The sequence below is a fragment of the Lepidothrix coronata genome, unplaced genomic scaffold (assembly GCF_001604755.1).
Source record: "Lepidothrix coronata isolate B3197 unplaced genomic scaffold, Lepidothrix_coronata-1.0 Scaffold17, whole genome shotgun sequence".
Lineage (NCBI taxonomy): Eukaryota > Metazoa > Chordata > Aves > Passeriformes > Pipridae > Lepidothrix > Lepidothrix coronata.
The window spans coordinates 7,997,599-8,141,084 of NW_016690197.1; the positions used below are offsets into that span (position 1 = coordinate 7,997,599).

General features: G+C 42.3%; 6 protein-coding genes across 16 annotated transcripts in view; 1 reads left to right on the forward strand and 5 right to left on the reverse strand.

Annotated features, from left to right (window-relative positions):
- Positions 1-10,345, forward strand: part of NDST2 (N-deacetylase and N-sulfotransferase 2) — a 130,736-nt gene extending 120,391 nt beyond the window's left edge. For all 5 annotated transcript variants that reach the window (XM_017806878.1, XM_017806881.1, XM_017806879.1 and 2 more), the window contains exons 8-15: positions 1,096-1,278; positions 2,072-2,168; positions 3,384-3,507; positions 4,847-5,021; positions 5,232-5,402; positions 6,688-6,797; positions 8,190-8,292; positions 8,445-10,345. In XM_017806878.1, the coding sequence (XP_017662367.1) occupies positions 1,096-1,278; positions 2,072-2,168; positions 3,384-3,507; positions 4,847-5,021; positions 5,232-5,402; positions 6,688-6,797; positions 8,190-8,292; positions 8,445-8,570 (1,089 nt within the window). In that variant the 3' untranslated portion in view covers positions 8,571-10,345. The remainder of the gene's footprint in view (positions 1-1,095; positions 1,279-2,071; positions 2,169-3,383; positions 3,508-4,846; positions 5,022-5,231; positions 5,403-6,687; positions 6,798-8,189; positions 8,293-8,444) is intronic.
- Positions 10,346-16,672: 6,327 nt separating this feature from the next.
- Positions 16,673-75,401, reverse strand: ZSWIM8 (zinc finger SWIM-type containing 8). Of its 3 annotated transcripts, XM_017806869.1 has the most exons (26): positions 74,733-75,400; positions 54,993-55,146; positions 53,741-53,835; positions 47,683-47,855; positions 45,875-45,982; positions 43,003-43,084; positions 41,115-41,235; positions 40,559-40,760; positions 39,501-39,676; positions 36,147-37,149; positions 34,967-35,098; positions 33,951-34,130; positions 32,507-32,690; positions 31,862-31,960; positions 30,829-30,953; positions 29,332-29,563; positions 27,879-28,031; positions 26,609-26,831; positions 26,127-26,416; positions 25,160-25,383; positions 24,398-24,880; positions 23,647-23,815; positions 21,183-21,356; positions 19,631-19,750; positions 18,496-18,674; positions 16,673-17,700 (listed from the first exon to the last, which is right to left on the reverse strand). In XM_017806869.1, exons 1-26 carry the CDS (start codon positions 74,908-74,910, stop codon positions 17,497-17,499), a joined length of 5,463 nt encoding a protein of 1,820 aa, XP_017662358.1. In that variant the 5' UTR covers positions 74,911-75,400; the 3' UTR covers positions 16,673-17,496. The 3 variants fall into 3 exon arrangements, with proteins under 3 accessions (XP_017662358.1, XP_017662359.1, XP_017662360.1); XM_017806870.1 differs by lacking the exons at positions 19,631-19,750; positions 21,183-21,356 and having other exon boundaries at positions 74,733-75,401; XM_017806871.1 differs by lacking the exons at positions 47,683-47,855; positions 53,741-53,835; positions 54,993-55,146; positions 74,733-75,400 and adding an exon at positions 47,240-47,547.
- A 12,205-nt stretch (positions 75,402-87,606) lies between these two features.
- Positions 87,607-105,135, reverse strand: LOC108493553 (neurotrypsin-like). 2 transcript variants are annotated; one of them, XM_017807113.1, is made up of 16 exons: positions 105,023-105,135; positions 103,543-103,733; positions 101,438-101,483; positions 99,808-100,044; positions 98,360-98,483; positions 97,463-97,638; positions 96,812-96,959; positions 95,794-95,972; positions 95,241-95,382; positions 94,503-94,705; positions 93,391-93,532; positions 92,934-93,139; positions 92,297-92,375; positions 91,927-92,049; positions 91,120-91,400; positions 87,607-89,621 (listed from the first exon to the last, which is right to left on the reverse strand). In XM_017807113.1, exons 2-16 carry the CDS (start codon positions 103,612-103,614, stop codon positions 89,311-89,313), a joined length of 2,469 nt encoding a protein of 822 aa, XP_017662602.1. In that variant the 5' UTR covers positions 103,615-103,733; positions 105,023-105,135; the 3' UTR covers positions 87,607-89,310. The 2 variants fall into 2 exon arrangements, with proteins under 2 accessions (XP_017662602.1, XP_017662601.1); XM_017807112.1 differs by lacking the exon at positions 105,023-105,135 and adding an exon at positions 103,898-103,951.
- A 1,260-nt stretch (positions 105,136-106,395) lies between these two features.
- Positions 106,396-109,781, reverse strand: CHCHD1 (coiled-coil-helix-coiled-coil-helix domain containing 1). The gene is made up of 3 exons (XM_017807115.1): positions 109,631-109,781; positions 109,059-109,177; positions 106,396-108,400 (listed from the first exon to the last, which is right to left on the reverse strand). The coding sequence occupies exons 1-3, from the start codon at positions 109,770-109,772 to the stop codon at positions 108,290-108,292; spliced, it is 372 nt and encodes a 123-aa protein (XP_017662604.1). The 5' UTR covers positions 109,773-109,781; the 3' UTR covers positions 106,396-108,289.
- An 8,233-nt stretch (positions 109,782-118,014) lies between these two features.
- Positions 118,015-126,062, reverse strand: FUT11 (fucosyltransferase 11). The gene is made up of 3 exons (XM_017807114.1): positions 125,339-126,062; positions 123,429-124,054; positions 118,015-118,621 (listed from the first exon to the last, which is right to left on the reverse strand). The coding sequence occupies exons 1-3, from the start codon at positions 126,056-126,058 to the stop codon at positions 118,474-118,476; spliced, it is 1,494 nt and encodes a 497-aa protein (XP_017662603.1). The 5' UTR covers positions 126,059-126,062; the 3' UTR covers positions 118,015-118,473.
- Positions 126,063-127,812: 1,750 nt separating this feature from the next.
- The window catches only part of SEC24C (SEC24 homolog C, COPII coat complex component), a 38,649-nt gene continuing 22,975 nt past the window's right edge, over positions 127,813-143,486 (reverse strand). For all 4 annotated transcript variants that reach the window (XM_017807063.1, XM_017807062.1, XM_017807060.1 and 1 more), the window contains 15 exons: positions 142,015-142,153; positions 140,015-140,130; positions 138,730-138,854; positions 138,279-138,470; positions 137,152-137,245; positions 135,304-135,420; positions 134,660-134,830; positions 134,174-134,270; positions 133,761-133,906; positions 133,235-133,373; positions 132,303-132,421; positions 131,756-131,935; positions 130,904-131,095; positions 130,390-130,479; positions 127,813-129,954 (listed from right to left, as the gene is read on the reverse strand). In XM_017807063.1, coding sequence (XP_017662552.1) covers positions 129,814-129,954; positions 130,390-130,479; positions 130,904-131,095; positions 131,756-131,935; positions 132,303-132,421; positions 133,235-133,373; positions 133,761-133,906; positions 134,174-134,270; positions 134,660-134,830; positions 135,304-135,420; positions 137,152-137,245; positions 138,279-138,470; positions 138,730-138,854; positions 140,015-140,130; positions 142,015-142,153 — 2,058 coding nt within the window. In that variant the 3' untranslated portion in view covers positions 127,813-129,813. The remainder of the gene's footprint in view (positions 129,955-130,389; positions 130,480-130,903; positions 131,096-131,755; positions 131,936-132,302; positions 132,422-133,234; positions 133,374-133,760; positions 133,907-134,173; positions 134,271-134,659; positions 134,831-135,303; positions 135,421-137,151; positions 137,246-138,278; positions 138,471-138,729; positions 138,855-140,014; positions 140,131-142,014; positions 142,154-143,486) is intronic.

Consider the following 143,486-nt stretch of genomic DNA (forward strand, 5'->3'; position numbering starts at 1 on the left):
TGGTCATTCCTTCACCGACCTCAGTGTTTTTGTTTTTCTAACTTCCAGCCATGGTGGTTTGTGTCTGGCAAAGTGGTGTTGCATTATGGGCACTGGGATGCTGAATTCCATGGGATCTGTCAAACCCACACACTAGAGTCAAGCTGATAACAGTCCTTTGCACACTTATCCAAAAGTTAAAATAGTGAAAAACTGACAGGAGGGAAATGTATCTGCTGGAGAGAAGAGATGGCTTGGCAAGGCAGAAATAGCACACAAGCTCCTGAGCACTGCAGTGCTGGGGCGGCTGCCATGGCTGTTGAGTGACACTTTGCCAAAAGATTAACATCCTTGGGCTTGGCAGGACGTTTCTCAGGGGCTGCCTGTGCTGAAGGTTCTTGCGAGCTAAAACTTACCAGCTGGTGTCTGTTTCTAGGACAATATCCTAGTGCAGTGTCTCTTTGCAGTCCCCGTTTAGATCCCCACATACACCTGTTCATATTGTAAAGTGCCAATTACCAGTTGTTCTTTTACACTTGAGATGTCAACTCTGAAGAGAATGAAAGCTGTGACAGGCTGTGGGCTGAGGAAGAACTCCGGTGACAACTGTCCCTGTGCCACTGTGCCCTGCCCCACGGCATGGTGCCCCTCCCCAGCCTGCTCCCCTGCTGTAGCAGACTGCAGCTCGAGAGCTTGCCCAGGCTGTGCCCTGGGGAGAGGAAGGGAAGCTCCTGTTTTTCCATGAAAGAGGCTTTGCAAGGGAGTCACTGACCAAGCCTTGTTCCCCTAAATGTTCGAGAGCCACTTGAATGGGATTTTGAAGCTGTTCTGGACTCGCATCCAGGGCTCTGTTAACACCCTCCCACACATACCATTCCAAGGGGTTACTGAGAAGTCTATGTTCCTCCTCTCCCAAGCTTTTCCTGTCTTGAAAGTGCTACGTTTCTTTCCTTTTGCCTCAAGGCATTGCTGTATCCTGGCAGATGGACACTTGTCAACCAAGATAATCATGGCAGTCTGAGTTGTGAACAGCCTCTTTGTGACCGTGGAATCAAGCTAGGAGGAAATGCTTCTGTTACCTGATTTACTAGTAGCCCATGTCTTTCCTATTTTCAGATAAGCATCTTCATGACCCACCTGTCCAACTATGGGAATGACCGTCTAGGACTGTACACTTTTGAGAGCCTGGTCAAGTTTGTGCAGTGTTGGACCAACCTTCGCCTGCAAACATTGCCTCCGGTCCAACTTGCAAAAAAGTACTTTGAAATCTTTCCCCAGGAGAAGAATCCCTTGTGGCAGGTGAGAAGGCAGCTTTAACTGCTCCTAGTGGTGTTTGAAGAGGTGTATCCCACATTTAAACTGCTGATCCAGAGCACAGCAGGGTAAAGCATAAAGCTTTTAGGTTTAACCATTGCGAATTCGGGCTGTGTGAGGCAAATTGCAAGGTGGATCAGAAGGGGGGTAGGAGCAGTAGGTCACAATCATGATATGAGCTTGGGGACAAGGATGACTGTCATATGTGACTGGGGGTCAGCTTGCATTTGGGTCATTAAAGGGCTTGTATTAGGGCAAGCTGCTGTGAAATGTGTGTAAAGTATGTGAGGAAGAATCCTGTTTGGTGCTGGAGGACTTCACAGGCATGTTAATGTGATTAATCTGAAAGTAATTTCACACTGCAGAATTCATGTTCATTAAATAAAAACATGCTTATTCCATTTTATCCCAGTGCAGCAGCTCTTTGCATGGTAATGAGCAGATGAAATTAACTGAAGGTGATAGAGTTGTCTGTCTGCCAGAAGTTCACAGATGCTGAGGTGCACTAACACGGTGGCCCAGCCCAGTATGGCTACATAGGGCAAGGCCTGTAGTTATCACTCTCAGAGAGACTTTGGCTCTAATGTCACTCTGGAGCTTTTGAAAATGGTCCCCATGTTTTTACTTAACACCTCTTTAATGCCTGGCAGAGCAGCAGTGTGGCTCTGAAGCATTCTTCATATGCTAATAGCATTTTGAGAGGATTGGCCCTTCCAGCTTTTCTTCCCCTTGCCATTACCTCCTGTGGTAATGCTTAATCTCATCTCTTGTGCTACAGAATCCCTGTGATGATAAAAGGCACAAGGATATCTGGTCCAAAGAGAAAACATGTGATCGACTCCCCAAGTTCCTCATCGTGGGACCTCAAAAAACTGGTAATGTGTATGCTTTATCTAAAGACAGATTGCAACTTCCAAAAAGGAGAGTTGGAAATGTCCATACCATAGATGTGTATGGCTGCCCCTTGTGCAAGCTGCCAAATGGCCACAGAGGACATTTCAGACAATCTCAGATATGTTCTAACCTAAATCTGGCAAGTCTGTCAGTACTTTCCACTCTGGCATTGTGCTTGGCTTCCCCTACCTGCAGAGTTTTGTTTTGGCTTTTCCGTGTAAGCTCAGAGAAGCAGTGACCTTAGTGTATCACAGACATAAGCTGTCAGCAGGACTAAGTGCACACGCTTAACAAAGGTTACAGTCAATGTCCCCTAGTGCTTTTACTGCCACAGATCTGTGTACCCACTGCATGCTCCATGTCACTGTCGGTGGGAGGGAGAGAAACTCTTTTGTCTGATCTCTGTCACCACCTTTTAACTGCTGTGGCATTGTGGTTGGCAGTGACACAGCTGTATATACTGTACTGACGAGTCCCTTCTAGGCTGAAGAGAGCAAAATCTCTTCAGCTAAAGCCAAGTCTTCAAGCCTTGGCTGTCTGTGTAATGTGGTGAAACAGCGGCTCCAAGCATCCATAGCAAATGGTGATCAGTCTTGGAAGGAAGCTTGTCCCAGCCGAGCTGCTGTCTCCTGGCTGTGTCACTGTGAAGCTCTGTTGGTGTGTGTTTATCATGACCCAAGCTGCTTGTAGTGGCACAGTAAGAAAACTGCTGGAGGCCCACAGCTGTGTGCTGAGCTGTGTGCTGAGCAGGATCATCAGGTTTGGCGGGGTAAAGGGAAAACATTACAGCACAGGCAGGCCAAGGTATCTCCAGCTGAGTTCCCATCCAAGGACACTAATGTTGTCTCTAGCACATCTCCTGCCCAGGCCACCTCCCGTTTGGCAGGTATGAGTTCTGCCACGTGACAGTGGCTGTGCCAGCATAGGGGTAGCTAATGTGGGTGGCAGCTGTCATGCTAAGGAGGTGACTTAAATGAGCTGCATGAGCTGAAATGTGGGACTGAACTGCTCAGGCAAGTTCAATCCCAGAGTGCTTGGTGCCACTGCTGTTGTAACCTGCATGAGTTAAGGGGTGGGTTAGCCATGCATGATAGGAGTGTGCCCATCTGGGAACTGTTTTTTGCAGTGAAGTAAAGCTGTTCATTCAGCCAAGTGTTATATGTGAGCCAGGTCCCTTTAACTGGTTCCTGTTGCAGGCACAACAGCTGTGCACTTCTTCTTGACCATGCATCCAGCTGTCACCAGTAACTTCCCAAGTCCATCCACCTTTGAGGAGATCCAGTTTTTTAATGGCCCCAACTATCATAAAGGAATCGATTGGTAAGAAACCTGACACGTGTTCTTCTGTGATAAGGTGCACTCATGTTGTGTTCCCCTGAGTCTCTCTGTATTTTCACCTCAACCCCCTTGGCAGCTTCTCTATCTCTAAACAGCTGTTTTCCTTGCTATTGCTCAGTGCACATTCTCTCTTTTCCTTCTAACCCAGCTGTGTAGTTTCTGATTTTACTGACTGTTCAACAGGAGAGTTGTAGGCATGATTTAGCTTTAAAAATTCAGCAAGTCCTTGTTGAATGTACTGCTGTCATGAATTTACTCTTACTTTGACATGCAAAACAGACAGCTGTGTTCTCATTAAAAAGTTCTTCATGGTTTCAGAGTTAAAACACCTAATACAGAGGGGACAACCTCCCTACCGTTGTTCTGGGTCCTCGAGACTTACAGCTGCCACTGTGTTCCCTGCACTGGCTCCCAGTGTCCATGTGCATACCTTGTCTTTTTTATGATAAAGTGTTTGCACCTGACAGGGAAGTTCTACTGTCACTATGGCATTATTATGCCACTGTGTTTCCAGGCAGAGAAAGTTTAAAGCTGTTTCTTGCTCAAAGCATTAGCTTTGGTTGACCATGGCACTGCCCTCCCTCAGGAGAGGCTCTGAGGGACAGCTATGTGGCAGTAAGGCATTCTGCTGTGGGATTTCTTTGCCTGTGGGAGGGTTGACTTCTCTGATCATTTAGAGGACTGTTTCAAAGATACTGGGAGTTGGTTGGTACTTGAGCAAAGCTCACAGGAGTAAAGCACTATCACACGCAAGAGGAGGATCTTTGCGTTTAGTTGTACAGCTTAAATTTGAGCAGAGACCAGTCTTCCAGTGCTTTACAGTCCCCTGCCCCCTTATTACGCTCTACCCTACAGTTACTCAATTTTCTTACAGTTTCCACATTACTAATTCAACAAGCTTCTGTGAGGCAAAGCTCTTCACCCTGCGTCTCAGCTATGGACTGAGGACAGGTTTAAACAAGTTGTCAGTGGCAGAGCAGGCAGATGATTCTGACCTTATTCTTGGACAAAATGTCTTTTCTAGTAGAGCTTGCAACTGGTTCCTTACCCCCAAGTTTTTTCTTTCCACTGCCTAAGGACTTGGGGAACACACTCTCAGCAAAATACTTCCTTACCTTTTTATCATCTCCCAACTTTCTATGTCGTGTGCCACCAAGTCACACCTCTGCCAACTCTGCACCCGTTTGCCCATTCATGGCATTACTGGGGAGGTGCAGCTGTGTTGCAAACTGTGTCAGTTCAAGAGGAGTGAGGGCATTGTGGGGTTGGTGCCATTTCTTTGTTGGCCATGCTGCTTACCAGTATCCCATCTGTTCGGCAGGTACATGGAATTCTTTCCCATCCCTTCCAATGCCAGCACAGACTTCATGTTTGAGAAGAGTGCCAATTACTTTGACACAGAGGTGGTACCAAAACGTGGTGCAGCCCTGCTGCCTCGAGCTAAAATCATTACTGTTCTGATCAATCCTGCTGACCGAGCCTATTCGTGGTATCAGGTAACTTCCCTGCACTGTTCTGTGGGTGGGGGCCAGAGATTCCAGTGGGGTGGGAGATTTCCATAGAGGAGGCAGGCTGCCTGCAGGGTGTGGACAGGTTGGCATACAAAGGCATTTGTGAGCAGCTGTGCTGAGTCGGGGGGGTCTGCACAGAGATATATAAGGTGGAATCATGTGTTCCTGTTCCTAAATTCAGCTTGTGTTTTTCAGCACCAGCGTGCTCACAATGACCCTGTGGCGCTCAATTACACCTTCTACCAAGTGATCTCTGCGAAATCCCAGGCCCCTCAGGAACTGCGCAACCTGCAGAGCCGGTGCCTGCTCCCTGGCTGGTACTCCACACACCTGGAGCGCTGGCTCACATACTACCCCTCAGGGCAGGTAGGAGGTTTGGTAGCAGAGGCTCTCCTGGGGCCCTTTGTAGGTTTACTGTAGAGGAGAGGGGAAAAAACTGATTCATATGCATGTGCTCCCCTTCTGTCTTGTCTTTTGGAAAAGAGCCACCACTTCCTTTCTCCTGTTACGAGTAGGTAAGAAATCAGACTTGAATACTCCAATTTTGCACTTTATTGTATTTGTAAAAGTAAATGAGTTCAGGAGGATACTGTGATCTCCTAGAGAGCTCCACAGTACTCAGAAGTTCAGCAAGAACATCAGTGTTAGCACTTCATTCCTTTCTTCTTGGCAGCCTGCAGCTCAGGGACCCTCTTCAGGCCCAGGTCTTTAGCTACCTGCTGTGGTTTCATTGCTGTGAAGCCTTTAGCTGTCTGCAGAAAGGAAAGCTCACTGCAGAGATGTCAGGATTCTGTTTAGTGTATAAATTTGCAAAATGGCATTTAATAAACAGTATAGACCATTATTGCCTCTAAATTCCCAAGAAGTTTTTAGACTAATATATATATATATGTATACATATATAGTGTGAGTTAGGATATTTTTTTCAAGTTCCTTTCTGCTGCTGAAGTTATTCTCAGTCCAGCAGGTTTATAATGCCCATTTAGTCTCTTATTCTCTGCCAAAGCAGCAGAGCCTAAGTTGTTCATTACAGATCTGCCAAGACTAAAAGAGACGTGGTAAAGCGTTCTTGGGCTTGTATCTCCTTGCCTTACTCTTCCTGGAGGTTACTGCTGTGAGGAATGACACACATCATCCTTGTTCTTGTGTGGGCCGGGCTCTCCTGCCTTCTTCCAGTCTTCAGTTCATATGACTATTTCTCTATTCTGTTCTTTGGAATAGGTAATTTATTAGCACAAATGTTTGTTATTGCCTGTGATATCTGTAACACGAGAATAATCACAGGTTACAGAAGAATACTTAGCACAATGACTCCTGACATTTAAAAAGTACACATGAGGTGTCCAGAGACAATCTGTACATGCTACTGCTGGGTCTTAGTGCTTAGTTAAAGAGGGTTTGGCCAAAGACAACTTTATTAAGCAAGGCCTGTCATGATCTACTGTTTTATGGTACTTGTGGCCGAGATCATAATTTCTCTCTCTGTGGTAGCAAATGGGCCACATCCCCCCACTGTGTTGTTCTAGAACAGACAGACTTTGGCTGCCTTTACTCACAGGTGCAAAGGCTGGGGGCAGTTAGAGATCCAGGGAGCTCACAGGTGTCAGTCAGCACAAGCTGGCAGAGGCTCAGGCAGCTGCTCTCTTTTCAGCTTCTCATTGTGGATGGTCAGGAGCTGAGACACAACCCTGCCTCTGTAATGGACAACATCCAGAAGTTCTTGGGAGTTACGCCGCTCTTCAACTACACGCAGGCCCTCAGGTAGGATGCTTTCTCAGCCAGTAAGCTCTTGATTGAAAAAATACTTTTTGTCTCTGACCACAAGACCTGCAAAGGTTTCAGACGTGTGCCTAACCTAAAATTAGGTTCAGATAGCATGAGACACTGTATCAAGACTGGAATCACAGCTTAGTCTTTCCAGAAATTATAGGGGAAAGGGTGGCTTTTGGCACTGTCATGGAGAAGCATGAAATTGCTCACAGTAGTAACTATGATGTTTCTTCCATTTGGTCCTCGTGGTTTCAGGGAATTATTAGCACTCCTTATGCTTTGTGTTATACCTATATCTGACAGAAAGTAGGAGGTAAGTTAAAAAATGTGTGACAAGCTGCTCATATTTTCACCCAAATGGAAATTAGGGACACACTGCACAGTTTTGAGGTAGAGACTGCTACTACAGAAGACATGGATTTGACAAGTGCCCAGGGCTATGTGAGGGAGTGTTAGGAGAGGCTAACACTGCTACTACGTTAGAGGATATTACTCAGCCGTTACTGTGATCTTGCCCACAGTGCAAGTACAGTTAATATGAATAGATGAAGTGCTGTTGAAGCTGAACTGTGGCCATACCAGTCTTCAGTGGAAACTCTGCAAGCCCACTGGAGATGCTGAATATTGTTCTTTGCAGCTGAAACCTGTGTTTTCACATCATCTCTGCCATCACAGACTATGCTAGCTGAGGCTGGTGGGGGGGCAGCGGGGGCATACAGCAGTTACCCTTTCCTTTTGCAGTAGAGGAGAATCAGTTCAGTTCTCCTCCTGCAGCTGTTTTCCAAGGAGGTGGCACATGGCTCCCCAAGGGAGAGCAGATTTAGAGAAATGTCAGGTTACCTGAGAGCTTTACTTGCTGGTGGTAAGTGGAGTAGTGGTACAGGAGTGTTACTGGCTGGTACCCTTCAGCCAGAGGCAGAAAGTAAATGGTGTTGGACAGCTTGCCTCAAATCTCAAGCTCACCTTTGGGCAACCGAGGGGACAGACCAGACCAGACCAGGTCCAGACATGTTTCCCAGCATTGCCTTATTACTTGTGTTTTAGCAAGAAGAGAAACACTTGACTCTTTAAACAGTTGGGGGATTCTTGAATACTCAACTATAGTGAGGCGATGTAAAAGAATTTACATACACTAAAACACTGATTATTATCTCCCCCCCATGAACAAATATTGTAACACCATTTTACCTCTGAAATTTGCATAAAGCTGAATCATGTTTGTAATGATTTCTTGTCAAAGCAGGCAAGTGCTAAAAAAAAAAAAAAAAGGAAAAAATACCACAAATAAATCACTAAAATAGGGCATATCTACGGAGTTACTTAACTTCTGCTGCTGCTAATTGGGCATGTGGCTGAATTTTTAAAGACAAGTGTTCTTTTCAGATTTGATGAAGCAAAAGGATTTTGGTGCCAGCTGCTAGATGGAGGAAAAACTAAATGCCTAGGAAAGAGTAAAGGAAGAAAATACCCTGATATGGATTCCTTGGTGAGTAATTCAAATCTCTTGGCAGCAAGAGATGTAGAAACATTGCAGAAAACCAACCTGGATTTTCCTACCATCTGTCCTGATCACCTATGGAATGTGTGTTGAGGGTAACATTTTCTTTCATGCTAACGTGGTCTGTTTTTTCCACACAGTCACGGCTGTTTCTAAGAGACTTCTACCGGGAGCACAACATTGAGTTATCCAAGCTGATGAACAGACTTGGGCAGCCCCTTCCAACCTGGCTCCGAGAGGAACTGCAGAACTCCAGCTGGAGCTGAGAGGGACTCCCCTGCCCCCAGTGCCATTGGGATGTGTGATGCCATCTCTTGTCAAGCCAAAACAAATGGACAAATGAGCAGGAGCAGAGGATATGCATGTGGAGCCTTTCCTGACCCTTGGAAAGGGCTGCTGCCTCTGACACTGCCCTGGGGCATAAGAGTGCAAGTCACGTTCTTGAGTATTAATGCTGTGTTACAATTTGACTTTTATTTACAGGACAGATTTGGAATGCCTGCCCTACTTCGAGCAGGGGAGAGAGCAGAGTTAACACTTTCTGTATGTTTAAGTTACTTTTCTCAGTCTATGAAACCGGCACTAGCTGGAGTTAATGTGTTACTCCTCTGAGCCCAGAAGTAAAGACTGCAGAGTGAGCTATTGAGCCTACTGCTGAGAAAAGAGCAGCAGCCTAATAAAAGGGGAATCTAGTCCAGTGAACCCCAAATTCTATCCGTATGTGGTACAGCAAGGTACAAGAATGCCTTGTTCCTCCCCCTGGAGAGCACGGTGGCCATGCCCATTGCTTACAGTGCCACTGCCTGTGGATGTTGGGGACTGCACCTTCTGGGAGACAGTTGTGACAGACAAGGAAGATTGCCTCTCCTTACCTGCAGCAGTTTGGGTGTGATAGTGTCCAGTGCCTCTGGTCAATGGCAATGGGAGATAAGGCAAAGCTGCAGGTATTGACAGACACAGAATTGCTTTGTTATCTTAAGGAAGAGGTTGCCACATGTGGCAATGGGGCAAGTATTTCTCTGCAGGGACTTCACACATTTCAAAAGATAACCAAGGAGCAGTAATGTCCCCCTAGAGCACTTTACAGGCATGTGTCAGTGCAGCACAGCAGCTGGGGGAGGCAAAGCTCAGGTATTGTAAAATAAGGCTGATGAGACAGCTGAAAGCAGATAATTCAGTTCCCCATGTCCAGTCAGCTAAAAAAAAAGCAACATTTTTCCCTTTCCAACAACTCCAGGGCCCCAACCACATATTCCAATAGCTAGCACTTTTTTTAATCTTCTTGCAGTCCAACAATCCAAGGAGAAAAGCAAAAAAACAGTTAAAAGTAGGTATTGTTCAGATATAAAGGGAAGGCTTTGCACCAGAAGTGGTTTCCTATGTCCAAAAGGCGCTGTTCAGTTTACTACTTCTGCATGTGGTCAAGTAAGTACACTAAGGTGCTTTGCTGCCTCCTGCAGTTGCTGGATAATTATTCTCAGAGGGAGTCCTCCATCATGGTTGTACATGTTTTCTGTCACTGAGCCATGGGCTTCTGCAGTGGTGTGGGCCATCGTCCCTCCTTCCTCGGCACAGGCGGTCCTTGGAGATTGCTGCAGTTCTAGAGAACAGAGGGGCAAGATCCACATGAACACAGGTTATGGAAACTTCCAGTGTCATGAGCTACTTTTCTCCTATCCAGAGAGAAGGTGCTTCAATTGAGCTTTTCCGTTGAGCCTTAGGTATTGTGTATTTCTGAATGAATGGTGCATTTACCGTTGTATGTAAATGTATATAGTATGCAATATAGTATTTTATTTCATGTGCCCTTGGAAAGGGTTATTTTGTGCAGCCAAAAAAAAGGATGGAAAGACTAGAAACCGCTCTCTCAGTCCTGTTAAGAGAGAAAAGCCCAACTTCCTGCACTGGATTCATGTATAGCATCATTCATATTGAATGATAATGAAGAAATTCTTGGCTCTCGAAGCTGAGCACGTGTCTGAATAAAGGCTAGAAATAGTAGTAAGTGGAGATTCAATAAATGTACTACTTATTTTTCTTCTCTGTGATGATTTGGAGTGATGTCATGGACCCTAAGCTTGTAGAAGGGTAAGAAAAAGTGAAAAACCTAATCCAGGTCATAGAGCTGATATTTGGGAAGGCAACAAAGGTGTTTAACTTTGTCTGAAACAACACAGAAACAGTGTCCTAAGGCTGCTCTCTCTGCGAGTGCACTGGTGGGCTTGCAGATGCTGGCACAGCACACAGCCTGCAGTTAGAGACTCATTCTTAGTGGTTTTCAGCAGTGGTGACTTTTAGGCCATCCCTGGCTACTGCAGTGGTTTTCAGCTGCTATTCCTGCCATAGCAGAGCTTGGCTCTGTCCCTCCTGTTCAGGTGTGCCTTGGGCCAGCAGCCCATGAGCAGCTCTACACTAATAAACAAACAACCTCTCAGGGAACTGGAACCAAAACATTGTTTAAGTAGGCACAGTCGTGACAGCATTATAAAACAGTCTTACAGCTCTCACTTCTCCATGCACTTCACCAGTAACCACAGATGCAGCAAGGCAGCTGTTTTTACATGCTGCCACAGAAGGTGAGGGATCCCAGGTCCAATGCTACTGCTGCTCCCTTTAACATTTTCCTGCTTTTAATCCGTTGTAGGTGGTCACTTACACAATTACTTCATCCTTTACCTCAGACTGTGGTACATCGATGGGGAGACAGAATTAAACACTAAAAACAAACAAGGTATGAGGAATAAATGTTGGGAGAGGCTCACTAAATGTCAGTGTTAGCATACTGATGCTAGTCCAGCACTCCAGGCAGCAAAGGGCTGCTCCCTCCCCCCTAGTTGCTTAATTTCTACGCTATGCTACTTCTTACTGCTTATGTTAATGACAAACAAATCACCTGGTGTGGTCAGCTCCAACTATAGGATTGTCCTTACCTGATGAAGAACCATTTTCAAATCTGCTGCCTCTCCCTGACAGCACACTGGGGCAGAAGCTACCATCTTTCCAGACATCCCTTCAAAGCTGTGGAAACAAACACTGCCTCCCTAAGAGAAGCTTGTATAATATCAGCAGATCTCTGATATCAAAAAAGCCCAAAAAAATCCATTTTTTTTTTCAGTGAGAGACACTGATTAATAAGTACTGACCCATTAGGCAGTTAAACATTACAGATCCTTACACTTCTGTAGTGGAAAAAAACCTCATCTTCTTGCCTCAACATTTAGTAACAGAACTTTATGGTAAGCAGTTCTCTTTTAAGACAAGGAAAATGCTAAGCACAAAACAGTACCTAAAGGAGTTGGTTTTTTTTTTTAAATGTATTAAAATAATATTTCTTTAAATGGGTCAGTTTCCTATGCATCAGACTAAAAAGGAGTAATTTGACCCAGGGATCAGAAGGGCATATGATTCTAAGACAGGTGCATGAAAGGTGAGAATTGGCAAAACACTAATAGGCAACAGCTCTTTGGAATTTGTACTCACATACGACATCTGGAATTCAATTGGCAAGGTACTTAAAAGTAGGCTGCTACCTCTTTCTATTAGGTACAGGAAATACTGGTACAAGTCTCAACTCTGGAGTGAAGACTTTCTAAGGGAACTGGAGAATTTCTCTGTAGGTGGCAGCATGTATCCATTCTACACAAAAATCTTGAGTGCTGAAAACTGCAATTTTCACTTGATGACAGCACTACAGAGGCATATATTCCTGGCAGAAGCCTGCAGCTCCTCAAAGTCAGAATGACACACAAAAGTCTAGTGATATGAATCTAACAAGCCACTCAATTAAACTCATCCTGTTGTTTTTCAGCCCTTACACTCAGCTGGAAAGAGCATCCTTTGATTCCTTGCTGATCATTTTGCTCCAGTAGTCAACAGTAACATGGCCAGAAAATCAATGACAAACCAACAGGTCTGAACATGCCAACAAAAAAAAAAAACAAACCCACAACCACCCATCAAAAGATCCCACCTTCAATATAATCATGCCAAAGGCAGCTAAATTCAGGCACAGAAAGAGAAAACACAAAATATTTTAAATAAACTGTAGTTGAGAGTCATTCAGTCTAGCAGTAGGGCTTAAAAGCATAATTGTACAACAGTCATGGTCATCAAATGCTAAGAAGTCCTCATGGCCCAACCTACCCTTTTACTTTCTGCACCTTAGTTCAAAAAACTTTTTTAACTAGTAGCAGACTGAGCACACTTTTCCATTTTGGAACATAATCTTCCCCATTACATCCTGCCCCTCTTTTAATGTCTAGATAAGACAAATACAACTTTCCCACCTCTTACAGAAAATTATTTCAAATTTATGTCATGTTGTTACAGCTGTTGACTTCTACCAGGAGGCAGTGAAAACCTTCATGGATACTTCAGTGGTTACTCCTTTTCCACTGACTGGGGTTTCAAGGCTGTTCTGTGCACTCCAGCCCTGTCTAACACCAGCTAAGAGGGCGCTAAATAAGCTGGGAGAGTAAAAGCCTGTATATTCTGCTCCAAAATACAACAGTAACAGGCTTGATAAAACAAACCCATGCAAAAAAATTAAAAAGTGTAGTTTCAACAACTCTGCAGAAGGCTGTTTCTGAATGGGCTCTCCAAAAAGAAAAATACATATCCAATAAATAGTAAGGCCTATAAACAAAACTAGCCAGAAGCAGGCTTTTCAGCTGATTCCAGCCATATGTGTTGGTAGGCATGTTGCTTCATCACAGGATAACTCCAACTCACCTTGTTTATGGGCTGTAAAGACATGGAAGTCCAAAGGCAAATACTGTTCTGCTAATCCCTATTCCTAGAAAGTGCCTCCAAAAAAGCCTTTCATAGATGAAAAAGATGGTTATAGGTGAATATGTCCAGAGAAGGAGGAGGGGAGCCAGCTTTCTGAGAGCTTGGCATAGCTGACCTATACAGAAAAAAAAGAGCCTTTACAGCATGTGTTCCAAGGAATGAGGCTTGCAATGACTGACTAAAACCTTTATTTTATCCATTCCATAAGAGCAAAACCCACACTATTCCTTACAATGAAGTCCAGTCTTGGCATATCTTCTGCCAACTACACTAATGCCAAGATTTATTATGCCAAGACAGCCCTAAAGACTCAGAAACCATGCAGAGATCAACAGTTACAGTTCTAGAAATGCTGCTGTCCCAGATATAGGATAAGAATGCATGAAGACAAGGGGAATGACACTACATGGCCACCCACTAATGTCCTTAGGGAAAGGGACAGGGAAAAAAGGCCCTTTCACTTACTGTATCTCACCTTTATCTTCTGACACTATCTCCCTTACATTTTTAGAGGTATGGTCCCTACTGTATATACATAAAATGAGACACAGAGGGACTCTCCATTTTTAAGGAACCCCTTCTAAGTATCCTAACACTGGAACACCATTTGCTTTTATCTGCCTCTGTTGATTCTTGACAGAGCACAAAGCACACACCTGTGCACCATGGCAGATTGTTTAGCTGAAGTACCTACAAAACTTTCCGTGCAGACACGGGGTTAACTCACAGTGCAAGGTTGCCCTCAGCACACTACCTAATTAAGGCTAATAAGCAGTTCAATCTTCAACACTAGCAGGACAGTGAAAACCAGCCCACAGTATCTTGCAGTAAAGACATCAGTCACTTCTCAGTGGGTTCCAGCTGCACCTGTACAAATTTGACTTCTCCAACTCCCCACTGAAGTGAGCTGTTATTTCCAGAGACAGTAAAAGCTAAGAGGGAAAGTGTATTTCTTGTGGGCACAAGAGGAAACAAATATGGCAAATGAAAGCAAGTCATTGGGAACAGAGGACATGGGAAGAAGTAAGGTCTAAAGACCTCATCTTACCTTTAGGAACAGACAGTGAATTGGACTTCACCAAACGTGACAATAACCCATTGCGAGGTCTCCCATCACAGAACATCATCTCTCTTCATGCAACTGGGGGCCAGGCCCTATCCAGACAAATACCTGTAGCTATTAGTACTCACTAAATTCAGCATTTGCTGCCCAGCCTAGGAAGAGGTGGTAGCCAGCACAGAAGAAGCTTCTCAGTCATGTAAAATCATTTCTACACTGGAAGCATCCAGCTGCTGTGGCAGCTGGCCTTGACTGCAGCCACTTCATCTGTTGCTAGCAAGGCAAGGTCCTAGACAGAGATCACTTACATCCTAGAGATCAAAGTGAAAAAACATGGGTTAACTGAAAGGCAAAGGAAATTTGAATTGCCTGAAACCTCTTTTACAAGTCTTCTACTGAAACATCTTTTCAGAATTTCTAAGCCTGTGTTTTTTCCCACTCCTGGAACAGTGACCAAACTAACAAAACTGCACTGGATAATAATTTTTGTTTAAACAGACCACCAGGGCTCATCCCATTTCTTACAAAGGAAAAATAACTCAATAACCTCCCAGCCACATGGCAAGGAAAAGCATCATCATCTCCTTTCTCACTTTCTCCTGTCCTTGCTCAGAAATATTTCTGTGGGACATGGCTCAGGAATAAAAAATTAACAGATGCAGAGATCCAGAACTGAAAGTGTCTTCTGGAAGACCTAAATGAGAATGCAGCACCTCCACACAGTTCCCATCTCTGTCTGCTCACTCTGATGAATTTTTTCAGAGACAAAATTGGAAACTTCTGAAATGACCAACCCGTGACTCATACCACCGAGTTGCTTGTTCAGCCAACGTCAACTTGAGGTGACATTCCCTGGCTCTTCCTCTGATTGGGCTCTGCAGCTGCTGGAAGACAAGCCTGATAGGGTCCCTCATATGGAAGCAGTGCAATCTGTATGAGGACTAGAGTGGGTAAAATAACCAAAGAGAGAAAGTTTTGAGCACAATGAGAGATAATGAGCATTGTGATTTCTTTTGGTCTTTATGAGAACTACACAGAATGAAAGCAAGTACACTTCCAGACAAAGTCCATTCTAACCTCAGAGTAAACAGCTCCACTGTATTTTCCCAAAACTAAGATACTGGTGATAGTGCTCTCATTCTCCTGGTGTTTTATAATTACAGTAGTCTGAAAACTTGCCTGCTCAGGGTCTAAATGTAGTCTTCTAACAGATTTCACAGATAAGGCTCTGATTTCATTTCCCTATTCAGTCCAAATCCTTACTGCAATCACTTCTGCTCCTGATACTTAACGTTCAGCTCTTTTGCCCATTTCCCTTCTGCGTCCTGCCTTCTAAAAGATGCTCCCTTCTCTTCCACAGATTTTCTCCTATAGCAGTAGAAAGGAAAAGATTAGACGTTATTAGACAACTCACTTTTTTCGAGTTCCTTTTGCAGTTCTGAACATGCAAGAACCAGAGAGCACAGAAAGTGTTGTAGGAACCCAAACCTTCCAGACATAAGGTTGTGCTCTCCAGTCAAATCCAGAAGTTTTGCCCAATCACAGGAAGCTCATAATCAACATGGACTTTACTTTAAAACCCACAAAACTTAACACATTATTACGAACATCTGCATTTATAATTAGCATGTAGCTAGACACTTTATGGAGGAATACAAGAGGCTGTAAGGAGATCTTTATAAATAGTTACTGTTGTACAATCAGAAGTAGAGGAACCTCAGTAATACTCTGGCCTGTGCAGTACACAAAGTCAAACCAAAGGAGCCTGGTTCATCTGTTTTGCCCTGTGCTTAGGGGTTACCTTGTTTATTTTTTAAGAGTATCACTGAAAATATTAAATACAAACAGGCACATAATTCTAACTTGCAGAAACAAAACCCTTCCGATTGTCATTGACTAAACCCAAGTAAGAAGCAAAATATATTACTGCTGAGAAACTGGCTTCTTAACATCCATGATTATCTGCCTTTCAGTTGTAAAAGCCCTGAAATTTATGTGCTTGTACACTTCAGCTTTCTAAATTTAATTTTCTGCAATGCTGTCCCTATTGGATATCTTTCATAGTCCACCAAGTATCTCTCTAAACACATGGGAGCAAACCACTCGCCTTCTTTAACAATTACATCAAGGAGGGGCAGCTGCTGTTTTGCTTGATACTTTGGAAATACACAGCTCTGCATTATCACACATCAATGGTGTCAAGAATAGAAAAGGAACATAGTGACTGACAGAATTGTAGGCAGAACATCCCAGGCTTACTACCAACTCTCTTGACAGTCATCAACAACCCAGTCCACACATACCTCAGTCTCTGCAGAGGCACGTTGTTCTCAGAAAACTACCAGGCAAGAAACCTTCGGCTCAGAGCTTGTGTAAAAGCTCTGGCCTCCTGCTTTGTGCTGGATTGCTGTTCCCCAAGGCAAGACAGCTATCTACCAGGGCACACAAGAGCTCCCATTGGCACACAGCTGGCCAGCTCCATCAGACTGTCAACATCATAGCAGAGAGAAGAGAGAGTCAGTCTAAGAAAACGAGTGTTTAATCAGGAAACGAGAAGAGACAAGGGATAAGAAACTGATTACAGGAGAGTAATACCCCAGCCAAAAGAAACAGGATTGTACAATTTGTAACAACCAGGATCAAAACATTCTATGAGCCAGCAGTGCCCAGTGAGGGACACTCCTGAGAAAGAGCCCAAGCACTTCTGGCAGTCTCCAGGCAGCTCAGCGCAGTCATGGACTGACTGCCCAAGCTCCAGCCTCTGCCCTCAGCTGCTGCTGCAGAAAGCTGCCGAGGTGGCCCTGGCCCTGCTACTCCAGCCTCAGCTTCTCTCAGCAGGAGTTGCTGAAAGGGATGGAGGAAGCACTCACTGTGCACAGCAGTCCCAGCCACTCCCAACAGGAGATGGTGTGTGGAGTAAGAGAAGCCCATACAAAAAAAAAAGTTTACATATTTATAAATGCCAAAATAAATATTTAAGACAGAATCCCCAACCCCTCTAACATGTGCGCAATCACACTGCAAACTGCTCGCAGGACAGCCTCCTGGGGCTCAGGGAAAAAAGCAGTGACTACACCACAGGGCAGCCAGCTCAACTTCCTTCTCATTTCCTGATGCTTCTGAAGCCTGCAGCCCACTGAAAAGGAGGAGGAAGAGCGAGCAAAGCAGAGCGCCAACACGCAACAGTGCTGGAGAGGAATGTCATGGTATAAATACATCAGATCAGTGGTTTCCAACAAGTTAAAACTAAAATAAAAAAGACACCAGAAGGAAGGATGGTGTAAATGGAACTACAACTATGTTGGGCAAAGGGTTGTGTGTCCGTGGAGCTCCGCCTGATGTCACGGTGAGAAGGTGGTCATTTCCAGAGAGACTCTTTGCCACAGGTCCTTCGTCTGCTTGCTGCGCTTTAGGTTCTGGATAATATCATTAAACTGCATCATGCCCATAGGAGTCAGGCAGAAGGCGCTTCTGGCGCTGCGGATGGCATTCACAAAGTCATCGTAGTCAGCTGGAGTGAGATGGATCGCCCGATGATGGATGTACTGGATGGGAACAGGGAAAGAGCCTTAAGGTATTTGCTCACCACTCTCATGCTGGTGACACTCAGAGGACTCAAGCTCCCAGGGCAATATGTCACATGATCCTGTTACTCACCAGGAGTCCCGAGACTCAGTGGCTCTGGCAGAGGAGAACTATCTCAAAAGCCAGCAGTGCTGTATCCTATGCCCCCCAATACAGCCAAGGCCAGTGCTCCCTCAGAGCACCAAAATGCAGCACAAGGCATCAGCAGGTGCTCTCCCCTTCATGAGCACTGAACTGGGCCATAGTACAGTGCTAAAGGGTCAGGTAATGCTCCACACCACCAGCATCTAACCCTCACACTTCTCATTCTGCAGGTTACACATGGGGACCCAGCCTGCTCACGAGACATCTGCTTTGCTAAGGCTTACGGAGTAAGTGGGTTTACGGAGTAAGGCTTACACTGAGTGGACAGGGGGACTTGAAAACATAGCAAAGAAAGTTCAGAAAGTTTAAAAGCAGGGGTAGCATTTGGAGTGAGGAAGACACAGAACCACCCCAGCCTTCATGGAGAGCACAGGAGGCAAGAGGCCTTGGAAGAAGCAGTACAATGAGTTCCTCTGTATGCAGCCTCCATACAGGCAAGTGATACCTATTCTAGTCCCTGGTGAGGGAGAGGGATGCATCAGGCAATGGACCAGTTCAGCTACCAGTACCCAAGGCCCCTTCTCCTCTGCACATGCATACATAGGCCAGTACCTGCAAGGTAGGTAATGGCCTGGCAGCTTTGACAGGCAGGAAGACAGGCCACAGTTTACCTGCAAATAGGCCTGTTGGCACCTCTGCACCAGCTGGTGGAAGGCTGGGGTGCGCAGGTGGTTGTGCACATGGGCAGGGTTGAGCCTCTGTAGAGCTTCCATGATGATCTCCTGGAGCACGAAAGGGCTCAGCACCCCCTTGGCTGCACCAACGCAAAACTGATGCACGTAGTTTACACCTGCACAGGAAGGAGAAGTCAGAACAACAGTGTTAGAATGAGAGACACACAAGAAATCACATACTTCCCAGCAAGAACCTGGATCTGGAGCACCTTCTTCTCAGTGTAATGCATCCTCCACCAGGCTTGGGGGAGACAGGCTAGCACACTCACAGGGACAAGAGAACATTCTGATTTATCCATCAGGTCTGAGGAGAAACCAGGTACCACCTCAGTCACTGGTATTTCAAAGTTCACCTGTCTTTAAGGAGGATATGAAAGAAAACTGATGTGGCAAGGTAACTAGAGAGACATTGCACCTTCTCCATTGTTTTCTGCCTGCCCATCCAGGAAGCACCTAGATGTCCCAGCACTCAGGTCTTAAGGAGGCTGTAGACACTGCTTCCTACAGTGGAGCTTTGCCAGCAGGAGCAGTAGAAGCTGTGCCACCAGACAGGCTGTTTGTAAGGGTGGTTGGTTTTTTCAGTTCTTACTGCTTATGAAAGAACTAAAAAAATGAGCTGACAAAAAAGATCCAAGAGCAAAATAGAAGTAAAAACAAAACAAAACAAAAAAATAAAAACCCCCTAAACAATTGGTGGTTTGAGCACCTATTACTATAAAAGGTTCTTTACAGAAGGTACAAATGTACATAAGAAAAAGGAATACCTACAAGATAGTGGAAAGAGAAAAGAAAGAATTACTGTTAAAGAATGGAAGAGAGACACGCTCTGAACCCTATCCAATCTCATGTACTTCATCCAGTGCCTCAAAACTGAACAGCATGCCCACAGAACCCAGAAACTGGAAAAATGGCTGGATGAAAGAACAGTAGGGATCTTCTGAAACACTCTCAGGAACGGGATCGACATCAGGCTCACCCAATTTTTGAAGTTTCACTCCTTTGAGAGCTTTTTCCCACCATGGTCCAAATGCCAGCAAGTGAATTTCTGTTGAAGTACTGCTCCGAGCCTTACCTAACTTTGCAGCTAACCCAAGGAGCCATTTTACATCCTCTGTGTAGGGTGGGCTGCGGGAGAAGTTGTTGGGATGGTCGTTGTGAGCTCTTCGGCCAAGCATCTCCAGAGCCAGCATCCCTGTGAGAAAGGGGCAGCCACAGTCAAGCAGCACTTCTGCCCAGTAAGACTTAGTCCAGCATTTGACTCACTGCAACACAATCTGAAGGCCTGCCCTTCAGCAACAGAAAATTCCATTGCTGCAAAGAGTCCAGACAGAAACAAAAGGTTCCTCTTGGAGCCTGCCAGCACAGAAACTATCCGCAAGAACATCTGGATCTGCTGCTTCAGGCTGGGAAACCTGCCCAGCCATCGCCCCTAACTAGAGCTGCAGTGAGGCACTCCACAAGCACCTACCACAGTGTCAAGCAGACAGCCCCAAAAGCTGCACCACAAGAGGTGTCCTGAAAGCATGCTTTTGATCTAAATTTTGCAACAGAGAAGCTACCCAAACCAACCTGCTCTGCTGCAAAGACAACAGGCCAACACTGAGCTGCAGTACTGCCAATCCGCAAACATTTCACCTACGCCATTACAGTTCTTCGGGCAAATCCTTCCATTTAAACAGTTCTCAAATACCAACATGTGCCGTGTCTTGATCTTCCAGACCTTCTTCTGCGCCTGTGCCTCTCTGTTATTCAGGCTATTAAACGCCCTTCATGGCTTACCACTTACCACTGTGATCTTTTCAATGACAACTGCATCTCTTTCTAGCTAACAAGTACTTTCTGCTCTAGCTTTCAACAAAAAAACTCAAGCAATCTTCGGACAGCTTTCCTTCCCTTTTCTTGCCGTTTTTCTTTCTTTGCTGGCTTTGTTCATCTTAGAGGCTCCCTTCTCCTTCCCCAGGCATCCACTGGGTTGGACCACAACTACGTACAAGTAGTTTACTACCTACTACAACAGTAGCTTACTGAAATCTAAGCTCACTCACAAACCCTAAGACTGATACCCTTGTAACAATGGCAGTTCAGGCACAGACTATCTCCTCATAACCAGTATGACTGGGAAAGGAATGCTAATTACACACCCACACTTCACAAAATGTAAGTTCCCTCTGCATCTCTCTTCAACAACCTAACTGGAAAGGCACAGGGCACACCCCTCTGTGCCTCTGAAAACTCATCTGGTATTAAACTAGAGGTGTACCTTCACCATCCATGAGCAGCAGGAGCCAAATACCATTTTTTCATATAGTCACAGCTTGCACAGTCACATCCTCAGAGCCCTATCCAGACTCCTTTACGTACATCTGCTGAAAGGCAAGACTCTTCCCAGCTCTAACCCACTCAGCTTTCTCTTCTGCTCTGATGGTCCTGAAAAGCAATTGTTCAATCTTCTAATGCTTTACCTTAATTTTAGCCTCCACATACGAACATCAACTTGCTTTTCCCATGACCCTAAGACACCATCACTCCCAACAGTAGCAAATTGCCAAATGACAGTGAAAACCTGCAGCCCTGCCCTGAACCCCTCTCGAGGAGGCTGTAGAAACCCACTTGGCCATCCTTACCAACTCGGTATGCGGAGTGGAGGTAGTGCAGACCCTGGGGGCTCACAGGCTGACTGTGCTGCTCATCCTCGGCAGGAAAACCCCCTGTAACAAGGGAGTTGGGCTGTGAGGACAGAGGTGTCAAGGAAGCCCCCTGAATCGCTGGGAACGTTGATCCTGCATGGACACTGCCTACTGAAGAGAGCAAAACAGCAGCATTAGGACCCACCACCAGCCTAAAAGAAAGTTTACATGGGACATCATCTCCTTCACGTGACCACCCCCTGCCAGTGTAGTGTTCTGTTCCCCTAAACAGAACAATACAGCAATCGAAACCCACAGACTTAAAACTGAAATACCACGGGCCAGGAATATCTCTCTTTTGATTGCAAGCTGGGCCTGAAGGGGTCAGTTACATGCGTGTCCACCTCTTCTGCAGTATCTCACAAACATGCACAACATCTGTGTTTTACATGTAAACACATGTGTTGACTCAAAGGTCTTTGCTATTATTAAATGAAATGTTTGGTTCTGCTTTCTTGTCCCAGGAAACGAGCACTTGTATGTCTACACCTGATGAGAAACTGCTGAGGAAAATTACTGAGCAGGAGCAGTATTAAGTCACTCAAAGATCAAGTCCAACAATGCAAGGTTCTTCCACTTTTGCTGTAAGACAGCTGTCACTCCATTCAGTTACCATGCAGGAAGAGCGTTACTGGAGGCTGACCTCCAATCCATTCTTGGAAAGAACAGCCACTGCATAAACTGGCAGCATGTATCAACAGTAATAACAGCAAGGAGACTCGAGAAGCTGTTGCCTTCAGACACTTAGCTAGTATGAGCAAAATCAAGGGAAATCACAGGTTTCAAGTGCAAATCCATTGCATTGTACCACCTAAACTTGTACTGACGGCAGTTAACACTGAGCCAGTAAGCTGTACTCTGACAACAGGCTCAAGTTTATCTAACTGTCCCTTCTCAAGAAAGGTACAGAGAGCAAAAAGCAAGGTTTGCTTGAGAACTCCAGAGCAGACATGCCATTAGATGTGTGCGCGTTGTTACCCTTACTTCACGGCTTCATTGTGGTGCTACACCAGCTTGAGCAATGCTCCAAATTCCTTTTTTTTTTTCCCTCCACCTTTACCAGTGAATGTTTGAATACCTGAGAACAATGTGCCTCCCAGGAAAGATCTATCTGACCTCCTCGACTAAGGAGACACACAGTGCCAAGCAACCCACAAAGTGGGGCAAAATTCATGCTGCGTTTGAAGCCTGGCCAGGGAGGGTAACCCACAAGAATGAGATGAACTATTGCCAGAGCTCAAGTATCACCACATGACTACATACGCCAGGAACAGTGAAACAGTATTCTAAGAACTGAAAACAGAAGTTTATGCAAGCCATAAACAATGGCAACTGGAAAGGGTGGGGTTATTTTTTCCTTTTATTATTTTAAGTGTTCTAGGATGAATTACCACTTTCTCGAAGGTTCATAACTCTTTGGAGGAGTACAGAAATGGTTTCTCACAATTAAGAGTCACAGAATCAGCTCAGAACTAAGGTTGTCAGCTGTTAGATCTTAAGGCCTTTAGGGCTACTCTGTTTGCTTTTGTGGTGGCTTTTTGGCATCAAAATACAAGATAAAATAACTGAAAAGATTCTCCTGATACTCTGAATATGAAGGAAGCCAACACAGCTCTTCAGTGTTTTTCCACATACTAGTCTTCCAACACCTGGTGAGTTGCAAAACACTGTACAAATAGGCAAACATTACAGCCTCTCCAGTGAGGGGATAAAGACTGGGACAGCCATGACCAACTGGCGGAAAACCCCATGGCAATGACAGCATGTCCACAATTCAGTCAACATCTGCTATTCCAGTGTTACACACTACTTGATGGATCTTCACCACCACTGAAGCCCTAACACAACACGAGAGCAATCATTCCCATTGCCATTGCCATGACTCTGCCAAAACATCTGTCCTCTCTACACAAGTTCCACATTTTGGGTACTGGCTGCCTCCAATCCGTCAGGCAGGAAAAGACATTTATTAGTGCTTCTGTAGCGGAAGTCTGCCTGCTCCCTGCTTCCTGCACTCTATCCACCTGACCCAAAGGAATCACAAGAGCCTACTCATGATCATCTGTGCTCACCTTGCCCAAAGAAAAGGGAGAATTAGGCTCTTAGAAGTTAGAAAGGCCAGGAGGGCCCCAAACATGCTTTAGACTAAAGGCCAAAACAGTCTTATACTGGAAATTAAGCTAAACAGAAAGAAATCTCTGCTAGCTGAATCGGGCCCCCTTATGAATCCCAGTACCCCTGAGCATGCACATCTTTAGAACAGAGTGAATTTGGCCAGAACTCTTCAGAGCAATAGCCCTCGTTCCACCTGCAATCAGTGAGGAACAGGACTTAACTGGGGTACAGCCCCAAGACAGTTAATAAACCTGTGCTACACACAGCCCAGAGCTGTAACACTTACTCGCTACATTGGAAGACAGCGACAGTCCGGTCTCACTGTGATAGGGATGCACGGCAATCTGCGTCATGGATGGGACGGGCACACCAGGGAAGGACACTGCTGTAGCTGCCAGCGATGGTGTTGTTACAGAATAAGGGTACTGCGCTCCTATGAATGCTGGATGGACACCCTAAAACAGAAGGTAAGTAACAGTCATGTCCACTTTGCCTAAAAGTCTAGAAATTGTTAAAAACACGGTGTCCCCATGCAAACCCCAGAGCATGGAAAGTCCGGTCTGACAAGGGAAAGGAAGCACAGGAAGAACCTTGCACCATATAAGCATTACATCTGCTTGCTCCTCCTCCCATTAAAAATCCAATCAGTTTGCAGAAAACCACTCTAAGATCTTCAAAAATAGGCAAAGGTTAAAATAACCTTTATTTGGTTTTCCCTCTGTAGTCTCCATTTACCTGCAAGCTATCAAGAAAACAAGGTTTCTGTCCAGTGCCTTCTAAGAAACTATAGAGCAATAGAAATTAAAAACTACTGATGTATTATATTTTATATTCTCTTGAGACTTTAAATGCAGCCACAGAAGGCTGCATATCTGAGCTGGGAGGCCAAAGTAAGTACCACCAATTGGCAAGTGAGAGCAGAAGCTAGATCTCAAGTCATGGTAGGTCTGAGCCCCATGCTCTTCCCAGTCTGACTTACTCCCTCTGAAGCAGCCAATAAGGTCACAGTAAATGAATAGGGCACAGTCAAAACTCACCTGTGGGTATGCTGAGCCAGGGACCGGGAAGACAGCTGGGCGTGGCACGTGCTGGATAGTGTGTCCAATATATTGGGGATTACAGGGGATGTGAGTCTGAAGGGTGGTGTAAGGGTGGAGACCCTGTGTGTGTGTATGTGCCATTGCCGGCCCTGCCACTGTGTGCTGCTGGTACATGGTCGACCCCACAGAGATCACTGGCATGACTGTTGCTGCCGCAGTTACTGCAGCTGCCACTGTCACAGTGGTCGGCTCCGAGGTCACCCGGTTGTCCGTCAATCCACGTGCTGCTTCAGATGTGGCCCGTGCTCCGCTGGCACTGCAGCCAGTGGCACCTTCTCTCTGGGCTGGGGTCCCGCCAACAGTCTGTTCGTAAAGCCAGTACCACTGATGAGCTACTTCAAACAGGACTTCCGGGTACACACCACCTCCTTTGGCTGCCTCTTCTACTGCCATGCAGGCCTTTTCCAGCATCAGGTTGTCCTGGGAGTAGTGAAACAAAAGCAGAAGTTAAGAATGTAAAACCAGAAACACAAGAAGGAAAAATTACAACAGGAGAAAAGTATCAGGCACTCTAAAACGACCAAACAGATGCTATTCTGCTGCTATGCAGCAGAATAACCAGTGTTATTCATGAAACATAAGAAACACAAAGAACTGGGATTCAGGCTGTGCAGTAGTAAGGAGCCAATCTGCTGTAACAGCAGCACATCCTTGATGCTAGAAATCAGCTGCACTAGCCAGCTGCCACATGATGCTCACCTGTTCCTTACACTGCACCAGAGCCCTCTGGATCTCATTTGGGTTCAGGGCATGGGCATGAGGCAGGCAGCTGAGCGCCAGTTCAGCAGCCGCCCGCACCATGTTGGAGTCTCTGGCCCGTGAAGCTCTGTCTGCCAATGATGCCACTTCTGGGGGAGTCAGATGTCCATCCCAACACTCGACCAAGATGTTCAAGGCGGCACTACCAATCTCCATGGCCTGCCCTAAGAGGAAGAGAGAAGACTCTCATACCACTGTATGCCCAGCACAGTTACAGTCAGCTTTCCCTCAACAGCAGGTGCACTCCTCACTTCCCTCAGGAGCAGCAACAGAGCCCAGCTGCTTCCCTTAGGCTTCAAGTCAAATTTAGGCGCTTTCTCCCAAAACACATGACAGACAAGAGCCCTCAATAAACAAGTGGTGAGTGAGAATACGGTTTTCAAAGTTAAGCTTAAGATGTATTTGAAATAGTGAAAGGAACTTGCTATAGCTGATTTTAGTACCCACAAACCAGTCTGGACTGTCAGTCTATTTCCATCACGTCAAGAAAACATGAATTTTCAAGGGTGTGTCTTTCAGGCTCCTAGAAGCCATATGGATAGGTAGTACGTTTGGGTGCAGACAGAAGGAGGAGGAAAGTGAAACGCTGAACACAGCCAAAGAGCATGTTCTGTCTCTTCAGCATACCCCTGAAGGTGAAGACCAGTCCCTGTGTGAGAAGTGGGCGTTATGCAGTACAAACACGAAGCAAGGGGTCACAAGAACCTTCCAGGCCAAAGCAAGCACCACTGTGTAAATCACTGGGGCTCAGCTCCTATCGCCAGCTGCGCGAGCTGCTTACGCAAGCTGCTACAGCACATCAGCATCACCATTTTCAGGACTTGTCTCCCTGCCCTTGTTTCAGGGCTTGTCTCCCTGCCCCCCTTCCTGCCCAAAAGTAAGCTTCCCAGTAAAGTTTTGCTGTAACCTGTGATCCAAGAGACATGGGAGGAGTAAGTTCGAGAGAGCCAGTTGGGAGACACGAAGTTGTGCAGCCCTAGTGCATACAGCCCGATCTCAAAGGCGCAGAGGTGAAGGTTGCGGTGTGGTCCCTGGTGCCCACCGCTGGAGGAAGGGTGGGTGAAGATAGAGGTACTGCTGTTTCCACCTGCTTTGATAAGGACTGTCTTGGCCAATTCAAAATAGAAGTGAGCAGCTGCCTCTGAGGGCTGGTTTGGGACATGAGGAGCGTGGCTCTCCAGACGCCTCCCTTTATACCTAGAAGAAAGACAGAGGAATCTTTCAGACAACAAATATCCCAAGTTTGCTAGCTGGAGTGCAGAGTTCCTGTCTTTAGGGTCCAGAGGAAACAAAGCAAATTTTCCCAATAAAATACTTCCTGATGCACACATGCTAGCTCCCTGAGATCAGGCCTCGAGGTTGCCTCTGTGCATTGCTATTATTCATTACCTGCCAACTTCCACGGTCTTTGCACGGGCTCCCCCACTGGCTCTCCTACTGCCACTGGAAGAGGAGGATCCCAGCGAATCACTTGAAGAACTGCTGATGCTGTCGCTGTCCTGTCCTCTGCCCCAGGATGTTGTTGCCCATCCTCCACGCAGGGGACGCCGACTGAGCGTTGGAGAACTGTCAGAGGTGGTTTCAGGAGCACTGCTGTCAATACTAGCCATGCCTACAACACCAGAACCGGCACAAATGTCACCAGGGTTGGTAAATGGAATGCAGGTAGGCAAACCCCTAACCACATCACCTGCAGAACCAACTAAGATCAGTTGTGTTTTTACACAATTTATGGCTGCCAGGCATTAACAGTAAATTAAGAGATTAAATTAAATCAGTTTGGCCACAGACATCAGTGTGATTTTGTACTTCTTGGATTAAAATTCAGAAGAGTCTAAGAATAATATATCTTTATTTCCCCCTTCACACCACCACACCACCTCACTCCATCTGCCAAGCTTTGTAGCAGAGTGTAACAACAAGAAGCAAATACACATACAAAGTCAAGTTCCACGGATTGTATGAGTATGAAGAAAACCCTTCTGGTATATGCTGTGCAATCTTCACATCCTCAGTCCCTAACTTACACCCTTTTCAAGAGAAGTGTAGAGAAGCAGTAGCTTCTCTGAATTTGTTTCTGGATTCAGGAGCACCGTACTCCACTCCCAGAGTCCAGCAATCAATCAGCTCCAGGTATCTAATCCATCACGCAGAACGTAACTGGTGCGAGAAAGGTATGGTAACTTGCCATATAGAAGGGGGCAGGAAATCTGTGGAGCAAATCTTATTTTTCCATGTCAAACACCTCAGAGACACCTTCTGTTGTACAGGAAAGGCTGACAAGTGGAATCACAGAATCATAAAATGGTTTGGTTTGGAAGGGATCTCAAACATCATCCAGTGCAAATCTCCCTGCTCTGGGCAGGGACACCTTCCACTAGACCCCCCCATCCAGCCTGGCCTTGAACACTCCTGGGATGGGGTATTCACTACTTCTCCAGGCAACCTGTTCCAGAGCCTCACAGTGAAGAATTTCTTCCTAATATCTGATTTAAATCTCTCCTCTTTCAGTTTGAAGCCATTACCCTTTGTCATAACACTACGTGCCCTTGTAGAAAGTCCCTCTCCGGCTTTCTTGTGTGAACGAAAGAACAAGGGGTAAACTCCAGCAGACTGCCTAGCAGAGTACCAGATGCTGTGTGAGCTAGTCCATTCCTACCTGTGTGTTTCTTCTTTTGCCTGACAGGTGAACCCCAGCATCTCCCATTGTATCCACCTCGGTTTCCAAGGGCCAGACGACTGGGGACCTTTCCTTCTTGTTTCAAAACAGTGGCCTCTGCAGCTGGCTCACAGGGGGACCTCTGAGAGCTTTCTGCATGAATAGGACAGTGACAAGGTAAATGTTATAATTTGTTTATGTATCTCTAAAATCAGTCATAGCCATTTAGAAGACATAAATATCAAAAGACGCGTGATTTTCATAAAATAAATGGTATTTATGAGCAGGATTATTTCAGTTTTCTTTCAGTATTAAGCACATCATCTGACACCAGGCCAGAACATTTAACTCAAGATTTGGAAAATATGCTGCAACTATGGAAAATTTTATTATTATTGCAGTCATCCTCAGCTAGTATCCATCTCTTTGGAAATAGTTAATAGAGCACTTACATTCCACCAAATGCTGCTGTATGTGATGTCTGCCACCAATGTGGAAGCACAGCTTGAAACGAACCACATTGTGCTGGTTCTGGCTAGAGTAGAGTTAATTCTCCTCAGAGCAGCTAGTGTTGAGCTGTGTTTTTAATTTGTGCTGGAAGCAGTGTTGATAATTCAGGCATGTTTTAGTTATTGCTGAGCTTACACAAAGTCTGGGCCTTTTCTGCTCCTCATACCACCCCACCAGTGAGTGGGCTTGGGATGCAGAAAAGTTGGGAGATGACACAGCTGTGACAACTGACCTTGACTGACCAAAGGGATATTCCATATTATATGATGCCATGCTCAGCATATAAAGCTGGAGGAAGAAGAAAAAAGGGGGGAATTTGGAGTTATATCATTTGTCTTCCCAAGTAACCATTAAGAGTGATGGAACCTTGCTTTGCTGGGGATGACTGAACACATGTCTGCTCCTGGGAAGCAATCAATTAATTCCTTGTTTTGCTTTATTTGTGTGCACAGTTTTTGCTTGTTTTTTACAACCCATGAGTTCTCTCACTTTTAGTCTTCCAGTTCACTCCTCCATCCTATCCAGGGGTGAGTAAGCAAACAGCTTCATGGTGCTTGTTTAAACCAAGCTGGCTGGGGTTAAACCACACACATGTATCTCTAATGACCTTCAGTAATCTTTCTTATCTATCTTGCATGAAGGCACCTGACTCAGTGTGTAACTTTTTGAAATCCTACACTTCTGTGATACAAATCTAAAAGACAGAGGCACAGTAGATTTATGTTAACTGGTTATACAACTATCTCAAGACAGGACAACCTGAAAACTAGCTTGAATTTTTTTGCAACAAGAATGTGTATAGAAATGGATAGAGCCAAACAGATAATGGCAGAGTGACATTATAGTAACCACCAAGGAGCCAGATGGTAATATAATCACTCTGATTACTTCACTATGCTACAACAGAAAGGTTTTAGCATAGCCCTTACAAAGCACTTCTTACCCTGTGCACTCTTCTCCACGAAGTTCTCAGGACTGCTCTGGACTGCAGTGCTTACAGCAGCTTGCTGAGTGACAGAAGTCCCTGGAAGCTGTTGGATAGCTGCAGTGGACTGGGCAGCATGTTTGGAAGGAGATTTTTGATTTGCAACTGTAGGCTTGCTGGATGAGTAGAAGGAACTCAGCGTCTGTGGTTTGTGAGTTTGACTCTCTCTGTCCAGGAGTTTGTCTAAAATCTTTAACAAGGGAAAAACCAAAAGGCACTCAGCAGAAGGCTAAGAGGAAAAGTACCAAATCAACTTTCTGGTGGACAATAAATTCCATTTGTTGGAGGGAAAGAACAAAAACGCTTATTCTCTAGAAGGTAGGCATCATCTTCCTGTACCAAAGATCAGCAATGCACAGTTCAGAGCCATGGGATCTGCATTACATGAGGAAGCAAAGATTCATTTGTACTCAGTAATATTTCCATTTTCTCTTGAAACAACCACTGCCTTTACTTGAAAAGTACCTAAAACTCACAAAAATGAAGTAATTCTGGTACATCAGGGACAGAATGGAGCACTCTAAATTTAGTTCTGCCAGTCATCAGATGCTCTTGTTAAAATCACAAAAATTCTGTGCTTACCATTCAGAAAATCCTGTCATACACTACAGATAAACTGGCAAAGCCAGGAGAGAAATTGCCTTCTATGGCCTGCAGTAACATTTTCTTGTCTTAATTTATTATGTAATTGGGGAACAATGTGTGACCACATTTTACAGGTTTGTCCATTTCTACTCTTCATTTTCCACATGAAATGAATACCACAAATCTGACAAAGCATTTAGTTGCAGATGATTGATATCACAGTGTCCCTGTTATTCCCCAGATAAGAGTATAGCAGAAGTGTTCTCCTTTAGGAGACAGAAAGACACTAATAACATACTTCGTGCTATGTAGAAGAATTTTTGAACGTAAAAGATTAATAAAACCATTTCTGAAGCATCAGCAGTTTTCAATATTTTTTTCCTCCTTTGGGGTGGAAGAGTAGAGTTTTACCCTCTCCTTTGGATGAGAAATTAAGACACAGGTATACTGAAATAATGTATGAAAGAGGCGAGAGGTTAAGAAACAGAGGCTTTGCTAGATCATACTGTTCTGGAAGCCAATATCCCTGCAGCAAAACATAAGCAATCCCCAGACCACACGCAGACTGCACACTGAAAACCCTTGGGAAAGGACTTGTTTTAGTAGGTAAACAAAAGCAATAAAAGCAGTGACAACACATCTCCTGACTGGACCTTAAGAAAACTATGGAAAGAGTACCTCTCCAGGGCAATGCATACTGCACAATCAGATTTTGCATCAGTGAAAGAATATAAACACCACAGTATAGCCTGTAAAAAACATCAGTACGTGACACAGCAACTTATGCTCACTGGCTAAACCATTAAATCCATCAAAACCCAAACATAGTCTGCTTTCCATCTCTCTCTCCCCTTTCAAAGGGAAACTCACCTTCTTCAGCTTAGACTGATCATCCTTGTAAGTGATCATCAGGGCGAGTGCCAGATCCCCTTTCTCCCTTCGCGTGCCTTCACACAACAGAGGATGTTCCGCTTCGCTGACAGTTGTTTTCATACCTGCAGGCCAGAAAAGAGGGGATGAAGAGACAAGTGAGCCCATGGGACTACACTACATCCTGAGCACTATCTATTCCTCAGACTAATTTATTCACCTCACTGTTACAGGCAAAAGAACACTTTTTCCCCCCTATTTTTCTGTTAACTTCAGAAACAGGTCCTGAATAAACAGGAGCTGCCGTCTGCTACAACTGTCAGAACAACTGGATACTAATACGCCACAGGAAGAGTCCAGGCAAGCCTTAACCCTATCTTGAAGCAACCTTTCTGGTTTCTGCAGATGCTACAAGCCAGCATTCCCACACCGTAAATAACTCATTTTCCTCCTTTCCAAGATGAGGCAACAGAGAACAGGTCTTGTTTAATCCATTGTATTCCTTTTTGCATACTGCTTTAGAACAGGTATACAGTGGTGTCAACATAACATATATATATATATATATATATATAATCACTGCTTCGTTGTTGAAGCTGATAAGTGAACCAAGAATACACTACCATGCTGCAATCCTGAATTATATGATAATGTTTGAAAGCACTTCTGCTTAGTTAGTCTTTCACTAAGACTAACCTCTTTTGAAACAATTGCCTTTTGTTTTCTAAAACGGTCCATCTTCATTAAAGTCCAGGCAATACACATTCCATGGCAAAAGAGCAAGCAGAAAGCTAAAATTCATGTTACTACTTTAACATTCGGTTCTCATCCCATATTCCCCTTCCATTTTTCACAGCTTTGCAAAGACACCTCAGCCCTGGCATGTAGAATCCTTCTGCATCTGGTTCTGGCAAACTGTGCAAACACTTTCATTTCTGCACCAAACCGGAATGAACTACTAACTCTCACCATCAAAATGGTGCAGGATGAAGAACATGGATGAAGATAGACTTTTCTTGTAAAAGGTTCTTACCAAGAGCAGCAACAGCTGCCTCAAAACCAAGCTCTTCATCTCCAGGCATTTCATTATTCCAATTACGGCTTGGGGGTCTAGAGCCGGTAGGAGAAACCACTGAAAGAAGACAATATAGTATTCAGCTTCCAAACCTAAGACCTCAAAGCAAAAGACATTTCTGAGAGCTTTCTGAATTTGCAGACCTTCCTCTGGTCCTATTCCTAGCCTTGTATCAATTTCAAGATCACAGAACCTTATGGTTTTTTTTTTTTTCCATTTCTCTCTAACCTCAGAAGGCTCCAAACCAGGCAGGCATATTGTCAAGTCAGTCTTCTAATTCCAGGTTGTCGTGTTCTTTTTTAAATACTAGGATTTGTACTAGTTTCTTCTTACTATAAACAGCATAAGAGCAGCACAGTCAGTCATTTATAACTATTTTACAAACACACACAGAGTGCTGAAATGTGGTAAGTGTCCAGTTGTTTTCAAATGTAAGCAGAAGCAGAAACAGTTCCACTGGGGAACAAAGTACTTCTAAAGCAACATGGAGGGAAGCACAAGCAAAGAATATATATACAAAAGACAGTTTTCTCTTTGAAAATTCCTCAAGACCTAGCATCTCAGAATATGCCCTGCACACACTGAGGCCAAGGCAGTCAGTACCTGGAGTGCACAGGACATCAAATATAAAGCTTGCCAACATCAGAGGCAGGACAGGACGGTAATCACATAATGTCCCTTCTCGCAGTTCTTCAGCTCTTCCTCGAATAGTGTTCATCTCATTGGTGCCCAAGGGAATCTTTTTCAAGAGGGCTGCAATCTCAGATTCCTGATAAGCCAGCTTCACCTGGTAGTATCCACAAGGAAAAAGAAGAAGCTGTCAACAGCATAGGCCCTGTGGGCAGCTGACCATTTCTCCCTATACATAAAGTACAGCAATTGTTTTTATTGGATTATTAAATTATAGCAACTCTTAGCAGTTTAGCAATATTTACCATTCTCTCCGCAGTGAAAACAGGTTTTCAAATCTAATAACAGTCTTGCCTCATATTTATACACAAACTTTTTTGCTCTAATTATCAATCAGTTGTATACAGGAAAAAGGTATCAGCTTTCCTAAGAACATCAGCAGAAGCGCCTGACTGGACAAGTCAGTGGAAGAAAGGATGCTATGTCAAGTGATATACCAGTTGGAGACAACAGAGACTGATCAGCAGAAGGGGCACATGGTGGCAGCACACATGCCATCAGGATGAGGACATTTCACTACTTTGTTCCTGTATTCTCTCCATTCTTAGCATGTGAAAGTAATTGTTTCCTTTTAGGTAGCAAGTGACTGTCAATCTCACAATCTTCTGATCAGACCTTAAGAAGTACAGATAATTAGTGCAACAAGTGTAGTTGGTGGATATCTAGCAACAATACACACCTTGAGGGACTGAACAACATTGCAGTGAAAAGCAAGGTGGCTGTAAATCACACAGACTTAGTAAATCACACTAAGGTCTTATCCGGACACTTCATTTTTCTAAATGGGAATCTTAATAGCCATCAAGGAGTGTCCAAAATAATATGCTTCAACAGTGCATATCCTCACTTGCATGAGATATCAGCAAGAGGAACAATTTTCAAACATGTAACAATCACACCAATTCACCCTAGGGAATAAGTTTCAAACCATGTCACTAACACAAATATGGACAAATACGGGTATTTAGAGATGGTTTTCATTTCCCCAGATAAGTGAAGCAAACTGGGAACATATTTAAGATAAGAAGTAAACTGTTCTAATCAGAATAATATATTCATAAAAGATTTTGTACTCATTTAAATATTTTCAGGCCTATAGCTTCACGTGAAATCAAGGGTCTAAGCTTCCTATCAATGAAGGTAACAACAGATGAAGTGATGTTTCCAATCATTTTTCTGGCAGATCAACATGTGCTAATGGGATGTGCAACCAATTCATTTAGTCCCACTGCAATCAATTTTAAGGAAACATATAAAAGCATAACCAAGCTTTAGGAGAAATGTGAACCATGTGAGCAAATGCATTTCAGCAGAACAATGCTGTTTATGGATACTGCCTTTCTGAGATATTTCATACCTCCAGAGCCTTTGTAGAAGCAGGTGGTCTCTGCAGCTCCAGAGCAAACATTCCTATTTGGAAGGCCAGGTTGTGGTACTCCAGACGCTCACTCAACACAGTCAGCAGGAAAGCAGCTTTAGACAAGGTGTTTGTTGCCATCCATGTCTGCTTGCTGGTTGATACCTTGTTCTTTTTGCCCTGTTTGAGGAAGAATTTTTCACAGGACACTTTCCTAAACATTCTAAATGCTCTATGCTTGTCCCCCTGTTATTTGCAATAACTAACAGAGAGAAGAAAGAATAAAATACATTTAAATTTTATTCCCTTTGAGGAGGAATCTCAAATTCCAGTGGTCATTGCTGAACATAATTACTTTCCCTATATCACTCCAGCACAACACAGCGGAAGAGCTGGCCCATGATAAGACATGTCCACTATTGTACTGATGCTGTGCATGCCTGTCCCTTCCAAGGGAGCCCTTCCATACAACAAACACTGCTTAGTGTCACTACAAGTGAGTTTCCAGAAATTTATGCTTATTTCTTTCCTCTCCAACCCTCTTATCCTGAAACAGCAAAAGTACTAACATAACTTTTTATGGTTGCTGTATAACCTCATAGCACATGGTAGCACATATCTCTTAAACAAAATATCAACTGAAGCTGATGTTAAATACAGTGTTTTGTTCAATTGATTTAAAATAGATTCCTAAAAGAGCTGCAGCTTTTAACAGACAAACTAAGCTTGTCTCTGAAGCATAAGGAAAAGCGAAGCAGCTTTTAACTAATCTCAAGTTTCTGAAGACTTCAAGTCCCTGCTGAAAGGCCTCTTATTTTCTTTCTCCCTTTTATTCACAAACACACAGAGAGCAATAAGGCACAGTAATGACATCTAGAGTTCAATCCCGAGGAAGCATCAGTGAAAGGCCCCAAATCACAGCAAACGAGGAATGCCTGGGAATGCTGTTGTATCCACCCCACACATTCCTTCTAACTTTCTCTCTAACTCCAAAACTAGACAAGCTCTCTCTCTACCTTAGTTGGTGGCTGCTCCACTTTGAGATCTGGAGGGTTGGCCAGTAGGTCCCTGGCAAGCTCTACAGTTAAGCGGCAAGCTTCATTACTGTATCCATGTGCATACAAGGCCTCTGCACAGGCAAACAGGATCTGCAAGAAAGAAGAGATGGTCACATGCAAACCACACTCCCCCAGCCTGCAGTTAGCCTGCTCAAATCCACTTGTCACAAAGACTGCAAACACAATTCCTGATTAACGTCAGCAGCAGGTGTTCTCAGAGCCCTCCTTGCCTCCACCTTCCCCACCACTCCTTGAAGCACTTCCCTAAAACACCCTTTCTTCCGTGATTAAGTCTCATCCTCTCTCCACGTGCTATAAGAGATCAGAGAATAACTCAAAAAAACCCTAAAACCCAAACTGACTGACTATAAATATTTCATAGAATCATAGAATATTCTGACTTTGAAGGGACCCAGTAGGATCATCAAAGTTCAACTCCTAGCCCTACGCAGGAGACCCCAAGAATCACACAATGTGCCCGAGAGCGTTGTCCAAATGCTGCTTAACTCCGTCAGACTTGGGGAAATCTGTCACTTCCCTGGGGAATCTACTCCAGTGCCTGACCACCATCTGGGTGAAGAATCTAATGAGTGAAGAGTCCTAGTATCTAAACCTGCCCTGACACAACTTCATGCCATTTCCATTCAGCTGTTTGCTCATACAGGTGCAAGCTCTAAACATATTTTGAGGTTATTATAGGAATTTGACACAGTCTATTTAGACTGCCCCTCCTTTTCAGAGAATTTCTGCTTACATGGTAGGCTTTAAATTTTTCTTGCTCATTTTTAATTCCAGCTCAATTTTGCTGTTTCCAAGAGCATAAAAAAGCAAATTACATAAAAAGCACACACAGTTTTGTCTCTGTCTGTAAATCCTGGAGTGTGAGATGGGACTAGCTAAAACTGAGACACAATTGCAGTTAGCACAGAAACAGGAAGTCAAGCTTGTGGGAAACAGATATATGTTACCACTGCCTTAAGAATGTAGATACTTTATGATACAATGGGTTAAGAGGACATTATAATTAAGCACTTTAACAACATGGTGGGTTAAGTGTGACTGCTAGGAGGGTGGTGAGATCATGATTTATATAATACAGAAAACCACAAAACAGTGTTTTGAACTAGATTCAGCTCACCTCCATCCGGTTCTCTTGCTCCAGAGGCTTTATACCAGCAAATATATCCTGCTCCTCTTCATTTCCCCCTTCAACTTTGTCATCATCTTCCTTGGCTACCTCTTGTGGATTCAGATAGTACACCTGGTAATCATCTTCCTCTTCTCCATCATCCCCTCCCCCCACTGCACCATTCTCTCCCACTTCTTCTGGCTTCAGGCTCACACCACCAGTGTTCTCATCTGCAGAAGGCAGGTCATCATCACCACTACCCATCTCCCCCACAGGATCCTTGGGCGATTTCTTGGCCATGGAACTGCTCCTGACAGTGGGCTCAGGTCCCTCAGAGAAGTACACCCCACCATCCTCCTCAAAGGCATCCCTGTAGCTCCTGCTCAGTGGGCTTTCTGTAAAACTAAAGGTGTTGCTGGCTTCCGCCCCGAGTGCCAAGCTGCTGTCATCCAGGCTCATCTCTGCCAAGTCTGGCTCCAGAGAACTGTCTTCACTGCTCATGCGGCGTTTCCCACTATGTTTACTGGTCAAACCTTTGCTCACCGGCAACTTTGCTTTGCCCACTGCAGTCTTATACACAGCTTTATCCCCTTCTGCTGAGAGTCGTCTCAGAACCCTCTGTGGTGTTTCAGAGACAACCTTCCGCTTTCCAGTAAGTTCCTTTGGACGAACTGCTGGCTCCTGGGGAGAGGGCCGCAGCCCAGGCTGCAGACATGGTCCCCCGGGCTCCTGCCCATGGGTTCTACCAGCCTCACAGGCAGTTTCTGAACACTGCAACCGGCAGCTCCTGTGCTGGATGGCCTTTACCCAACAGAATGAGTTCTTCTTGTCAGTGCTGCTATATGTAATCCCAGGAATGGGATAAGCTTCCTCCCAGTTGAAGTAACAGGCTTCCACAGCTGGCTTGAAACCTTGGAAGAGCTTCTCCAGTGATTTCTTGTGCTGACCCCTCTTAACATTATCTATGACTTTCAGCTGCCACTGTCTGAGCTGTGAGCAAAGGTCCCTGCGCCTAAGAGAAGTAAGAGGATAGGTTAGGAAGCAGACACAAAAAGGACCTGCAACAAACTACTACTTAACACACAGAACACCTCCTTCCTTTGGCCAGAAACATCTTCTGCTGAATTAAGTATATGCAGCAGTAGTAAGAAGACAGGCTGAAAAAAGCGAACAGGTATATTAACAACCAAGTCCTAGACAGGTCCATAATATGGAAACAAAATGTGAACACTACCAACATGAAAGTACAATATAAACTGCAAGGTTTAAAATTAAATACTGTCTGCCCTGTTTGCTTATCTGCCCTAAATACGGTGTTAGAGATGTGAGCCTCAGCAGCCTGAGACCAGTGAGTACCATGGGGAATGGTTCTTGGAAACACCCATAAAACAGTTTGCAGCAGCTGTGAAACTACACTGTGAATAATTCTAGTCAAGACATTCACAAGTAGAACCTACACAGCCTATGCAGGAAAGCACACTGACAGATAGGACCACCTAATCTGCCTCCCAGACACTTACCTACCTCTTTACCCTGATGTGCCCATACAGAGCCCAACAATTTAATTTAGACAGTAGCAGGCTGTCCTCAGGAGAATAAACTGTTGTAAAACATAGGCACAGAACAAGCAAGACAACAATAATTGATGTTCAAATAACTTTGAGGAAGAATCAAGCTGGTAGGGCTATATAGCCTTAAATTACATAGCAGTTAGTCCCATGCCCCATATTGCTATGGGAAGAACAAAACAGTTCTGCATTTCCCAGCTCTAAATCTCACATAGGGCCTAGGCACATGAGCAAAATAGTCTAAATGGATTGATGATCTAATCCAAAGAGAGGAAAAGACACTTCTAGAAATTTCACCAGGTGTCTCAATCAACCGCCATTTTGTTTCTGCCACAGATTTCAGACATCTGAGGTACAATCCCAACACTTCAATCAAAGAACAAAAATTTAAAAAATGGGGTGCCCCAATTTAGGTGCAAAGGGCATTAGGACAAAAGGGACTAAACAAAATGGACTACTTATATTTGTCCACTCGAGAAAGTAATTAACAAGGGACCAGACTAGTAGGGCTTAATCAATGAGAAGATTTTCAGAAGGAAAAAGAAGGAGTGGGAACTACTCGGGAAAGGTAACATAAGGATGAGAGCCTGCAAAGTCTCCTTATGATTCACTGCAAAGTATAGGAAGGAAAAGTAGAAGAGGGTTCTTCTTGGAGACTATTCAAAAACCAAGAGAATAGGTAATCAAGCCAGAGCATTTCAATTATTCATTAGCTCAAGTAGGAGATCAGAGCAAATTTGAACTGTGTCAAATAACACAAATTAGAATATACATAGCACAGCTTCATACTTTATTAATGGCCAAAATCTTTTATGTTTTTTCTATGTGATTTGATTGATGTTTGAGTTTATTTTAAGTCTCATTCCCTGTTTCCTACAGTTTTTGATTTGTCTTCAACTCCTATATTTAGCTACTTCATATTGTAAAGTGTACACGACAGAAACTGCATCCATTTTAGTGTCCTTGATGTACCTTACATAGATAGGGCATTTTATTAATGTTACACAACAATTCACAGAAAGCAAATCCTGTTAATGTGTAATTGTATTGAAAATACCATCCTGTTTTCATTTGTTCTGAGAAACTTTTCCTGAGAATTTATAGCATATTACACTAATCAAATATATTTTACACACCACACTTTGTAGACAAGATGTACAAAACAAATTATTGCAATGTCAACCACAGTATCTCAATATGAGCTCTCAATTCCTCTTCTGCTATTCAACTGGTGCTAAATAAAGACGGCAGTGATTCACCAAGGCACAATATGGTTTAGAAATCTGCAGAAGCCACACAATTTTTTCTCAGACAATTGGAAACACTGAAAATCATACACTGGTGACACTGTTTACCAATGCACTGCAGAGAATAAACTCCCTCAGAGTTTTCATCTTGAAACACACAACAGTGAATGACTGGGCTAAACAGAAATCCATGAAAGTGCTGAATGGTTAAATATAGAAACCATTAAAATTAATTGGTAGCTGGTGCTATCACTCAAACAAATGTTCTCCACTGGGACATTACAATATAGAATTGCACCCGTACGTAAAAGAGGAGTCTCAGAAAACAAATCATTCAAACTACTTGATCTTGCTAAAAGTAAGCAGCAATAGCAATTAAAGTAATTACAGTGCTCTGAACCTTACATAGCACATAGTCCAGAAGGACTAATGGTTGAACAGGTAATGAGGTAATGATACAAACACTAGAAATCTACAGGATGAAACTCTTGAGTGTGCTTGAGTATCACAGAAATTAAAAAGAGACCAAATCTGATTCTGGGGCTCACCTCTGTGGACTAATAGTTGGGTCGAGGACAGCCAGCCTCCAAAGAACCACCATCTCATCACACATACTTGCACAAGCATGAGCAGCCACTTCTGACTGGCCATTGCTGCGTCCTGTGTGCCCACTGGCGCTGCTGTGTGACGCAGATGTTCGCACACTGTACCACCAGCCGGTTATCTGCAGGAGAAACACCTCAGTACAGCTGTGTTGTGGCCAACATCTCACCCCCTGTTCTCACTTAATCTCATAATCACAAGGAAATGGGATCTGTGGTTAGTACCATGTTTTCTTTTGACTCCAAAATAACTACAACCATTAAAGCAGTATTGGTTTGTGAGAACTAACGGCCTCAAAACTTCCCTGGTTAGAAGGCACATGCCCAAAGAACAAAACACTCACAGGAGGTTCACTTAGAGGCCTTCACACTTGGAGGGAAAAAGGGAACAAACGTGATAAATAAAGCATTCCCTCTTTCCTGATCAAAGTTGAGGTATGTGATGGAGCAACAAGGAAACTTACACAGCAATTTATATTACAGACTGAGATCAGTGTCTTGAACTGTCAAAGGAAACCTTTTTCCTAATATTATTTTAAAAAATATAAAAAGATTTACTACTTAAACGCACAGAAAGGTATCTTCCACAAAGACGACAAAAGAATCAGAGATTCTATCACACAACATATATGTTTAGATTTTATCAAAGTGACAGCTCATATGTGACATCCTTCGTTTAAAAAAAAACAACCCACAACATTAAAATAAATCACCTTCATTGGGTAAAAATTGAATCAAATATGCTGAACAAAAGAAATCAGACTCTACATATTCATGCCAGAAGGACTGAGGCATTTGGGGAATACAGTGTTATCAGGACATAATTAAATCAGAACAAGAGCAAACTGTGTCATCATTTTAGCGTGGAGAAACACATGCCCATAATGCATACAGACTATTAAAAGAATTGTATTCGATTGTATAGATGCATAGCACACCAGTCACTGGCTCTGCCCTGGTTCCCCAGAATTTCCCCCTGCTCCACAGCAAAGAGGTTTGAATACCTGCTCATAGTTGAGACACTGGTCAGTCAGAATCTCCAGCAAAGGAGCTGCATTGCTATCCCGTCTCTTAAACATCTCCCGCACAATGGAAAGCAAGTTCCAGATTCCTTCAGGTTCTCTTCCTCGCAGGGGACGCAGGAGACAGGCCCACTCAGCAGCAGCTGGTGGTTCCGTGGAAGACAGATACATTGAATTCACATCACTGCAGGTTAAACAGAAGAACAAGGATGAGAAAAAATTAAATCAAGCACAGTCATATAAAATCCTGAGTATAATCTACATGCAGAAATATATTTGCCCCTCCAATGGGACAGACATGCATAACCTAAAAGACTGAATGCATAATGAGCCTAAGAACACCACACAAGCAAAATATTGTGCAAATACAGTCTGTTCTACTGAAATAACACTAGACAGGCTACGAAGTTCAGAAGAGTGACTGTGAAACTGAGGATCCTTCAGCCCAAGTCATCACATAAGCCTACAGACTATATGGTGAATGGAGCTTACAGATTACATGAATATCACATTTTCCCTTTAATGGGAAACAGTTTACCTGAAAACAACAGGAGAGGGTCCACAGAATTTATGAAGGGTTTTCTTTATGTTGTCACTCAGAGTAGATTCATCTAAGTACCAGGTGCTTTGATCTGATGCAGAGGGTCCAGCAGTGGGATCTTACAAAAGAAAAACACAGGTACAGTTTGCAGGCTTTGAATATATTTTACTCTGTATGTTCAACTACAGAGTTTACAGGGAGTACACAGGCAGTGCTACTCAGTTTATTTCACCTGTTGCTGAACACCCAACTCAGAACTACCTTAAAATGCTACCATAACGTTACCTTCAGCGCTGACAACGCTAAATTAGGAGATATGTCTGGCATGCTGAAAGGCAGCACTACAACCTGTGAGATCAGGAGAAATTCAGGGACTGTGCCAACAGAACCCTCACCAAGTTCATTGAGAAAAGTGTACATTTCTGTATCTGGGACAGAAAACCCCATGCACCAGTACAACGGAAAACCAAATGGCTGAGTATCTGATAGGGTTTGGTGATTATGGCAGATGCCAACCTCAACAAAAATCAATGGCAAACTTTAACTGAAAACACAAAACAGAAAAAAAGATCTGCAAACTGGGCTATATTAAGAAAAGCACAGCTAGCAGACTTAAGGAACTTAGTTCATCCCCTCTGCCTGGCACTGGTCAAGTTATATCTGGGATATTGTATCCATTTTTGGGTCTCCCAGTCCAGAAATGATGCTGAGAAACCAGACAGTGTAGGGAAGTGATTGTCCCCCTGTACTTGGCACTGGTGAGGCTGCACCTTGAGTACTGTGTCCAGTTCTGGGCCCCTCAGTTCAGGAAAGACATTGTGGTGCTGGAGTGAGTCCAGAGATGGGCAACAGATCTGGGGAATGGTGTATAGGGTAAGTCCAATGAGGAGCAACTGAGGGAGCTGGGGTTGTTTAGCCTGGAGAAGAGGAGGCTCAGGGGAGATCCTATCACTCTCTACAACTACCTGAAAGGAGGTTGTAGCCAGGTAGGGGTTGGCCTCTTCTCCCAGGCAACCAGCGACAGGACAAGAGGACACAGCACAAGCTGCACCAGGTGAGGTTTAGGTTGGACATTAGGAGGAATTTCTTCACAGAAAGAGTGATTAACCATTGGAATGGGCTGCTCAGGAAGATGGACTCACTGCCCCTGAAGGTTTTTAAGAAAAGACTGCACATGGCACTTAGTGCCATGGTCTAGTTGACAAGGTGATGTTTCGTTAGAGGTTGGACTCGATGATCTGAGTCTTTTCCAACTTAACTGATTCTGTGATCTAGTGAAAGGGGTATCAAGATAGTTGGGGGCAAAGAGCACATGACCTATGAGATCAGACTGAGGAAGATGGGTTAATTTCATCTAAAATAGAGAGGGTCAGAGTGATCATTAATCAAAAACATAATGCAGACAAACTCTTCTTTGTATTAGAAGAGGATAAAAAAAGGGTATTCATACAGGACACTAGGAAAAAATTCTTGACCAAAAGAGTAATGCAGCACTAAAACAGGAATACTCTAATATCTCTGGTAACCAAGACTTAGCTAAACTAGCCCAAGTCACAGCTAACCAAATCTAGTGTTGCAAACAGTCCTGTTTCAAGTAGGAATTTGGAGAGGTCCCCTCCAATCAACATTTCCAGGAGTCTATAATTAATACCGAATTATAAAGAAAAACACTTTGTTAGAAAGGTGCATTGCCTGATGCTCCCTTCCTCTGCCAACACTCTGAGGCATCCATTACACCAGCAATTGCCTGTACTCATCCCTTTTCCTTAATCTTCACCTGCAATTCAAGCTACAAGGTAACAGATCAGTTCAGAAACCTGAAGCAGTGGAAATACATCCACAGTAATCTGTAACACAGATTACTGAAATAAGACACATTAGTTACCTGGGGCTCCACACACTGTGTTGATGGCAGTAGACTGAGAAGACAGCAGCTCATCCAGCAAGCGCTGAGCTGTTGGAAGAATCTGAAAACACGAAGTAGACTTTCAATATACACAGTATTTCTTATCCTGATACACCCAGTTAAAGATCATTACTGATCACTCAGGTAATTTCAGAAGTATCGAATACACGGTGCTACGTTTTCAGAAAGGACGACAGAGGGTGCTAAAGATCACACGACGGCAACCAGCTGTCACACCTCTCTTTTCTCAAAGCCAAGACCTATGCACGGCTCACTTTCTGCAGTCACACTCTTAAGTAAACAAAAGCATCACAGATTACTAGCTCCTTTCTCATTTCTTGAGGAATAAGAGCCCACAAAAAATGATACTGCAGCTAATTTTGAGAAGTAGGTAGGGAAGTCACTGCTGTCAAGGTCACTGCTTTCCTGCACTTAGAAAGTTTTTTATTTCTTGTTCCTAAATCATTTCTCTAAAACCCAAGCTAATAGAAGCAAGGGAGCAAACTATAAAATACATTCACACATAACTTTTTGGGCAGACTTTAGCTTATTTACCATCCTGTTAGCAAAGGGACTCAACAATAAGCTAAAGCAATTTCAGCACCAAACTAATCACAGCTTCTGGACAGCTCAGAGCATAAGCAGAGAAGGCTCACACCTGACTGTAAAATCCTGTGTAGATATACCCTTAACATGCTATTCTTGAAAGAAAAATGCACAATAGAAAGAGCTTTTTCCCAAACTAGATCTGGGCTGCACCTTAGCAGCCCATTTAGCCTTTAGCATGTACACTTACAACAGGTAAATTTTTAATCCATGTAGTTTGGATTTAAATGACTTGGAACAGAATATCTGACAACCCTCACCTCTCTCCACACATCAGCTGAGGTAAAGCAAGTGACCTATATTTGCAAATAATACAGATCCATCTCAAACAAATGGAAGATAAAATGCTTCAGAAGGATATTTTACATTTTAATCACCTGAAGAAACACACTCAGCATTAAGCTATCCTTGTACCTCTTTTCCACTACTACATATTTTAAGACATCACAAAGCAGAAAAGTCACAGGTCTAGGCAATATCACGCCTTTAAGTTCAAGTATCAGCGACCTGCAGTGACACTGCTTCAGGCATTTTTGCCAAGATTTTCATATTTAATAGGAATAGGAGTACTGGCTTCATAAGGGGAAACAGCTTTTGGGCAAAGAACTAGGTAAGCTGCTCAGAATCACTGTCATTTTCATAGCTACACTAAACACTTTCTACAGAGATTTTGAAAAACATCTTACCTAGCTGCATTTCTACAGACTACCATCCCCCTACACTTGAAAGTAATTCAGCATTATATTACCGTACAATGTTCACAAACCGGAAATAAAGATAAAATAGAATCATGTGTACAGCCTACTCTAATTCTATATCATGTAGTCAAAATATGGTGTCCCAAGGTATCAGAGTATCTATCTCCACCCAGAAATCTTGAAGACAGGGAATAAGACTGTTGGAAGAGTTTTGGGGTGTGTCTTGCCTTTTTCAAAGGAATTACACAACACGGGTTAAGACATATCTGCCAATAAAACCCAAACTTTTCTGTTGGGCAGCATCCATCAGATTATGTGGCAAATAGCAAAAATTAATTAATTAAGATGTTCCTGGTGCACAGCTGGTACACATGACCAAAGGAGAAATAAACCTTGCAGAAAGGAGCAGACACAAAATATTTGAAAGCATACTATTGACATGCCATTCAGGAAACAGCTACCACCACTACTAGCCTTTCAAAGCTCTCCTCCATTAAGCACTAGACTATGTGACATTAAGGTCAGAGTCTTTACCGAGAGAAGAAAAGCTTTGCCTGTTACATAATGCAGCAAAAAGCACATGCCATTGGTGCTCATCTCTCAGCAACAAGAAAGCAGTATTTTTATTTCAGTTTCATATCATACAATTCCTCTATTTCTTCTCCTAAGAAGATTAGTATTTCTGTAGGAAATTTAGAGGACATTTTAGAAATAGAATGTCTTAGTGTCCCAAGCACAGCACCATAATATGAATTTTAGGCACATGCTGACAGTAATCTAACTCCTATTTAAGAGGAGTGCATTATGAATGCACTACTGAAATGTGACAGATACCCATGCAGGTCAGTTTTTCTCAATCTCCTTTAGTTGAACTTAGCATTAAAAAGCTGCCGAGCCCTTATATTTTTAAAGCAGACATTTCACAATCACTTGGGTATTCCTGTGCATTTTGTGCAAACATTTTAGGCAGATGATATTAATGACCTGACCTTGAACAACACAGATATTTAAGGAATAAGACAGCAGACTTTGCCTTTGACAAACAAGAGTTCATGTCCATTACTTTCCAAATGATTCCTACGAATCACCAAGAAGCCACACTGGGGTAAGTCGAAAGGTCACCAGTTGGGTGCATTAGAAAGTGCCCATTTAAGACATATACAATACCTTCCCTGGGCAGTCTTCTCCATTTAGCTAATCAAATACACAAAAAAAGAAACAACCTGATTAGGGTTGACCTAAGTTTTCCAGGACCATGCATTTATTTATTGTGTTTGATCTTCCACAAGTTCAGCACATATTCATGCTGATATGAATAGCCACCACTCTGTCCTTTTAAGACACTTTTAATCTTTTACTTGGCAACAGACAATTGTCAAATAACAGAACAGCAAACCTGAAAAGAGCAAGAATTGAATGCCTTCCCAGCAGCTCAAATTGAATAGCACGACTGGTTATCTTGCAACAAAAGACATCATATAAATTGACCCAGAATAAAGATAACTGAATTTAACAAAAATTCAGTCACATCAGTTGTCTCCACTTACCTGTTGTGGAAGTTCACTGATTAGGTACTGAGCAAATTTTTGCAATTGGTCTCTTTGTAGTCGAGACAAAGACTCAGAAACAGGTGCTCGTAAGCATACTGCAGATGCCTGAAGAAAGAAAACGAGATACAAACCACCATTAACAGGGCAGACTTAACAAAGCTGTGTCCACCAAAAGGATAAAGTGTCATGAACAGTAGCTATGTTGATGCATATCATGCTTGGTCTTGATGGCCAATTTTTTTTTTCCTCTCTGAAATTAAGTGGTGTGTTGCAGATAAGATGCAAACAAGCTGTTTTGGCTTCATAAAAGCTGTTTTTAAGAGGTTTTTTTCAAGGAAACTGCTTTAACAGCTGTGCTTAAGATCTGTTGTTGCTAGCAATTGCACAAATACTGGCAGAGATTTCACAAACAAACCTCTAAAATAGGACATTATTCCTTAAGCTTCTGGCAAACCAACCAGCTCTGTCGGAGACTGTTTCACAGAATCACAACCACCTCATTTTTTTAATTCAGTATTAAAATCGATCTCTTCTTATATCTAAAACCAACTTAGATTAAAAAAACCCACCATCACTAGTTTCTTTCTTTTTCACTTTATAGAACAAAAATGCCCTACTTAAAATTTAAACTGTAAACAGGCAAGAGCAGTTTGATAATAAAGATATTTCTCATATTGTCTTGTCTACATAGAGCAATATACCACGGCTCTTAAATTGCTAATGTCAGCAGGGAGTTTATGCAAACATGGAAATCCTTTCACTATCATTTTTCAGGTAAAGAAAGGATTGGAAGGAAAAGAATGATTTTTTCTTACACAGGGTCCAAACTTCCCAACTGTAAATAATATAAATGAAAATTTGTTTTTTATCATCACTCTCCATACCCACCTTTTAAAACTCAAACTAATAATTCAAAGCAGAACCCTTTTTTTGCTAACTCTCTAGTCCTAAGTACAGAAAGTATACCGATATTCTGATGATTTCACAAGAGTATCAATTTAAGCCAATTACAATTGTCCATTGTGAAATATTAAGCTTCAGCAGGTTATTAGCACTTATTTAAGAATCTGGAGTTTTATAGCATGTTAGCTATAAAATGTTCTGTGACAGCAGAAAATCTGTTCCTTCAGTCACCAAAGCTTAATCCTTCCTTAAGACAGAAGAAATTAAACTGTATGCAAGATTGAACCCTCAACTGGTGTATTTCATGTTGATTCTACACATTTTCAACTGAATCTGGCTGGGGTATAAAATGCCTACTTTTTGCTCTACAGAAGGCCACACAGAGTAAAAGCGGTCAAATAAAAACCTAACATAAACTTAACTGACTGCTTGAAATCTACAAGTCAAAATTACACTTACCTGCCAGTATGTGTTAAAATGAGGCAGTGAACATAAAGGCCAACAGTGATGAAAATTACTTTCCTTCTGCACTCTGATCAAGCAACGTAAAGAGCGAGCTTTCAAATCCCATACATACAAACGCTTTTTTTAAAAGACTAACTATTGGTGACCTTTCACTCTTTGCAGAGATGAAGAAGGACTGAGTAATTCTAGCACTTAAATGAGAAACAGGAAGGGGCCAAAAAGCAATCTGCACATTATCAAAGGACATTCTGCAGTTTACAGCCTCAGACAATTCACTCTGCAGACCACAACTGTGAGCGCATATTTACACAATCTGTAACCAAAAGGAGTGCCAAAAACAGCTTTCCTAAAGAGAATGTGTGTTGCATAAAGCTGTAATTGAGGAGAGACTCAGTGAAGATGCCCGGGGGAGAGCAGAACCGTGTTTCCAGGCCTACGTTGTGGATGCGGAAGAGGCAGAGCGCCACGACGTGAGCACACCACTTGGCCCCGGCCCCGCAGGTGCAGCTGCACGACGTGATCCGGCACCGGTCAAACATCACCGCCACGTTGTACGCGCCCTTGGGCGGCACCATCTGCGGGGGCACCACAGTGGCACTCAGATGGAAACCTGTAAAATTCAAAAGTCCAGAGTTACCCTTTGGGTACTTGGGAAACAGATTCAGCTAGCACGGAAATTTAGGTATATGCCATTTAAACATTGAAACACATCTAGCAACAACATCCATATACAGATGGACATGGATCTAGAGTTTCCAGCACTTGTTTCTTCCCAAACAGCTACAGCTGAATATTAGTATAGAAGCATAATGTGTTATAAGAGGTTCCAAAATACCAGCTTTTAATATATTAATTTATTTTTCTATTACTATTTAACAGAGAAAAGCAGAACTGGATGAAGCCATCATTGAAAAGTGTTGGGTTTTGTTCACAGAGTCAAAGCTAGATTGTACATATTTTAGGCATGACTTCTGTGCTAACTCTGGCAACAGTGCAGAACAGGCATTATTTTCAAACAAGTTCAGAATTATTTCCAAGTCAATCAACTTCCACAATTTTGCAGTTAACTAAAGAAGGCAGCACTTAACCTGAACACTTAGTTTCACTTTGTGGCTTCAGAAACTACCCATTTCTCATAAATTATCCACCTCCTTGCAATTTTCTTAATATCCCATGTTTATAAATCATCTACTCAGAAAACAGAAAACCCCTCTTGCTTAGACTAAAATCAATGGAAAAGGAAATTTCAGAAATAACACTTGAATGAATCCAGCCCCATTATTCAGTGATCATAATTGAATAAATTACGGATCTCATCTCAGGCAGGATGACAAAGGACTTTAACAAAGCTTAGCTTTGTGTAAACTCACAGTGCATAGCAGTTGTAACTCATAATGCAGCTTCCTGTGGAGACAATGCTCATCCAGGAGCACACATACGAGCAGAAAAAGACATCAGTATCAAAGTCATAAGCAAACTTCATTCCAACAGTCTACCTTAAGTGAAAACATGGCTTGGGATAGCTGATTGAAATAGTTTCTCCATCGTCAGGACAAGGAAATACATTATAATTCCACATTACTAAGTTTTTATAATCATATTGTGAGATCCTAATACTGATAGTGTTCAGGAGTGCACGTGACATACTAAATTAATTCCATTTAAAATAATGTGCATCATTTCCTCCTCAAAATATGATCCCCGTACCAACACAAACTTGCTCTTACCTTGCTTAACCTTTCTATCTCTCCTGTTCACCAGAATTCAAATCCTCTTCCTGATGTGGGTGATTATTTTATTAGTACACATAATGCCACCCAAATTCTTCAGCCATTTTAGCAATTGGAACAGAATCAAAACAAAAGAAGGCATTCACACAAAATTACTGCACTGCCTATTACTTGATACAGTTCGAATTTATGTTCCACACTTGGATAATACAACCCAAACATTTCAGCTAGTCCTTCTGTTATACTAAAAGCATTTCAGACTAATGCCCTGATTTTCACATAAGCAAATTAAGCATTTCACAAGGTGGAATTGCAGCAATTCTGTTTCGCTGCGAAAAAGAAGCATTCGCAAGGTGTTAGAGAAGGCTGGATCACAGTTGTACGTTATCAAGCTCCTACATGACATTCTTTTTTGTATATGAAGACGGTTAACTGATAATGCAATGACGGAAGAACACTTATAAAAAGTGACAAAATTTAAGGGCTTTTGCATGACATATCACAAGCTTCAACTCAATCTGTAGCTTGATGAACCCGTCTGACACTCTCACTGCTAATGGATGTTTATGGGATAACACAGGAAACCACAACAGGACAGAAATCTGAATTATAACTAAGGGTTTCTTTTACCAGGAAAAATTAAAAAAATCACAGAATCTTTCAGGTTGGAAAAGATCTCTAAGATCCCTGACTCCAAGTGTTAATCTGGCACGTGGCACGTTCACCCTTAAACCATGTCTCCACGTGCTACATCCACGTGGTTTTTTAATGCTTCCAGGGATGATGACTCCATCGCTTCCCTGGACAGCTTGTTCCAATGCCTGACCACCCTTTCAGTGAAGAAATTTTTCATAATATCCAATCTAAACCACCCCTGGTGCAACTCCCCTCCAGACAGTTTTTACCCAGTAAACAGTGTACCCATTCAAGCCATGAGCAATCAGTCTCTCCAAGAGAATGCTGTGGGAGACAGTGTCAGAGGCTTTACTAAAGTCCAGGTAAACAACACGCACAGCCTTTCCCTCATCCACTAAGCAGGTCACCTTGTTATAGGAGATCAGGTTCGTCGGGCAGGACCTGCCTTTCATAAACCCAAGCTGGCTGGGCCTGATCCCCCAGTGTTCTGCATGTGCAGTGTGATGGCACTCAAGATCATCTGCTCTATGACCTTCCCTGGCACTGAGGTCAGTCTCACAGGCCTGTAGTTCCCCAAATCCTCCTTCCACCCCTTCTTATAGATGGGCTTTACATTTGCTAACAACCAGTCACCTGGGACCTCTCTGGTTAACCAGGACTGCTGGTAAATGATGGAGAGTGGCTTGGTGAGCTCTTCCAACAGCTCCCCCGGTACCCTTGGGTGGATCCCATCAGGCCCCATGGATTTGTGTGGGTCTATGTAGTACAGCAGGTCACTGGCCATTTCCTCCTGGATCACAGGGGCTTCATTCTGCTCCCCATCTCTGTCTTCCAGCTCAGGGGGCTGGGTACCCTGAGGACAGCTGGTCTTGCTATTAGAGAGGCAAAGAAGGCATTAAACACCTCAGCCTTTTCCTCATTCTTTAATCCCGTGTTTCCCCCTGCATCAAATAAAGGATGGAGATTCTCCTTAGCCTTCCTTTTGTTCCTCATGTATTTGTAAAAACATTTTTGTTGTCTTTAATGCCAGTAGCATTCTAGCTGGGCTTTAGCCCTTCTAATTTTCTCCCTGCATAAACTCACAACACTCTGTAGCATCTCCTCCTGAGATGCCTGCCTCTTCTTCCAAAGGGGAGAAACACATGATTTGACAAAATGTAAAAGCTGGAAATACTCAACTGCTGCCTAGACAGAACCTGCAAAATAGAAATGACTTCTTTTTCAGTCCAAAGGCTATCCTTCTCACTGCTCTAACCCTGAAACTTAATCTTCCAGGAAAAGTATCCAAGCAAAAGGTATGCTTCCCAATGTTAAAATCCATTTTTCAGAATTTTTGCTACATCAATGTCTTCTGCTTTTAGTATTTATTTTATCATAAAACTCATTTATGATGATATTTCAGGTCTGTTTAATAATTTTCTGAGGTCCTATTAGTCCTCATGATTTCAGGTGCTAATGCACAGGTTGTAAATACCCCAATCTACTCAGTACGCAACTTGAATGAACAAGATCTAAGCGACCTATGAGACAACAGCACCCTCCTAAGAATACTGCTTTCAATACATATTCCAAGCTTTCTTCATCACTATTTGGTAGTTCTGATGCCCCTACAACAATGACAGCAAACACACCTCTGTTTAGAATTTAAGAACTTCTCTAGCCTTCACAAGGCTAACAGAAGCAGGAAAACAGGAGCTGAACAAAAGCTTTTAGATGGGAAGTAAAGCAAGGCAATTTTGGACATTTGTGTGTTTTAAACCAAGATAGGAGAACCTCTAAAAAGTGGAGACTTAGAAACACTACTCAAGGAAATGCAAAGTTAGAATCCAAACAGAACCTGCTGCTGCCTTCCTCAGCTGTTAAAAAGAAATGAGGACGATGACAGAAAAAAAGTCCCTGAAATCTACAACACACCTGTTATCAAACAGCAATAATGTCTCCAGCGCAACAACATGGGTATGTGGCTGCTACAAAGTGAACATGCAGCAGAAGGTCTATAAAAGCCAATTCTATGTGTGTATACAATAGAACAGTGTAAAAAAGCAGGGTTTTGGAATGTAGTGAAGAGGCACTACTGTTCCGAAATTACAGATATGGATGTGAACAAAATGCCTATGATTAATCACTTATGTTTAAAAAATAATCTTAAGCTGCAAAGGGAAATGGGACAAAAAGAGCATAAAACACATGTCAAGCTTTGTCCTATTGATCACAATATCACAATGCACTGCTCAATCCCCCTCCAAATAAAATCCCATATCAAGGGCTGCTTCATTTCCTGTGTTTCTTTTCCCCTTTGTCAGTATATGAAACTCAAAACTGCAACCATACACTTTAAAATCATTTGGAGTAGAAAACTGAAAATATATCCACCCCACCTGTGCTTCTGGGCTGCTATTCATGGAAAAAAAACTCCACCTTTCATTAGATACAGTTCCTCTACTAAGGAGGAAGAATGTTCCTGTTTAAACAAAGTTGCTTCCTTTCCTTCCACACACATAATCCTTTGCCAAGAAGCCCAGTTGCTGTATGCGTACTTGAGAACTTTCTCCCCTGTATCACTCACCACCTCCTCTTTTTCCCTACTCCTCCTCCCCCAAGCACAGGTTTTGCATTAATATTCCCAGCCTTTGTTCATTTACATTGCTTTACACCTCCTCGCCTTTTTAAGGTATTACTGAAACAAGTTCTGACCACAGCCTTATTATTGTCTATTAAATATTCCGCTCTTTTCCACTGTGGAAGTCCCAGGAATTACTGAATTTCAACTAGCTGCATTGTAACTCATCTTCTCTTTCTCAAACATTTGGCTTCCTCAAGTTTAGCAGATGCCTTAAAGGCCTCTCTCAGCATTTCAGTCCTGACATTGGGAGATTATGAATGCCGCCAAAAGTCAGTTTAATCCTATTTTGCTCAATCTCCAAACTGATGTTGATGTTCCAAAACTATTATCTGGTCTCACTGACAACTGAATCTTTAGTATGAGGAATCACTTCCATACCCAAGAATTCCTGCTACTATTGTTACAGTAGACACTAGACCAGGTAAAATCCTTTCAGATGCTTCACCCTACATTCAGGTAACAGTTTATCAGCCTCTTGCAATTTGCATATCTTAATGGCTGTCTCCTTCTCTTTTTGTTGTCCCCAAAACTTTATAGTACCTGTCCCTTTCATTCCCTTTCTGAGGGTTCTTTACCTAAATTTATTCATTTCATTGATCACTGAGGTTTAAATGTTTCTGGTCCTATTAAGTGAACAGGCTCATAGAAGTCTCTATCACTCATCACAGGAAAATACAGGAAATTTCCTAAATTTCCTCCTTAACATTATACAGTTTTTAATATTATAATTTTTCTTATTACAACCAGGCTCAGTTCTCACATGCCAATTAATATTTTAATTCTGAAGCTTTTTTTGCAGAAAAAAAATCTGATTGGACTGACATGGCCCACCTTGATATACTAGTATCTTTATTTCACATAAAGCCTTCCTGTCAAACAGCTGTCACTGAAAACGCTAGCTCCATGTTCTTCATTGCTTCAAAGGATTTAATGAAAAATCCTGAGTCCAATTCTTTCTATAAGATAAGATTAGCTTCTATAGCCATAAAACATAAAAAGAACAAGATAAGGTAGGAGAAGCTATAAACCCGCTGTCCAACAACAGGGATTTCTGCCTGCCAAAATACTACATTGAGTAACTGTACTATTAATACAACTCTTTTGCTGCAAGAATAATTAAACCTTGCAAACCTCCTCTGTGCCATACGTGCACTTTAGGCAAGGCATTCATTTGATTAGACAAACAGAAAGTCAAGTTCTCTTCAAGAATGAGGAATTTAAGCATTATGGAGATAAAGGCTTCCTATGTAGTTTTTTGCAAAATGCAGATTACAGATCTTTCCCAATATTCCTCGCCTTTCAGTCAGTTTCACAGCTGAGCTGATCGAGGCCAAGATAAACACAGCATTTAGCTCAAGATATTACAAAGAATACATTTGGCAGGGAGTTTAAGCTGGGATGCCAGAAAAACTTGTTTTGAGACACAATCACGGCACTGCTGTCCCATTGCAGATATGATTTTGGGAATCTGAAGTATCTAGAGACGTGGAGTTGCAATGTTCTTACCTATCTGGAGAGGGTCTTTGACAGCCCTCACCCGGAAGAGCTGCTCCCCTCGCTGGAACTCATCTGCGCTGCCATTCGCCAAACAGGAGTACAATCTGCGAGAGAGAAACACAACATGTCAGGGTAGGTCTGGTTTTGAGAAACTTCACACTATTATCCTTTTTGCTGACATGGCTTTTGAAAAATCCTTACTAGCTTTAATATGAAGTCCAGCTTTCTTCTGCCATTTCCACACTACAATTCAACCACAAAAATCATTAGTCTCTTCTTAACTAGCTTTGTGTAAAAGCCACTGGCATTTTTAGGAATTACAACCCAAGGCTCTGAAATACAAACTCATTCATAGACTAAAATCAAGATTTTATATACGGTATAATTCAAGGTCTAATGTTAGCATGCCACAGTAAAAACTCCTTCTAGTTAATTACCCGAGTGCTCATGTGAGTATTTTTTACACCTGTGCTCATCAGAATAATGAGCATATACAACCAGCTGGCTGGCTCTGTTCCCTCACAGGTGATCTTACATCAGCACTTCTGGCATTACCCCCCCATCTGACACCAGAACCTCAGACAAATGTATCCAAGAACTTTCAGGAGGATTCTTTCTAAAAGAGTATAATATCACTACTTTGCAACAGAATTCTGAATGCACCGTCACATCGATAGGCCTCCTATAGTATAAAAGCTTCAGCAAAGTTTGGAAAAAGATCTAAAAGCACAGAGTTTTTGACTTTGTACTCACACAATTAATGTGGAAACATAAATACAGTCATCTTACTGTATCCACTGATTACGGACGTACTTAGCAAATTCTGGTTCTCCTGATTACACCAACAAAAGGCCTCCAGAGCACACTGAGCCAGCCCTCCATGGCAATTTCTGAGCCCAGTTAAAGCTCTAACTCCAGCAAGAGATTCAAAATGGAACAATCATTTTGTAAGACTAACAAAAGGACAAAACTCTACAAACTAGTTACCACCAGGCAAATTAAAGGGTGCATTTATTCTGCTATAATTTCCACACAGAACCTGGACATGTACATGCTTTTCCTGGGACATATGCAGGGCAGCTCACCCCGAAATAAAACCCAGTATCACAGTATATCCCACAGTAAACTATCCATGAATTACAAAAGGCACACGGGAACTGCAGAAGCACCAAATATATGGGACATCAAATGGACAACAATTCTCCTCTAGTGAATGGAACCTTTTCTTAAGCATCAATGAAACAGATATAGTATTCATTACCTGATATCCTCCTCATTTTCTGGGAAACTCCAGAAGGCGATTCGAAGTTGCAGTTGCTCGGGCACTGGAGGATAAACTTTCTCCACCACCTCGAATGGAATGTGAAATGCAACCTGTTTTGCAGACAGTTCCACCAATGGGATCACCAGCCCATCTAGCAAGACAAGAAACAAAATGCAATGAACCACTCAGACAACAAAACCCATGAGAGGCCAAAGAGAGCTCTAAAGGGAGCTCTTCCATTTCCTCTTTTGTCTCATCAAGTTCAAGACCATTTCTGACATTAAAAGGTAGCACAGAAATCTTCTGGAGAATTTTCTCTCAACTTTGTTTTCATCCCCTTAAGGCAGGGGCACACATTCCTAGAAACAAAGTCCTTGGCCAAAAGAGCTTCATTAGCCTAGCAGACTCAAACTTTGTTGCCTGACAAAACTGGCACAGTTTAACAAGACTTAAGGTAACCAAATATTTTTCATGCACTTCTGTTAGAATGTGGCAGCAACGTCCTGTGAATTCCAAGAGATTACACAAAGAACTATTATAGTCTATATGCATAAGAAGCAATGCAAAGGTTCTCCAGGAAACTTTAGTAGTGACTTTTTTGTTGACATTCAGTATTCACCTATTTACAAGTTTTTAATTTCAATTAGTATTTGTTGGTTTATACCCTTCACCACCCTCACCTTTCATATGATATCTGTCTTTATATTCCAAGTTCTTTACAGAAGCAACTGGGAATTCACATGTTAATTCAGTGGTGAGCCCAGAGGATCCTAACTGAAGGCACCAAGAGCTTTATAGAAATACATTTAACCATCACCTTTCTACAAAACTAACTCCACTTCTTATGTTCTTAAGTGCAGATGAAGATTCCTTATCATCAGGTTATGGAAGCCTTATGTTTCTGCTTTGCTCTGACCCAGATTACTCTTACACAAAATGCCAACTTGTCTTATCTGCAAGTACCTCACTGCTTTACTGAGATCACTTCTTGATCCACCACTACAGCAGCCTTGGTTTACCCAACCCCCTCACCCCATCTTCCAAACCCTGTTGCCAAAAGCCTAATTAATTCAGTTTCAGATATTCAATATTATTTCTCTTTGCCTCCCAAACCAGTTTCTAAAACATCACTGGAAGCCAGAATGTAAACCAATCTGGCCCTCAGCTTTCTGTCCCCATCGGCCTCCAGGCAACACATCAAAGGAAAATTTAAGCCCTGATGTCAGTAAGCGCTTCCTCACCCTCTGCCTAGAGACACCCTCCAGTCCCAACAGCTGGGAAAGAGACAGGATAGGAGATGGCTTTGAAAGTGCATGCACACAGCAAAGCAGCCAAGGTCTCCCCCAGTACTGAGCAGACCTGTCAAATGAAGGATTATATAAATATGGAAAGAAAACACAGTTTTCAAACATTCACATTTATGATTATTGCAGTGAAATTAGATTCATTAGGCAGCACTCCCTCCTCCCATATAGAGTCAGTCTTTCATTATCAGGGTTGTTTCTCCATCACCAGTGACTTCTACTCTATGTAATAGACCCAGCCTCTGTTTTACAGTGCTATAACCCCATTCACAAATGTGAGACAAGCAGATTGTAAAATGAACAACAATGGAAAAATGGAGCACCCCTTTCCCTAAAGCTATCAGATAAACTTTTTGGCAAAAAAGTCATCTCATTTCCACTTCTGACAACCAGAACAGGTGTAAAGCTTTCATCAAGTCACTAAAGAAATGTACTACTTTTAATTAGTCATTAAAAAAAAAGTATTGTTTTTAATTAGTGCAACATAGTTAAATTCAGTATAATTCCTACTGCTACAACAGTAGTAGATACCACAGAAAGCCAAAACTGAGGCACTTTCATACTTGAAATTACTCTGATCAATGAAAGGAGAGGTATTTCTTGTGGTTTAAACTGCACCTCTTGTATACAAGTACTTTATTCAAGTCTTTCAATACACAGTACTAGAAAAGAGATTACACCTAAACAACCTCTACGAATTACAAGACTCAAAAAAGACTTCAGTCCTGAGATAAACACCTGCACATTTTTCTAAGAGCTGCAAGCCTGCAGCTTGGATGATGTCCCTTTTTACAAGGATTTGGTGCTGGGTATGAAGGTTAGATAAGAAATGCTGAAGACAGACTAAGTTGACAAAAAAGCAGTAAAGAAAAACACATTCTGCTTATTATTTTATCAGTACACCTTATTTTACTTTACTGTTGTGATGGACAAGGACACACATACAATCTAAGTCTCAATGGTACTAGTAGAGTAGTACCTGTACCGCTACTAGGAGTAGTACGAATATTCTGATCACCCTCCAACCTCTCCATTACATAGTGTGGCTGTTCTCTTTCCAGCTAACTAAACTAGCTCAAGAAAAACACTTGAACAAGTCATACAGAATTTACCTCTCCTGAGGAAACATTTCTTCCAAGAGGGAAGACAACAGGAGCCCTCCTCATCTGCTCCAGCACAAGTCTGGCACAAGTCAGCCAGCTTGATTTTCACAGTAAAACACTGTGAACTAAGGTAACAGCTGCCTTTGCACTGAACTCATTCACTGGTTCATCAGCTGTACTGTATCAGTAGTAATCAGCAGAAGACAGGTGGCCAATTATCTGGCATATCATAACCCACAGTCAGACATTCAGAGCACACAACTTAGACATTTTCAGAATAAGGCGAAAGCAGTAAAACCTAGTGGACAAAAAAACAATCATCTTACCTATAAGATCATGCATCTTTTTAAAATCCTGAATTTTCTCCAAGGAAAGAAACATGCAAAAAATAGTAGAAAATAACTGAGAAGTAGAAAACAATTTTTCAATCCTACTTTAAGGGTGAGTGAATTCACAGTGGGTAACTTGACACATAATGTAAATGCTAAAATTAAGAAGTTCAACTGCCCTAAGTTTCAAGGGGGTTGTCCTGTATGCAAGCCTTATCTAGAGTATCACTCAGAGCATTAGAGGGTCTTTTTCCACTGGACCTCTTGTAAAGTCAGCTGGACAGTTCTACTTAGGTGCTTAAACTAGACTTTGAATACTCTCATTTGAGTCCTAAACAGAGAGAGATCTATTCAAGAGTTTATCTCTAGATACACAAACCTAGGGTTGGTGGATTCATACCCACCTGTATCAAAAGTCACAATCAATAAAACAGACAAAAGGTATTCTCAGGTTCTCTAATAAATACTGTTAGGAAGAAAAAAAAAAAAAGGAAGTCTGCTAAAAAAGTAAAGGAGAAACCATCTCAGCTGTTGCTCAGAAAGCAAAGATAGGAGAGAAGACTGCAAATGTAACATTAAAAAAATTATACAGCAGTGAAATCAAAGATGTAATATGAAGTTGACAAATACACAAAATGAATCTACCCAAGGAAGAAGATAATTTTACATTGTGGAGCAAAACTAGCAAGAATCACTGTTTGTTCTTCGGAAGCAGACATCATGACCCAAGCAGAACAAAGGACACATTTCAAGTCCTGGAAGAATAAAGTCAGAAGCAAAGCATAAGCAACCTCAAACAATTCCCACATACAGGTTAAAAGACTAGCAAAACCCAGGTCAGGAAGGGATTTTTAGAGGCCATCTAATCTATATCTCCTACCTAAGAAGCAGGATCAAGCATATCTCAACCATTCTGAATTCCGAATTACCTCATCTATTTACTGCCACACAGAACATGCAGCTTTGATGAGGGCTATCCTGCCCTTTTTGCTACTATTTTATGTGAATTAGAGGTTTGATTTTTACAGCCATTTTATAACACTTAAAATTTTAACATAGATCTAATTGTTCCTGTGGAACAACAATAATGAAAAACCCTGACCCTAAAACAGCCAACACAAACTATGTACACAAACATGCATTCTCACCAGTGGAAACAACTGACAGGGCCTGCTGACATAGAGATGCATGTGTTGCAATTGCTTAACCATTCCTAGTACAGTGTAGGCTGGACTAAGTTGCAGGCAACAATTATTGATAAAAACAGACCATGTTCAACATATTATTCCTTCAATACAATAACTGAGTTACCATGACAGACAAATAGAGAAGAAACTCCTTGAATAATCAGCAGAATAGGGGCCATGAGAATACCAAAGTTATCAAAGAGAACAACGAATAAACAACTGGGCTAAACACTGAACATATTTGTTATCTAATCACGTTATTTCCATTGAGTTACTTTCATTTGACATATGACTCTAAAAATAAACTGTATGTACAAGTGAATGAATACAAGGGCAAGTGAAGAAATCTCACAGCAAGCAATAAGACACAAAGACAGGACACTGCTTTTGCTATATATACCTTTAGAAAAATGGCATGTTAGGCTGCATTATCTTTTTAGAGACAAGTCTACAGCTTTGGTCCCCATCTCACTGTTCAGGTGAGATGGCTTCAGGCCTAAATGTAACAGAGCATAACAAAGTAATACAACTACACACAGAACAATGAGATAAAGAAAATTAAGTGAAGCACCTCTGATATTCAAAGCTAAAATGAGACTAACAGTAAAACTAATGGGAAATATGCAGAGTGCATTCTTGACCAGCAAAGGAGGTGTGTGTGGGATATTATAAAACCTGCTTTACAAACCTCATTTAAAAAATGGTAAACATTACATTGTTTTTTACAGAATTTTCCATGTAGATAGATAAAACTGTTACTGTAGAATGCATTTAAATAATTTCTGCTTTTTTTATTTAAGTGCCTATCAGTAAAATATCCCTTGGCTTAAGTCAGTGATTGTCTCTCTGATATCCCTTAAAACCAAAATGTGAGGAGAATTCTCATCTACAGGCAAGCAGAGCAAGCACTACATTTAATCATAACATACCTAAATCAACTCTTCAAAAATATTTGTTTTCTTACTGTTTTCTGTACATTTCCTTCTAAAATTCTGCTGTTGGTTTTACTTTATTCTCTCGTTCTTTTTTCCCCTCAGAAATTTATTGTCAGAGTTGATGTCTGTAAGAGGTATGCGCCAGAGAATTATATTCTTTCAGGATTCAAACTTGACAAGAAACATCAGAAAACTTCACCTTTGCCTTGAAATCTGTAATACTTGAAGGTGAATGCTGTGAGCGTACTTTAAAAAAGTTTCCCAAGGTGAACATTGTAAAATAAAACATGAGCTTTTTAATTAAATATTTACTCGTTATTTCAAATAAATTATATCCAAGGCATTTAGGCCATTATGCATACTCCTTTTTCTTCTTCCATTTTACCATATAATCAGCATCCTATAAAAAGCAACACGTGTATATAAAAATAACCAAAATCCACCTCTGAACTGAGGGTAAGATACCTGGTATGTAACAGAAGCTCTTCGCAAAAGTCTGAAAATAAGATACTTTCTCTTCCCTGAAAAGCATTTCCATGCTTTTCAAGGCTCCATCCACAAGCCACATGAACTTTAGTTCCCACTTCAAAGAATCATTAAAAGCAGAACTGATTTAACGGGTCACAGACACACCACCACCAGCTGGTTTTCTATCACATTAACATTTTGCCCAGGTAGGTCCCAGCTTACAAAGTGAAGAAAAAGAGAACATCTTCATAAGTGTTGAACTAACATCCTTGCAGCCTCTGTAAGCAGTACAGGTACACCTGTGTTCACTTGCTGCTTTGTGCCTTTCAAGCACAGTCTTGTGAGATGGGCAGCGAATACTTGCCATACAATCTCCCAAACTGCAGACAACATTCATAAAAAAATACAGCAGATCTATAATGCACTGGTACATAATACATAGAAATGATGGAATATCAAGAGCATCCTTGAGTAATCTTGGGATTACAATCTTGAGAGTAAATCAGACTAAGCACACTGATGTGTAAGCTTCATGATGCAGTCACAAACAGGACAGCTGTTTTCAAAGAGTCAAAGGAAAAGTTCTTCACCTAACTAGAAGAGATATTGCAGCTACTCTGTGCCTGTAAGACTTGGAACATATGAAGTACTGAACCACAACCACCAGGCTCCAGAAGGAAACTAAATACTTAACAAAAAATGCAACTGAAATAGCTAACATAATTTTAAACATACAAAGAAGAGAGAAGTAACATATAAGCACTTAAAATAATACAAGTATTTACCTTTAAACTACCCACATCAAAATGGGTTAAAGTTAGGGGAGAGAGGATTTGGGATAAAAGAGTGCAACTAAATTGAGCAGCATGAGAAACTTCCATTGTATAAGCTCACAGATGAACTGCTGGAGCAGCTCCGAAGCTATGCCATATAGCAAAAGAAAGATTAGCTAGACATATGCCAAGAGAAGACTAACTAATGAAGTGCATCAGATAATAAAGAAAAACTCACTTCAAGATGCCCTCTCTCAGGCCTGTATTCTGATTCTTATAATTAAGAATTAATTTCCCTTCAAAAGATCATCACTCTCTTGGTTGTAAATGATCTTTTCAAATCACACAGCTGGTCTCAGTGGTGTTCAAAGTGAACACATACACATGCACATCACAGATTGCTTCAGCCCAACTGGAGCTGCTGCAGGCTCTTACAGCAGCCCAGCAGACATGCCAAGTACTTACCAGGCACCAAGAATGAACTTTCATGTTCCAAATACAAGAGAACAAACTCAACTGGCAAGCCAAGTGGTGAAGACCCCAAGACTGAACCAAGACCCTGCAACCTGACAGCTGAACAGACACAGGGAGCTGCATCTGCACCCAGTCATAGTCCAGCCTGACCACATGCAGGATGAAGCACCTGAAAAGCTGAAGACACACTGCAATATTCAAATGCTGACTCCCAGCTGTCTTCAATTAGCTCTGTCTTCAATTCCCCTGCTTCAGCTAATAACTCCATGCCATTTTATACAAAGGGAAAAAACCCACAATGTTCCTTATAAAGAAAACCAAGAAAACCACAGTATTGCTAAAAAGTAGAATTTTATTTTTCTTTCACAGATTAAGCAAACTGATGTGAAGATACAGGTTCCTGATGCCCCAACCATTCAAGAGTGTCAAACGTATGAAAATAAGCAAATCCTTGACACTGGAATACTTGCTGTAGCAAGTTATAATAAAGTTACAGCTATTTGTTTCTCAGGTGCTACCCACTCCAAACCACGTCCCTGCAAAACACCTCAGCATTCACAAAGCCAGCTGCAACAACAAATGGAGAACAGTAGCCTCTGGTGGAATTCATCTGTGTGGTTTTTCACATGCTGTGACAGACCAAGAGGGTTAGACAAGACAAGAACAGGGGTCAAGTGATGGGATAGCATGCTACAAACGCTGCTGCAGATTGACTGTTAATCAAGCCTTCTCAGAAAACAGACCAGAGGGAACATTCTGACTTCAGGGCTCCTTTGGTTTTGTTTTTTCTCAGTGTTTCTGTACTTTTAAAACATTCACATACTCGTAACAAGCAGGTGCAACTAAGCAGATGATCTAGCAAAATCAGCAACGACAGGGCAGTGTAATGCAATCCTCAAGTATTTAAGGGAGTCGGCCACAGGAAAATCTCTAAAATGGCTTTCTCCAATAGGCTTCTATGGCAGGATGATATTCTTACCACATAAGAATAAAAATACTCATATACACACACACTTTTTTTAATAACTGAAAACAGTGAGAACTAAGGGATCAACGAATTAGCAAAATGCTCCAGAGAACGAAGTATGAATCATTAGTACATTGATTTGTTCACAGGATAAAGCAAAAAAAAAAAACCAACAAAAAAACCCCCCACCTATCAGGATTGTTTGTTTTTATTTTTCTGTCTATGCAATTCACTAGTTAAATTTGCACATTACCCTTCTTACTGCCTGTAAACAGTGCAGAACTCTCAACCAAAAGTCTTGGGGTTTTTTTTAAATTTAGAAACAAATCTTCTTCTCTTGTTTGCTGTTTTCTTCCTCCTCATTCACTGCTACTACCCCCGTAAGCTTACTAAGAGTACTAAAACCCTAATGGGATCTGTGTTTACAAAATGTTCTTATACCTCTTATTTCCTCAACTAGAGTTATACAACTCTATCTGATCACATAAACATTTTGCAGCAGCGAAATGACACTGAAAATAATGTCAACGAGTAGCAAATGCAGATATCAGACCACGCTGAAAGCAAAAAGAAGAATTTGGGGGAGGCCTACATCAGCCCTAAGCCACAGAATGACATTTTTATGTACAAAACAGTTGAGAAGACGAATAAGCAACATAATTTTTTCATTAGCATTTACTGGATAAGACTGATGAGATTCATAGCCACAAACCATTAAAAATACACATCCCAGATGGGCAGATTATGGTCCAGAACTAGAAACCTCACACTTAACTGACAAACTGCAGCAACTATTACTACACAAATTCCGTTACAACCATCACGACATTTTAAGAATTGCCTGGGGTTTTTTTAAACCATTGCAAATGGGTTGTTTTATCACAGGAGGGTGTCCAATTCACCCCCCAAGTCTCCACCACCTACAGCACAGAGTCAAATTTCATCTGAATTCAATTTTTGAAAATTGGTTAAAACTACATCACAAACAGCTCATACATGTAAGTCAAAATATTTCATGGCTCATGCTATCTTTTTTTGCTGGATTTAGATTTTCCTGCATAATGAGAGAAGTATATTATGTGGCTGACTCAACACACATATCTCCTGACATCATGACTTCTGCCTCCAAGATTAAGATATTTTAGGAAGCAAGAATTAGTTCCTTCTATAAAGCAAGCCTGAACATACATCAAAGTATCAGAATAACAATACTCGTTTTCTATTTGCACACAAACCCTGTAGAACTGCAGAACACAGTATATTGTGGATTTAGAGGGGATGAGTGGGTGGGGGTTTTTTCAAGTGTCAGTATTTTAAACCCGTTAAGGCTTGCAGTTCCCTTCTGGTCATCTGAATTATCTAAAAAAAAAAATTCTGAGAAACCCATTTCATGATGGTTATCTACATTCACTCTCTAGGTGCAAAGAGATAAAAAAAACCAGCTGACTTAACTTTCTTCACCTGTGAAGAAATGGTATCACCATCATGCTAACATCAAGCACAGGGACTGCATCCCAAACCAGTTTATAATTAAGAACCTGAGCACCTAACAGAGGAAAGATCCCACATATTCAGCACAACTATGGCTGTTTCAATATTAGACTGAGTTAAAAACTATTTTATCTTGATGTTACTATTTTTAAAGTTAAATATTTTAATTTACATCTTTAAGTATTCCAGTCTCATGCCAGCTCCTGGTGACACTTCCACAGGATTTCATAAGGCATAAAAAAGAAAGCTGGTGAGGTGTTATAATGCTAAGCAATAACTGCTCAGAGAACTAAAACTCAGAAGATGCATGACGTGTGTGTAAAGTCCAGGAGTCCTAACCCACTAAGAATTTAAATCGGTAAGAGTATGCCAAAAATCCCACAGAAATGTCTTAACTCTTCCTAGAGTAATTCATCATTTCTTCCTGCTAGCAAAAACCTTCTGCCAGTAGCAAAACCTTCTACTGCATAAAATGGCCATAATCTAACTTCAGAAAGGCTTTCTTGTGATGCTGTAATTTCCAGTGCCCATCCTTTTAAAGCTAAAACAACGTTGAAACAAGCAAGCAGACACAGTAGGGGGGTTCTTATGTTAGCCTGCATAGCACACACTAATACATGCAGCATTTTCTCTTCCTCAATTTCTATTGGTTAGTGGGCAAAATATTCCTCTTTCTTCCTGCACTCTCTCCAAATGAGACTTCTCCCCTGAGAATCAGATCTCCCAGTCCTGTGCCACACCAGAGAAGAACCTGAGACCCATGGGGAGCCATTCCATGTCCTCTGACTACCAGAACAGCTACTCGGATCACCTTGTCAGACAATCCAAACACAACTTTGTTTGGAAACTTCCACAAAATTATTCAGAAACATTCTTTAATCCCACACGAAATATCAGTATTTGCCATAACTGACTGCAGCAACAGCAAGCGGGAATACTGTTACTCTTGTCACAACTTAAACAACAGGGAGAAATTACAGTTTAACCAAATAATGTGGTACTGGCGTTACCAGGGGCAATTTGAGGTGCCCAGTACTGCTGAGCAGACCTACATCAGAAGAAAAAGACTGATGCTTTCTGCTACAGGACTTTTCAGAAAATTACACAAGAAACAACTCTTCGTGGCAGGAAGCTACAGTGTATGTGAAGAAGGACGCAAACTTCTCAGTACCTTTTTGGAGCTGCTGCTTGTTTCTACGCCTCCCAACTCCATCTGCAGTCTCTGTCAGCAACAACACTTTAAGAGGCAAAAAATCTGAAGGAATTCTCTCTTCAGAGCAGCATGAGATGTTAGTAAGAAAAATAACCACCCTGTCAATGTTAGACCTCCTTTCACCACTACTAAACATGAACTAGGGAGTGTCAATGTGCCCAAGTAAATTTTAATTGCCAAGGAGCTAAACCTGCTGTAAAATCATCCCTCTTAGTGGACAGTAAAAGAGCTGCACATCTGAAAACTTTTTCTGCACTCCAAGGATCAGCTGTCTGAACAACAGATTTCCCTTCCTTCCTTAAAAACTTGTTGTCTTTATGCCCATAAAGCATCATAGCTACAACACTCTACTGTATTAGAAACCAGATTTCTACAAAGAAAACCACTTGAATTACATCTTCAGAATGTCAGTTCACAGAGAAGTGGAAAGTCACAAGCTATGTTTGGTAATGAAAAACACGTTTGATATGGAAGGGGATAAAAAATGAAACCAAAATCCAAGATTTGGTTTCATGACTCCAGGACAGAAACACCAGCACATTCCTCCAACATTAAAAACTTGAAGTCCTAAGATCCTACTCACCTACATTCTGCCTCATGGTTCACATAAGATTTTGTTGCAAATGTGTACAATGTACCTACAGAAAACATCCTGTCTGAGCAAATGTAAGAACCTCTTCAAATCCAAGTCAAATCCAGATCAGAAAGGTGTTATTTTCCATTCGACCTTATTGCTTCTCCTATGTAATAACTGAAAATCTGCCCAGGGTTGTGCTGATGAAACTGGAGTAATTGGAGTATTCAATGGTAGGTTGATGCCTTATGCCAGTAGTTCTATTTGTCTCTTCATAAACTCTGCATCTTAAGAGCAAAATGTCAGTAAGCTTTTTTTCCTAAACTCTCACCCACTCTAACATGACTGAGATCCCAAAACTGTGCTACCAGCATTAGGCAGGCAGTGCAGCATTCATAACTTGACAACCTCCTCTGGAAATTCAGACAAGAAAATTCTTAATCCAAACACTCTTCCATTTCCCTCCCTAAAAAAAATAATTCATTTCATAAAAAGAGCAGCCTGGGCAAGCAACCAACAGCTGTTAGAAATCCTAAAATGAACAGCAGATTTTTGTAAAGCAAGACAGACAGTGCTACAAAACACTGTAGCACTGTGCCAGTGCTGGCCAAGGTTTCATGACAAATTGGGCAGCTTGCATTCAGAATAACTCTACAGCTGATGAAGCAGATTAGCTTCAGGCAAGTCATTTCCCCTGCACTGTTACTCCTCACTCTCACCCAATTCAGAAAGCATCCTGCACAACCAGGATTGGACATTGAGAGCACAGACTGAAAGCAAGGCTCAGTATTACCAGTTATTCTCACTTTTTGCCCCATGCAAGGTATTTTAAAAGCTCAGAATTCAAAATTATCTCCAGTGGCCTATGACAAAAAAAAAAAACAAGCTACAAAGACCAACTAGGACCAGATATTTTTTCTGGATGTAGATAATGGATTGATTATAAATAAAAAAGTCTGAGTCTGACTGCATCACAGCTGAGAATCAATTTCTCTCAAGAAGTACTGATATGTTTTCAGACACAAAAGGAAATCACACAAAACACCACACAACCTCTACTATTTAATATGCTGCTCTTTACCATTAGTAACCACCCTTAAGTATTGCATGCAAAATTAATCTCCAACCAGCTTTTTTCATGTGTCTAAATAAATCCCAGAGCAGTATCACTTGGCCACCAAACAAATACACTGGCAAACACTGAAGAGCTGCATTACTGAGTGTATCAGCATGACATTAGGCCAATTTTGTTGGGCTTGATGGGAAAGTTATTGTCTGAAAAGAATAAATAAAGGATGAGGCATTCTCACCTCTAAAGTAAAAAAAAATAGAATAGAATCAAAAAATCAGCTGGGTTGGAAGGGACCTCCGAGATCATCAAGTCCAACCCTTGATCCACTACCACTGCGGTTACTAGACCACGGCACTAAGTGCCACATCCAGTCTCTTTTTAAAAATCTCCAGGGACGGAGAATCCACTACTTCCCTGGGCAGCCCAGAGGAGGGATTAGTTACAAGCATGTCTATTATATTCAGTGCACAAAAATAACAACAAAAGCATCCCTGGAAAACTGTGAGGCACTGACTAATGGCAGCCCATTTCATGGATTTGGTTAGGCAAACAAATAATATCTCCCAAGATCTCTCCAACACCGCAAGACTGAAGCAAAGTCAACCCATCTTCTGAATACGACAAGAACGTACTTCCTGTTCAAAATTGGACAGCAAAACTAACTCCCTGTCCTTAAGAAGGATAAGCAGCTTTGCTGACCCATGCACTACTGCTTTAAATGCAAGCAAGTAGTCAATGAAAACTTCCAAAGGCATTCTGGGTCAAATACAACTCATTTCTCTGTGTCAGATCACCTTCTCTTCGAGACACGCATGAAGGTTACATGCAGGTCTAAGCTGAAAAGATTTTCATTTGGAGCTCTGGTAAACAAATTTACAGTTACATTTCTCTTCTTCTCCCATCTCAGTATTTACTGACCTAAATAAGAGGTAGGAAATGCAATTACATGAAATATGCAACAGGAACTGCAAACAGCTCAAGAGAATTACTAAATGATGCCACATAGACTGAACAAAGGTATCAGATTCTCAGAAAACGTTGTCATTTAATTTGTACACCTATTAATTACACAGTACATGCAGGACTAACATGAAGCTTAAATGTCAAACCCTTACCAATAATTTTTACATCAGCAATTATTTCCTAAGAGCATTGAACTTGAGCATTCAAGTCAGGCAAATGTGAGCACATATTAAGAACAGTAAACCTAAAGTCTTACGAAGACCAGAAAATAAGACATAGACAGATTCTATAAGTGCATACAGTACTCGGTACTCACAGGTTCAGCAATTTTTCTGTACTTCAACAAAGAACCTCATTTTGTCACACACATTGACAAGATGCCAGTAAGAATGGCTTGGCTGCATGTAGGCATTGTTTTAATGAATATATCTAAGAAAGAGTCTAGATGGTAACTTGACTACTTCTATTTTAAGGTCAACTCACTTTTTCTTTAGTTCTGACTGGGGAGACATGCTCAAAGCAGCATCTTCAGAGATCTCAAGCCAAAGAGAAAAGCTGCAATTGACTTTTTCCAATAGTTTATCTGGGGGGAAAAAACCCACCAAACTAACCATACTAATTGCATTTTAAAACACTGGTGTTTTCATTTTCAGATCTCCACCAATTAATTACTAATGTCTATCAGTATTTCTGGATAGCAAAGAATGATGACCATCTGCTTAAATTTTTCATTTTTCTGAACAGAGGAAGTCAGAATCAGTTCACCTGCCCACTGCTTCAAGAAGTCACCACCTAAATGTTGTAACTTGGGAGAAAAAAAGTACATCCGGATGCCTTCCTGTAAGGACTCCCTTGACTTGCAGACAAATTCTGGGTAATATTTCTTTTATCACATTACCTATTTATATTTTTGTAAAAAAATGTGGACTTTCTTTTCTATATTGTTTTTGGTCTCTGACCTACCTCCTGTTCATTCTCAAGTATATCCTCCCCTCTAGCATCCAGCTTGGAGCCTCCCACAAAGGGAAGTAACTTGGGAAAAAAAATCTCTAATGGTCAAGTGAAGTCACAGAAATTCACCCATGTTGTAGAATACTAGCAAAAAGCAGACCCAGAAAATGCAGGTTCTGGAATTGAGTAATCTGCCAAGAAGTGAAGATGCATCTTAAGAGTAACTAAGCTCTTATTTTAAATCTTCTACGGCTTTCATCAGGGCAGGAATTTCATTTTCTTCTACATGTTTTATAATCTATCAGAAAAAAAAACACATCTGGACTTCTGGCCTCTGTCAGCAACACTCCAGAAGCGGTAGGAATTCTTGTTTTTAGTTTGATTCCCCACTGCTTTGCTGACAGGTGACCCCAGATACACAGAGGGGCACAGCTCACAACACAAGGCACTCTGTGGTGGTTGACACAAAACTCGTCTCCTACCTACTCTTCCTGCTTACAGCCCCTGATCATACAGACATCCAAACACATTAATTTAACAAAATAACTTTTGGCGCTAGCCTGAAAGAAGTGACATAAGCAGTACTTCTGAGCATGAAAAAAACCTCCTAAGTCTGAAAAGAGAAAGCTGTTTTAACATGTGCTGAGTAAAACACTGAATGATCAAGATACATTTGCATTTCATTATAGAATTGCATTTGCCCAGATAATCACACACGTGTGTAGCTTAGCAGAAATCCTGAGATGTTTTGTCTTCATTTTGTTTTCACCTCAGGACAGACCTAGTTATCTACAGGTAAAAAATAAAGATAAAAATTTAAAAAAAAATAATTTAGCAATAAAGAACATGTGGGGAAAAAAGGGATAGGAGGAGTTAAAGAAAGTGATAGGAAACAAAGGGAGAGCACAATCCAGAGTCTAGGATCAAACCTGAATCCTTATCCTTGTTTCCCCAGAAGTAAACATGCCACTGAGAAGAATAACCCCTACAGGTTCAGTGAGCCTGAAATGCAAATAGAGCCTCTGTGATCTCTGGTCATTCAGCAGCACAGGGATTTCCTCAAGGTGAAAGGAAGGAGAAAAACACAAACAGAAAAATCCATGGAAGCCAGGAAGAAAGACAAGCAGAAAGATGAGACAGGAGAAAGTGAGACATTGCCCTGTAGAAAGATAAGACATTAAAATATATAAAGAATGTTCAAGACTTTTTGGGAGGGGAAGATAAACCTAACTAAAGGAAAAGGCCAGAAGACCAACATGAGAGTTAAAACTGGATTGGTAATTTAAAAAATCTCAGCAGTAAAAAAAGTATCTTTTCCTGATAGCTTCTTTATGTAGTTTCTCCAGTGCCCATTTCTAAATAGAAGGGTACACACACTCAATTACCTCAGAAAGGCACAGGAAAATGCAAATGAAGAGACAAATTAAGAGCAGAGGGACAAATAAAGTAGAAAAAAAAATCAGTTGTAACTTCGTTATACACAGGCAGTAACAAAACAGCAGTGAACCACGGAGTCTTCATTTCCAGCCTCACTAGGCTCAAGGAGTGGACACGCTTTGGATGACACCAACATTCTTCTCCTAAAACACCAACAAGTCTGAAGAGCACACTATGAATTTGAAAGAGACTACATGGTCCTCCTGCTGTTTTATGAAGCTACCGCTTGAACATGGGTTAACTTCGATTTACTAGTTCCTGGCAATCCTGAGGAAGAAGTGTTGCTCTCTAAGCTATATATTCTTTGTCTGTATAAATCAGTGAAAATCAGTCACTGTCATTTTACCAGTGTAGACGCTGCACAAACCTTGGTCTCTAAATTGATCATATCTTCACCTCAGGCTCTGTATATTCTCTGCCAATGACTTCCTCTCTACAGCCTGTACTTCTGAGGCACTCTGCCCAAAACCTAACGTTGTGGGCACTCCTAACAGTTTGGAAGAACAAAAACTGTCTGGGGCCGGAAAATGAGGATATTTTCTAGGAAAGCACTGCCTGCATCAATTCTTAGTTAAGTCTGGGGAGGTTTTGCAACAAGCTAACAGAAAAGGAAAGGAAAAAAAAGTCAAGTTTTCTTGCTAGCTGCCTATTGAAAACTGATTCAACACAACTCATCAGTGCCTTTCAACCGAGTCTGGTGTGAAAGATTAAACTGAGTGAAAATATTGTGAACACACTATTTAGAATCCTACAGTATTAATGGCAACTTCTTAAGTGTTTGGTAAACATTTATGCTTCAGAAACTGTGAAATAGAAAGGACTAAGGGTGGGAAACCTTAGAAGCTTTCCAGAAGAAAGAAAGCCTCAGTGAGTTTGAAGAGATAATAAGTGTACTTGAACATTTATTCTTATAACCTCTATCACAAAAATCCTTATGTGAAGATAATTGATGACAAAACATCTGCAGAAACATCAGATTTACTTCAATTACCATTGAAAAAGACTGTCCAGAAAAGTGGAGAAAAGGCAAGTGGGTGCATTCGTTGGCAGAGAGGCAGCAAAAGGGTGGAATGTAATTTCATACAGAAGAAAGTGAGTGGGAGCCATAAACCAACTTGAAGAACCAGATGGTTTTGAATACATTGCAAGGACATTGTTTTTAAAAATACTCATTCACCTGAACTTCAGAGCAGAATCCCCTGTCTGCTTGTGCAGCTGAGAGCCTCTGATCAATGGTATGCACAGGCAATGGCCAAGTATCAGTCAGAACCATGAGCCCATTCAAAATTTAAACAACAAGGGATAACACAAGCAACCAAGGCAGTCTAGCAAGAGAACAAGTCACTCCTAAAATAAATGCTCAAAATTATGACAGGATTCCTGGTGCTCCCAAAACTGACATGTTTCCTTCCAGGATTTCAGTACAGGTGAATCAGTGGAGAGTAGTTTCTAAATCCAAGGGCATCCATGAAGTGGACACAATGTATTCCGCCTTCACCTTTGCAATTCTATATTTAAGAGGAAAATTCCTTTCTACAGTGTAATATAGGAAAACTATATGAGAACTTTTCCATAACGAAAATGAAATGAGAAAAAAATCAACCAATTATCATTCTATTTTTCCAATGTAACTACTAAAGATACCTAACAAGCCAATGGAGTGACTGACAAGTGAATAACTCATCTTTCTGGCAACGCTCTGCCATGAATATTGTATTTATTTGCAATGAGCTACCCCAAGCCTTACTGTTAAATTTACAGCAAGCATATAATAATACTAAAAATACTCAAGAAGAAAATAAAAACTTGCAAAAGGTAAGAAAGCCTTTTGAACGTAAAAAGTATGCAAGCTGTTTGTTTAAGAGGACTCCTCAGCCAACAGCACTTCCATCAGTCTCGGGGGAGTCTCTCTGAACTAATTAATGAAGAACTGGACACTCGCAAGGACAAATCAAAAACAGCTGAAAAAGTTAAAAATGCTTTCTATTACATAACTTGTCTGACTGATTCCAAACTAAAACACAGGCTAAGCTCCAAACTGCAGGAAAAGGCTAACAGAATACAGTTCCTCTTGTTTTCTCTTAGCATTTAACACAGAAGAACCTAGTGTCTAACCTCATTTTTTGTTTGCAAAGGCACAGTAAAATGGCAAACTGTGGAAATAAAACCACACAGCTCAATTCAGAATGATCACATTTGAAATTACTCATTACAACTGACAACCTCAGGACCCAGCAAGTTCTCAAGACAAACTGTCTTTTCTGACTGAAAGACACTGTCAAAAAGAGGTATTAAAAATAACAAAATCGGTACAATAGCTCTGAAATCCAAGGAGATCCCAGATGACAGAACCCACATCAGACCAGATTTGCTGGCAACATGCTGTGTACAGTAAAGTCCCTACAAGTGTTCTGTATTGGTAATATCATATGTGACTTTGTAGAGTGAATAAATAATTATTTAGGCAGCAAATCCACGTTCACAAACTTCTCAATATAACTCCGACCAGAGCCTGGGCATTTAAGGCAAGGACCTTAAAGTAGGCAACGGCATCCTTTCAGCATGTCCCTCTTGTTAAAGTACAACTCTCATAAAAGGAATTAATTCTCTCTACAGATAAAACCTAAAATATATCAACCAAGTACAAGCAATACAAGCCTTGCCTGTGCAGGTTTGCAGAATCCAGAAGAGCAACATCTCAATATGGTGTAAACAATTACAACTATCACAACAACAATGTTAGCTATTGTGTCTCAGCTGTCAGAAAAGAGACTGAGGATTGCAAATATGCAAAATCTACTGAAGCAACTTTTAATTTTAACTCAACAAGTGGATGACAGCAGAGAGAGCAACTGCTGCTTGCCTGTAATTCGGTCAAGAGAGCTAAAGGAACTAGGTCAAGACCCAAAAGAACACACAATCATACACTCAGGAAGTTGGCTAAAAGCTTTTCCAAGCCGAATAGAAACAATCACCTCTGCAAACATCATTTCATACACCTCTGACAAACCAGAGATCTTTATTTCCACCCCAGTACGTTTTCAATACTTTAGCTTCTTTCCAGCAAGTCAACACGTACAACAAGACCTAAAGCAAAACCATGAAGTATATAAGCTTTGCCTTGTGCCTCCACATCTCCACACTCACAGCTTTTAAAAACATGCCAACACAGTTCCCCGTCTTTACACCAACAGAATGTTCCATACTAAAAACCAGTGGACCCCAGTAGCAGGATCCAAGAGTGCTATCCAATTTGACATGTATTCAGGATTTCTCTCTCCCTTGTTTGGTGTTAGGCTGGGTTGTTCAGTTTTCATCTTACTGTCAACCCTAGCCCTGACTAATCAGGAGACACTGGAGGTTTCATATCCAGAACTTGGGACAGTTTAAATTTATTAAATTTATTAAAAAATTAAAACTTAAGCTGCTCTGTTCTGTTTAATGCAAAGTGTACTTTCTGGTACTGAACCAGTGACAACTGAACATTTGTCCATAGAACACAATGGCCAGATTTCATCACAATTCAACATAAATTGCATTCTCTGTTCATATAAGGCCAACATTCAGAAAAGAATGAAGTTCTGCAGTTCCACACAGGGAGATATGAAAGAGGCAGGTAATGGTCACAAAGGTCAGCAATAACAGGAAAAGTACTGAGACTGGGCTGAAGAAACAGAAGGACATGAAAGGAAGAGTGGAAAAAGCTTGTGTAATTTCTGTTAACTGTGTATCTGGCTCTGCTTCATGTAAACACCGCCTGAATTCCAGGATCACAATGCAGTGGGATAACGAGAGAAATTAAGTTTCATTAAAAAGAAAAAAAATCAAGCAAAGAGCTAGTAGCAATATGATAATTAAAAACAAATTTTAATTGCTAGTGTTACTTATTTCCCTGTCTGCTATTAAAAATAAGTTACTATCAACAGAAAGGAAATAAGTCCTGAAACAGGCACACTGTTGTTTGCTGACTTCTTTGTGAGAGTCTTAAGGCCCTCTTGCTCTACTACTGCAACATAAAGAGCTAATTTACTAGAAAAACGTGAAATGTCAAGAATCAGGCAAGGAAAAAGGAGTGCTCTATACAATGACAGCGTACATGGCTTTACACGAGTAGCTTCATAGAAGTTAAAAAAACCTCTATGAAGCCCTGGTGTACTTCAACAAAAGCACAGTTATTCCCAGGCCAGTCTGCAGTTTGTTCATAGAAAACTGTTTTCGGATTTCCAAGAGCAATCGCACAGAACCTACTCAGAAGGGCAGCATCACAATACTACAGAGCACATGCAGGTGAAAACTCACCCAAAAGACAGCTTTGTCTTAAGATTCCCGGTAAACTTTCAGCTTCAATCTGTGGTCAAAACTTATCCTGACAATGATCCTACATGTGACTTCTCTTTACTGCTTTGACATTCCTACTGCAGATCTCTTCACCTACCACCCCTCTCCCTTGCCCCACAACTTCCAAAGAATACCCCAATGCATCCGCGTGACCTTACCTTTCATTTTGACAGTGGGAGAATTGGGTCCAGCCGACTGCTTCCTCCATCCTCTCCAGTTCTGGCAAAGGCTCTCTGCCTCAGAGATAAAGGAACAAAGAGAGTCTTCCTCAAAGCGATCGGAGTCTTCAAATGAAAACCTCTCCCCGTCCTCCCACTCTGCGAACATGAGTTCCATCACATCCGACAGGCGACGTGGGGGAAAAAGAAAGACAGAAACAGCACTGCTCACTTTTAACAGGTGAATGGACTTGAGGGCTCCTACAATGCTTAAAATCTCGATTTTGATTCGATCCCCATTCTACGGTGCCAAGAAAAAACAAAGCGCAGGCTGAGGTGGGAGAAGCAGGAAATAACTATGGGGAAGCTCGTAAAAATCCCAGGGGGTGGGGAAAAAAAAAAAGTTCTTTAAAAAGTTAAAAAATGCTTATGTCCACAGAATGTACTTGAGGCGGAGGGGGCTGGTGGGTCCGTGAGAGCTGCCTCCCGGCGGGACAGGTGCCCCGGGCACACCGAGGGTCCGGGAGCTCCCGGCGCTGCAGGGCGAGGGAAGGGGCCGCCTTCCTCCTCCGGGAGGTGTCTGTGCGCAGGGCCGGGCTCCCTGGGGTTGTGCTTGTCTCACTCCCGGCGCAGGAACCGGGGGCAGCGCCGGGACCCGCCGGGGAACAACTTCCCTCCCGCTCCTGGGGCTGCAGAACGGCCCGGCGGGGCCGCAGCGCCCGCGGGGGGGCGGCGCGACCTCCCGACGGCTCGGCACCGGCGCGACACCGGCGGGCACCGGCGCGGCTCGGGCGGGCGGCGGCTCCGGCCTCACGGGGGCGCGGGCGGCGGCCGGCGGGGAGCTGCCGGCGCTGGTCCCGGCGGGCGGGGCGGGGGCAGCCTGTCGCCGCTGCGGTGGCGGTGGCGCCGCGGTGTCTCTACGAGCCCATGGCCCGCGGGCCCCTCTGGACGCCCCCGAGCCCGGCGGTTCGCGGCCCCGGCGGGTCCCGGCGCTGCCCGGCGCGGGCACCAAGATGGCTCCGCGCTTCCCAGCTTCACCTGCGACACCCCCCGCCAGCTGAGCGCCGCTTCCGCACCCGCGCTTCCGGCTTCCGCCGCGCGCCGCACGCCGGGAGCGCCGGGCGGGACGGAGTGCGGGAATTCCCGGCCCCGGGAACGGGGGAATGGGGGGCGCGCCGGCTGCTCTGCCGGGATCTGGCTACCGCTTCGCACCCAGCAGGCCGCTCGGAGGGGCTGTAATAAACCACGTTGTGCCCGTACCGCCAAAGGCAGCGGGAGAGCGCGAGTGGTGCTGAAATGGGAGCAGGGGTTGTCCCCGGAACGCGCCGCAGATCAGTTGTGTGAGGTAGAAATGACCCAACTGGGATCATCTGATTGGGAAGGAGAGAAATATCTGAGTTCTCAGTAATGTTTTCTGTTAGAAGGGGGGAAAAAAGCAGGAGAGAAGACCAAGGGAAGAAGACAAAGGAAATGAAGGGAAGGTGGCTCGAGTAAGTCCTGTTCAGAAATACCAGTCTAAGTGCAGGGACCGCCTTGCCCGGGCCGAGAAAGCCCCTCGCTCTCCCAACAGGAGAAGGGAAGGAGGTATCTGGGGAGCTGCAGGGCCTGGACAACTCCAAAATTCCAAAAAAGTAACTCCCTTGCCAGTTCCAGGAGGAGCTGCGCAGGTTAGGTAAGGTTTTCGGGTCCTACCCACTCTGAAGTCTGCGGGGGTGAGGTTATTTTTAATTTTTTTGTTTCTAATTCGGTTTTTTTGGAGGTCTAGTACATTGCTTCATTGTGAGAGTTGACTGGTAAAATACCAAAGGATAAGCTTTCTCTTCGAATACACATCAGCCAAACAGCTGGACCTGCACCTCCCTCCCCATGTTTGTACAGAGGGAACAAAACAAATGAGGGAAAAAAGAATGACACACTCAGAAATAGTAACCCTAGAGCTGAGAGAGACCGAACTGCATCTAGGAATACTCACCATCTGCCTCATCTATAGTACTTGATCAAAAAAAATTACATTAATTGGAGGGTGCTAAGAGATGCTCCTTGGATCTTAAAGGAAACTTACTACATGGCTTGTTCTTACAGTTGCAGTGATTACCAGTGTAAGATTTGGAACACAAAGGTGCATCACTGCAGTGTCCTTTACTTGTTGGAATGTCAGATGCTTCAGTCCCTCCTGGGAAGGGCCAGAACCCCAAGCAAAGGAAAGTAGTGGCTTTTCTACCAGTAAAGAAAGAGTCTGCAGGGCTGAATACTGAAAGAAAGCAAAGAGATGAAAATGGCTTGTCGTGTTTTCTACTGCAACACACCAAGGCAAACATTCCATAGGTGCACTCGCAGGGAGGCAGGACACCATGCAAGCCAGGTGCAGGGCAACATGCCATAGCACATTGTGCCAAGCTTGTGTTCTGGCTAATCCTGCAGAAAAGTTGTCCTGTGCTGATGCCTGACTGGGTCTCTACTGCCAAATGACCTGTTAGTGCACCACACCAACAGTAATTCGAGAGACAGACACACCTGCCTGGTAATGGGAGTTCTGTCAGGTTACATCAACAGCACTCTGGGTCAAGGGCATTGCAGAGAATCTCTGCCACGTGGGAAAGCAAAGATACACAAAAGGTATCATAATACTTCGTGGAGTGTTTCATGAAAGAAGGGTTTCACCTCAGTAAAAGTGTTTCCCTGGTGAGGAAAAAATATTTAGCAGATTGTAGGAACTTCAAAGAATAAAAAAAATACAGTTGAAATTTTGGAGTGTATTTTGATGGGAGAAAAGGAGATGGAAAAAACCCCTAACAGACAGACCAAAAACCAAAATAAGAAATTAAACACATTGCGTCCAAGGAATGAAGAGGTAACTACAGGTGAGATTCGGCACCCTGACCTAGATGTTGTGGCACTTGAAATGACAGAAATGGGCAGGAAAACACAGGCAATAAGCCTGGTGCTGCTCACCAATATCTTTTGTCAGCAGTGTGTGCAACACAGCACTGTTGAATTTTACCAAAATCCAATCCCACAGAGAATACCCATTACATCCAGAAAGGTCAGAGGAGAGGAGGAGATGTACTAATGTGACATGCTTCAAATTATAAGGGGGCTTCAGCACATTATGTTTGATTGCATTAAATTGTAGCAAACCTCACTCCCATTCCTCCTTCTTCCAGCTTTGGGATACCACAAGTTGTGGAGATTTCCAAAGAAATCTTGCTTTCACTTTCTCAAGCATCACAGGCTGAAAGCATGGGTGAGGTGATGGAAGTAATGAGGCAAGCAAAGGAGAGTGAACATATGCACTTTTATCTTTAATTGCATTTCAAGACACTGTAAAAAAGTGTCTTCTGGCTTGTGCAGAGCAGGCCTGGGTATGTTGTTCCCCTGGTCAACAGGAGGGAGTGCAGGTGTGGTTACTTGCTTCTCCTTGTCCTCAGGGCTATGGCTTGGAAAGGCACAGGAGTTCATAAGCACTCATCCATGTCTTTTCCAGCCAACTTATTGCACGAGACAGGCATGTATTTTCTCTCGTGGATCTTTCAACAGACAAAAAACTACAGTTACTGCTGAAAAGACCATGAAAAATAGTATCTGACAATTTCAGCAGTGTTCTACTGGGAAGAAAGGAATTCAATAAGAAATCCTGAAGAGATGACAAGGCTGCCACTAAGATGGTTTCTCCCTTACAGGGATGTACGGGTTTTTTTTTCCTTTCTCTCTTATTTCAGAGAAAGGAAATTGCTGTTCAGAATTTCTCTGCCTCCATAACAGACAATTTTCAGAATGCAGCATTCCAGATGAGAGAGACACATGTGAGTGCTCACGCATACCCTGAAGCAGAATTACAACATTTACATTTGTTTCCTGTCTTAAGCTCTCACTGGGGACTAAAAATCAGAGAGGGTCTGCACTGCACCCCAGAAGTGCTTTCCATGGGTGAGTCGTGAGCTACTCTTCAAGTCATATCCAGCGTGGTTTTATTTCTGAAAGAAAAACACATGCTTGCTGTGGCTTGAATCTAACACAGACTCAATAACAAAATACAGCACTCTAGAGATTTTCACTGCTGGTGCAGTGGGACCCAGCTGTTCAGTTCCATTCTGACTCAACAAGGATTTCATTGTCTCTTTGCATGCGATAGTGCACTCAGAAATGACAAGGAAAGGCAGATTTTTAAAGCACACATATGGCTTTGTGTCTTAGTAATATATTAGATGTGCAGAATAATAGTTTCTTGTGCTCTGGCACTATGACACTATGGCAAATGGCAGTTAATTCTTATATTTTGAATCCCTGTTCCTCCTGAAAGGTCACTGTGTCATGATACACTGATCACTGTTAATAACAGATATAGAATAACCAACCAGCATTATTTCAAAACACTGGGCCTGTAAACAGAAGAAGCAAATACTGCTTTAGCACAAAAGAAGGGACAGCACACAGCTCATTCCCCCTTGCTGTGCTCCTAACCAGGATGCACAGAGCTTTTCCAGACAGTGCATACTAGGAAGCTGAAAGCAAAGATGCCCTGAGGAATCACGTGCTCTGGAAAACAGATTTCCTCCATTTGGACTGAGCATTTTTCAATCTTTGACTAATTCTTTGCATGGAAGACATGGAACTGATGGTGTCCAAGGTTCTGTCTTTGGAATCTTAGAAAATATGAAAACATGCCTGATTGAAGTCTTATGCAAAAGGGGTAAGTGACTGGTACATATATCCATACATGGAAAATGGGAACACTTTGCAACAGCTGTTATAATTATTGTTATAAAGACAACAATTGTGGCTGAGACTTCATGTATGAATGTAACTACTACTCTTCAGAAAGCATAAGATGGCATTTACAAATAATACTGCCTGCAAGGATTCCTGAGCATATATTGTCTGGCATCTTGTATTTCACAGGTTACAAGTATATTTTCCTCTTCCTTTCACACTAACCTGCAGTAGCATTTGTTTTCTTTTTCACACTTCCTTCTTTCTTCTGCTATTACCAAAGCTGACAGTCTGGCAGGGTCTAATATGCACTACATATTCACAGATAGAAGCACCAAGCTAAAGAGAACTAGAAATAAATGTTCTCCATTTTACTGGGGGGAAAGAAAATTACTGTTACACTGCAAGTCCTCTTTTTCTCAGTCAATATCACATTTGGACATTTCCCTAGCTCAGGTGAAAAGATTGTGAAAGCACTATAATATCTGCTTTGTCTAGAGAGCAGGTCAGATACATCATTTATGGAAATTGATAATTCAGCAACTGATAACTCAGTTTCTCTAGAGAGCATATTGCCCTAACTAGCAATGTTATACACTTGAAAGCTTCCTAAGTATTCTGAGAAGCCTCTTTTGATGCAGGCATTAAGCAAAACATATTTTCAGTTTGCCAAAAAATAACCAAGGAAAATTGCTAAATGCAGCATTCCTTCTCTATCAATCTACATTTTTAGAAATCAAAAATGGCAATTAAAAAAAAAAAGGCACAAGTGCTGCAGTAGCTGACTCTCAACACACCTTTGCTGCAGAAGACAGGTTTCTGTATTTGCTGTTGAGGGTACAGTCAACTGGTAAGTAAAGGATCACTGTTAGGGAGACATAGGAAGCCCGTTCACTGATGGCAAGACCAACATTCACTACTCTGCAATATATGCAAGCAGATCTTGGCTAACTGAAGTAATGCTCAGCTGTATTTACCTGCTTCTCACAGCTTCAGAAGCAGAAGGTTTCTCCATGCTATGGAACCTCCTCCTTCAGATGAAACTGGCCATAGCAAAATTTGCACTGTAGCTGCTTCTCAGCACTAAAGTATTTCAAAACATCAATAGTAGGTACATTACCACTTAAAAATAGGGATAAAAGATTGCTAAGAAAAAGTGATACTAAAATGCAAGAACAACAGTGTACAATATTATGGACAGCAAAATAGTATGTATTCTCCACAGCCTTTCCCCAGAAAAATAATCTAGCGGTGGAGTTAGGGATGTGAGGGGTTTTATTTTAAAAATTGAATTAGTGTTACCTCCTGTCAGATCTCAATGGGAGGTTTAGTCATCAATTGAATTGTCAATCCAACCAATATAAGGTTCACTCTTACAAAAGGCGTGGTTGCTACAACTACACAGCAATACTCCATTTAAGAAAACACACTTTGACAAGTTTTGTGCTCATGAGTGTGGGTAAGGGTCAGCACTCTTCCAGTTACATATGTTTAACTGGCCTCTTGTGTAAGAGGAGACACTAAGAAAAATATTATGCACGTCATGACTGAAAATTACCTGGGCTGCTACAGAGACAACACTTCTCAGTCACTTTTCTGTTTCTGTAATAAATGAGGGAGAAAAGATTTTTTTTTTTCTAGAACTACTTACTTGAGCAAGTAGGATCTATTGCAGGGTGCTCTATGAAACAAATCAGTCAATCCTTAAAATTATCTGAATGCTTATAGGTAAAGAGTGTTCACCCATTTTACCTGCAGATCTCATATCCCTGATGTATTGAGGAGGCAAGCTCTTTGAACAGGATCCTCCTCTTTTAGGAGACTTGGGGATTCCCAGATTAAATCAGCTGCTTCTATTGTCCTCTCTCCTCTGCAGGCAGGTGACCAACCCTTAGCAGGTACTGAAGGCTCATTGTTTAGTGCACTGCCTCAAAGGCCTCTTTAGGCAGATCTTCATTTTCAGCCATGTCCTTGCAAAATGCTGGGACAAGGTGCTGTAAAACTTACTATCCAAAACTTAAATGCATTTCCCAAGGTAATTTCTCATGTCTTCTGGGGGGAAGAAAAGTAAATTTGTGTAATTCTATCATCACATTTAGTTTTGAAACTAGCAACCCAAATTTATTTAGGATGGTTAAATATAATAGTAGTTTAGTGAGTAGTGGCATGCTCTTCAGGTATCTTGTATGTGCGCTCTCCCAACTCATCTAAACAGGCATGTGATTCAAACAGTGCATCACCCCTTTGTTAGCCACAAAGTTGCATCAGTTTAACCAAATTGTTAAACCCGTGTAACTGTGAAGGCAAGCCTTGCAGGACAATAAAGATTTCTCAAGACTTAATCAACCTTGCTGTGGCTTAAATACGTGGGGAGTTAAAAGGGTTCCTGCTGAGACCTCAGTAGAGTTGTGCTGAATTACAGAATCTGCTTCTTAGTCTTGCTAGAGATACCGAAACTGTAAACCTGAACCAAAGGAGCTTTCCTCCAATGTGTTTGGGTACTGGTTCTAGAAAACCACAGTGTTCAGTGGTCTGAATAGTAGTACACTTATGCCCTCTTAAACAGGTCTCCATCCCACAACTGGACGTTGTAATCCTACTTTATCTCCAGCAAGCCTGTACATGTGAGTGGGGAGGGGGGAAAAGAGTAAGGAACTAACCTTTAGAGGCACATTTTCTTCTTTGTATACAGTTCAGTTTTAAGCAGAGCAGATTAGTTAAATTACAAAGAAGAGGATTTTGTTGTTATATGAAGTGGTTTTGTTCTGTTTCCAAGAAGAAAATAACAGAGAAGTATAAACTTTTAAAGTGGTTTCAGCTGAGCTGTCCAGTTACAGTGTCACGCTAAATCTCCCCCACGCTACCTGTTTTCGCAGTGACAAGGGCCCACTGTCCAGGCCAGCACGTGAGCAAACAGGACAGCACAGCACTGCATGACCTCTTCTCATGGAAACCTTTGACACGCTCCTGAGCCCCAGGGCTGGCAGAGGCTGGGAATCAAAACATGCTCAGCAAACACCTCTCAACAGGATTAATTTGCTGAAATTTTAATTCCTGCCCACTTCTTTCTTCTGTTGGGTAGCAACTGAACCTGAGTCCAGCACTGAGTTCCATCTGTTCCAGCTCAGCCCCTGGAGCTGCAGATGCCCTGATGTCTGCAATGAAGGCCAGTGCAGATATACAGGGATAGGAGGAACAAGGCCTCTTGCTTATCCGACATCAGAGCCACACAGCTTCACAGCTTCCTTTTGGTAAAGTTGATCCAAGGCAATTGTTTCTTCCTTTCAAGTGACAGGCCAATTTTGAAAATCTGCAAAGAGTAGGGTACCTTTTCTTTCTGGCAGAATGTGTTTCACCAATTTGTTTGAATTTGTCTGTCCTATGCCTGTCCTCCATTAGCACATCTTAATTCCAAGGTTTTTTCTAAACAATACATGACTCCAGCTGGATCATCCACATACTTAAAAATCCATTTTGCTGGCTCTACTTCCTCTTTTCACTTTTGCAGTGTGAACAGAATTTCACAGAAACCTCCTAACAAAGCTAGGTACCCCTTCTAGACAGGCCAGTTTAAGAGTGGCACAGGACCCAGCCCAGCAATGCAAGGCAGCTTTAGCAGTATCCTGTTTTCCTCCATTAGAAGGAGGAAATCATACCCAAGTGAGAATTTTTTATTATCAACAGTGATACCTGAATGCCCTCTTTCCTGTCTCCCAAAGAATATGGTAGCGATCCTAGTAAAGAATGAAGTAAAGCCCCGTTTTCTCCTGATTCATATTTCAGTTTAAAATCCAAAGCTATCCTACAGCTGTTAATCTGAAATTAGTAAAATGCCAAACACTCCTCCCAAGCCTTTTTACCACATGAAGGCAGCAGCCAAATGCTTTAATACAAAACAACATTTGACAGACTTGTAACCTTAACCACAGCTCAGCTTCAAGGTTATTTCTTTCCCTGGCAGTGACTACAGAAGAGCGCTGCAGAACTGATGTGATGAACCAGTGCCCACTGACACATGGAAGGCCAACTAAAATGCCTGCACTCTGCTTCCCAGTTTTGCACAAGCAAGAGAGGAAATGTAGGTGGGTTAGAAAACCCCAAAGGCAGACATGAAGCAAAGAAAGTGTTAACCACAAGCAGTTCTATCTCCAGTGAGTGCATGTCGGTTCCCAACAGCAGACTGGAGTCAGTACATGCAAAAAATTACACACTATAATACTTGGAGTCTGCAGGCATCAGCTACACCAAGCCCCAGTCTAACCCTAATAACTTGGGAAAGTCAGGACACACCTTGCAAGGAGCTGGACTATGTTTCAAAAAAGCCTTTTTGTACAGAAATTCAAGTTTCAGCAGTGGGGCGGCAAGGTAGAGTACAACAGTGTTCTTGAATCGATGGTTCATTCAGACTGCATTTCTCTTCTCCCATTTCCACTTTTCCAGAGGCTGGCTTTAGCTCTTAGAGTGGTGACACATGAATCCTAGACTGAAGGGAGACTAAGCCATACTGAACAAGTTTGTATGGAAAGATCACCTACAACAACAAATTAGCTGATATATTAAATAAAGTCTGTTAAGTGCAATGTTGACCTGCTCCTTACCTGTTCAAATGTGGCCTTTGAAGAACTGTTGCATTTCACTGTAGTGGCAGCTAACATGATGCTGACTTTGCAACATGCTTTAGCATGTTGAAGCTTCTCTAAAAATAACATTAATAGAGAAATTTAATTAGTTTAATTCAGTGCTGAAAAAAATCCTAAAACCTGCCCTTGGAACAGATTCCTTTATTAAAAATAAGACAGAGCCCCACACAGTCACAGTATAATCCATTTATTAGCATACCTTGTGAGCCATTGGTGTTGATCCAAGGGACATGACAGTTTTGGCACTTGACTGATTTCAGAGGTACTCAGCCCCTGTTCAGTAGAAAGGGATTTTAATAGGACTGAATGGGCTATTACACAAATGAGTTTTTCTTCTTGATGCGGAAAATTAAATATTTTCCCAAACAAGTAAAAATAGAGCCCAGGACACATGCACTGGTCCAGGTCACAGTGCCTGATTCTACAAGGAGCAGTTGGTTACCACCAGAGGTGATTCTGGTCCCTCCATCTGCAAGGAACTCCCAGCAAGTCTATCAGGATAGTGTTAAATACCAAAGTGCAGCTCGTCTCTCAAAAGCTTTCGTCTGATTGCTGAATATACACATAAAAACCTGTCTTCAAGTGGTTGATGGATCACTTCAGCTCTTTTGGGGTGAAGAAACTTCAGGATATTGGCTTCAGAAGAAAAGGAAGACAGACAAAAGGCAGACCTACCTCTCTTAACCCCGAGACAGCAAATATCCACATTCCTGGTTCCTCACCAATGCCTCCACTAATGCCTTTGAAAAACTCATCTGTTATTCTCTGCTACAAGTGTACAAGGATTACAAGGGTAATCAATGTCCTGTTCAGGTTAATAAACAGCTGCCTGATTAATTACAGCATAGAACATAATTAATAGAAATCATCAAAACAGTGTTCAGCCACAGCAAAGGGATAAATCTTTAATCCAGCTTCCGATGGCCAAAGCATGGATGGTCACCAGTGCAGGCATTGCAGGTCAGGAAGACACCAGCACTGTATTAGCCTTTGTAGCACTGGGGTTTTCCCTCGAAGAGGGATACCTGGAACACTAACAGCTGCTCCTTAGGCCCTTACCACAACCACATTCTCCTTCTGCCAATGCTCCTAGCCAGTCATAGTGATGTTCCCTTTCTCACATAACCAGCATGTGCCACACTGCTATGGGAAACTGTCTCACAGCATCCACATGGCACAGTGCAGCCACCAGCAACACTGACTGAGCTCTCAGCTCCTCGAAACAGTGTATCTGCATTAGCCTTATCCAACAGAGTGATGCTGCAAAGGTGGACTGAACCAGCCCTACCAGTCTGTCAGCCAAGGCAAAGCTCTACAGGTGCTCCCTGCCCAGAGGTCCCCAGATATACCTGCAGCAATTGCTGTGGGCTCAGTGCAACTGCTGCACCTGCCTGAGACACGGGGAGAACTAACCTCAGTGGGTTTTCATCCCTTTATAACAAGGCTGCCACAAAGATCACACTAGCAAGTTTAAGGCTGGCTCCAGCATACAGACATACAGCACTAAAATCACTTACAGCATTGCCTACTATAGAAAATCGTACTCAAATAATCAGCAGGTGACACAGCCTCCCCTGGCAAACTGCATTCAGTTCTGGTTACCAAAGTTTAAAGATCCAGCAGAAAGAGAAGACATGGAAAGATAGTTCAGCATGTTATGAGACACCTAGACAGTTTGGGTTGAAGAGAGACAGAGAAGCCACAGTCTGAGAAAAAGAACTATCTCTAGAGTAATGAACAACAGAGAATATAAAACCAGGCTCCTTACTTTGTCTCATGGCTGAGAACACAAGGACAAATGGGATTCGATAAAAACAAAAGGCAATAAATTCAGGAACCATAAAAAGAAATTATGTGCTATGGAGAATAAAATTGCATTGGTTTTCATTGCCAGAAAATATTGAGACAGAGAGCTTAGTTTGATTAAACACAAAATTAAAAATTTAAACATTTATATGGAAGATGAAGGCTGGTTACATTAAACAGTTTTTTAAAAATTAGGGATATAAACTCTTATACTTAGAAAAAAAAGGACTTACAAAAGGATAGTGCATAGTGTTTTAACAACATCTACGGGACCAAGTACTTGTACTTCAATTTTTAATAATAATAATAATAATAGTAATGCAAGCAATTAATTTAAATGGGTCAAGAACAAAATTCTCCAAAAGGAAAGGTTGTTAAAACTTGTTCAGTACAAACTCACACGTACTACCTTTTGGAACATCTGCTGCTTGCTAATATTACAAAATACAGTCCTATGGTGGCTGAGTGCTGCTCATCCAGCCAGGCAGATCCAGTAAGCCTCAGTGGCATGGCACAGGAGTTTAGTTTAGACCACAGTCCTAGGTTAAACAGCAAAGAGCACTAGTGGTGCTCTGAAACAGGACAATGGAAGAGAGTATTGGCAGGCTCATCTACAGCACCAGTAGGGTGTAAAAGCAGTGGAAGGAGATTGGATACTTCCTTCTCTCCTCTTGGCTCATGCAGGACTCAGGGTATGTTAATTACAAGGATTCTCAAAGCTTTCACAGTGATAAGATCTGGGAGAAAGAAATATTTTGAACTAGAACATGGGAATTTCAGAAGACAATGCAAGGCCTGTGTCTCACTTGTGTTACATGGTAATTTATTGCAACTCCTGAATGGCCATCTGCTAAGTAGTCTTAAGGAAATAACCTCACAGTTTCAGTCCTTTTGGTGTTTCTATGCCTGTTGGGGTTATGGGTATAAACTAAAAGATCAAACCAAGTTAAACTAGAAATGTGACAGCACCCAAGGCACAGAAACTCCATTTGAGCTGCTGTAGCATGCTGGCTCAGGGGAGGCTGAAGGTAAAAGCCAAATCCCTCTACATTTCCCAGACAGGTACTGTTGCTGCCAGTGTGGAACTTGGCATTTAATCCCCTACAAGATCAGAGGGCTGTGACATAATTGCCTTCAGTCCTCCTGCCATTTTAATTCCTGGGAGATAAAGAGCAGTCTGCAGCTTGCATCTTAGAGGCTCTCTGCCAGCAGCCATAGGACAACACAGCCAGCGTGGAGCCAGGCACAGCACTGCCAAGGGATCAAGCCTGGCACTTCAGACAGGGTTACCAGCACAAGCTGCACTGAAGACACTCTGGACCTCGAGAAGAGGCACAAACAGATCAGGTTTGTCTCCAAGGCCAGGTTGCAGGGGTTCTGACATTGCATGTTTTAAAGATTTCTACAATTCTTTGTTAAAATAAAGTTTCCAAGCAGGATCTTTAAACAGTCCATTCCAATACTGGTAACCCAACTTTTCTATAACCTCTGGAGAGGGGTTATAGAACCATAACCCTGGAGAGGGTAAATGGAACTGTTTAGTTTAGCATTCTCACACAAAAATCAGCCAGGTCAGCTATTTTACAGAAGACAAATTAAAGCTTTAGGCAATCACTACTTATTGAATCCAAGGTGATTTCTAGAACTCTGTCACCACATGCCCTGTAACATGACAAGGCTAATCCACAGGCTGTGCTCTGCCCTCTGTTCTTGCCTTTGTAATGCCTAGATACTGAACACCTCAGTGCCTTGAGTGCAGACCTTCCAGGCAGCAGGTCAGTGCCAGACCCAGTGATTGCCTACCCTGCAGTGCATGAGCAAACCCAAAACATGCACATCTGGCACAAGTTCCACGTGTCCCATCTTGTATTATTACTCCACGTTCGGGTCCTTTGTTACACATCAAAGCTTTCTGCTCCTGAGCAGACCTGTCTTCTCTCTGGCTTATCTATACACAGTGAGAAGACACTGTGCACTGCACAGCTGTTAATGCACTTAGCCCTTCTGTCTAGTTTTATATTTTTTTACCTACTCAAGAATAATAAATTAACTTTAAAAACTGCTTAAGGCATAAGAGGGAACTCTGTTCATTTGTTTGGATGAGATGGAAGGAAGAAATTGAAGTATTCAATAATCCCTGCTTTTTCTCGGCATTATTTCTGTTCAGGCTGAGAACTACAGCTTGTTGACAGTGCTTGCATACCCTTGAGTTAAGCCAGTTTACTCCCAATGAGAGGAATGAAAAGAGAAATAGTGCAAAGAAGAGAAAAAAAGAATGAATAGCCCAGAGGTTTCAAGAATAGGACACACTTCAGGAAAGCAGGAAGCTGCTTTGCAGCACACTTACTGTTTTTCACAAGGAGTGAGTAATTTGCTTGAGGTGTATCTATACCCCAGGAGTATTTCCACGTTTCATGGGAGAACTGTGAACACAGAGATATTAAAGACTAACAGCACAAGTAAAGGGCAGCTACTAACTGTGGTGATTAAGCTACCAAGAGGAAGTCCCCACAGTGCTGTTAAATCATGATTCAACACCTGAATGTTTGAGATTAACATTACATTTGGATTTAAAGAAAAATAACATGTCTATTCAGCCACCTGAGGTCGTATTTTTAAGTTCTTCACAGTAATCATAAGGGCAAGAAACCTACTGTCTCTTAAAAATGAAGATTTACTCCCACACCAACAACTTGCTACTTTAAGGAAGCAAGAAAACAAACACACACAAAGAACCACTATAGTGAGAAAGCAGCAAAAAAAACATAGCATCTGGCAGCTAGAAATGTGTGACAGAGGATTACAGCAGAAAGGACAAGCATCTCTTAGCAGGGGCAGACACTTGAAAGGGATCATATGGAAGCAGACATACTATCCAGAAGAGAAAAGGTTCCCCCTAGAGACATAACAGGGAAGAAAAAAACCCCAGCTCAGCTCAAATCTTCTGATTCCTGGAATTGAAGAGAGCTGTTATGAAAAAATATCTGAAGATTTCCACTGTGCCAGCACCCGGTGCCATCTTCCAAGCATCTCACCTCTCCTTGCAGCATTTTTCAACTGTCCAAACATACAAACAGGAATAGATTTTCAGTGGCAGGTATCTCTCTGCTTCTACTATTTCTGTGTGCCAGGGCAAAGGAACAAGTGTCACTGCATTACAGGACTCAGATACTTAGGGCAACGTATACTTATCATTGTTACCAGTGTGCACCTGCTTTCTCTGCTTACAGATTACAGACTAAAGTGAAATCAAAGACTTTAAAGCATCAGTCATAACTGGTTTTCTTCCAGCTCTACATCAGAGTCCTTTGCCAGTGTCCAATGACAAAATAAATCTCCATCAGTCACAACCAGAAGCCACAGCCTTCTGCTGCTGCAGGGCAAAAGGACCATAGGCTGAAGTTCCTAGAGCCCAGTCATTTTCATTTTAGCTTGGTCACTCTCTTGATCCAGGGTACAAATTTGCTGACCTTTGTGTACACACCGGGTGAATCCTTCCGACCACAGCCATACCCCCAGGAAGTGATGCCCAAAATGATCCAGCGCCCATTTGACCTCTGACACATGAGTGGCCCTCCACTGTCCCCTTGACAGCTGTCCACTCGTTTATCTTCAGAGAGGTTCCCGGCACAAATCATGCGGTTAGTGAACTTCTGCCCGTAGCGGACCTCACAGTCTTCCCGTGGGAGAAGAGGCACCACCCCCTGCAGCAGCGTTCTTGAATAGGACTTCCCTGGAACAGAACAGACCAGCCAGACTGATTCATGTGCAGACTACAGCAGCGACCTGGAGCAACAGTGCTCCCTACAAAAACTTGTACACTTCATGTCAAGTCTGCAGCACAGAAATACGCTGAGCTCAGCATCTCTGAACCACCAGAACTGCAGAAAACAGTGATGCCAAGCCAGACCACAAAAAAAGAGCTGTAAGATCAAAGATATGGGGAAGAGGTTTGGAGAAAAAGGTTAGATCAAAGGATGAGTCTTACTCCTGGTTCTGCCAACAAGCAACTTGAACCTTATTCAATTTATTTCACCTCTCAGAACCTCCACTTCCTCCTCAGTAAAACAAGGACAGTGTTTTCTCAAGTGAATAAATGCAGTAATAACTGTGAAGTGCTCAATCCTCAGAGAAGTTTTAGAAGATGTTTCAGAGGCATTCAAATATTATTCAAAAGGAGCTCACTTCATCTTTGGCCAGATTTGTCTCTATTTGATCAAATCTCTTTATTACCCCAAGGTTGCTCAGAACATAAGGCTCATGTGCTATATTAGAGTATGACCTTTCTGTGCTCAAGGTTTATGTAAGTTCACAAGGTAGTAGGTAACTGCTCCTCTCTTGGAAAGCTGGGTGTTGTGCGTGGGAGGGATTCTAGCCACTAAGCCCTAGCCCAGCTTAAGTTAGTTACATGGCTAAGTTGCTCCTTGATCCTTGCCAGACATCCTGAAGTGACATGTGCAACTGGCACAACTGACTCCAAAGGCAAATGTGTACTTGCAGTTAAACAGTTGGGGTAATAGCTGGAGAAAAAGCTGGTAAGGATGGGCAAGACCAAAGTCAACAGACAAGCTCCTGGGGCTTTTGACAGCAAGTCTTGATAAACATATGGCTTTGCTCCAGTCATAGCAGACACCCCAGAAAGGCATCCCAGCTCTCTTTAACCTAGGAAGCTTCATAGCAACGTGCTCAGTGGACAGGTACAAGCTGTTTTGAATCCAGTGCAGAAACCAGCCTCAGAGCTCATCTGTCCCTGCAGCAATATTGAGGGAGGTTGAGTTTGAGAGAGATTCCTTCCACCTCACTTCCAAGCCCCACTTCACTACTACAGTATCATGAAGAAGGCAGGAGATCAGGGAAACATGAGGGCTTCCCACAGGCTTGATATAGCAGCTCTGCACAGGCTCCCTAAGGGGTCTGCTGTAGACAAAAACATGTGCAGAAATGGGAAGAAAGAGAGGACTGTGGCCAGACAGCAGCATTGGTCTCTGCTTCAGAGTGATGTTATGGAAACCAAAGCTTCCACCATGAGCAGACTTGAGAAGCCTCAAAATCAGAAGACAACACAATGGCACAAAAACCACCTCAGCTCCCCACTCCTAAACACCACACACTGGCACAGACAATGGAAGCAGTGAGAACACAGCCTTGAGCTGATATAAATTAATGGCCCATATAGGCTTCTGAACCCAGACTCCTCCACCTTTCTTGCCCCTCAAAGCACCGCCACTCACCTGTGTCTCCCCAGCCGGAGATGATACAGGCTTGCCTGTTGATGTCAGACCTCTCTTTCCTGTCGGGCAGGCAGACGGGCAGAACATGGCGATTGAAGGACAGACAGTGCCCTTCTCTGCCCCTCACCCGGACCAGGGCTATGTCATTGTCATTGCTGCCAGCCCAGTAGTTCCTGTGCAGGACAATCCGCTCCACAGGCAGCTCCCTCTCAAACTCATCCTTCACACCTGTGTGGTAATCGCCCACCCGCAGCAGGTAGCGCCGCACATCAACACCGAACCTGGAGAAAAAGAGACTCAGGATCTCCTACTAAGAGGGAAACAAGTCTCAGTTGCTATGAGACTGAACCACCTCCTCACACCACACTGATAAATCAGTGCCAGCTGCAGGACCGTGGGACCTCTTTAGCAGATCTGATCATGCCAGCTGTTGCAGTCAATGGGTGTCCCCAGTCACCATCTACCATGCACAGGACTTTTTTCCTATTAAGATGGCTATAATAGTTACAACAGGGTTGTGAACTGATCTGTTCACAGTTCTATAAAGCACTTAAGAATGGCAAAATGCTGGTTCCCTTTAAGCTGTAAAGCCTCAGAGCTAAAAGGCCGGGTGTAAGCAGTGAAGGATAAAGCAAGTCAATGTTGAGTCATCCCCACAAGTACTCCAAGATCACACAGATCATAACCTGAAGGTCTTGGTTTATAAACTCTGCTCATGTGGTTCCACTGGGCTGGGAGAATAAACTCATATGAGGTTATCTTGTTCATCACTGAGTATCCCTCGGGGCTCCCCACTCCCAAACACACCTTTTGAAGCAGTGGGCTGCAGTCACCACCCAGCAGCTGCTGATCACTGTTGCCCCACACAGCAGGCGAGTATCTCGACGAAAACCCTTCAGCCGAAGTGAGGCCTGCCATGGCCAACCGCCTCTGAAGGAGAAACAGAGAAATAACAGATGTCACACACATGGGAGCTGTTTTCCTTTCTTCCCATCCACTCTGCCCCATCTGGGCTCAGCTGGTGTGCATTCTTCCCTAGATAAGCCCACTGGTTCAAATCAAGTTCAAAAATCACCAGTGAAAATGCATCAATGTACTCAACATTTGCCAGGCAATTTCCAGAGCCTGATAGAAAGCCAGAATCAGTCTGGCTCTCTCAACAATTACAGGGTAGTACCTGGGAGACTTGTTTCCACCTATGATCCTTTTCTTGCGACGGTGGAGAAGGCGCATCCCACACACACCAGACTCTGGACCTGCACAGCGAAGTTAGAGCAGTTGTGTAGGGACCTTCAGCTTAAGTATCAGCATTGCTGTCACAGAGCCAAATACCATTCACCTTCCCCGAGGGCATTAATCCTCAAGGTAATCGACTGCACTGTGTTGTGCATGTGGAATTCATTGAAGATTTGGTCTCATAGATTTCTGCAGTTTCAGTGGAGGTGCTTACCTGCAGTCTCTATGGTCTTATGCCAAGAATGGGACCTAGACCTACACATATATTGTCAGTCCTCTAAATATCAAAGCTTGCTCATGGTTGCAGGGTTCTAAGGAAGGGTACTTTGCTGTGGGGAAGTTCTGCAGGCTCAAAGGCCTGACATGGGTGGAGCTTCTCAGACTAGTCTGGAGCACCCTGTGCTCCTAAGAAGAGACAATGAAAACAAGGAAAAAGTAGGAGATGCAGGACAGGATATGCTTATTTTGTAGGTGCAGTTTCAGCCAGAGACAAGAATGACAGGGAAAAATCATAAAAACATGCAGAGATCCTACAACTGGAGCACCAGGTTCTTGCATAGAAGAAATGGGCATGTCACCTGTTCTTCTGATATCTTGGACCTTCTCTTCCACGTAGTCACAGATCACACCAGCATCCTCACTGTGCCAGCAGCTGTGAATCGTGGTGTCAGACCTGGCACACTGCCCCAGGGTGTGCTCCGTGCCACTGCATTCTATGTTGTCCAGATGGATGGGCCCATGGCCTTCACCAAAATAAGCCATTGCTCTGGCTTTTGCGGTACCACTGCAATTAGAGAGAGGGTGGCTAATCTGCAGTAAGCAGGAGGCAAGTGAACCTGAGGCACCAGCACACTTTAAGAGGAGTAATACTTATGTGTCACTGCACACACAGACAGTAGTACAGTGAGAACAGGACCCTACTCCCTCATGCATATGCCAAAACTAAGAAACGAAGCCCTGAGAAACAAGTCCAGAAAGAAGTGCTCCCCCTGAGAGCTGTTTCTATCTGTAGGACGCATGTACCACAGCTCTTACCTGAACCCCAGTTGCCTGCAAACCACTGTGGCATCTCTGTCCGTCCAGTCATCATCACAGACACTGCCCCACTGCCCATTCAGTAACACCTCAACTCGTCCCTCCTTGGTGCTTTCTCCATCCACCAGCCGTATGGGAGGCCCTGAAGGAAAAAACACATGGGTTGCTGCAAGCAAAACCACCAGAAGTGTCAGGTGTCCAAAACTTGGGTTCTACAGAAAAAGATGTATCCCAGACATCAGTAAGCTTAAAACAAAAAGATTAGAAAAAAAAGAAAAAGAATAAAGAAGTATGTCTATATGAAGACATTTTACCTCTGTGCTGAATCAGAAGACTACATACATAATAATTTATTTAATACATACTGGAAATCATCAGTGGATCATATTCTGAAAGCTGAGTAAAGAGGAGAACAAGAACAGAAGGAAAGTTATTAACTCCTGAGCCAAGAGTAGACAAGCTTAAACATGCCTGGGAAAGAAATCTATTAAATTATAAAACTATTACAGTACTCTAAGCAAGAGAAGAGTTCTACATCCAGGAAAAACAAAAATGTTGGATGTCAACTATTTCAATAACAAATGTCTGACAAACTGGAAAGTCTCCCATAGTAAAGAAAAGGGAGAGTATTGGGCATTACATAAATGAGGACATTATGCTAACTTGAAATACCCTCATAATTTGAATTAAAAGTGTGCCATCCACACAAGGACGTGCAAATTTTCACAACACAGCCTCTTGCATCCAAAGTCCTCTTGTCTTGACAAGGTGTGACACTACTGTAACTACACCAGTTTCCTAAAGGGTCTAGTTAAAGGAGTCCCTTGAAAAAGGGGTCCCTGCATACAAAGGCATCCACTGTCCCTCAGCCCCTCAGGATTGTTTCATAGGCTGCCAACACAACTCTCTCCAGTTTCCATTTATCTGCTGGTCTGGCTGTAGGTCTGGTGGAGCCACAGCTCTATGGCCCTGCCCCAAGACAGCCAGGGCTCATTCCTCCTCAGAAAGCAGACCCCTCGTTGAAACAGCGCAGGGAAAACTCCCACATCTGCCAGAGCCTCCAAGGGAACAGACACTTTCCCACCATCCAGGGCAAGGGCAAGGTGAGTTACCCAGGCTGCCATCCATGACTGTGTTGCTTTCTGGGGAACAGCGGACTCCCAGATCTTCAGCATGTGAGCAGTCATGCTGTCCCCAGTTGCTGTGGGGACAGTCCAGGAGGGACAGCTCTGTCCCCACACATGCCACATCATCCAGTAAGATAAAGCCTTGGCCAGCAGCATAGTCCCCTTCAGAGGCCAGGGCAGCAGGACCACTAGAGGAAGGAAACAGAACACAACACAAAATTCATTAAAACTCTAAATGCCACAGAGGGACCCAAGCTCAGACCCAAACAGAAACTCCCCTGCAGAGCTTAACTATGATACTGGAGCCTCCTGACCTGAACCCCTCAGCAACACACAAAATGGCAACCAAGCACCTTCACCTCTCACCAGCTTCGGTTTTCAGGGAGGCCTGCTCAGACCAGTCCATTTTTTAATGTCTGATCAAAGGCACAGTAATAGTACAGAGGGCCAGCAGAGGCTGTTTTGCAAACATGACAGCAGGTACATCAATTTGGGGAGGGGCTAGCAGAGAAGGCATCAAAAATATCAATATTTAAATAATTCTACTTCTTTTTATAGGAACCAGCTACCTGGAATTGAAATGCAGAAAGCTGTATAATGGTAATAAACCTTCTAGTAAAGACAGCATTGAAGGATTAAGGTCCAGCCTATCCCAGTGAAGGGTGATGGAATCTAAACCTTGAAATTAGGAAGCACAGACACTACACAGGCTCTCAGTCCTACCTGAAGCCCAGCTGCCTGCAGACCACCTGGGCACCAAGGTCTGTCCAGCCATCATCACAAACTGTGCCCCAGTCTCCATTGTAATAAACTTCTACCCTGCCTTCGCTGGGGCTGCGGCCACCAGCCAGCCTGACAGTGCCCTCTGCAAGGGGGAGAGAAGGAAAGGTCAGCACTCTGCAGGGGGGAAAAGAAACAGCCTGTGCACCATTGCTAAGTCTCTGTGCAGCTCATGACCAAAAGAAACCAAAGACACAGGTATCTTTGGGTACTCAAAAAAACAAATGTTCATTGTTCATGAACATGCCCATCTGTCAGGGAAGGATTCACCTCAGCTTTTCCATACCAATTGAACAAAATAATGGGAACACCCCAAAGTCTGCCTCTGGTCCATTCCCATTTGCTGCTGCTCTCTGTCTCCACATCTGGCAGCCCTTGTGGGAGCCAAACATAGAAGCTCTGCAGAACCCTGAATTAGAGGGTTACCTGCTGAGCCAGCCCCGCAATACGGGGGTACAACCGACCACATCTGACTGGCAGAGCTGTAGATCTGTACCTGTGAAAGGGTCACAGGAGACCCCAGCGTCTTCAATGTGGTCACAGTTTTGCTGTCCCCAATCACTCTTCTTGCACTGGTCAAGTGAGAGTTCATTGCCTGAGCACTGCACTTCATCCAGCAGGATTGGGCCAGATCCCTGCCCATAGTGAGCCCATGACAAGGCTTTTGGGGTCCCACTGCAAACATTACAAACACGTATGCTCAGTAAGGAAGGTCACAGTCTTGTGCCCTCAGATTCTGCCTTGCACAGGGACTCTCCTGTGCTAGGTCACTGTCCTCCCATAGATCACCCGTGTTCCTGACACAGTGGAGTTGCCATCTGTTAACAGAAATATGTTATTGGAAAGTTTGTAACAAGCCCTTCCAACAAATAACAAAAATGTGCCTGCAACATGAACGGTTCGGAGACATGGAGAGTTCTGAGGAAAATGATGTAATATTAGTCTCATTTACAATCTCAGTAACAGGTGAAACTCCCAAAGTTTGAGGGGTCTCGAACTTGAATCATCTATTTTAAATAATCCTGTACTGATGCGATTTTCAAGAATGCTCAGGATAGAACAGCTCCCAAGCACGGAATGGCACACAGAAGAATGAGGTGCTCTCTCCTGCTTTCCCGTCCAAAGAGGATAAGGGCAGTCAGTGAAACTGAAGGTGTTTAAACTTAACCAAGTAAGCAACTGCAGTCCACGCATGGAAATCACCATGACAAGTTATCACTGAGGCCAACAAGATTTGCATTAGGATATGTCTGCCAAAATAATGAACAGGGGGCAACACAAACAATCCTTAGACAGGGATGCACCAACTTTTTTTTTCACAGTATAAATCCATAAAACTGACTGGAATAAAGTACAAAATCCCTTTATAGGATGACCAGTCCAGAATTATCTCTCCCAGAGTTTCTCTGTATCTCCAATAGAAAGGGCTGGTCATACAATGAACGGACACGCTCTTATGTTCTTCATTCTGCTTAATTCTATTGCTACTCCATGACATGCAGCAGGGAAATTACCTGAGTCCCAGCTGTCTACAGACTACTTCAGCATCCCGGTCATCCCACTGGTCGTCACAGATGGTGCCCCACTTGCCATCGTGGTAAACCTCCACTCGCCCTTCAAAGCTCTCCTTCCCCCCAACAATACGCAGTGGGGCACCTACACCTGTGCTTCAAGAAAGGGAAAGAGAGCACAACAGAACAAGACAGAGACAACACACATCCAGCAGTTCAGGGTGTAGAACCACTCACTGGCCACAGGAGCTCTTGGGATGCTCTCTTACCACACCCGCCTCCCTAGACCCCCATAAGCTCCCGTGACTGCAGCCCACAGTATGGGGTACTGCTGCTCCAGGGATGGCTCTAACAGGCTGCTGTGGTGACTGGGAGTTTGCTGCCTGCAGACAAAAACCTGGCTTGATAAAAAGGGGATGTGGTCATACACAACAGTCATCTCTCAGTGACTGTAGACATATACCCATTCTGAGTATTTGGGATTGGGAAGGGATAGATAATTTTCCAGTGGAAGGAAGAAAACCACCTACATAGCAAGTAAAAGAAGAACATTTTCCAATTATTTTCTCTCCATAGCTTCATGACCTTAGATTTTACATCTTATCAGCAACACTGATGGAAGAACCAGGGAGCAAACCTCCCCTGGATATTTACCTTCTGGAGGAACACAAGTTACTGTGGCACTCCCCTGTTTACAAGCTCCTGACACAGCTTCCTGATAGCCACACTGCAGCAGAGCTTTCTCATCCCCATGGCAGTTTGCTGACTGTAGGTGCAGGGGAACAGGCCATGGTCCAGGATGACTTTTCTTCCCAACTGTGCCGATCTCACTGGTACAGAGAATGCAACAGAGCAATGAAATGCTGTAGCACAGCTTGACTTACAACTTCCCTCAGTGTTGTGACTCTCCAGTCTAGTTGTGACATCTCACTTCCCAGTGTGCCCAGTTGATTGGAAGGGCATAAAGGAGTGGTCACTTACAGTCTAATGGGAAAGCACAAGCAAAAACAAAGCACTTCCCACCACCTAACCCTTTTGTGTGCCTACTTACTGCAGAGGAGCTCGTGTAGACAGAAATGGCACCCTCATTTGAGAGCAATGAACAAACCCATCAATAGACTCAAACATCCAAATATCTGATTCACCTTCTTCCTTCTATGTGGACCTTATCTCCTTGCTTTTTGGAAGTTTGAACGTCCAAATCGCAGATACCCAAAGAGAGTTCATACTCTTAAAATTTCTATTAGATCACTACTGTAAGTGCAGCTGGTGATAGTAAAAAGGGGATGCAATCTCACAGCTTACTCATCACAGTCTGGAGTATGAAGGAGAAAATATTGTTTTAAAAAATTCTTGCAAATGCTGATTGGGTTGGGCATAGCCACAGAAAGAAAACAGTAGGAAAGGACCCTGTAAAGTGGAAAACTGGACCACAAAACAAACTCGTTTCCCCCAGCCAACACACTGTGCCCCAAGGACTGTAACCACAGATGCTTTTCTTTCAAAAGCCACACGAGCATGTAACTCTTGCAACCAGACTGAGGTTCCCACCTGAGACCTAGTTGCCTGCAGACAACACTGGCATCCCAGTCAGTCCAGTGGTCAGCACAGATGGTACCCCAGAGTCCACTGAAGTACAGCTCCACACTACTATCTTCAGCCAACCGCACAGCACCTTCCAAAAGAGATAAAAAAACAAAAAACCCAGCTGCTATCTGCTGATGGAAGTTTCAGACCAGCAAGTCTTGGACTTGCATGTAGTTGTGCTGAACTGCACTTGGCTTCTCTCATCTTTGTTTTGCTTGTGCTGGCACTAAAGTGACTTGTATGAACGAGTGTGGGATGTGGCAGCCTCCCAGTTCCAGCAATGGCTGCTCAGGAGCATGGCTGGTGCTATGCTGGTGCTATGGTTCTTTTCAAAGCCATGGTAATATCAGAAGGAAACTTGGCTTCTGCCACAGCTCCTGGATTCTCCTTCTGCAAAATGGGGTGATTTTACATGCTACCTTGAAAAAGTGTATGGAAATGACAGGCTCTCCAATTACTTCTGACACTCCACTGATCTATTTCTGTCAACCACTTCACCTGTATGAGTCACGGTTGCTAGAGCAAGATGTTCAGTAACAGCACCTGAATCCTCTTTAATTTCTCTAAGAAAAGCAAGTGCCAGTGTAAATGCCTTCATCACAAATATCTGCCACTGTTTAGACAGCACATCTCCTAGCTCAGTTATGTACTTGGAGAAGGACACACCTTCTGTCTGTAGTACCTCAGTGCAGGCACACAGCACCACTACACTTGAATCCTTCCCTTTAACAAAGCCATCTTTAAAAGCACATCCACTGGCAAGGGAAAAGACTCTGTCAATTCATTTATTAAACTGGGGCTTCAACTGTTCTGCAAAATGTAGGAAAGGCAAGGAAGGTCAGAAAACGTGAGGACATTTTCAAGAATGCTGCATGGCAGCCAGTGCATTAAAAGAGCTCAGCTCTCTTGCTTGCCTCAAAGTAAGCAGCAGTCCTTGTGTCAGCACTGAGGAAGTTTAACACAAGCCTATGACCTATCTTGCTATAGAAGATTTACAAACCTACCCACAGATTTTTTCTTGTTATATTTGAACTGCTACACTTACATGAGGAATGCTCTGATACGGATACTTAAGGAGCAGGAGTGGGTTGTTTTCCACATAACTTAAACTGTTTTCAAAGCAGCATAAGTTAGCAGGAAAAAAAAAAAGTCTCCTTGTATGAGAATAAAACATCTATACAAGGCATTACAGCTACAGCAGCTTAAATCCACCCCCTACTATATACAGACGTTCTTCTCCCACACGGGCTGGCCTCTAGTACTAATTATTTCAACAATTCGGAACAGTTACTGTACTGTGCTTCTTTCACAGGGTGTTCCACCTGCCACTTGCAAGTCTGTGCAGCACACATTTCTGGCCTGAGCCCCTGAGCAGTGCTGCCTGGCCACTGGCAGAGACTCACAGCCCTTACCTTGGTTACAGTCACAGTTGGACCAGCCGATGGCCCCTGACGAGAGCCGGTAGAAGCACCAGGGTGTCGTTCCCCCATCTGGGTTCCTGCAGTGGTTGTGGTCCCCCAGGCCACGGTCTGGGTACTGCTGGACATAATCGGGGAACTCTGCCCAGTTGAGGCACTCTGCCCCGGCCTCAGTGACCGCCAGCGAGCCATTGTAATAGCCCAGGGGTCCGACAGCACACCCGCTGGATGCTGCACACAGGAAGGGAGCTGTTAGCATCACCTAAGGCACCACACACTGAAGTTCAGTGGGGGGGGTACCAGCTGGTTATCTGAAACACCTCCTGTGTCTGCAGTCTCCATTCATTGCTTGATTTCAGTTCTATCACTCTTCAAGGCAACTGCTCAAAGAATGTTTATAATACTCACTGTCTAAACCACAATTTGATCTGAAGTAAAGAACTACTCAGACAGACCTTTGAAAAGTGTTAAATCTGGGCCCAAACATGGACAATTTGAACTGGTTCCCATTACTGTACATCCAATACATGTACTCATTTCGGAGCACCACTTAAGCGTGGTACACTCCACCAATTCCTTCCCCACTTACCTGAATAAGATACTCTCAAATTTGATCCTAGGCTCTCTAGAACATTAATTGCCTGTCCAAATTGAGTGAAAATGAGAAGAGTTTAAAATTAGCTATAATTTCATTCTATAAAGCAGGGTGGTGGGAATTGCCATTGTATTTCATTTTATATATGTTCCCTACACACATCAGTATCACAAACTGGCTTATCTGAACTTGGCCAATGTATAGGAAGGGAAAGAGAACTTATTCTGGGGGGAAAGTGTAGGTGCCAATGTTCCAGTGGCCATGTGAAATATCTAATGTAAAAACAGCAAATAATTAATTTAATATGCTCTTTAACAAAAGAAGAAATCTCTCCATTCATTACCCTGAAATTAAAAGAGGGAAAACAGACCCAGGTTCTGCGTGAGGGTGGACTTTTTACAGTCCATAACAAGGGAAGAGTAGACTGAGAAAGGGACAACAGTTACAGCTCTATTCACTGAATAAACAAAAAGAAGATAACACTTTCAGAAAACCCTTCTGCAGTAAGGACACATGGGGCAAAGAGTAAGGGTAGAAAGAAGCTTTGCATCATGTCATTTGCCTCCTAGCCACTGCCAAGCACAATAAGAAGAGGTGGGAAGCGACAACTGAAGGTTAAATGCAAGGTACGAAACGAGAAGCAGTAGCAGGTAGGTGTCTGGAAAACATACCGTATGCTTGGCATCAGCAGGGACCCTCAGAGGGGGGTGTATGAAAATTCAGTAGTTATTAGAGCAGAGGAAAGGTGAATATGCAAAAAAGACCAAGGCCTTCAGAGAAACAGATGAAAAGAAAAGAATATGTGGGAGGAGCAGGGAACTGCAAGAGCATTAGACACGAAGACACAAAAGTGGTCTGGCCATGTTGCTGAAAGAGATAAACAGACATTGAGGCAACAGAAAAGACTGAAGAAGTGATGGAAAAAAGGAATAAGGCCAAGTAGCAGTGGTTTATCATGCCTATGGTCTCAGATCACCACTGCAGGAAAGAATCTGCCCAATGACTGAATTAATAACTTCTTGTTCTTACCTGCACTCTGCAAATGGTTTTGGTTGGGCTGGGATCCCAGGAGAGCCTGGGAAAAGAAGCAGAGCAAAAGCAGAGAGATGATTATCCGATGAAATAAACATGAGCATGTCCTAAAAGCAGCTCAGCTTTTTGCAGCTTTAGGCAAACACACCCTAGTAACCGGTCTCTTCCTTGCTTTCTCCATTGCTCCTCTTCTATTCTAATCATAGCTCTGTCCACTAACAGCAAAATGAATAATTACTGGTCTGCAGAGATTTACTCTAGCACTACCTTACAGGGCTCTGCTTGTTTTTTTTCCAGTAGACTTGGAAGTCTGAGATGCCTATGGAAAGGAAAGCTAGAAGAAAATCATTATTATCAGTAAGAAAAATAATGAATAACCACTCATTCTCTCTCCATTTACAGGATAAGTCATCTATGGCCACAGTAGCAGAGATATATCTACATGATAGGATGATGCCCCCAGGATACCTGTTAAAATGGTAATAAACATCTATGTACGAAGCTGGAAACATCTAAAGAAGAAAATCCAACAAGGCTTTTTGAGGATTTTGTTTTTAATACTTGAAAATATGATATGGCTTATGGTATTATCCAAATAGGGTTAAATACCTAAAAGCAAAAAATATGAAACAAAGTCCTCAAAATTCTAGCATCCTGTCTGGACTCAAAACTACATTTCCTCTTATTGGCAGTGTTTTTTTGTGGTTATAACTTCACTTTTGGCTGAGAGATAGGGATCTCAACTCAACACCACTACAAGGTGTGCAAGCAAATGCAAGATCTTCACAGACCCAGAGTGAAAGAAGAAACTGTACGTGTTTCTGCTAGCTCCTTGTAGTTTAATTAGTTTCTAAGTATTTTTAATGAACATTTCTAATATTTTTATATGAACAAAGACTTGTAATTCACAGAGCAGAAGTGTGCAGCTAAAGAATACTAGCTATTGGTAACAATTGTGGTTTTCTTCAAAATGCAGTAATTTTGCCTCTCTCAAATTTGGAATGAAACCAAATCCACTTCTGGAATAAGCAGAGGTAATTCCCACAGAAACCTGACACGAACAACACCTACTCATGTTAGATGACATTTTCAAATCAAGTTTATGAATATTGTCCAGCAGATGTTGACAACCATGGCCAAGCTCCAGCATCACCCTCCAGCAGTCAGAATGTGATACTGCATTTGGAGGATGAATTCCTGACATGGTTAGAAACAGCAGATCAGGTCTCAGGTGCTTATGCACAAGGGGATGCACAGATAAATCAGCACTTAACTGAAAAATGCTTTTCAGCCAAAAATCCATCTACCTGCATGTATCAGACTGCTGCAAGGCCACATAATGGTGTGTGAACCAACAATACTGACGGATTTCTCTGAGGATCTCAAAGTTCTTTGCAGAGAGAGGAAAGTGAGCTAAGCTGCACTTTTGTGATTGCACCAAACGGGTGACTGAGCCACAAAGCAGGTCCCTCAGCTCCTAGTTTTCAATGTACACCTGCACACACAAGTAAACCTGCAGGTGATAGAGGGATGGGTCAGACTAATAACAGGGTATATATGAGAGTCTGAACCCACTCTTTTTGGAGCCGGACCATAAACAAAAGCACTGCAGTCCAAGTAATACATTTCTCTTCTAGTGAAATATTAGTTGCTGCCAGTTCCTGTAGCAGCTTCCAAAACATCCCAACTCTGACCATCACTACCAACAAAATTAAGTGCAAACAGTCTGTGCTGCAGGCATTGCCCCAGGTCGTGTGGCTATAAATCATCTGTCCACAACAGCAAGAGGGGCAATCAGCAAAGAACGGAAACAAAGGATCTCTCCTGCCAGGGTCACTGCAGAGCCTGAGAAACATAGGAAACCCAAGCCAAAGCATCTGCAAGCCCTTGTGCATCCTGCTTTCCTGCTTTGTTTCTTTTTCTGAATTTCATATGCTCAGTGAAACAAATCTATCCCCAAACCCCCAGCCCTTCCCAGAGACCACAGCTGCCTAGATGCTCCAGAAAACATATTCCAGTAATAACAATATCCACTTACAGTGAGGATATTAAAAGAGACATGTGACTTCTTACAAGCAGATAGAAAAATAACCACTTCTTACCTCCACACATCTGAGACAGGATAGCAGACTCGAGAGCTCCACCAGGAGCCCGAGTATTTTGGAGATCTCCATCCCTCCTATAAAAAGTGGGCAGAAGGTTCCTCAAGCATCACATTCTCGTTCAGCTGCCGGGCTCTGCTTTCCCACGCTAGCCACTCCGCACCGGGGGCAGCAGGATGCCTTTTCCATTTCTAAGCAGGGAAAGCGATATAAGGGAAGGGATCAAAGTTCCCAGCAGCATCTTAGAATTTCACTTTCCCTTTCCTTTCCCCATCTCTTCTCCTTGAGTCTTCTCTTCAGGAAGGGGAAAAAGATGGGAGAGAAATAAGGGAGGGCAGCACTCCCCAGAATTTACCTAGCGCATCTGAAAGCGGCAGGAGGGAGCGCAGGCGGTGGGGCGCACCCTCAGCCCGCTCCGCTCCCCGCTGTCCCCTCCTCTGCCCAGCCTCCCCCGTGCTCCAGGTACGCGCTTCTCCCAGCGCCAGCCTCCGCCTCCCCAGCGCCCGGGCCGCCGCCCGCTCCTCTCCTGCAATGCCTCCTTCCCGCAGCTGCCTCTTCCTCCTCTCCCCGCGGCACAGAGGCTGCAGCACGGCGAGGAGCTGGGGCCGTGTCCTACTGCAAAGCCCCCGGCAACAACTGGGGAAGGAAACGGCGTGTGCGCGCACACTTGCCAGAGATTAGACTTCTTGGAAGGAATCTGGACTTTATCCCCCCACCGCTGCCTCTTCGATTACCTGCTTGCAGCTTCCCGAGGTCAGCTCTCCTCATACTTGAACCCAGGTAAATGGGACCCAGAAAACTTTATGTTAAGCAGCTTCCAGATCTCCCCATGGAAAACCCACAGGTGGCACAGCCTTCTCCAAGGTGCATTCCCAATTTTCAGCCTCCATCTTCCCCCCATGGGTATTGCCTCCAGAGATCTTTTCCATCAAGCTTCTCCTTGACCTTGGGCTTTATTTTCCCTCAATTGGCTAGGATGCTTTCCAGAGGGTTGATCATTATTGTATTACCATGAACAATCCCATGGTGGGGGGGGGTAGTGTTTTCAGCTTACTGCTCTTTCATCTGAATTAGGGTTCGAGGCTACAAGTTTTTAACACTATTAAATCTAAGAAGGGAATTGGCCCATTTGAAGCTGTTCAATCTCAGATTTTTTTTAAACGTTCCCTGTGCTTCTTCTCAGCTCAGTCTAATGGGCATTTCCTATACTTATATTCTGATTTTGGAAGGATTAACTCCTAGTATTCTCTAGCATGAAACATGAAGGTCACCTTAAGAACTGAGCTCACTTCTGGCCAAGTCTGCTAAGTAGCACTTCCAAAGACTTCGGCATAAAAACAAGGAATAGGCTGCTAAAAATCCATTGGCTTGACAAAAAGCCTTTTTTCCTCCTTCACTTATTGCCCATTACTCACTTCACTTGACAGTTTTGTGTTGCCTCATCCTCAGTCAGTCATCAAAGGCAAGGAAATTTCACTACCTGCTGGATCTTTTATAGGAGTTGCTGAGTGGTATGAAGGAGCTCTTTCTGGAGTGCATTTGGCCAAGAATTGCACTCAGTTAATTAGGAGCAAATCTCCTATATCCTCGGAGTGAGGGAGGCAGACGATCAGGGCAACAGAGGATGGAAATAGCTTAGATGCAACATCACGCTGTAACTCTCAGGCAGCACTGGTAAAAAGGGAACAAATAAAAATACAGGACTGTGTTGAAATTTAAAACCACTTGCTCCAGTGAAAACACAAGGAAAGGATATACTGGAGACACAAACAGAAAATCTACTAGCATTCAGAGCAATTTGCTCCTTAATCAGCAGTAGAAGTTATTGATGCTTCAGAACTTCAGTTCCTTCAGAACTCCCTCCCATAAGACACTCACTGTTTAGCCCTGACACATAGGCTCAAAATCTCTAGCAAAAGCCTGCATTGGATTTCTCTCACAGTAGCTTGTAATTTGCTTCCCTCTCAAAGCAAGGTTTTCCTAGATAATTTCCTAGATAAAGTAATTTTAAAGGAAACACAGGCCAGTGCACTGAAAGCAACAGAAGTCTAAGTCTGTATTCAGTTTTTGGAAGAATGATGAACTGTGGACAGATATAGTGGGGTTTGCAGTTGTCTCCTCTGTGGGGGGTCTTCTTTTGGAACTACTTCCTTCTTGCCAAGACTCCCCTGGTTTTCTGGCACATATAATGACATTTTCCTGAGAGAGGTGGATCTCAGGATTCTCAAAAGCTTCTCATGGCTACATGGCCCTCTCCAAGGCAGAGGAAGAAAAAGAAGGAAATTATACCAATATAACTACGTCAGTTTAGATCGGTAATGTATCTACAGATAAGGTAAAATAGATACTCAACTTCCTTGTATGGGCAAATTTGAAGTAGTTGTAAATATCTAAGTCCACTATTTAACACTAATCACCTTCTCACCCTGATACAAGCACAGTTCTATTAAAATAAGCCTGTGATTCCCTACAGAGTCTTTCTGTTTTGATTTTTCCAGATTATTCTGTATTGAATTTTGGAACAAGAAGTACCATCTTCTAAAATGTTCTTGGCTCTCTGGAATTCAACCCATTTCTCCTGAACTGGCAGGACTACCATTCATCAAGACCAGCTGAAATACTAATGCTTCCTCCACAGAGATCTTCAGTGAAAGCCTAAAAAGAGAGGTAGTTAACAGCAATCGTACCAAGGCTGGTATAATACTCAAGATGTAAGGAACAGGAATAAGATCAAGGAATTCCAGCAGATTTGCTTAAATCCTGTAAATCCGACTTAGGAGGGTAGAACAGCTAGTCAGCTTTTGTTTAATTCTTTCCCCACCACGCAATCACATACAGGTCTCTGCAGCAATGTTCTTAACCAGTGGGCTCAGCACCAGAACCCAGTTTTATTCCCCAGCAACAGCATCATGGAGCTCAGAAAGAACAGTGTCATTCCCTACAGTTACACACATGAACTATTAGTGATCTCCAATATGAGCATGTCACAGAATGCACTTAAACACCGACTATAAGTTTAACAGTGAGATACAAAACCATGGCAGCAGCTGAAATTGCCAAGGACAATCAGTAACTGGAGGGGTTTTGGTTACAGCAAGGGATCCTGAGGCAAAAGAATTGCTACAGTACTTTTAAAGGAAGCACTGTAAAACCTGGGTGCACCTGAAAAGCATTCTGTTTCCTTCTTTCTTCCTCTAAATAAATGAGGACTGGAAAACCTTAGCATAGTAATTTCAAGATTACGATAGACATGTAAAAGGTCAGACAGAAACCCAAACCCTTCACTGAATTTGTGAAGCTCACTGTGAAGCAGTATGATCCAAAAATAGCTGTTCAGATTAGTGGGAGCTGTGCAAAATTTCAGAAGTAAAACTATAAAAAGGTATTGGCTTCTCTGTTACAGCCTCTTATATAAGACAGTTCATCGCAGACAGCAGAAACAAAGTACCAGGAAGTAGCATTTCCTTTCAGTGTCTTTTGGACTGAAAATGCAGAATGTCATAGAATCAAAGTGTTTTCCAAACTTAGATGTGGACATTATGTTCTTACTGACCCCAAGTTCTCTGAAAGACCCAATTATGCCATACTAGCAACAACAGAACAAGCTTCCCTGTTTATGTACCCTCCAATCATGAGGCACTGTAAGTTATAGTTAAATGGAAATTTCTTCAATAACTTGAAACATTCACCTGACCAAAATTTATGGGATAAAACAGGTATCATCAGCCTGGGGCTCCAGAGAAGTCGGCTCCAACTCCAGCAACTCTCCAGTCACCTGTGGGTAATCTCAGTCTGTGTGTGCCTGACTCCCTTCTTCCTCTGCTTTTTCTACATGCCTGAAAGAATTACTGATATAAATGGTTATAACAGTAGTTTTCCAAGACACCGCATTTTTCTCAGCAATTAGGTACTGGTCCTGAAGTTTTGTGGTACTGTAGTGGAAAAAAAACCCCACACAGAAACTAATAATTCATTACATGATTTCAGTTACCAGTTCATGCTTGAACTTTCTCTCCCTCTTTTAGTTTTTTTTACCAAAAAACAGTGAAACATTTTGTTGTAGATTATGAGCTGCCCAAGTCAAACACCAGTCTTGCATTATTTTATTATAGTCCAGACAAAATAATTAAACTGATGTGGCACCACACCTGTGCCACCTGCAAATCAGAGTGCCTAAATCATAAGCTTCTACGTTAAAGTTATATCTGATACTTACCAATGAATTTTGTATTAACAAGGTACTTTGCTGGGGATTTTTTGCACATTTTTTTTGCACATTTTTTGTACAGCAGCAGGAATTAGGAACCAAATTGTGTATCCACTCCTGCAGAAGTACAAGCCATGAGATTACTACCAATTTTCAGCTGGCTTAGTGTTTGAACCTGAGCACTTCTCGACAGCAGCTCCAAAGCTAGGTAGAAAGCTTATATGTTAGGAAAAGTCACCCCTAAACTGTTAGGAAATGCATTTAAATGCATTTCTAAAAGGTTTTATTTAACAGTGAGGACCCGAGTAGGCTAGTTCTGGCTAGCTGAACAACATACTGCAGAAATCCTAACACTGCAAGACCCAGGAATCTCATGAACAAAATCAGCTGATACTCTGGAATCAAAAGATGGGTCAAGATCGACAGAGTAGTGCTGACAGATACCACTTGACATCAAACACTCACTCAAGTTCACTTTTCTCTTTTTTGCCAAAGACTCCAACTTTAATTGCTCGTCCACTGTCCCCTTAGTAAAGCACATTATGTATAATGTCTGATCTGAGGAAACCTCCTCAGGAGCTTGTTCACTTTGCTTGAAGGTAAGTTTCCCCTGGATGACAGAGCGTCCTCGTTTTGATTCCTGCGCTGTTTCTGAAAGACAAAAAAAACCCCAAACCCTTAGCTTATCATATACTATTATTATATTAATATGTAATATTATATAATTAGAAACATCTAATTTCCAAACAATATGAAATTTATTTTTCAAGATGTCTAGCCTTCAAAGTCAGAAACAGCCTAAAAGAGCTCCTAATTTTCAGAGAATTGAGAATTGCCATAATGACCTCACATATCCTGAAAACTGTTTGTTATGAGGATTACTGAAAACATTGGTTATTTCTCTACCAACTTGTCTCCATCCTCACTCCTGCAATCACAAAACTATTTATAGACTTATGACACTGGAATTTGGAAATCTTAACTCACCACTCTCCCCCACTGTCTAGATAACGCAGGTATTGGATCAGCTATTTCCTGACTGCATGAATCAGCAGTTGCAGAAACTTGCCTATACTGCACATCTCTCCATTTACAATATAATCCACATGTTGCATGCAACCTCAGCTCCCTCAGTCTCTCCTCACAGGACCTGTGCTCCAGACCCTTCACCAGCTTCATTGCTCAAATGAGTTACACCACCAAACAAATTGTTCAGAGAACATTATTACTGCTGGCACACAAAAAATGACTGGGGGCTTCCACTTTCCCTACTACTAGCCTTTAGGAACACAAAAGAGACTTTAATTACTTCTGCTTTTGCCACACAGTCATAGAACACCCGGATCTCCTCGGCACAAGCGGCGTCGTTGAAGTCATTCTGTTTCCAGCAGGCCATCATTACTGACATCTCCGTAATGCAGGTCGCCTCTAGAAGGGAAGGACACAACCAGAAGACTCAGGTCTTTAAGGTTTTATTCTAACAACTTCCACAGTGCATAAATCTCCAGAGAAGTTTAAGATGGAGTCGAGGCAGGTGAAAAAATGCAGCACTAAAGATCTCAGCTTTGCTTTGGGCAGAGTTGACGCCAGCACGAAGATTAGCCCCGCCGCAACCATCCAACATCTGACTGAATTCTTAAGGTACGGGCTATGCTGCAACAAAGTGTTTTATGTGCGTGGCTCACATACGGAACAGCACAAGAAGCAGACTTTGGGTTGCAGTGTGAGGAAACCATCCTTTCCACTGAGCCTGTGAACTAATTCCATGGCCCAAACCAGCCTCTCCCCCTTGCAGCCCCGCAGAACACCGGGTGTCAGCAGCACGACCCTCCCCGCGGGGGCCGGGCCCGCCTTCCCCGCCACCACTCCACGGGAACTCACCTCCCCCCTGCTCCCTGCGGTTCGCCACCTTGTCGGCGAGCGCCAGCGGGCGGGGCGGGCGGATGGCCGGGGGCCGCTTCCTCTGGCGCCACTGGCCGCTCACCCAGCGGGTGACCCAGGCGGGGTACGCGGGCCCCGCCATGTCCCGCACGGCCCGCGGCGCCTGCGCGGCCGCCCTGAGGGGCGGGCCCTGCCATCCCACCGCACGGAAAACCCGCCCCTTCCCGGTGCAACCTCCATTTACCACCCCCGTCCTGGTTATGCACGCAAAGGGTATTCCATGAAAATTAAGTAACTTCCTCACAGTTTCCGCGTTAGGCGGAACCACGCAGTAACAGCTGCAGCAGTCTGCACCCCAAAACTTTTTTCTGTGGCAAACCTAACCAAGGAAGGAGCAAACACGCTCTGCTCTTTGAAGAGAGCAGAAGAAATCATGATTGTTTCAAATAATTCAAATGGAACTCAAGGAATCACAGAATGTATGAGGTTGAAAAGGACCACAGTGGGTCATCTGATCCAACCTCGCTGCTCAAGCAGGGCTGTCCTAGAGCACATGGCACAGGACTGCGTCCAGATGGTTGAGGGAGACTCCACAACCTCTGTGGACAATCTGTTCCAGTGCAAGGTTACCCACACAGTAAAGTTTTTCCTCATATTGAAGTGGAGCTTCCTGTGCATCAGTTTCTACCCATGGCCTCTTGTCCTATTGCTTGGCAACACCAAGAAGAGCCTGGTCCATCCTCTTGGCACCCTTCCCCCTTGGATACTTACACGCTGTGATGAAGCCCCTTCTCAGTCATCTCTTCTCAAATTCTTTTGCAACTATGGAAACTTTTCTTGATGCTTCAAACTCGCATCACTTAACTCTCAGCCCCTCATCTGTCTCCATTACATTACAGCTGGATCTGTATTGCTCCTGCTGTTTCTTCCAAGAAGACACTGAAACTGCTGCTTCCAAAATGGTGGCATCGTTCCCACAGCCTCCTAGTTGGCGGTGGAAAATCCCCTTGTTGCCAGAAGTTTCTTCCCTAGGGTAGTTCTGGAAGTCCTCAACTCATCTGGCAGGTTCTGGAGCACTTACGTCCTCAGCTGAAAAAGGCAGGCAACACAGAAGGCACAGGAACATTTCAAGGGCTGGGGTACAAACAGGTCTCAGTACGGCAGGAGGGACAAGGTAGACACAGAAAACTGAAGAGTTAGACATCAAACACTGGGGACATAAAGTACTCAGATCCTTGTCATAAAGTAGTTCCTGAATAAGCCATTTTACCACTGTATCAGGGCTCTTCAGGCACCAACAATCTCCCTTTTGCACTGGAGGACATATGAAGGATCAGTTTCCTTCCATGGGTTTGAGTTCTCTGACCATATACAGAAGGCCAAACCAAAGATGTTGGAAATAATTTTTTTTTTTTTTTTGCACAGGACATTGATTTGGATTAAAATATATTCAACCTCCTAGCTATAGACATAAAAACCACTCCCCTTGCCTCTGCCTATTCAAGGAAGTTAACAAGACATTAGAAATTCTGTTAACTTGAGCTAACATCACCAGACCTATATCAGAATATTCTCAATATGGTTACTAGAATTTCCTGCATCTGCAGACAATATACTCTGGTATGTCCAATTCTATAATTATTTTTGTGTTATTTTTAAAAAAGTATATTCTTAAAGTCCAATATAAAGAGTATGAGAAGACATTTTCATGTAAAAAAAAAGATTTCTTTTGACGCTCTTTAGAAGTAAATTTCCATCTAAGGTTCAAATTCAAACACTTTATCTGGAAGTTCTGAAACATTTTGGTAAGCAGGGTGTTTCTCTAGTTCCATTTTCTCTGAAAAGACAGGAAACAAGCAATCCTTTGAGCTGGACTACTAGTAGAGAAGAAGAAAAACAAGCTGACACCTTCAAGTTAGGCTAGAGGCTTGCATTCTGCAACTCTAAACACTGGAGATCTTGCAAATCCAAGACAGGAACATGAAGTACATTTCAGTATTCCAGTTCATGTGAGGTTCAGCTACTCTTCTTTTTGCCTCTTCTAGTTACCCTTACTGATATCCACTTTTCCCTGCTGCATTTGCCACCTGCAATTCCTAACCAGACATGCACAAGAACAATAACGAGGAAAGACACAAATACTAGGACATACTCCACTCCCTGTAAATCAGCCTCCCTTTTTCTAAATTACATTAGCTAATGGTGGCAGCACCTTCAGGGACATTCACCTTCAAAAGCTGATCTCTCGTTTAAGTAATTCCAAGAAAAATGAGGCGGGGGAGGAGGGAAGGTTGAGAAATAGAAAGGCAAGCTACACAAGGAGAATTGTAATAGCTTCCTGTAAGTTACTGCTGTCTGCATTAGAATTTCCATTTTTTTTTGGTATTCAGTCAGGGATCGGAGCCTAACAAACTCCTGAGCAGGCAGAATAAGGTACCTGATGGTGTCTGCACACAACATGCAAAGATGTCTGAAGCAAGACACAATTTTACTATTAAACATGATTAATACTGAACATTTATTTTAAGGGAGAATGTGGAACTACAGAAGGGGTGTGTTACTCAATAGCCAAGTCTCTCTCTAGCCTGTATTTTGTTTAGCTGATAGCACTGAGACACTAATGGAAGGGACAGAAGTGCTGACTTTAGAGGAACAGTCAGAAACCAAATTCTCTCAGCAGTGAACCACACAGATGTTTCACTGTGAATCCTGAACGTACAACTATAAAAACCATGTGAAAGTCTAACTGCATGTACAGCTTGTTATCTTAGATCAGCATAGTTAAAGGCGAATCCTCGCCTGCATTTCAGCTAGTCAAAATCAAAATAAACCACAGATATTAAACTATGAGTATTAGATTTGAAAAGAATCTATATCACAACTGAGTAAGACCAGGTATGATGCTACAGCAAATGCGATGCCACAAATAAATACAATGCTAAAAATGCTGTAATAAAATACACCCTTAAAATGAGATTGTTGTCTTAAATACCTCTTTCAGAGGTGAGAAATTACACCATATATCTATCCTTCACTTTCTGGTTTAGCTATGTAAAGCCTCCAGATACTGCCTAACAAACAATTAGGAGATGAGGTTAAGAAATCAGTTGTATTGGGGAAAAAAGAAGAGTTGATATCCATGTCTTTTTGAACTGCCTGGATCCAGCTTCCAGGTAAATTCCAGTATATTCACACAAATTTACCCAGAATGCACCAGTTAGTCTCATATCACTTCGTAATGCCCTCACTTACCACAATTTATTCTCGACTGTCTCACCCTGACCTTCTTAACCCAATTTAATTGGAGATGCCTTAAAATTTAAAGCACCTCCACTTTAGTAGTGAAACAAACCCGTTTGGTGAGATTCCAGGTGGTTTTGACTTAACTCCTGTCTGCTGAGTTATCGGGTTTGGACAATATTAGCACTTAATGTTCTTATTAGCACAAATGCATTCACTAGCACCATGACAGATGCAATTTCTTTTATGACATGTCACACCCCGCCCCAACTCCAACACCAGCCTACTTTATCCTGAGCTCTCAATCAGATCAGCTGCAGCTGCCCTGCATTGTTCTGTCTAACTCTGTAGTTTTGAACCGCCATCCCTGATCCCTAACTCCTAGCATCTACGAAATCCAGCCATTTCCAGCAAATTACCTGATGCCTCCTTATTTGCTCAGAGATGCCAGAAACTATCATGATCTGCTCTGATCCGTTCCAAGATCCCCAGAAACATCTCTAGTTGAGACACTTGTGCATTAAACAGGTATTTTCTGCAGGACAGAATGTATATAACAGCATACAAATTACTATGCCAGTGGTGTCAGAGCTCTGGAACAAATCCTGCAGCTCCATTCTTCTCCACCCTTCCTAATCCCTCTGCAGGGCCATATATCTCTCACTGCCAGCTCTGAGACAATGAATCATAAAGAAAAGTAAAATTTGTTAATGCCTGACAGGTTTTGGCTCAGTTCATCATATCACTAAAAGGATTTTGTCTCTGATTAATATCAGCCTGTCAGTAGAGGTCTCTGGGCAGAATGACGGAATCTGCCACCCTGTATGTTTCCAATTAATACAACTTCTCAGAAGGTGCCTGGAGATCCATCAATAATCTTAATTAAATATAACCAAAGGGATGACAACTAATGATTAAGGGAGTGGCTCTCTTGGGACAATGGCTGAAGAGTGTGTATGGCAGGTCAGGAAGAGAGGCAGATGGCTGCTTGTCTAACACAGCAAAGCCTGTTTAAACACAGATGTCCCTGATGGCTGAGTTTCAATTCAATTTATCCTGTTCCCAGTCCTTTAGGAGTTACTTTTCTTCCACACCAGTTAAAACTACCCTCTGCCAAGGTGCAAGAGGGGATTTCTGCTGTAATTCTCCAGCTGCTGCATTCTGCAGATCATTTCCAGAGAAAGAGGCTCGTTCTCCTTTCCCTCTAAACATACACATTCACTGTTGCTTTGTTCTCATTCTACTTACCATCACAGGGGACCCAGAGATCTTTCAGTTCAAAAATTACTACAGTGACAGAAATAAAAAAAGGCAATTCTTTCTGAGTTCTAGAAATCATCAATATTAGGAATCAAATCACTATACTTCAGTGAGGTTATATGGTTCCTACACATTGAAGTCCTTGCTAAAGGACAGAAAACACAGACTACTACTTCATTATAAAAAATACCCAGCTTCTTACTGAAAAAAACAGGCAGCACTAGGTATCACAGTTTTGGCAGGAGAATGAGAGCTGTAGCTTGTCCAATGCAATGCACTGGACTGCTAGATTTTTAACCTTCTGTCAGACATTTATTTCTCCTCTCTCACCTCTCAGAGGCCATAAACTTATCCTAGCTTGTCAAGTCAATTCTGAGACACAGCATCAATAGAATGTACTAGTGTTTCATGTGAGCAGTAATAAGGAGATATCTATTTTTAGAACATTAATGCTAATGAATAAAGCTAACCTGACAGCTTTGAAAGCCTCCCTGCAGTCACACAGTAAACAGGCAAAATGCACGATAAGCAGTGAAGCCACTCACCCTAGTCTGCAGGAGCCTACCAAAGGGTTTACAGGAGCAATCTCTTAATCATCCTCAATATTTGGCATCTTTGCTAAAATTCCTGATTAGTCTCAATCGTGTGTTTTTATGAATACGAGTACCTGCACTGTAAGAATATGATTTAGATGTCAAATACATCTACCACATCTATCATGTCTGAGTATCATGCAGCTTCACAATATGAGCGATTACATTCAGCCACCATTAACTGTTTTGAATTTAAAGCAGTAAAGTGAGAAATCCAGTTAAGAACAGAAATCAGGAACCTTTTTCCAAAATATTAGTAATTGCTGCAGTGACCTTCCTCCTTGTCTGCATTCACATACTTCCATTAGTAGAAAGACAACTAGGATTGTAAATTGAATTTACTTTGGCTAAGACTGGCAGTACCTGTTGGCACTATATAGCAAGCCTTTAAAATGCATTATTAAGTAAATTGATTGCAAACTCTTCAAGGGTATGAGACCCAGCTTCTCCTCCTGCCTCCTCCAAATAACAGGAGAGAGATGAAAGCTAAGACCATGGTGGTAGAACCACCTTATTCAACATTTGGCAGTCCTTGCTGTGCAGAGAAGTAGATGTTGTGAAGGTCAGTCAGCATCCAACAGAACTGCAACCACAACTCTTTAGCCAGGCTGGGGAGGATTCCCACCTCCCCTGCCCCTGCAGAGTTTGCCTGGCAGCTACACAACACATTCATACTACGCACCGGAATAAATATTTCAGCCCTAATTCTTGCACACCGTGTACAAAAAGTGAAACATATTTAGTATATTAATAGAAGGAAGAGACACTGTTTACAAATCATGGACGTATTGTGACATACAGGAGATGATAAAGCTAGTATGATCTATTACGATAGAAAAAACTCTCAGATAGAAGAGAAATGCAAGGCTTGCGTGAGCATCACTAAGAAGGGTAGCTGTTACTCATTACCTTTTGACAAGTTCAACACCTGTAAGACTGTAAAAAAATAGTTAAACCTAGGAAGACACTAAGAACACAGAAAATGATCATGTGACTACAAACTGAAAATTGTATTTTGAAAAACTCAGACAAAACCTCCAGAATATCTGTGATAAAGTTACCTTCAGATCTGTACTACTTTCATACCCACGTTAAGAAGATACATGACAATCAGAAATACTCCTGCTTGGCAATCATCATAAAGCTCAATGCAACAGCCTTCTGTAGTACAGACATGGAGCAAAACAACAAACAAATAAACTCTGTAGGACTAACAAAAAAGCCTTGTTGACTGGTGATTGTAATATACTGAGAAAATAAACAGTGGTGAAGGAATACTTGGTTGTTAATTAGCAATTGAATGAATCAGGGCCCCAAGAAGAAGTTTTTACCTAGTTTGCTAGCTACTCTTCAGCTTGTACCACCACATCTTCAATGCTATTAGTTGGAAACATGCTCATGTCGCTGAGCAGGACGGCAAAGTGAGGCTTTGGACATCACTCCTCAGGAACTAAGTAGTTGCTATGATACACATGCTTATATTGGTACTTCCTCCTGTCACTCCTGCAAGGATACATTAAAAGTAGGATGTCTAATTTTTGCAAAAGCAAATAAATTATAATAAATACCTGGAAATTATTACAAATGCTACACTTCTAGAAAATCTACTTAAAGTACAGGATAAAATGGTAAAAGCAGCATGTGCTAGTACCTGGTACTTAGTTTTTATGTTTAGTATAAAAAGCAAGATCAGAATCTCTTGTCCTATCCCAGCAAACACTTGAATAAAAACGTGGTTTGAGATATAGCTAATCAAGAGAACCATTCAAAGACTGAATGATTTCCTACAGAAAAACACGAAATGAAGTAATTGAAGCCATCAATTTACTTAAATATCATTAAACTGTTTAGTAGAAGTTGATATTCAGAACTAAAGCAGCCTTAATTTGTTTTATCTTAATGTATTTCTCAAGCACATTGTGGCCACTTCAATCCTGAATACACACATCTGTAATTTTAATCCGATTTGAGTAATTCACTTTAACAATTAACTCAGATATATTCACTTAGGTATTCATGTCTCCCTAGTAACTGAAAAAAAGGAATGTAAAACTGATAAACGCATTTTATCTGAAGAACCATTTGTTACTACTATTAGAGAAGAGAGATAAAAGAACAGCTATCTCCTAAAAACAATCAGGTGAGATCACTGTATATTGCATACATCTACATTTGCAAGAATTCAATGATAGTTATGGGCCTGAAGTCTTTGCTGTCAAGTGCCCTGATTTTAACATGGCAATATTGTTCTGTCACCTGAGAGACAAATATTTAGGTGATCTACATATCCTGATATTACACCTATAATACCATATCTATAATATTACGAAGGGGAATTTGAGAGGAAAAAAATATGTTAAGTGATCCATACAGCACTAAGCAATAGACAGTGACATAATTAGGGACAGAATGTAGATTCACTCCTGTTTCTAACTTTTACTAACAGGCATTGGACTTCCCATAGCAATGCATAAACTGCCTTGCAAAATCAGATTAGCCCACAGACTGTAGACTTTCATTACAAACATTCAGTCTTAGGCATGGATAAACTCTGGCTATTTAGTTAGGAGTTAACTTCTTCTGGGGGAGGAGAAATGGAGAAAGAAAGCAGCATTGTACCATTAGAGACATCACTGCAGTGTGGCCATATTTGCCCATGCTTTTAAATCTGTGGCACTAAGGGAATTAGTTTCCCTCCACTGCAAGATCAATTATTTCAGGAAGATACCCAACATGGAAAGGAACAGTGGTAGTTATTTATATCTGTAAGCGATACAGGCTACACGGCAAGGAAGATCTATCCACATGTCATCCTTAGGAACTCCAGTCACAGACCAGGATTGTAATGTGTTAAGATTTTGTAGAGATACAAAACCATCTCAGTACAGAAAGACTTCAACGCTTGTATCCAAACTGCAGAGACCACTGGAAAGGGACCATTGTTAAAATGTATTTGGTTTTGCAGAAAGCTGCACATAAAAAGAACAAATCCAAGGTCTCTGAATTGGTAGCATTAAGGAGATAACAAAAAGTCAAGGTTATGGGTTTTGGATTTGATGGAAAATTAAAGGAACCAAGGCATACCAATTTTACTTAGTTCTACACAATACCAGCTAATACACTTTGTGGTGTGAACTAATTTGTTGAAAGCTGAGACTTAAATAATTTGATTTCTCATCCCATTGTACATATCACCTGGTAAGTTAGCAAAAGAGAAGAATTAGTCAGAGAGTAAGTGACCTGTCCATAGCTAATCAGTTATCCTGAAAAGTAGGAGTATTTGAGTCGTGCTTACTTGGGGCAAAGAGACTTTATTGCTGCAATTTTGTAAGGCACAATTGCTCTCCACAGATTTGTCTTTTGTAACTCCTTCACTGGAAAAGCCATTTGTTAATAGCAGCTAAAAGTACATCTTAATGAAGAGAATATGTGACTGATAAAATACGTATAAAAACAATTAATATTCTGGAGACTTAAAAAAAAATCCCTGATCTTTTGCCCCACATGTTGACACCTGCAAGTCAGAAGCAGCTTCACACCAGAGAGCTGAAATTCAAATCAAAGCAAAGCAGTTGCTAACATCTCCACTGCTGGAATCCAATCATAACAGAAACTCACTTCTTGCACGAGAAAAAATTGTCTCTGTGAGAGGGTTTTTTCTGTATTTCAAGGCAAACATTTGAAGCGAGGTAAGAATCCACAGTCTCAACTTTCAACGCAATTTTCAAATCAAGCTCTTACGAAGATGGGTCAGTGTTGCCTTGTCCTCTTGAGAAAAATCTCATGCATATAGTCCCAAAATCTTCCTTGATGCGACTCATTGCGATGAATCATAGCTGTGAGGGCCTCACCCTGATCAAGGCTTTGCCAATAATCCTGCAGCCACATTTCTTTCCAACTGAAACAAAAAAAGAGACATCACCACAAACCATTAAAAAACCCAAATGAGTCTGCAGCTGTAATATCACTGAAATCATTGTTTTTCTTTCACCTAAGAGAAAAACAGGCCCAGGGATGGTCATAACAAACTATGTTGTTATTGTGCTCCAAGTCATTTATAGAAACTTGCTATGAAAATTCTCTGCAGAAAATACAAGTTCACCATGAGCTTTACAACATTCTAGAAGTATCAGTATATGACTACAGTGTTAACCAAAGAGACTAAATTGTTAATTGTAGAGAATAAAAACTTCTATTAAAATAAAATCTGTCACAGAGTCCTATTAGTTTGAGAATAGCCTTCTGTGGCCTGTATGTGTACAACAGTTAGCACTAAGAATCAATTTTTATTCAGATAAACCCTTTAACAAACTCAGGTTATATATGGAAGAGACAAAAATCATTATATTCCTCAATCCTGATCCTAATCTTTATCTCCAGACTAGATGGTCAAGTACAGGCTGTCTCTTTTTCAATGCATACAGTCACAAACTTTTTGTAGCACAGACTATATCACTGCAAATTTCAGCAATTCCCTTCCCATTCATGATGATGTGGACTAATTCTCTCACTGGTGTTATATCAACAAATGGCAACTATTTATTTCTTCTCCATTATTTCTGCTATCTAGCCATATGAGCCCATCAGAAATTTTGGAAAGAAGGAACAAACACAATGCTCATTATAATACATCCATGAGTTACCCAATACTTGTTAACTTATATACAGAGCTTTTTGCTGCTTCTCCCTTCAAATCACAGAAGTAAGTACAGCGCCTCCTGCATTCCCTCTGTACACTATACCTTGAACCAAGTGTGACTGCACTGCCCAGAAGCAGATCTCAGCCACCACTCCAGGCACAGCACATCGTAGTCGCTGTCCCTGTGGACATGGCCTGTGTGCCATGGGAACGAGCTTTCTGTGGTCAACAACACCATCTGTGGTGGTACATTTCTGCAGTGTAACATAAACCTCAAAATAAAGCTTTTTAACATAGACTCCAATGTGAAGGATCGTAGACAGAGGCTTATTTCTGCTTCAAAAAATCAGTATCTGCCAAGAGGGTCCTTTGTAAAATGCAGCACTTGGACGTACTATGAGATCACATTGCTAAATTCATTAACCTTTGTTCAAGGACTGCCAATATGAGTTACTTGTTTTTTACCGCACTGAATAAGGGCACACGTCTATGTGCATTAAGTACTAGACCCAAGACTAAGTGGCAGTAGGTAACAGAAAAAAAGAAAATGTTTTCCAGATGAACTGTACAGAAAAAACACTAAAAAGAATTCCAGTATTTGAGTGAAGACTTTCATCAAAAATATTAAATTAGAATAGTTTAGTATTTTTCTTTTGAAATTGCTATTACTGGGGGGTTTTAAAGAAAATAATTTCACTCTGATTCTGTCAGTTGGGAAAAACTGGTACCTCAGGATGAGCAGGACTGCACAAATCTCCACAGACTCCCAACTACATACACCTGAAACATCATTACCATGAGATACAGATCTATCTTTAATCCTGGATGATTACTGGATTCTATTGCAAGGGACTTCTCACATGCACAAATGGTAAATCTCATACTCTGTTAAACTCATTTTTCTTGTCATAAATAAACTGTGACATTGACATAAAAAGGAAACAATAAAACCATGATGGTTTTACAACATTCTTTTATCAGTGGCACAGTGGCTTCTCTTTCCTTATATCACCACAGATGAAAACTTTAGGTAACTGGAAAGGAATTGTCACTTAATCTTCTTAAAGTTACCCCCTCAAACATTCCACTTTCAGAAAATTAATCCTTATCAATGAAACAAACCAAACATTTCTCTCACAAAGATGGGAGTCCAAGAATAACTACAGATTCTGATTCCCACTACATAGAAGTTCCACTCACCAGTAGCACTGTAACCCACTGTTTTCTGTACAAAGAATTCAACAGACTGTAGTGACTGACTCATACCCTAACACATACAAATGGTTGTTCTACTGCCTTTCTTCGTAAGCTCACTTGGGTGTGAAGCCTGGGTGTCCAAATACAAGTGAGGCTGCAGCCATAAAGATTTAGAAACCACGTCTCCACACCTACAGCTAAAAGGTGTAAGTGTGCTGCAGCTACCTACACCTGCATAGAGAGAGATTGTGATGCAACACTTCTGTCAATTCAGCTAACCTGTCAACCCTAAAAACTAATTATATCTGGGAACAAGAGTTACAGAGCATGCAGATGAGCAGCATTACCTTACTGTAACTGGGTACTTGCTCTAATATAAACACCTTTGTTTTTCTCGGAGTTCCAGAAGGCTCCAGAACTCCAAGTCACAGTGTGTGTTTATAGTCAGACCTTGAATGTTGCATATAGTCTATCATTTGTATCTCCACTAGGCCTGTGTCCTTTTTCCACAATAATGTTTTCTAAAGTAACAGAACACTCCATTGACTGGCTCAGCAGGCAATCATGTAAATGGATCACACTGTCGAATAATATTACTATCAAACTCTGACAAAATATGGGCATGTTAAACTAATGCTTTGGTGGCAATTTTATGTTACTGTCACCACTTAGAATTCTGAGTAACTGTGTTCCATTTTGCAGATAAAACCAGTGAAAGCTCAGATACTTATCAGACAGAAACCACTGTATTTCACTGGAGATGCCCCTGATCGTGCCTCAGAAGGTATGGATACATATATTTCTAAAGTAGACAGCAGCCAACGTAAAAGCTTCCCTGGAACAAATTTTCCAGACACATCTCATGGCTACTAACAGGGGAAGAATAACATCCTGTGGTTCAGTGAGACATTGAAACTTCCATGGATGCAACTGAGGTTCGGATTGTGGACCAGCTGTTCAAAACTCCCTCTTGATGACCCCTGGGCAGAAGGATGGAAGCACCTGAGCCTGCAAGTGGCAGCGGCAGCCACGATATGTGTGCCTTCCCACGTGCTTCTCTACTGCCACCTGATGCCCAAGCAAGAGAAAACCTATGGAAAAGTAGGGAATGCTTTTACAGAGTAGGATGCTGCAAGGAGAAAAACCATTTTGCTACTGAGACTGAGAAAAGGCATTACTATAAAAGAGCTCCAGTAAATCAGCCAACCAACAGAAAACAAAGGATTATGAACTCCTTTTACTTATAAGCAGAACTTTTCAGTTAGTCAATATGAAAATTAATTTTAATGTGAAAAATGCTTTTTGATTATGAACATCACATGCTTTGTGAAATAGGTGTTTCCTAAAACACCTGCATAACCTCACACTTATTTTCTTGTTTTAATTTCAGTTGGCCATTTCTGAAAGCATCCCAACACAGAATTAAGTAGTTTCCCACACTTAAAAAATTCTTCATTTCTGATGAATGCGTAATGTAATAAAAACATTTTTAGAGATTCGTATCCACACAGAACTTAGTTCTGGGTTAGCATACTTGAAATTATGGATTCTAAATTTTCAACATGCTGTTTCTTCTAACAAAAGAAATCTTACACTCCTAACACTAATTTTAACATTTCTAGGCACTCAATCCCTTAGTGTAGAAAACTATTAACAATGTTGTAAAGCGATATAAACTGGAATAAAGTACACTGACAACTTCCTTCTGGAAATGCATGAGATTTTCCCAATATTTTAAAAATTTCATTAATTGAATACTACAGTGAGACTGACATCAGAACATTGAAATCTTTGGTGATGGCTATTAACCTAGACAAAACCTCCTGCTATGGCTGAAGGTTTATCTTTATGATGGCTGTCTGACGGCTTATACAGAGTGAATTGCACGCACTTGAGTAATTGTCTAAAAAGAGAAACTGGTGCAGGTAATGCAAAGAAAAGTGATAAACCCAGGGAATCCAAACATGTTATAGGAGTAATACACACCTCACAAAGTCCACATATAGTTTAGGAACTGCAAGAACCCTTCCTTCTATCAACTGCAACTTCAAACACTGTCAATGGAAAAGCCCAAAGGTTTGGGAACACCAAAGCATTAACTTCTTTTGTACCAATGCATGTATAAATGGAGTAGATCATGCAATCAACACTCTTCTGCCTGTCAAAAGTGGTTGCCCAAGGGTTGGTGCAGGTAGTTCCCTGCTGACAGACTGGAGGGCAGCTCATACTGAGGGCTATAAGGAGGTTCCAGCAACACCAGCCATCCCTGTCTGCAATCCCCCGGACAAGATACTCAGCCTGTTCTCTGCCCTGCGTGATCCCTCTCCTAAACAAACGGGATGGTGTCCTTCAACACTAGCCAGAGTTTTGTCACACAAAACAACACTAAGTCTTGTATTCTGGGGGAAGCCTAATGTCCGACCTGAAGTGAGCAGGAGCCAACCAGGCCTGCACTGAACAGTGGCAACTCTGTTCTCAACCCAGTACTTTGTAGCGAGGTATAGAGCTGCTTTCACCCCATGGCTGACAAGTGCTGTACCATCACTGTACTGAAAACATCCCTCCCCCAAACAAAGAGGCTACAATAGACAGAGGATAACCACATTGCCCGAGGTCACAGAGCATTTTAACACAATATTATGGGTGTCTCACGCTCGTCTTTCAACCACCAATACCACCATCCAAGCCTCTTGTCCAGCCTCAGCGTTACACAATATTAGCAGAACTACCACAACACCCACAAGACGTATTATAAAATGTAACTAGAGTTGTATCAAGAGCTCCTTTAAGTATAAAGGATTATTAAAAGTTACAGCTACTATTATTTGAAGCTTCCTTCCCATCAAAAAGGATAATATTGGTACATTACCTGTCTCCTTCAGTGAGGTCTTCCACACTTCCAAACCCAGGGGTTGGCACAGGACATCCCATGTGCTTGAACTGAGCTATGCGAGGTCTGGGAGCTGGAATTTTCCCACGAGACTTTTTGTGTTCCTGCTCCTCTTTGACCCGGATGTTCTCCCTGTCACAGATGAAACACTCAAAGCCATTCAGGTAATTGGGCAGAGTCATGTCGTTCACGCCCCACTCCCGCCTCTGCAAGCTCTCTAGCAAGAACTGGTTTTTGATTCCACCAACGTTTTTATACTCTAGATACTTCAAATATTCCTCTCCATTCTTGTCCAGGAAATCAAGATACTTTGCCAGCTCTTGGGGGCTGCCAAAGTCATCTATAAGAATGATGGAGAGGTTGTTTGGCATCCAGTCCCGCACAGCTGGGGAGCCTCGGTACACTGGGACAGCCCCCAGGTGCATGGGACGCCACAGCTTCTCTGTCATGTAGTCCTCACATATGGCATTCTCCAAGGCCAGATGAAACTTGTACCTGGCGATAAAAGTCATAAACTCAGAATCTTCTGTTGTGGCTGTAGAAGTGTCTCTCAGTCGTTCACTGGGAAGCTCACGGTTATGCAGGCATTTCCCATAGGAGTCAACCTGAAATAACAACCAGCATCTTTACAAAGCGATCCCTTCACCCGGAACTTGTTTTCAGAGCTTGCAGTTCTTGTAAAACTACAAAGTTGGATCAGTTCCTAGCTACCTTGGCTTAGCTTCACTTTCACTCCAAGTTCTTTCCCTTGTAACTATTCCTAGAGCCCCGCTTCTACCAGCTTTAGAGGAAACCAAGTGCTGAGTTTCAAAAGCATCTTTAACTATGCTACAGATTGAGGGTTGGGGGGAGTGTGCAGTGCCACTCAAAAATGGATTTATTATCAGATAAATCAGAAAGTGACAAGTAAGGAATAGCATTCGACCCTCCCTACGTTAATTTAGAAGTCATCCTTCTACTTAACAGAGACCCAGGACTTTTCCAAACAGTTATTACACATCGTTCCTGCCAGGCTCAGCAGGCTGACAAAATTTTTCCCTTTGTTTGTTAGACTGAGAAAAATTGGTGCGGGGAGCTAAAAGAATACTGTCTAAAAATGAAAGACAATATACTTGAACTGGACCTTGCATCAAACTTTGACAATAGTCATATTTTAAAAATTCTTTTGTCTTTGTTTCACTAGTGAATACATGATGAACTTGCACAGTATCTGAATCATGGCCAATAGCAACAACAGAAACAACCAGGAAAAAGATGTTTCTGGCAAAGATGAAAAACAGATGCTTTTTATCAATATCCTATCCTTCAGAATTTTTAAGAGAAAAAAACCCCCTAAACTTTTTTCTGCTTTAAAGAAATTACATTATTTTACTTTAGGAAGCTACTCACCATCAGCTGTGCTGTAGCAGTATAAACCACCATAGAAAAAACATCGTTCTACCACAACATAGATAAGCAGGCGATTCTCAAAACACAGCAACCTGCCTTTTTACTGCCTGCTTGTACCTTCAAATAGGAGCGAGGCTTGTAAATGAACAGCCTTCTTGTACTCAAACTTCAAGGTCCAGAGATTTCAGCAACTTTTAGCACTTGGTCCAGCAGACTGAGCTTATTCAGGCTTTGCCCAGCTTGCACCTGATCCCGAGTCTAGACAACTCCACAACTAACAAGCTACATAAGGCCTACCTACTGGCATGCGGTGTTGTCTAGATCACGCTTTGGGAGGGAATACAACTAGTTTTTCTGTCCAGCTTGTAGTCAGCATGCATCCCGTTATGACTCGCGTCTTGGCTAAAAACAAGGACAAACAAACCCCATTAAAAAGAGGCGGCGTAGGGGCGTAGCCAGGTGCTCCCAGCACCACGCCACAGCTTCCCCCGTGGATGTACCTGGATGTACTTCATGAGCTCCCGCACGTAGCGGTCCCTGTCCGAGGGCACATCGCAGTGGGACTGCATGTACAGCACGGGCGCGTAGCCCCTCCGCCGCCACGCGTCCTTCTCGGCCAGCGGCACGGCCGGGCCCCGCAGGTACCCCGCGCCGGGCAGCCACTGCAGCGTCAGCGGGTAGTCGGACTCGCGGCGGAAGGTGGCCGTGTAGTTGAAGAGCTGGATGCCGGGCGGGTGCGAGAGCACGTAGTTGTTCATGGGGGACTCCTCGTGGAAGAGCGCCCAGGTCTGGTGGGGCAGGCGGGGAAGCGGCGCCTCGTACGCCCTGAAGTCGGTGCCGTAGAAGATGAGCGCCTTGGTGCGGCGGTGCCGGGCAACCCGCCGGCTGCGGGTGACGAGGCAGGAGCCGCGCGGGCAGTCGATGCGCTCCGTGTCGCCGGGGAAGTGCGGGAAGAGGCTCCCGCTCCACCACAGCAGGATGGGCAGCGCCTTGTTGCTCCGCGTGTCGTTGTTGCCGGGCCCGCGGTAGGACGCGGCGGCGACGAAGGCCGCGCCCGGCGGGACGGCGTCCTGCGCCCACCCCTCCGCCCCACACGGCTCCGCCGGCGCGGCCGCTCCCGCCGGCGGCCCCTCTGCGGCCAACGCGGCCCCCGCGCCCCAGGCCAGGGCCAGCGTCACCCACAGGCCCGCGGGCCCGCACCGCGGCCCCGCGCCCCCCATGCCCGTTCCCCGGGCCGGTCCCGCCGCCCCAGGAAGCGGCGCCGGCCCCGCCCCGGCGGTGCCGTCACGGGGCGCGGAGGGGCCCGGGCGTGGGGCCGGGCGGGAGCGGTGCCGCCTTCTCGCTCTGTCACCTCGGACGCTCCAGGAACAGTGGCAGCTCGTAGGGGCAGCGACTTCTAACACGGGTCCGTCAGCGTTCGTGCAGCCTGGCTGCAAGCGGCCGGACGAGGTGACCCATTCGCAGGTCCCTTCCAACCCTACTGTCCTGTGGCTGAAGGGGATATAAATCCTCTCTCCCTCTACCGCTCCTGCATCCGTCTGTGCACACACCTGCCGCAGCAGTACCTGCAGCTGACAGGGAAAAGCCCGAGCTGTTCCACTGAGGCACAGCAAGCTTCGAGCGAAGGCAGCTGTAGAGGTGGCTCCTCGACCAAGCAGGCGTTTAGGTGTTGCAGGAAAGAGCACCCTGATTAACTCCTGCTGAAGACCATAAACGGAGGGAACAGAAAACACCTTTTAGTAACAGAAATCTTGTTTTTTTTGTTTTTTTTTTTTTTTAATATCTACAGGTAGTTTTAAAGCTTCCTTGAAAGCTGCTTTTCTGTACCAACCTTAAATAACTCCTGTGGTATTAAATTATTCTGTAAATGGGAAATTGGTTTGGGCTACACTATGTAAATCCAACGGAAGTATGCTAGAATTACCACTCAATTGCTCAGTTACACAATTGCTAAAAGACTCAATTCCTTAAGACCTAACTTAATATAATGACAATACTTAGGAATTATCAGTTATAATACAGGACATCAGTTAGTATAGACACAAGGCAAAGAAGTCTTCTTTATCTGTGTAAGGAACAAGTTAAAGCAGAAATCTTTTTCCTTTCCTTTGAAAAGATAGGTCTGAACACTGCTTGGGCCTGCTCCAGCAGCACACCACAGGGTCCTGTGCTGAGCTCCCAGCAGTGTAACAGGCATGGGCTCTGCAAGGCAATTCCCACAAGCATCAGAAGGGGAGCTGCACGATTTACTCCATATGATTAATGTACAAGATCCACAAGGCCCATTATCACAATACCAGTTCAGTGGCAGATTCTGGATATTATGTACATTCTGTAGGAGAGTAATCTCAAAAATATTCTACAGCAAACTTAGTATTGTTGGATATTCAGCAATGATTGTCATGTGCTTTCATACAGATCGTTCTAAGGTTATCAGGAAATTGTACAATATCAATGTTCAAGGCTACAGTCAAGTTACACTGCCAGTTCACTCTGAACTTTATTTTTACAATTAGCACCCCCCCCAAACAAAACAAACCCCCCAACCAATCTACCCAGCTTCCCTGCTTTCTTAACTCTGAAATAGGAGCTCTATTTCTCTGAAAAGTTAAGAATACAGAAGTCATTAAGTTGACATTGCACAAGGTAAGGGCAATATTTGCCAAAGTAGACAAAAAACCCCCACCCCAATCAATGACTCAAAGCTGTGTTAGCAAAAAGGGAAATCTCTTTGCAAAATGGAAGTTCAGAAGGGACAGAATGTCAAAAACCAATCACTTAAGCAAATACTGAGGCTGAACAGTATCTTTTGTCAGTTGACTCTTGTTGAATTTCTTATCATTCAGTGTGAATAACAACAACAACAACGAAAAAAAGAGACTGAACTTGGCCAGCAGAAGATTGGATTGTAAAGGAGCAATGAGTTAGACTTCATCCCTTCCCGCTTCCCCCCTCCCGCAAAATACAGGGTTTGGAAAAATAAGCAGTGTTTATTTACTAACAATGACATAAAATACATCTTAATATATTTTTATTTCTTTACAAATTAAAAGATGCATTGGAAAAACAAGTGAAGAAAATGAAAGGTTCATTCATGATTTCATTTCCACCCCCACACCCCCCAATATTAATACTAGAAATTAGTATTTGTGGAAGTCTGTGGTTGCTGCACCTTATATTTCTGGGAAGTTCTTTTTTTCCCTCTTATTAAAAATCCTCTAGATTTTTTGGTTGGAGGCAGTACATGGAGTAAAAAGTTGGCCACATTCATACAAAAACGCTGAAGGTTCTGTCAACTACATCTTGAAAGAGCTTCTCCATTACAATTTTCATATTCCCCTTTCTGTGTAGTGATGGGAGGGAAGACAAACTAGCAGCATTAGAAGAAAAATGGATTTATATACACGCTACAGGATATGGAACTAAAACCACAGCCAGATATTTTTTCTGATCTTAACAAGGACTTTCCTATGAAATATCAAGCCCAGATCACATGTTCTCTAATCCATCCACATTCTTCCTTCCACTTTTAGTGCTACTGGTAGCTTAAACTCCTGGGTATTGGAAGAACACTTGTTAAGTGTTCAAGCTAAAATATACAAGCCCCCTTTCAAAAGTGAATAAATGAAGCCCTTAGAATTCTGAATTTGATTACACTAGCTCCCTCTTCACAGGAGTCTTCTCATCCACCCTCGCAAAATGGAGCAGCAGAGCAGCCAAAGTGGATGGATTAATCTGTCTGAGGTATTTTAGTTTAACAAACAGGCTTATAAAAAGGTTTTGTGCAAGCTGATCAGTAGGTAGAACAGGGAGGGTATAAACATCCAGTAATGAGACTCTTTGCTATGGCCCAGATGCTTTCAATAACCAAAATCAGGTACTTATGATACCTACTACAGTACAGTCTAACTCTTAAGTTTTTGTATCTCCTTCCTTGTATTCCAGGGTACAAAGCAATCTCAAAAATCTGCATCAGTATAAATCAAACTCCTGCTTGTTTGCTATGATTCACAATAATATGGTTGAAAATGGCCACTTCCTTATCATCCAGTTCCTACACAGCCCCCCATCACCTTGTTAAACATAGTTTCCGCTTAAGGTTAAGAGGATTTTGTTCCCACCACCATCTGATAGACAGGTAAGCTCTGCAGGAGAGGCCATGGAACATGGATTGAGTAGGACAATACAGAGCCATGCAATGAGAAGGAAAGGAGTCACCACACACGCCAACAGGAAGTACCATCTCTACCCCTACACTGTTTAGAAGCTGTTGATTTTTGCCCACTGAACTATTAATTACTCCATTACAGATCTGCACAGCAACTTATAGTACAGGGAAGATTGTGGAGAGAAATTTGTCCTGCTGCCTCCTCACTTAGCTCTCATTTCATTTTTCATGGCTTTCTGGTTCAGACAGCCGCATGATACATCTCTGCTCTGACACATCATGTTTCCCTCTTTAGAGAAGACATAAAATGTTTGGCTGCTCCAGCTCCCGTTACCTGACCTACCTCTCGTCCTCCCCACCTGTGCATCACCTTCACACTCGGAGCATGCACACACACCCACATGAACACACAGCAGCTACCAGAAATTTTTTGAAGAGTTATCGCTTTTTCACCCAATGTTGAATCATGTACAGTGAACTGAAAAAAAACCTACATTCATTACGACAGGATTAGCGAGCATGGGGTGGGGGGTGAACTCCTGCCAAGCACAGGAAACAATTTAGATGCAAATAAAAGACCTGGTATCAAAGGCCTTTTTTTTTTTTTTCAGCCCTCACCAGGAAAATATTTCATCTCTCATACAGGATTGGGAAAGGTTGAAAGGATTTCTGCTTATGCAACATGTATTAAAAATTATGGAATTGTACAGATTTCTATGTTGTCCTTTTTGAGGGCGCTGGGCCTTCTGATCAGGTCATTAGTGGAGACTGAAATGTCACTGCTGAGTTCCAGCACCACTCACTCCTCTAGCTCAGTAGCTGCCGAATCTCCTTGTGCATGTGACACAGGAAGTCCACATATGAAGCCCCCCCACTCAGGCTCTTGTCCTCCACTAGAAAGTGTTTGAACAGCATTTCCAGCTTATCTTCTTGCTTCACAATTATCAACTACAAAACAAACAAACAAACAAAACAAAACAAGAACAAAACCAACAGTGAGTAGGTAGTAGAATTATTCTTCTTGGGGAAAAAAGAGCAAAAAGCCAATGGCTCAAAAACCCAAAGACAGATAACCAGAATCCTGGCTTATGTGCTTTGACTTCTGTAAATCAACTGGGTTAAGTCTCAATCCTTTCTAAACAGAAGAAAAATACCACATATGTGGTTTGTACAGTAGTATATTGTAATAGGTCTGAAAAAAATAGTTTTAGAACTATGATAAGCAGAAAACTAGTGAAATTTTTTTTTCAGATCCTTGAAAACTTTGAATCACATTTATGAGATTGGGAAGAATAAGTTCAGAACTCCGGCATTACCAGGTATCACCTGCTCTACAATAAGGGAAGGGGATTTAAAGCTGTGAATGGGGGACAACATTTTTACCTTCATGTAGCGGGATCTCTGCCCTTGAAGCATGTCAACAATAGATCGTACTTTCTTTGAAAAGGGGTTTTCCAAGACAGGCAGGGCACTCTGGAATGAAAGATATCCAATCCCCATTAGTCATGTGAAGTAGAGCAACGTTAAATAAAACTCAGCAGTTTTGTCATATTATACAAGGGTATGGACATATCTACCCCCATTAACATACAATCTCTTTGACCTCAACTACTTAAAAGAGAATATAACATGATATCAGAATTAAAGGTCATTTATTTGTTCCATTTAGGTATCAACTGTTCTCTTCACTGTTAGTTATGTGGCTTGCCAAGTAAACTTAGGCAAAAGCATGCCCAACATGCCCAGACTAGGGACATTTCCACTAGTTTCACATATCTGTGCTTCTCTTGTTCCCAGTATGAAAAATGTAACACTATTTTCTCAACTGGCTTTCTCATTGTTTTAAGTTTTGGGTGACTATCACGGACAGTAGCTCCCACACTGCCATCCAGCTCACCAAGGTGTTGCTAATCTGACCGAAGGATGACACTCCAAAGAGGTTCTGGATCAGGCCTTGCTGCACGCTGACTCCCACCCACACAAAGATGTTCAGCCCATTCTCCAGCAGGTATATATCACCCTTGGAGAGACGCTCCTCTGAGTTCCGAATGGCTGCTGGCAAGGAATCACTGTCAACATCTGCTTTGGTCTGTTTTAGAGCGAAATAAAAATTAAAATCAGTAAAATAAAATCAAGGTTATAAAACAAGAACATCTTATGAAGTCCTGAAAATTTCTGCCACTAAGACCCCAATGAATTTTAATTTTTAGGACTCATAAGACTACAATAGCTGTGACTGTGGTATCATCTTCCTTAGCTTAGTTTTCTTACTGAATGTGACACAGAGAGATTCTTGGTCAGCAAAAGAGAACATAAGGCTTCTGTGAAATTACTCTGAAGTTCCAATATAACCTCCTGGACTAGGAATGTAATTAGTTTTTAGTATTATTCCAGCAACTATGCTACTGAAAAGTCAGAACGGTATGTAGAGTTGCCTTTCAATGATGAAAATTACTACAAAAAGTTGTAAGAAGCTTTAGGACTTTTTAAAAAAGACTATGAAAGGATCAAAAGTGTCTTTGCCACTGTTCATATGCTCACAGCTCAGGAAAAAAAGTAACCTCCAGCAAGTTCACAAGATGCAGTAATGCATCTATCACCGAGTGAAATAAAGTGAAATATCCCCACAGATGGCAGATCCCAAATACTTCTCAAATCACTTTCCCTTGCTAACAAATAAATGCCAGTCCTTAAGACAAGTCAAGACAACAGCAAGTCTCAAGTGGTAAGAATATCCTGAATTACTCACCAGGGGCAAAAGCCTGGGATAAAAGAAAACATTTGTTTCGGCGACATCCATGGATGTCACTAACTGCCGAATGTAGGCACGGTCATCCGTCGTGACCTCCGGACCAGGCTGGAGGACGTCACTCTTCAACACACAATTCAAGTACACAGGAAGCAGCTTCATGCATTCAGGGAGGATCAGCTACAAGTCACAAGGAGACAGAAGCTGGTCAGCTGTCTTGCTGAATAAGCCTATGTTTGACAAAATGAAGCTTGCATGAACCAACAAAGTGTGGTACAGCTATGAGGAGTGAAAGCTGATAGCCTCATTGTATCATGGACTTGCAAAAGAAACATAAAACTTATCCCTGCTCCCTGGGCTCCAGACAGATGTTCAAGAAGCCATTCTTAGCTATAGTTTTACTTTCAGCCTCTCTACTTTCCTGACTCTTCTCTTTACAAATTTCTGCTGAGCAAATTGACTTTATTTGAGTAGGCTAAGTAGGAAGATGATGTCATCACTTTTTAATTCCTGAGCCTGGGATTCAAGTAAAAGCATCAGAGTTTACCTGTCCAGCAGAAGAGGGACTAGCACAGTTCTTTCGATAGCAAGCGAGGATCTGGGCACACTGGTTGATCAGTGCATCTCGTACAGTCTTCACTGGACTACTCAGAACTCCACGATATGCTGCACAGAAAGAGGAAAGAGATGGACTGCTGTCAAGTGAGTGCTCATGAACAGCAAAAACCCCAACACTACTTCCACAAAGTAAATCTAAACAACTATTGTTTATGAAAGTGTTTATTCCTTCCGCTTCAATAGGAATATATCATCACTTTCCTACAAGTTTGAAGACCCGAAGAAGCTCATTTACTCTGTTTTATTACATGTTCTTGAACTGTCTATCCCCCCTGTACTTAAAATACAGTTATCGTAATTGAAAACATGAGGTTCTATAAAAACTCCTTTTATAGCCTGGCCATCTTTCTTTAAAGGTCTGAAAATGGACTGTTTCTGTCATTTTTAATGGCAATAAACATACACAGCTCTAAATCTCTGTTGGATTCCTAAGCTTTTACTGCAAACTAGAAAACTTAAATAGCGTACAATGCAAGAGAGTATGATATTTAACCCAGACCTATGAACAAAGGCCGCCATTTCCTATTGCTAGAGCATAATTCTGGAACAGGTAAAGAATGAATTAAACCAGTCCAAAAATAAATGCAAGGATGAATTCAGACAGCTGTCAATACAAACTGTTACTAAAAATATTTAGACAAGAACTTGTATGAAGAATAAGCCTACACTCTCCATCTGTACCTCTCATCCTAACCAGCAATAGTATCGTCACAGCTTTATGCTCTTTCCCGTAACTGACTGAAGTATCAGGATTCCCACCTGACATTTGAAGTAAGAAGAATAAACATGTGTCATTGGATGACAACAGATATTTTACCAGCAGTTAAAGGTTGCAATTCTTGTTACCAAAATTACCCTTACCATACTTAGCCAAGTAGTTGATGAGTGTGTCTGTCTCACAGTTTCGATAGAGGTCAGCAAGCTGTGTGCAACAGTTCAAGGAGAGGTTGTGAATGCGGAGTCGTCGCTGTCCTGCACAACTTGTATATAACAGAGCACACTGTAGAAGACAAAAATGCCAACATGTAGAAAAATGAGGTCCTGCTACAATAAGAAGGGCAGGGCTTGAATATACTTCATTAGAAGCTAGGACTCAGATGCATAAACAAATTAGATAATTACGTGAAAGCCTTGCACAATCAGCTAAAAGCATATGCTAAGAATTGGAGTCAATGAAAGATAACAAGTAGCAGCTTTAGCAGTTGTATTAAGGGACCTGGTCTTAGAAAATAAGACTGTAATTTGAAGCAGTCTAGGTCACCCTGAGAGCAAGTACACTGAAAGATCAAGGGTATAGAAAGAACAAACAGTTCCTTGAAGAAATGTCTAATAATTCAGGTCAACCGTCAACTCACTTCTTTCTCCTAGAAAGCCTACCCCCCCTCACCTGAAGGAGTGCACCACTGTCTTCACTCAATTTGTCATCATGCTTGAATTCCACTGTAATTGTTTTATCACAGTCCAAACCTGCCATCTCTACATCAGTTGTGTTACTCATATAGAAAGCTCCAAAAAAGTCAGTTGCTCGAATACCTAAAAGTGGAAAAAACCCAACATGAACCACAACTTTCAATAGAATAAAAAGACAGACAGCCTTTGAAATTGATGCTAAGTTATCCTGGCAGATTGCAGCAGGGATTTTTCCAGGGTTTCAACAAAGTCTTAGAACTCCAAAGCTTTAGCAGAGCTTTTTGCATAGCCTAGTCTCAATATATTTTAAATTAGGGAAAAATCTCTTACTTCCCATGGGACATGCTTGAAGTAGTGAATTTGTTAAGATTCATCCATGCTAACACCCACCTGTGCTTGTGCGCACTCTCATTACAGCATCAAATCCCACTTCTTTCTGGACATCTCTTCTCAAGTCATTCAGGAACCTATCCTGGTCTGTCTCCAGCTAGAAGACAAGCAGTAATTGAAATTTCATATTCCCATAAATCAGAGCTGCTTCATAAACCATAAAGTCATTTAAAACCAGATATTACCGCCTGCAGTCTCACTGTAAAAGTCAGCCACCATACAAGGCTCAGTGCCCTGCTAATAAAATACTGTGCTCAAAGGTAATGGCATAGCTCTTCCTGTTGTGGATTTTATTATTAACAAAGATGTTTGTGCAAAGCCACAAAGCTAACAAAATCATTTTGGTGAACATCTTGAAATTTAAGTAGCCATTTATTTCCAAATAAATACTTCTTCACTACAATTCACACTATGGAAATAGAAATATTAACTAAACAATAATTCTTACTTCTATCAAATACCACTCTGAGTCAATGTCACTCCTACCTGGAAATATGCATACTTATAGATGGAGCCTCCTGTCTGGTAAGGTACTACACCCAGTGTAGCCACATCTAAATACTGGTTTGGAAACAGGAATAGATCCACACAGCAGCCCTGGGCCACACAGTCCTTGGCCAAGTTGTTGTAAAAGCTTGTTTGTGGTTGAAACAAAGTCTAAGAAATGAAATCAGAGATGAGATCAGAAGTTTGTGGCAAGAAAAAGAAAGTGAGATACAGTTTATAATCCCAGTCAATATAATTTTATACTTTAAGTCTCTCTGTAGGGAAATTAGGATCATATAAATTCTCCCTGACTTTGCCTTTGAAGAACTGTTAATTATTATGAAAATTATTACATATTTTTCTTTAATTGTAAGTTCAGCACATTTACTTTAATTCGGTATTTTATCCTGTATAATAATCTAGACCTAACTCTTCTTGTTCCTAGACCAGAGCTGTCCTTATGATGTCAAGTCTCCAAAGCCCGGCTTGGGAATGGAAAATAAAAGGGGAATGCTAAAAGATATTAGCTGGGACTGTTACATTATGTGCTATCCTTGTGATTTTTAAAATGTTGTTTCAGTTATTTTATTCCATAAAGAGTGTAATATACACCCTTATGCAAGGATCATGCAAATCATTATTACCTTCTCCTTATCTGTGTTGATCAGCTTCCTATCATCCCTGTTCTTTAACTTTCCTGGGGCCTCTGCGATGGGCAGAGAGGTGTGGAAAATGAAGAGTTTGCCAGCACATTCAGCTGCCTGCAGGAAAGTGAATACAATAACAGAGGTTAGAAACATTTTTAAAAATTGTAAAGGAAACTGTGATTCAAGAACAAACATTCAAGCATCCTCATCACACTTTTACATGAGGGTGACTCCCTCCAGACACACAGGCTGATTGTCACTTGGTTACTTCACTGTTGTCCAACACAGGGAACACAGATTACGGGGCAGTTACAGAAAGGCAAGTTTCAGTTCTACTGGATTTGTGCTAGTTCCATGGCAGGGAGAAAAGGACTTGCTCCAAGGAGACAGAACAGTAAGCAGGACCCAGATACAAAAGGTTTTGTGCAAATGTGTTGCACTGCCTTCTTCCCTGATTTGCAGCTACTGAGTTTGTGGGAAAAAAGTCACAGAAATGGCAAAGAATTTTGTAATCTGAGCTGCAACAGATAATTAATTTTAAACTGACACTCTGTGTCAACACTAACCAATGCTTAGTAGGTTATTTTCTCTGACACATGCAGTATGTAAAAAAATCAATCAGTAATTTTTACTATTTCTTGATTGAACAATTGTCATGAAAACTGAGTTTAAGAGAGACTTTTAAGGATTATCCCCTTGTACCCAGCACTGAGAAGGCTGCACCTTGACCTCTTGGGCCCCTCACTACAAGGAGATTGAGGTGCTGTAGCATGTCCAGAGAAGGGCTACGGAGCTTGTAAAGGGTCTGGAGCACCAGTCTTCCTTGAGGAGCGGCTGAGGGAGCTGGGGTTGTTTAGCCTGGAGAAAAGGAGGCTCACAGGAGACCTTATCACTCTCTACAACTACCTGAAAAGGAGGCTGTAGCCAGGTGGGGGTAGGCCTCTTCTCCCAAGTAACAAGCAATAGGACAAGAGGCCTCAATAGGCCTCAGGTTGCACCAGGGGAAGTTTAGATCAGATATGGGGAAAAACTTCTTCACTGAAAGGATTGTCAAGCATTGGAACAGGCTGCCCAGGGAAGTGGTGGAGTCACCATCCCTTGTAGGTATTTGAAAGATGCGCGGCTGTGGCACTTAAGGGCATGGTTTAGTGACGGACTTGGCAGTGCTGGGTGAATGGCTGGACTTGATCTTAAAGGTCTTTTCCAACCAAAATGATTCCATGACTTACATGACAGACAAATAGAGCAAACTGTCAACAGTTTTGGGCAGAATCATACAGGTAATTACTTTGATCAGTAGATACAAGTCAGACTTAAACATGTTTAACTTCATCTGGATGAAGTACTAGAATAGAAGAACTTTAGGAAAGGTTTACTTGGTTAGCACATTATTGTGGACAACTTCAACAAATGGCATTCTCTCTTTTTATTTAAGATTCTACCAGAATTTCAGGCACAGGATTAGAAAGACACCAAATTACAGAACACCTCCATGAAGCTTCAGAGACTTCAGCACTTGGTTTTAAGGCTGGAGAGTCTTTTTCTTCCTGTAGGTTCTATAAACTGTTTAAAGCAAAACCCAGACAGATAACTGAGACTAAGTCACATGTCTTGTACTTTGAAAAAGTATTTAAAAAAGAACTGGGTAGAGAACATATAGGTAGCTACACAAAACTGAAGGTACATCCACTTGAAGAATGAGTCAAGTACTCCATACATGTAATGCCTCTACCACAAGGAGCTTACAAAAAGGTTCAGAATTGTCTTATTAGTGTGTGTTTGCAGAATATGAACTTCAAAGTACTTGGGCTGAAAGCAGTTTGTCATAACAACACATTTACTAACCTTCAGTGCCTCCAGCCCTGCTTGAATTACAGGTGCAAAAACAGTTTCTGTTTCTCTTGTGTCTGCAAACATTTCTGGAATCTGATCCAGCAAACTAGCAAAGAAAAAAGAAAAAAAAGAGGAATTCAAGATTCCATTTAATTGGAAAAGCCACACAGTTGTAGTTGATGATCTACAAGACTGAGGTGGTTTAAACAGAAGTCCTCAACATGTTTGCAGATTTACATAACTTTTACAGTATTTGACATCTCAGCTATGAAAAAAATCCTTTGTTATTCTTCATTGGCTTCCCTCATCCATATCCTCAGTGTTTGCCGTATAGCCTCAACTGATGCCTACTCCCATAGCTCTTCTGTATTCTTTCTCTTTTAATATATCCCAATATATAGAGGTAAGTAAATTCTTAGGACATACTAGTGACAATTGGCCTCTGTTTGCCAAGCATCCTGTGTACTATTCAAAGATTAATAGGTTTAATCCACAGGTTTGTATTTAGGTTTGTTAATGGATTACAAAACAGGCTGGAAACCTTCTCTAAAAACATGCAGTGCCAGGTCTAGATCCCAAAACATAGTTAGCTACACACCACAGTTTAATTACAGGTCAAGTATCACGTTAAATAGTTTACAAAAACTTTCCTAATTAGTTTCTTTCCTTCTAGATTTGATCTTCTCTATCCCATTTGCTCTATTTTCTCCATAGAACCAAAACTGGACACCACTGTTGTCTCAGTTTGCAATTATTTAAGCAGTTGCCTTAAAGACAGTGACTCAGTATTCTTATGGCTTTCACTCTGCATCATTCTAGTTGTGTTTTGTTGTGGCTTTGTTTTGAGTGGGTTGGGTTTTTTTTGTGTGTGTGTTTGTTTTCCTTTCTCCCCAGAAATGCCCTTCTGCACTAAATTCCCTTATATATATTTTCTGACATGCTGGACTATGAGCCAAATACACCCTTAGCCCATGAATTTTCCCATCCTGCTTTGCCAGCTTAATCTCAAAGAGTATAGGAAGTTAAATAAAATACATATGGAGAGACTTCTAGGTGAGTAACACGACAGTTAAGCACACAATATTTGAATCTACCATACAAGTATTTTACTACAACCATTGTAAATCAATTTATGTTACCTGGTAATAACTGTCCTGGACTCATTCACGTTCACCAGAAAACCATCCAGGAGTGGCACAAACATATCTGCCACATCTGAGACAACCATCATTTGTGGCTGTGCCAGAGAGCTCTTCACGTTATAGAAGTGTAACACTTTGTTGTAGGTGACAAAGCCTACTCGGATGGCTGATTCTTCCATGTTGCCTTCCCTGTAAGAGACATACTTGCCTTCACATCTAAGTAGAAAGGGAAACCATTACACGTAATCCAACACAGTAAGGGAAAAGTAAATGGAAGTAAAATTTATTTTCACCCAAAAGGGTATCAAGAAAAATGTTCTGTTTAGTCCTTTTCTGGAGAAAAGCTTGACAGGATTATCAAATAATTTCTTAATTTCTATGGTTTTTAAAGAAAAAAGTAACAGTATCCTCCATTTTCACCAGCTACAGTAGTTCATAATATACCTACCTGGGCAGGTAATCTAGGAGTGACTTTAATTCTTCACATATTAGCCTCACTAAGCCACTCTTCACAGCATTGTAAGACACATCAATCATGAAAATGAAAGCAGGTGGACTGGGAAACTTGTTATTCTGTGGAAGAGGGGGATGAAATCACATTTACTGCCATGTAACGTAGCTCACATAACAGCTCTCTAAGACAAACACTGGTCAAAACTTTAATAGCTTTTATGTACTTTCATACTCATGAGCAGCACCTGTTTCTTCAGATCATTCTCCCACTCTTTTCCAACTAACAGACATGTAATCACATTGTGCTTGAAATGGACTGGTATCAAATGCCCTAAACTGATTTTACCACTGGTCAGAGAAGAACAGTCTAGTTATAACTAAATCATCCATTTACATGACTAGGCTGGATCACAAAAGTAGACAGGGAAGATTCCTGCCAGTTCTCAAGACTTTGGAATCTGACCAGACTCACTATAGGTGATTTCACCAATATAAAGCAAAAGATTTTCCTCTCCAAGAACTGCAACCTTTTCATTCTTAAAGCTGGGAAGATCGCATCTTGTTTGAATAAAAAATTATTCTTATGCTATTAGAATATAATTGTTTTTTTCTCTTAACTCAAAGTAAAGCTGAGGCATCAGAAGGCAACTGGTATAAAGTTGCAACATTTAGACTTCTATTTTCCCAGCATATATTTCAGCAGAAATGTAAGGTGTTTGAATAAATATCTTGGACATATTTTTCCTATTCCTTAGAAGTTAATTATTATTTAAATCTTTAATTTAAAGGCAAACCTGCTCTCACAACATGTATTTCCACACTATTCTTGTGCTTTTAACCATTGTGGCTGTATTTGAAATTAAGTTCAATAGGTAAGGTCTGCCTTAGGCAACAGGTGGCACATTGCATAGTTAGTATTGTGCTTATCTTGAACCTCTCCTACAATCCCCTTTGCCCTCCAGGGACTACTGCACAAGAGTCCCTTCCGTAGAATTCCTAAGGCAACAGCAGCTATAGCTGCTCATATGGCTCCAGAAAAAAAAGAGAGACAGCTCTAATAAAATTATATTACGTCATGTGTGATCAGGACTTCCTCTGCTTTGAGAAGTAAGCAGATAAGCATGTTATTTTACACAATAAAGTGGGTTGGATTAATGCTGTTAATTATCTCTGACAGATAGAAATCAGTCCCAGACAGTTCATGTCATTCTTACTTTTCAGAAAATAGGCTTTTTATTTAAAAGCAAAATAAATATAGTAATAAACCCGTACTACTGTACCTTGCAATAGTCAACTGTTGCTAGAAACTCATAAGACCCCAATGACAACTCAGGTCGGTCATAGAAGTCTACTCGCTTTCCAGTATGATCCAAATGCTGGAAGTAGTGAGGTGGCACTGGGAAAAGAAAAGTCATTAAGTTCAGTGACATGCCCATGATAAACAATGTGACTAGAGAGCCAACATGACAACAGCTGTTTCAAATAAAACTCCAGGGAAGTTAGCTAACACTCTGGGCTAGCACACAAGTATTACTAAAAAATATTACTGCAATTTAAGAACATCATTAAAGCAAAAAAACATAAACTTATTCCAGTTGTCTTGCATACCAGATGACACACTGTATAGTCACTGTTGTATTTTTCTTGAATCACCTTTCCATTCTCATTTTACATTTTATATCAGAAACATCCCTACTAGGATTATTCTGAAGGATTTAGTTCAAAGGAAAAATATAACCATCTCATCTAAGTAGTAACAATGACTTAAAATAGAGTTTGAGGCAAATTACAGGCTGACAAATTATATTACTGACTCAGATCAGGCTTACTAAAATACCAAGCTCCTTATTTTGCTATATGACTTAGTTTTTTTCCTTCCCTTCCCATGCTGCACAAGAATAAAGCCTCCAGGCACTGTTGTGTGCAGAGGCTGCCCTAATCCTTTTATCAGAATAGACAGGGTACTTCTTATGGTGGATTAAGAATGTCCAGCGCCCAGTACTTCTGTGCTGGTATCAGGCATCAGAAAATAAAATGGGTAATAATTAAAACTCAGTTTTTGCCTACAAAAGTCAGCTACAGAAACAAAGGACTCCCACTGTGCCCCAAGAAATACCATGACAGAGAGTCCCTCCTGCAGAACTGCCAGGGTGACAAAATGTATTCCAGCTATAGCTGTCTATAGCTCAGGGGAGAATAAAATGAGGTTACCTGTAATGATCATATACACCACATTTAAATTATTCTAAACATTCAAAGTTTCAAAAGTTCAAAAGAAAAAGTAATATCATTAAGACTATATATAAGAACCTATCACTATTCTCTCCAAGTACACACCTGATACAAACTAACTGCCTGACTGTTTTTTGCAGAGAAAACAAAATTTGTCCTCAAGTTTTAGGTACAACTACCTTGTATTTTCACAGCATTGCTTTCATCAGCAGTCTCTCAGCATCCCTCCCTTTTCTGCCTTTGCTCAGTTGTTACAGGTACAGCCATTCATACAGCTGCTGAGTGAGCAGGGACAGGGAATGCACACAGGCTGAAAATCACCAGATAAAACTGGTTTTTAAGGTTAGCCATTTCTAATCCTCATTTTGGTTAGTAAAACCAGTTGTACAGCATAACTGAAGTGGTAAGAACAGTCCATTAAAAGCCATCAGTGTTACCAAATGAAACACTGAAAACATCATCGTAAGGTTTGTTGTACCTTACATTCCACTGTGCCTTCAAAACAAATCTAGAGATGTCATGCTATGAGCAGCTGATTGTGAATTGTGCTTAAAAGGAAGCACGTTTTATATTAATTTAGAAGAGCAACTTACTGGCCTGTACTGAACACTCCCATTCAGCTGCAGCAGAGTTAGCTGCAATCTCATCTCTAGGCAGTGTTTAAATAGGCTTTGTGAGGAAAAATAAATCCTAACTCATGCTACTGACTATATCTTCATCTCAGTCTATCAAAGAAAAACATAGATATGAAATACCTTAAGAAAATACAATAAACAGTTTTCCAAACCACCAGGCATTATGCTACAAAAATCTCATATTAAAAACTTGGTACAGTACTGCAATGCATAAGCACCTACTTAATTTGAACATCATTTCAGAACTGAGCACTGAACACGCCTTATAATGATTTTTTTTACAAGACCAGACACACACTAAAGCAGAGTATTCATTATAAATGATCATAACATGATAAAGATTTATTTGCCTGCATCTTGTTCAAAGACCTTTCCAACAGAGCCTATAGACTGATTTACAGAAGAAATCTTACCCTCAGTGACACAGCTGCAGAAACAACACTGGAACCTCCTTCCACCCTCAATGAATTGCATAAAAGGGCACATGTAAGCTTTGCACCTATTACATCGGACAGGACCGGATTCTCCATGGTCTACCAAATAAGGAAGGGTCTGTGGAAGCAGGAGAAAAAAACATAAAAAGAAAGGTCACATGATGATGAGAAAAAAGTGACCATACATAATGCAGAGCTTGAAACTATCTCCCTGTACATTGCATAGGATTTAACACTTTGGCAACTGTGGGAGAGGGTGCAGGGGATGAGAGAAGCCTGAACAAGTATTTCAAAAATGCTTTCCAATTCAAGCTCTAGCACAGCAGTTCTTTGTGGGTGAGTCATTAATGGGCTATCCCACTTTGTCAGTAGCCTGTTTGAAGAACATGTCTGCAACACACCGCAGAGATGTATCCCAAGTGTACAAAAAAGACTGAAAGAATGACTGTGATAACCTCATGGGAGTGAGCATACAATTAAAAAAAAAAAAAAAGGTAACTTCAGCTCTTATCTCCTTCCCTTGTAAAAAGCAAGCTTTTCAACAAAAGCGAAGCCAGTCATTGCATACATTCAAGAACAGAGAATATCTATCTTAAAAAATTTGCCTAATAAGACTTATTTTTGAATCCAACCATGAATTCAAAAGTTCTTGTTGTCTTGACCCCACTGTACAGCAAGTCATCAAAACTGTTATGTAGTGATACCATTTTTGAACTATTACTGCTAATATAACCTTTTTGCATCTAAATCAGAATAAGATTCTTGGCAACTTCTGCAGTTTCTCATCATCAGAATGAGCAGGAAGCACTTTACAGTGATTGAGACAGAACTCATAAAAGTTACAGGTTGCATTCATAGCTCAAAGCACCCTCCATAATCATGAACGTAGCTCAAAAGAAAGTTTAACTACTTCTTTTTAAATTTTCTGTCAGTAAAGGTGTCTGGTCTTAATTCTCTCAGTTACCCTAAATCTCTGATCATGTTTAATAGACAATATATTCACTGAGCAGGAGTTGAACAAATGCTCCAGTCACTTTCCTCTTCATGCCACAGATGTGTCACATCTTTCATTCAACCTTACTAATCATTTATTGACAGTACAATGGTTTTACAGCCAGAGCTTCTCATTTCCTATAGCCCAGGCTGACCTCTTCAGAGGAAACAAATTTCGAAGTTTTCGGACTGGCAGGCAATGTTGGCATTGTACTTCAACACAATCAGCCTTTTTCCTCAGCCTCTCCCCTCTGTGACATGCAAGCAAACTACAAAGTTGCTGTAAACATGCAGTGCTATGCATAACTTGTTACTAGCCACTTACTCCCAGAAGACACAGAGATACTTCTTCCCAAAGCCTCAAGCTTGGTTTTCTGAACATTGCATTAACATAGGGCAAAGGTCCTGTATTTGGCAACCAGGTCCTAAATTTTTACATATTCTAGACTTATCTGAAT

Bases quoted from the DNA above. Each gene is read 5' to 3' on its own strand.
- ZSWIM8 (XM_017806869.1), bottom strand. From the start codon at position 74,910: ATGGAACTCATGTTCGCAGAGTGGGAGGACGGGGAGAGGTTTTCATTT. The intron at 35,099-36,146 runs GTGAGCTGAATC...TCTTTCTTGCAG, and splicing joins AGCAAGAGAACCGGATGGAG to ATCCTGTTTGCCTGTGCAGA. The intron at 31,961-32,506 runs GTACTGACTGCC...GTCTTCTTTCAG, and splicing joins TGATGTCCTGTGCACTCCAG to TGGTTTCTCCTACCGGCTCT.
- LOC108493553 (XM_017807113.1), bottom strand. From the start codon at position 103,614: ATGGAGATCTCCAAAATACTCGGGCTCCTGGTGGAGCTCTCGAGTCTG. The intron at 95,973-96,811 runs GTAATTTCCCTG...TAATGTTTGCAG, and splicing joins TGTAGACAGCTGGGACTCAG to TGGGACCCCAAAAGCCTTGT. The intron at 93,533-94,502 runs GTAACTCACCTT...TTTTTCCTTCAG, and splicing joins AGTCATGGATGGCAGCCTGG to GGCCTCCCATACGGCTGGTG.
- CHCHD1 (XM_017807115.1), bottom strand. From the start codon at position 109,772: ATGGCGGGGCCCGCGTACCCCGCCTGGGTCACCCGCTGGGTGAGCGGC. The intron at 109,178-109,630 runs GTGAGTTCCCGT...CTTCCCTTCTAG, and splicing joins CCGCAGGGAGCAGGGGGGAG to AGGCGACCTGCATTACGGAG. The intron at 108,401-109,058 runs GTAATTAAAGTC...TTTGTCTTTCAG, and splicing joins ACTGTGTGGCAAAAGCAGAA to AAACAGCGCAGGAATCAAAA.
- FUT11 (XM_017807114.1), bottom strand. From the start codon at position 126,058: ATGGGGGGCGCGGGGCCGCGGTGCGGGCCCGCGGGCCTGTGGGTGACG. The intron at 124,055-125,338 runs GTACATCCACGG...TTGTTATTTCAG, and splicing joins AGCTCATGAAGTACATCCAG to GTTGACTCCTATGGGAAATG. The intron at 118,622-123,428 runs GTAATGTACCAA...TTTTTGTTTCAG, and splicing joins GACCTCACTGAAGGAGACAG to TTGGAAAGAAATGTGGCTGC.